The sequence below is a fragment of the Pyrus communis genome, chromosome 9 (genome assembly GCF_963583255.1).
Source record: "Pyrus communis chromosome 9, drPyrComm1.1, whole genome shotgun sequence".
Lineage (NCBI taxonomy): Eukaryota > Viridiplantae > Streptophyta > Magnoliopsida > Rosales > Rosaceae > Pyrus > Pyrus communis.
In genome coordinates, this window is record NC_084811.1 from 6,101,159 (window position 1) to 6,244,794 (window position 143,636).

General features: G+C 36.8%; 11 protein-coding genes, 1 long non-coding RNA gene and 4 pseudogenes across 15 annotated transcripts; 11 read left to right on the forward strand and 5 right to left on the reverse strand.

Annotated features, from left to right (window-relative positions):
* The first annotated feature begins 157 nt into the window (after positions 1 to 157).
* LOC137746255 (probable LRR receptor-like serine/threonine-protein kinase At3g47570) lies at positions 158 to 3,673 on the forward strand. The gene is made up of 2 exons (XM_068486331.1): positions 158 to 2,885; positions 3,089 to 3,673. The coding sequence occupies exons 1-2, from the start codon at positions 158 to 160 to the stop codon at positions 3,508 to 3,510; spliced, it is 3,150 nt and encodes a 1,049-aa protein (XP_068342432.1). The 3' UTR covers positions 3,511 to 3,673.
* A 3,000-nt stretch (positions 3,674 to 6,673) lies between these two features.
* On the reverse strand, positions 6,674 to 9,076 carry LOC137745260 (acyl-coenzyme A oxidase 4, peroxisomal-like; annotated as a pseudogene).
* Positions 9,077 to 15,734: 6,658 nt separating this feature from the next.
* Positions 15,735 to 17,474, forward strand: LOC137744264 (phosphoinositide phosphatase SAC8-like; the record flags this gene model as incomplete). The annotated part of the gene is made up of 7 exons (XM_068484122.1): positions 15,735 to 15,825; positions 15,975 to 16,102; positions 16,184 to 16,275; positions 16,362 to 16,416; positions 16,949 to 17,005; positions 17,171 to 17,257; positions 17,364 to 17,474. Coding segments are annotated over 7 exons (621 nt in total), but the record flags the coding sequence as incomplete, so codon positions are not given.
* Positions 17,475 to 26,788: 9,314 nt separating this feature from the next.
* Positions 26,789 to 36,673, forward strand: LOC137745263 (phosphoinositide phosphatase SAC8-like; annotated as a pseudogene).
* Positions 29,481 to 31,641, forward strand: LOC137745261 (PHD finger-like domain-containing protein 5A; annotated as a pseudogene).
* Positions 36,674 to 37,539: 866 nt separating the features above from the next.
* LOC137745258 (probable LRR receptor-like serine/threonine-protein kinase At3g47570) lies at positions 37,540 to 41,622 on the forward strand. Its single transcript, XM_068485176.1, has 2 exons — positions 37,540 to 40,747; positions 40,952 to 41,622. Exons 1-2 carry the CDS (start codon positions 38,020 to 38,022, stop codon positions 41,371 to 41,373), a joined length of 3,150 nt encoding a protein of 1,049 aa, XP_068341277.1. The 5' UTR covers positions 37,540 to 38,019; the 3' UTR covers positions 41,374 to 41,622.
* A 4,310-nt stretch (positions 41,623 to 45,932) lies between these two features.
* On the forward strand, positions 45,933 to 46,679 carry LOC137744265 (protein ZW2-like). The gene has a single exon (XM_068484123.1). The coding sequence runs from the start codon at positions 45,933 to 45,935 to the stop codon at positions 46,677 to 46,679; it is 747 nt and encodes a 248-aa protein (XP_068340224.1).
* A 379-nt stretch (positions 46,680 to 47,058) lies between these two features.
* On the reverse strand, positions 47,059 to 51,782 carry LOC137745264 (acyl-coenzyme A oxidase 4, peroxisomal-like; annotated as a pseudogene).
* A 1,923-nt stretch (positions 51,783 to 53,705) lies between these two features.
* Positions 53,706 to 62,517, forward strand: LOC137744193 (uncharacterized). The gene is made up of 24 exons (XM_068484057.1): positions 53,706 to 53,881; positions 54,228 to 54,358; positions 54,695 to 54,779; positions 54,998 to 55,051; positions 55,466 to 55,557; positions 55,661 to 55,764; positions 56,326 to 56,401; positions 57,118 to 57,577; positions 57,879 to 58,217; positions 58,373 to 58,579; positions 58,660 to 58,758; positions 58,840 to 58,912; positions 59,084 to 59,211; positions 59,339 to 59,633; positions 59,731 to 59,969; positions 60,052 to 60,176; positions 60,348 to 60,462; positions 60,569 to 60,624; positions 60,741 to 60,834; positions 60,926 to 61,112; positions 61,200 to 61,274; positions 61,366 to 61,469; positions 61,560 to 61,622; positions 62,096 to 62,517. The coding sequence occupies exons 1-24, from the start codon at positions 53,837 to 53,839 to the stop codon at positions 62,201 to 62,203; spliced, it is 3,354 nt and encodes a 1,117-aa protein (XP_068340158.1). The 5' UTR covers positions 53,706 to 53,836; the 3' UTR covers positions 62,204 to 62,517.
* A 43-nt stretch (positions 62,518 to 62,560) lies between these two features.
* Positions 62,561 to 63,942, reverse strand: LOC137744195 (selT-like protein). Its single transcript, XM_068484060.1, has 4 exons — positions 63,735 to 63,942; positions 63,442 to 63,515; positions 62,849 to 63,167; positions 62,561 to 62,741 (listed from the first exon to the last, which is right to left on the reverse strand). The coding sequence occupies exons 1-4, from the start codon at positions 63,924 to 63,926 to the stop codon at positions 62,649 to 62,651; spliced, it is 678 nt and encodes a 225-aa protein (XP_068340161.1). The 5' UTR covers positions 63,927 to 63,942; the 3' UTR covers positions 62,561 to 62,648.
* A 1,970-nt stretch (positions 63,943 to 65,912) lies between these two features.
* Positions 65,913 to 68,797, forward strand: LOC137744194 (omega-3 fatty acid desaturase, chloroplastic-like). 2 transcript variants are annotated; one of them, XM_068484059.1, is made up of 8 exons: positions 65,916 to 66,816; positions 67,032 to 67,121; positions 67,261 to 67,327; positions 67,433 to 67,525; positions 67,606 to 67,791; positions 67,872 to 67,952; positions 68,108 to 68,245; positions 68,372 to 68,797. In XM_068484059.1, the coding sequence occupies exons 1-8, from the start codon at positions 66,296 to 66,298 to the stop codon at positions 68,555 to 68,557; spliced, it is 1,362 nt and encodes a 453-aa protein (XP_068340160.1). In that variant the 5' UTR covers positions 65,916 to 66,295; the 3' UTR covers positions 68,558 to 68,797. The 2 variants fall into 2 exon arrangements, with proteins under 2 accessions (XP_068340159.1, XP_068340160.1); XM_068484058.1 differs by having other exon boundaries at positions 65,913 to 66,816; positions 67,261 to 67,525.
* Positions 68,798 to 76,683: 7,886 nt separating this feature from the next.
* Positions 76,684 to 78,574, forward strand: LOC137745914 (uncharacterized). The gene is made up of 2 exons (XM_068485947.1): positions 76,684 to 77,705; positions 77,936 to 78,574. The coding sequence occupies exons 1-2, from the start codon at positions 76,796 to 76,798 to the stop codon at positions 78,289 to 78,291; spliced, it is 1,266 nt and encodes a 421-aa protein (XP_068342048.1). The 5' UTR covers positions 76,684 to 76,795; the 3' UTR covers positions 78,292 to 78,574.
* Positions 78,575 to 82,323: 3,749 nt separating this feature from the next.
* Positions 82,324 to 83,905, reverse strand: LOC137746117 (uncharacterized). Of its 3 annotated transcripts, none has more exons than XR_011069766.1 (5): positions 83,662 to 83,905; positions 83,358 to 83,469; positions 82,937 to 83,052; positions 82,593 to 82,708; positions 82,324 to 82,484 (listed from the first exon to the last, which is right to left on the reverse strand). It is a non-coding gene; the product is annotated as an uncharacterized lncRNA (long non-coding RNA). The 3 variants fall into 3 exon arrangements; XR_011069765.1 differs by adding an exon at positions 82,792 to 82,832 and having other exon boundaries at positions 82,324 to 82,708; XR_011069764.1 differs by having other exon boundaries at positions 82,324 to 82,708.
* Positions 83,906 to 92,545: 8,640 nt separating this feature from the next.
* LOC137746235 (trihelix transcription factor GT-3b-like) lies at positions 92,546 to 94,280 on the reverse strand. The gene is made up of 2 exons (XM_068486310.1): positions 93,606 to 94,280; positions 92,546 to 93,280 (listed from the first exon to the last, which is right to left on the reverse strand). The coding sequence occupies exons 1-2, from the start codon at positions 93,945 to 93,947 to the stop codon at positions 92,732 to 92,734; spliced, it is 891 nt and encodes a 296-aa protein (XP_068342411.1). The 5' UTR covers positions 93,948 to 94,280; the 3' UTR covers positions 92,546 to 92,731.
* A 20,114-nt stretch (positions 94,281 to 114,394) lies between these two features.
* On the forward strand, positions 114,395 to 119,529 carry LOC137745123 (calcium-dependent protein kinase 13). Its single transcript, XM_068485008.1, has 7 exons — positions 114,395 to 115,278; positions 116,696 to 116,839; positions 116,954 to 117,106; positions 117,475 to 117,590; positions 117,684 to 117,851; positions 118,644 to 118,874; positions 118,986 to 119,529. Exons 1-7 carry the CDS (start codon positions 114,657 to 114,659, stop codon positions 119,133 to 119,135), a joined length of 1,584 nt encoding a protein of 527 aa, XP_068341109.1. The 5' UTR covers positions 114,395 to 114,656; the 3' UTR covers positions 119,136 to 119,529.
* Positions 119,530 to 122,517: 2,988 nt separating this feature from the next.
* Positions 122,518 to 123,909, forward strand: LOC137744266 (eukaryotic translation initiation factor NCBP-like). Its single transcript, XM_068484124.1, has 3 exons — positions 122,518 to 122,619; positions 123,571 to 123,690; positions 123,778 to 123,909. Exons 1-3 carry the CDS (start codon positions 122,518 to 122,520, stop codon positions 123,907 to 123,909), a joined length of 354 nt encoding a protein of 117 aa, XP_068340225.1.
* Positions 123,910 to 143,636: the final 19,727 nt, after the last annotated feature.

A 143,636-nucleotide genomic window follows, 5' to 3' on the forward strand; every position in this document is an offset into this window, starting at 1 on the left:
ACTAAGAAATCAATTACCTGCTAGCAAGTATCACATTAAGGGGGGGGGGGGGGGGGGGGGGGGGGGGGGGGGGGGGGGGGGAAATCAAGTATCTTCTCTTTTGTGCTTTTGTGCAAATTAAACTTTGGTTTTCTGGTTTTCCATTTGTCTCTGAACAATGATGGAGCATTCGCGTACTATTCGTAATCTGGTTTTGTTGAAATTCCTGCGTGGCATCATTCTCTTAATCTTGTGCATGATGAGCACATGTCCAGAATCTGCAGCATTTCCCAGCCCTACCCTGCTTGGAAACGAATCTGATCGCTTGGCCTTGCTAGACTTCAAGAAAAGAATAATTGAAGATCCCCTCAGTGTTATGAGCTCGTGGAATCATTCCATCCACTTCTGCAGCTGGGTAGGCATTACATGCCACCGTGCCACCCAAAGAGTCTTGATTCTGGACCTCGAAGATAAACAATTGGTAGGCTCCATTCCACCTTCCATTGGAAATCTTACTCATCTAATCAAAATAAGCTTGGGAAGCAACAAATTTCATGGTGAAATTCCTCAAGAATTGGGTCGTCTACGTACCCTGGAAAGTCTCAACTTGTCTTTGAATTCTTTAGGTGGGAAAATTCCGACTAATATGTCCCACTGTACACAACTAAGAGTTTTCGATCTTTTTTCCAATAGGATTATTGGGTCGATTCCACTCCAACTGAGTTCATGGTTGAGTTTAACTGCTCTACGTCTTAGAAGTAATAATCTCAGTGGAACCATCCCAGGTTGGATAGGAAACTTTTCTTCTTTGAGTCGTCTTGATCTTGGCCGCAACAATTTTCAAGGAAGCATACCAAATGAGCTCGGGCATATAATAACCTTGAAGAAATTTGCAGTTGGGCAGAATAATTTGTCTGGTATGTTCCCTTCTTCAATTTATAATATTTCTTCCATATACATATTCAGCGTTGCTAAAAACCAAGTACATGGAGAGCTACCACCAAATCTCGGCATCTTGCTTCCTAATCTCGTACAATTTTACTGTGATACGAATAATTTCACTGGAAATATTCCGGTATCATTGTCAAATGCTTCTAGACTTCAGGAGATTGATTTTTCTTCTAATGACCTAAAGGGGACAATCCCTGGAGAAAGTCTCGGAAGCTTGCGAAGCTTAATTTGGCTAAACTTTGCAAATAATCGATTGGGAAATGGAAAACATGGTGATATGAGTTTTCTCAATTTCTTGACTAATTGTACTAGTCTTCAAAGATTGGGTCTTAGCAATAATCGTTTTGGAGGAGAAGTCCCGAAATCCATAGCCAACCTTTCAACCCAACTACAAGTTCTTGCTATGGGGGGAAATTTGTTACATGGAAGCCTCCCAAACGGCATTGGAAATCTTATCAACCTTATCATTCTAGAGGTGTCTGGTAACTATTTGACGGGTGTTGTCCCTGAAGAAATTGGGAAGCTCGAGAAGATAGGGCAACTGTACTTGGGCGGTAACAAATTTTTCGGGCCAATTCCATCGTCCCTTGGTAATATGACTTCATTGATAGAGCTCGGCATGGAGAGAAACAGTTTTGAGGGAAGTATACCTCCAAGTCTTGGAAACTGCCCGAACCTGTTATTGCTTTCACTTCATAATAACAATCTAACGAGCAACATACCTAAAAAGCTTATGGAGCTTTCAACCCTTTCAATTTCTTTGGACCTGTCTAATAATTTTTTGACTGGTTCACTGCCAAGTGAAGTGGGGGATTTGGTGCATCTCACACAACTAGATGTATCAAACAACAAGTTATCAGGTGATATCCCCAGCACCCTCGGCGGTTGTGCTAGTTTGGAGCGCTTGTACTTGGACGACAACAAATTTAAAGGAACAATTCCTCAGTCTTTGAAAGATTTAAAGGGCTTGGAAGAACTTGACATTTCAAGCAATAATTTATCGGGGCAGATTCTTAAATTCATAGGCAAGCTTGGAGCTCTTAAGTATCTTGATCTTTCGTATAATGATTTTGATGGCGAGTTGCCTAAAGAAGGAATTTTTTCAAATTTCAGTGCTATCTCAGTTCTTGGAAATCATAGGCTCTGTGGTGGCATCCCACAATTACATCTACCTGCATGCCCTGAAAACAAACACCATTCATCTCGTGGACTACTTTCCCCAAAAGTAGTCATCCCTATATCTTGTGCACTTGCATTCATAATTGCTCTATCATGCTTCTTTGGTGCTCGTTCAATGTTGAAAAAGTCAAGAGAAGGACTTGTAAATTCACGTTCTTATAAGGATTGGAAATTAGGTGTTTCCTACTCACAACTTGTTGAATCGACTAATGGTTTCTCGGTGGATAATTTGATTGGTTCGGGAAGTTTTGGTTCTGTTTATAAAGGGGTAATTCCTAGTGATGGAACGGTAGTTGCTGTTAAGGTATTAAACCTTCAACAACAAGGAGCGTCCAAGAGTTTCAATGATGAATGCAAAGCTTTAAGAAGTGTCAGGCACAGAAATCTTCTCAAGATCATAACTGCATGCTCGAGCATTGATAATCATGGTAGAGACTTCAAAAGTCTAGTCTTCGAGTTCATGCCAAATGGAAGTCTTGACTCGTGGTTGCATCCTAGAGATGAGGAGCAATCTCCAAGTAAGAGATTGAATTTTATGCAAAGATTGAACATAGCCATTGATGTTGCTTCTGCGTTAGATTACCTCCACAACCATTGTGAAACGTCCATTGTTCATTGTGATCTAAAGCCGAGCAATGTACTTCTTGATGAAGACATGGTAGCCCGTGTTGGGGACTTTGGTTTAGCAAGGTTCCTCTTGGAAGCATCAAATGATCCTTCCCTCAGTCAAACAATGTCATCGCAACTAAAGGGTTCTATAGGTTACATTCCTCCAGGTATGAGTTTCCATCATTCTAATTTATTTTTTCGGTTCTTAATTATTAACTTATTACTAAAAACCAATTAATTAAATTCTATTTATTAAAGATATACTATTGACTCTTTTTCTGGAAACAAGTAACATTAATCTGAAATAAGATATCATTTTTAATAGTCAATTGCATGTGACAGCTTATTATCTATATGTATGTCATGGCAGAGTACGGCATGGGAGGCCAAGTTTCCATACATGGAGATGTTTACAGCTACGGGATACTTTTGCTAGAAATGTTCACAGGAAAAACACCTACTGATGACATGTTCATCGAAGGTCTAAGCATTTACAAATTCGCAGCCATGGCTTTGCCCGACCATGTCATGGACGTTGTTGACCCTTCATTCCTCCTCGATCTCGAAGCTGATGGTAGTGTTCACGATGACAGATACGAAAGGACTGCACTGCCCAGACGTAATAATCGCGGAATGGTGAAAGCAAAAAAGGTAGAGGAATGCTTGTTTGCTGTGATGCAGATAGGACTTTCCTGCTGTGCAGTATCACCAGAGGAGCGGATGCTTCTGAATATGGTTATTGGAAAAATGAGTGCAATTAGAGACTCATACCTCAAAGTTCAAGAAGGCTAAAGAATGGCAAAGATATGCTGCTTGTGGTTTTTCTTTTCTTGTTTTTCTCTACCTTTCCTGCCATCGCTTTGAACCTTGCCTCTTTTATGTTAGCGGTTGTTTTATAGGGACGAAGTTTTCATTTGTATGACTTGAAGCTTTCAAAATCTTATTTGTGTGGAGCAATTTGTAATTGTCTTGGTTATGTCTATCCTGTTTAGAATCTGATAAACTCAATGCTGAAACAGTTTATAACATTTCAGTCTCATATTTCTTCCCAGATGGTTGCATGTGCTACACAAGTTTTGTTGGATTTTTTTTTTTTTTTGGTAGGATGTGTGTTATGGTTGTGACGAAGGATGAAAGATTGCTTTAAGGCACATATAAATATGTTGTCGTTCATAATCTATTTGCCCCGACATACAATGTGCAAAAGGGATATGCGAATAAGCCTTGCAGATACAATTAAGCCCGACATTATGCCTATTGTTTATCCAAGTTTTGCACACTCCTAAAACAAAGTCCAAACACTCAAAGAGATAGACAAGAATAGTCAAGATTTAACTAGAAATTGATACTGCAGATTTAGTTTTTAGGCTTTCATTATGTCAAATAATAGGAATATAAAGATAATTCTCACTTTTTTTTTTCTTCTCTCTAACCTTGATATCGCTTACATGAATTTCCATATTGTGTCGTGTTCTTTCTAAAACATTTGATCGAGTTGATTTTATAGGCAAATAAATAAGATAGCATGCCTCAAAAACCCATTATTCCATTCTTTTATGTTTACTGCAAATAAATTTATTTTATTATAACAGGTCGTCCCCCTTTACAACATAATTGGTAAATAAGAAAAAACAAATTTTGTTATATGAATTTTTTTAAACAAACAATATCATCAATAGGGAAGTGGGTCAAGTATTTAACGATAATGTGGTTGAAATTCGTTTTTATCGTGAGCCAAAACCTCTCCATTTACCCCAATGTCAGCCAAGCCCAGCTCCCCCAATCGCTCCGATCCCCTGTTACAGTAACATCCCTTCATCCGAGTCCTCTCCAGCTATCTTTAGTAAGCTTTGCTCTTTTCGCTTCTTGTTCTTCCTCTCTAGTTTTCGCATATATAGAAAACTGCTGCTGTATTTTGATTATTTCCATCTAAAATTCAAATTTCTAGCCGAATGCGCATTCGATTACTTGTTTTAGGGTTCATGTTCTGTTCAATTTATTAATCTTTTCATCTATCTACACAACATGTGTAATTCCCACAATTTGTTTTCTGAGATGGGAATTAGGCAAACATCGGAAGCACCCAGAAGTTGACAGAGTAATTAGAAATTAAAAAATTTGGATTTTTTGGGTTTTTTTGGTTTGGAGTTATGGGGTAATGAACTGCTTTGCATTGATGTGACAAAAGTAAACCACTTTTATTATTTTTGTGCATAGTTGCAAAAACAGATCATGTTTCGCTTAGCTTCAGAAATCATTTTGTTTTGTTCATCATCGAGACTTAGCCAATATTCTAATCAGGTATTTTTCTTAGGAAACTTGCTTGTTGCTGCTTGTATGTTTGACTGTTGTACTTTCTCGTTCGATACGTTTCCAACCTACTCTCATTCTGTGGCTAGTCTAGTTAAGGAATTAATGACTTCCATAATTCTCACTCGTAATCTTTGTATGTGGCATCCATCTACGGATGTTTGAACTCCTCGGTGTTCTTGGAGCTTTGTTAATCCAATTTCATATCTGATTTAAGATTCAGTAGATGAACTTGGCATTTCCTTTTTATCTTCCACTGAAGGGGACTCCATGCTAAAGATTGCTCAGTAAGTCGACGCTATACTCTTAGAAATCTTTCAAAATCTCAATGGAGTACGCCCCGCTTAATGATTTTGGCTACGTAGTGTGTCCTACCCTTTGCTCCCAAGTCCGATCCCTTCCCCCGAGATTAAGGTAGTCAAAAGAAAGGACCCCATTACTATGTGATTCAAAACTTATGGTCTACAAATGAACACCTTTGTTAGATGATCCAGCCATTCAGATTTCGATCAAGCTCTATGGAATGTGAAGAGTCATATAAGTGTGAATTTACAAAAATATTATTCACATCTCTTCTTAAGAACATAGATCATTTGTGTGAGCGAGATTATTGGAAAACATATATTTCAATATGTACGTATGTGTATAATACGTTTTTAGTACATTAGGGTTGTTAAATATATATTTCAACGAATCATTCTGACATGTACAACAAACAGAAGCACACAAATTTACGAACGAGGATAAATAATTAACAAATTGTTTTATTGTCGGTCGCCGCACAATTTCAAACCTCATTGGATTTCCCACTTCATGCATAAAAGAATTGAGACTTGTTGAGTTGTTGAGGTGATAAGAAGATACAAATTCGTTTTAACACAATTGAAAGCGTTTTTAGATAAAATGTTTGGTTTTTAGTTAAAATGGTCTTTAAAATTGGCATAACTACTCACTTTGGTCCCTCTGATTTATAATCGATAGAAACGGTCCATAAAATTGCTCATCGTCAATCATTATGGTCATTTCGTGAAAAATCTCAGTTAAATTGCAGGTATTTTTGTCAAATCAAGTCCTCCACTTGAACTGTTGGTTTCTTCAATTTCCCTGAGATTTTGCGCAAAAAATAAAAATAATTGTCGGTTGACAATCACATGGATTACTTTTATTGATTTTAAATCTCAAATGACCATTTTGGTTAAAAAACCATAATGTTTTTGAGTTCTAAAAGTACAAGAAGTACTTTTTTAGGGTTTACTTGTGTTTTTACTAAAAATTGTTTTAAAAAATATTTTCACTTAAAACGCTTTAAGTTATTTGAAAATCACTTCTAAACGAGTTTTTTTTTATTTATTTATTTTTTTTTTTTTATCTTTGTGCCACATAGAAGCCACCACAACCATCATTGGCTGGTCAAAAATGCCAATTGGCAACAACAGGATCTCCAAAATGATGATCACTTGCAGCAATTGCTACACGTCATGAACCAATTTTCTCAAATCTTGCAGCAATATGAATCTTTAGTCAAGCTTAAACATGTCTTGTTTATTAAACATAAGCTCGAATAAGAAGTAGAATTTATGTCTAAATTACTCTAAAGGGAGAAGATTAAACAAATTGCAATAATGCAGCTTTGCTGCTTACCTTGTTAGTATCCTGAAAAGAATTAACACCAGGTAGCCTTTCCTCATCTGGAACAAATACTTTATTTAAGAGAATATCTCCATTTTGAACAATGCGTAAACCAATTTTATTTTCTATTTTTTTAGCTGTCAGTCCAGGGGCATTCTTCTTTACTATAAATCTGAAATAGAAGGAGAAAAAAAGCATTCAACATGAGAGTGCTGCTACGGAAAACCATCATGCTAAATTTTGGATGCATCTAGGCATCTAAACACCAAAGCAATTTGGAGTCAAGGAGAAGCATAATCAGAAAGAAATAATTGTAAATTCTGCATAACTTTGAAGCTTGACAAACAAGTTCCGAACACATATTGAGAGGTTGTTCGCATGTTTATGTTTTTACATACCCATTAATCTGATTTGTTGTTGTATTCCTAGCAAAAATAATCAAGACATCGACAAATGTACTGTTTCCTATCCATCGCTTTTGGCCTTCAAGTACCCAACCTCCTTCCACCTGACGATCCCAACAACACAAGAATACATGATATAGCATGATTGGAGCCATGACACCCAAAAACCAAAAGAGCATGATAATACCATTTAACAGAATTAAAGAAGCAAATGAGAAGGTTGAAATCCTTGACCTTTGTTGCTCTCGCTCTCAAGGCACTCGCATCACTTCCATAGTCAGGCTCAGTCAAACCCTTTAACATGCAGATAAACAGATTTGAGTATCTTGACATTAGCATAAAAAGATATTAGATACGAATATCATAAAAGAGCATCTTACCCAACAGGCGACAGTCTTAAATTCGGCCAAAGAAGGTAGATATTTCTGCTTTTGAGCCTCCGACCCACATAATGCTATTCTTCACAGTCCAGAAATGTTACACTAGTTATATAAACCTTGAATTGTCAACAACATTATTTTTCAGTGAAGGTTTGGTTATTTCTAAAACAAAAAGCCAAAAATAAAATTATCCAAATTCTAACAAATAGTAAGCATTGCTAGTGAGGAATGAACCAAGAAGAAAGTAGAACAGCTTGCATCAACTCTAGCAATTTCAGCAGTAGTAAAAGCATTTGCCGTAATAGAAAGACCAGGACATCCATAACCCTGATAGAAAGAAGGCCAAAAGCGAAATTACCAACCCATCCAACAAATTATCGAACGCAAGATTTAAAAATAACTTATTAAGATATGTATTAAGCACCTTGATTGTCTCACCAGCAATGAGCAATGCGCAATGCACCAAACTTTGGAATAATTTGAAATGGAAACTCTGCCTTCTCCCAATACTGAAAAAACAAGTTCGCAGATCAATCTCATTGTTTATGAATGTATATTAATTAATTAATATGACCGTTTTAGCCTTAATACGAAATGCAGAAATGGTTAAGAGTAAAAGGGATACCTCTGCCATAATTGGAGTAACGTCCTTCTCCATACACCCTCTTACTCTCAACCTAATAGCCTGCTCCTCAGGTGTCAAAAGATCATCAATCTGGTAATAATCCGAAGCCGTAAATTTTTAAGGCCAAGAGATAAGAATATGGAAGTTAATTACTGAAGTTGCCCGTTTCTTCAAATTACAAATCAAAATCACAACAACTAAAGAGGTGCACGAGCAATGTACTAAATATTCACAAGGAAACAAAGTAAACAAACCAGAATGCAAAAAGTGAGACAAGATGAATACGCAAATCCGAAAAATTCGAATCAATAGTCTGGATTCACATAAGTTACATAACAAGAGGAAATCCTGAACTGTTTTACAAAAGAAAATTTCTCCATAGACACACATACAAGTTTATCCATACGATATCTAGTATATAATGATGGTTAATGTTCTTACTGCAGGGAGGAAAAATAGAAGCCGGCGTTGCTTGCGGAAAAGCAACTGAGGCATCCAATGCAGCGGTATTGAAGTAATTCGCCCTCTCATTATTCGTAACGTCATCTGCAGGACACCAGTAAAACAATAGCAACCGTTAAACCGAGTCGAAAATTAGAAATCACAACGACGTACTCAGCTTATAACAATTGCAGAATACCCAAATCAACAACCAGAAACTTCAAGGTCAAACCAAGAGCTTAATTCCAAATGCTAACTCAAGAATTAACCCACAAATAAAAAGTCAAAATTTCAGTATAATTTCCATCAAAGTTGTGATCTTCCAAGTTCTAAGAGATCCCATAGGACTGTAATTTGTAAAAAAATAACCCATCATTTCTGATAGTTAAAAATTCATAAAATAAAAACTAAAAAAATTGAACTAAAACCCAATAAAAATTAATCAAATAGCTGAATATTTTACCCTGATACGACAGAACTGTCATGGTCGTGAGGAGGAAAATTGGGAGCTTGGAGGTCGAACTGTTCGTTGGATAAGGAGGAGGGAATTATTTTGGATAGCGATGAAGTTCGAAAGATACTACGTAATGGTTGTGGAGGGTCAGCAATGAAATGGAGAAATTTTTCATTCTGCGCGCCGTATTAGCAATACCACGTGTCACTGTAGGAGTGGACGGAAGTTTTATTGTTTATGTATTTTAGCGCAATTGTTTCGTTATTTGTATAATGACACATACTTTACTACTTTATATTTTGGACATAGTAGAAAACCCTGATGAGATGAGACGACGTGTAGATGCACAACTCCAACTATTCATTTGGATTGGAAGTTTTCTTAAATAACTTAAATATCTTTTAGATAAAATGTTTCTGAGTTTTAGAAGCACTTAAAGCACATCAAGTAAGATGCATTAGTGATACCTTCTTGTTTCATACTTCATTAGTATTTTTACAAAGATTAATTTATTAAATATTTTCATAAAAAATATTTTCGGTTATTTTAAAATAAGTTTCCAACAAACGAACTTTATATTTTTCTACTTTTTCTTTTTATATTATCCTTATTTGTTTTTCAAAGAAATTGGTAGTTATAGTATTGTTGCTGAAATAGCATAAGCAATTGATTGTCAAGTACTATTGGTCCATTTTAGTTTTTCCTATTTTTAGCCCGTTAGGTTTATTGGGTTTGTAGTATATTCCTTTTTACCCATTGGGCCTATACTATTATTGCTAATCATTTTTAAGGTATTTTTTTTATTATTTTTTATTTTATCTAAATGATCTTTGAGATTGACACACTTCTTCACTTTGATTCCTGATATTTGAAATTAACAGAAGTGGTCTCTGAGATTGTCCACATCAATTATTTTGGTCATTCCATGAAAAATCTCCACTAAATAAAAATAACATGACAAAAATACCCTCAATTCTAACAAATTATTTTGGCCCATTGTTTATTAACTTGACAGTAATTTTGTCATTTTAATCCTTATTTAACAAAATTTTCACAAAATGACCAAAATAATAGATGGTGGACAAACTTAGGGATTGTTTTTATCGATTTCAAATTTCAAATACCAAAATGAGAAGTTATGTCAGTCTTAAAATACCATTTTAGCTAAAATGTCTTTTTTGAATGTGCATTAGAAACTTTTTCTTCTTATTTTCTTTTTGAGATCTATTATTGGCATTTTAAAATTTAATTCTACACTTTTCATAAGAGTATTTATCTTTCTAAATAAAAATTTTAAAGTGCATAATTTGATTTTTTTTAGAATGTCAATAATAAATATCTTGTTTTTAAAAAATATTTAAGCATATATGATAAAAATATAATTGTAGGAATAAGGAGTGATTTCTTTTTTAGGAGTTGAATAACGTCCCAAATGATTAGTACCTCGACACGACCCACTACCACCCCTACTTCAAAGTAGCTCTAGAAGTGGGCACAATAACCCATCAATTGGTGATTCCAACCAGGTAACAGATTTGGTTTAGTTCAGTTTCTTTTATAAAATTTGCTCTAATGAGAATAAGTTGTTGATCCATGACGAGTTATGTTTTGTAGACTTAAGCACAACCACTTTGAGTAAAATAAATGTGCTCCTTGTACGCAATGTAGTGCTTTTTTGTAGATCAAATTAAATTACAATTCAACTTAAAAAAAAAGTTACTTGTATGAAAAGAAAACAACAAGATATTGCTAATGCTTTCTTTTGCTTTCCGTGACGGCTTTTGGTGACATCTACTTTCATCCACTACATTTGTAATGGCTTTGTGTCAACCAAATGATGCAAAATGCAAGCAAACATGACAAAAACGACTCCGTTTTGCCTTTGCTTCCAACAAAGGGATTGCCGACTGCGTACCGAATATGAAATAATCGCGACTGCAGAGGTACAACCCCCATAAACAACGCCTAAGCACCTTTTTATTTATTTTGTTCATTTAATTTCAATTTTTGTCATTGACTAATTCGAAATTTTTACAGCTCTTAAGAGTAGGAGTGCCATCGGTATGATCACCGACTGAAACAAACATAGAAAGTCTCCTCCGCTAGTCCAATCCAGCTGCTTTTGCAGAAAGCCAAAGATTTCAGCTGCAAATTCGAATTCGCAATGTTCGCCAAGCGGCTTTTGCAGAAAGCCATAAACAACTCTCAGGTAAAGTCGTATTCCAAGCATTCGATCGCCGCCACTTTTTTCTGTCATTTTTTTTTCGAATTTTTCAGTTTAGCTTCGTAATTTGCGTTTTTTGATTAAAATTCCGTTTCTTTTTTGTTGGGGTGGATTAAATTCCGATGCTTTATCTTGTTAGTATCCTGGAAAACTGGATATTGCATCAATGGATTATTTTTTATGATTTTTTTTTATTCATTTCTGTGTATTTTTATGCTCGAATACTTGGATTGTATGAATTTGGAGCCTCTTACCCATTTTTCTTAAATTGGGATTTTGTATTGGAAATTGTTGGTTTCAGTATAATTTGCCATACGGGAGTTTGACGGCGGAAGACTTGGACCTGCGAGTTTCTGTTCACTATGGCATCCCATCCACGGCGTCCATTCTTGCTTTCGACCCCATTCAGCGCCTTTTGGCCATTGGAACATTGTGAGTTAAAATGCACCTACTTTCTTCTTTCTTATTTTTTGTTTATGCTGTTTTCGTTGTGCGAATTGATCAAAAACCAATCTACTTAGCATTGCGCACTGTCGTGTGGTTAATAAGGTATCTTGCTGCAAAGCATTGCTGTTCCACATTTCTCGGAATTGCTATTCGTTTCTGTGGTCCCAGAACTTTTGAATGGCAAAATACACATGCATATTTGGTGAAGCATGCTTGTAGATACTGCAATGAAGGCATGATATTACGTACATCTATTTGGAGATATGATATCCCTGCATCACACAAATCACATTGTTGTTTTGATTCTTATTTGTTTGGTAGGGATGGGAGGACTAAAGTGATCGGTGGTGATGGTATTGAAGGACTCTTTATAAACCCGAAGCAACTGCCTTACAAATACATTTTTTTTTTTTAATGATATATTTATATAACAACGATTATCGACAATCGTCATCTAATAGTGCCCTGTCTATCCCTTTTTTTTTTTTTTTTTTTTTTTTCTTCCGCAAGCGTCATCTAATAGTGCTCTGGCTATGGAGAATCTATGGAGAATTGGTGTTTTAGTAAGTCATTGACCAAATTTATTCACAACAACAACAATTATCGACAATCGCTCGGAAGTTTGAGAACTATTTAGCCCAAATGGGAAAAAGAAAAGAAAAATCAACAAGATCGAAAAAGGAAAACAAGGCTCATCCAATGAAAACATACACAGAAAGGATGAAAGTCAAAAGCGAATGCCAAAGAAAAGTCATTTTCCCAAACCCATTTACATGCATTTTCTCGCTTTCCCATTTCCCTTTTCCAATTTTCTGTAATTATTTCCAAGAACAACTAATTCTTTCCAAACTCCAATCAAGAAAATTAAAAAATTGTATGTAAATTTAAGCTTTACCTGTAGATTAGCAACAACAAAAGTAAACTGATTCCAACAATCTGGAGAAATTTGGGTTTTAAGGATTTGAGTTAACTGAAATTGATTTGGATGAGTAGCTTTTTGTTTCGATTCATGGTGTAGCACAAATGAAGAGGTGGAGAAGTACGGAACGAAATGGTGAGAAAATTTGGTTGAGCAGTATTTCGTATCAATTCGCAGTGGAAGAGGAAGGAAACAATGCAGATGAGAGGAATGAAGCGGTGCTGCAAATCTCCCTAGCATGCCATGCGTGCAATTTGGGAATTTCACTATAAAAGCACAAAAAGTAGGAACACATAAACATTAAAATAAGGGCAAAAATGTCAAAACACTGTTGCTTATGAACAGTGTTTTCTCATTCCACTTTAGTATATATAAATTTCAACGAATCATTCCTATGTGTACGAGAAACGGAAGCACATGAATTTACTTGTGGGGATGAATAGTTTTATTGTTGGTCGTGACACAAGTTCAAACCTCCTTGGATTTTCCGCTTCGTGTATATAAAAAATGAGAGACTTGTTGAGTTGTTTAGGTGATAAGAAGGGATAAGATTCTCTCCAGATCTTTGGCTAAGGATCCTTTCTGCTCGCAATCAGTGTAGACCTTGTAACCCGCGCCCTCGTGAACAACAGGGCCTTCTTCTTCCTGCCACCACCGAGAAGTGGGCGGGGATCAAATCGGCCACCAGCGGGCCAGTCTTTATCCGTTTGTTTGGAGCCGCAGTGGTAGTGGTGGTTTCCTCTAGGTCGGTGTTGGAGGCGTTGATGAATTCTTAGTGTGTGAGACCCAAAAGTTCTTCTTCGTCTTTGATTTCCAAGAAGAAGAGGAAGGGAAAGAAAGATTTATGAACAAAGGATTTGAATTGAACAGCCAAGATAACTTGGTCCTCAGAATTTGAAGCGCACAGATCTGGAGAGAATACTTACCTGATAAGAACCTATTTTTTATCTCCCATGCCACGTCGTAGCCACCACAAGCATCATTGGCTAGTCAAAAATGCCAATTGGCAACACCAGCATCCGCTAAAAGATTATCACTTGCAGCAACACGTCATGAACCAATTTTCTCTATTCAAGCAGCGCATCAACTTGTTTGTTGAACATTTATCATGCCAACCATATTCTCTCGTCACTAAAAGTCAAGGCAAATTTGTCACCCAGCCTTCAACTTCACTGCTACCAGCAATCACTTGGAACTGCACCCTTTTATTATTTGGTCCCATCATCACACACACTAGTGGCTAGTTTAATGACAGGGACTGAAACATATTGAGATCAAGATCAAGTTCAAGTTAGTCCAATTAGTGTTCCAATTTAGTGAGACGTCTCAGGTTTGAGGCACATTGATAGCAATGACGTATTATATTTACGTTAAGTTTAATACTTAGTAAATAGTTGATTCATTGTATGGCCTAACCCAGCCACCCTTCCCTTAGCAGATTATCCCATCCACTTAAATGCTGAATATTGTTGTATCACAAAGTTCTTTTAGCACCCTCCCTTAGAGTAGATTATCCCCTCCGTTTAGACATGGAATATAATTGTTCAAACAAATAGTCTTTTATGCAACGAAAATGCTACCTCAAGTTAATTGTACACTGTTGTGTGGAAGAATAATATGGTAACCACTTTTGAACTCAATAGTGGTCTATTTACTTACCAAGAATGAGAATGCAAAATGTGGGTATAATTCTAACTCTTGACATCATGTGTTTACTAAAATACAAGGAATAAAAAGGTAATGGAAGCCCTTGTTAAACAAATGTGTTTTGTTTATAATTTCAACCATGTATCATTACACATAGAGACTTGCTTATTCCGTACTTAAACAATGTCACGTATATATCACTTTCATATCATTATCATATCCACAAAGTAAGCAAGCATGCCCTAAATTACAACTACAACAAGAATTTTCTATCGATCGAAATAGTCCAGTCCAAGCCAAACCACAACTCAAAAGTACAGAATCCATCCTTCACACTTTCTTTTTTTGTACTTAGCCATTTAAGATTTAACAACTTCCCCCACTTGCAACATTGCCTACTTGGAAAGACATCCCACCCCCGAGGGGAGTATTTATCAAATATAGCAAAAAGTCAAGGGAGTTTTAACAGATCACTTCCGGTATTGTTCACTTTTAATGAAAAACCACATTTATACATTTCCCTGGTACTATTCATTATACCTTTAAAAAAGGCTTTTCATTAAAAGGGGAGTTTTTTGGGATTTTTCGTTAGTTTTCCTAAAAATTAACCCTTAATTTCAAAAATGTCAATTTTTATAAAAACTTTCAAATACATCCAAATTTTCACTTAAATAGACATAAATACCTCAAATTAAAAATTAAATAAATTAAAGGTTTTTTAGCTACCATCGCCTCAAGCTTCGATCCAACTCACCTTTGCTTCCACACTCCACCACCACAACCCTATCCCCTTCGACCCCCTCATCATCGACATTGAGCGCTGTCATGGTTATCACAAGTTGGAGTAGCAGAATTTCAATTATGCCTACTAATATCATTTTTAGTTTTAAATATAAGAATAGTTTTTAAAGTTAATCCACATATCGTTATATGATTCTATTTGTGAGACCCACGTGGCGCCACGTTATCACATTAATAGAGCAATTGACATATTTTTAATGAAAAAACTAAAATGATCACGATGGACAAATTCAAAGAAAGACCAAACTGATTCACGATAGACAAATTCAAGAACACTATTATTGATTATCATTAATTATTAAGGATCAAATTAAGAAGTTATGTCAATATCACGAATCATTTTGGCTAAAAAACCTTTAATTTATTTGATTGTTAAATTTGAGAGTATTTGTATCTATTTAGCTGAAATTTGGGATATATTTAAAAGATTTAAAAAAAATGACATTTTTAAAATTAAAGGTTAATTTTTTGCAATATTTAATAAATACTCCCCCGAGGGTTTAACCTCCCCATCCACCCACCCACAAAAACCCAAAAACGATGACTTGGCTTCACACAATCCCTCCACTTGGCAGCCTTGAGACGTGTTGCCCGTCATCCAAGAGAAATTTTTAATTGTGACAGAAATATAAATGGTACACCACCACATGTTTTTATATAAATGATGAGAAATTTTAATTTTTAAGTATTAACTTTTTAACATCAATATCTTACCATTTAAATAGTGAGACATGATCAACACTGGAAAAATCTCTCGTCATCCGGGTAGCCCCAAACAAAACCTCGATGATATACGGAGTGGCGGGAACGATCAGATTGCTTACAGGTAAGTCAATTGCTTGCTTTTACTCGCTTTGGAGTATTTCGAAACGAAAATGTGTAACTTTTTTCCATTGTATCGTATAAATCTGTGGATTGAATGGCTATATTTCCAGGGAATGGTGTTTGTTTGCTGAATTGATGTCTTTGGTGCAGGAAATTATGCTCTTGTAATAACTTCGCGGACGGAAGTTGGGACTTATCTCGGCTTCCCTGTTTATCGAGTGACCTCGATGAGGTTTCTGTCCTACAACGAGGGTATGAAGAATTCAACTGCTCAGGAGGTAAGGGTTTTGATTCTTTTCATTCGTTAGCGAGTTTGAGAGTGACTTGGGATGTTTTAATTTTGTGATGTGTTTGTGCAGAAAAAGGATGAGGCGTACTTCATGGCTCTGTTGAAAACAGTCCAATCAACTCCGGGGCTGTACTTCTCGTACAAGACTGATATAACACTAAAGTAAATTCTTATGTCTATTTATGTATCTATTCGGTAAAGTGTTGTATTTGTTTATTTAATCATATATAATTGATCATTTCTACCAGCTTTCAAAGATGTAAGTTAGTGGAAGGATGGATGGCGAAACCAATATGGAAGCAGGTTAGTTGGAAATTTGGAATATTGGGTTTATCGGGACCTCATTAGTTCTTAAAAGTGATTCATGTTATATACATCAGGTGCATATAAGCATATATATTGTCCACGCGTTTAGTTTACTAGGCATCCTCAACTCTTTCCAATTCAGAGGGTTAATGGGGAAGGAAAGGAAAACCACCCTAAGGATTTGCCAACTTCTGTGTTTTTGTGCACTATACTTATCTTTTGTTCTCAAGGTGAAAGTTTCAGCTCAATAAAGATGCCTTGTCAGTTCATATCCTTGAAAACATGCCATCCTTTGTGCAATTTTTTGGTTGCCAAGTGATTCTCCCTTCCCCTTTATCCAAAGGATTTTTTGTCAGCACTAGAAGACGAGAAAGCATGAGTATCGAGTCAACTGACACACCATATCATATGGATGTTTATTAGTCTTTTCTCTTAATGCCATTTTAGCTCCTATCAAATGATTACTTTACACATTACAATCTATGACTAGTAATTGCTTGGTAGTTTTTAACATTAGTTGTGTTTTCAGGCTGACCCTCGATTTGTTTGGAATATAAATCTTTTGGACGAACTTATCGAGTATAAGGTTAGACTTTCCATCTTCGAGGTCATAATTAGTTAAACAATTTGAAGTATTTTCTCGCTTGCCACCACTTAATGTACATCTTTAAGAAAGAAGAGCATTTCCACAAGTCGTCAGTTCTTCACACACAAATTTTATTGCTAATGCTCATTAATTTTCTCATGGCAGCTAAATGGGTTCATTACTCCTCTAATACAAGGAAATATCCTGAATTTACTGATTTTATTGCTAATGCTCATTAATTTTCCTATATATGTATATAGCTCCAAACAAATAAGAAAGGACTGTGTTGCCCAAACTTAACAATCGCTGAGTGGTGAAAGCAAAAAAGGTAGAGGAATGCTTGTTTGCTGTGATGCAGATAGGACTCTCATGCTATGCTGTATCACCAAGGGAGCGGATGCTTCTAAGTATGGTTGTCGGAAAAATGAGTGCAATTAGAGACTTGTACCTCAAAGTTCAAGAAGGCTAACGAAGGATAAATATATGCAGCTTGTGGTTTTTCTTTTCTTGTTTTTCTCTACTTTTCATGCCGTTGCTTTGAACCTTGCCTCTTTTTAAGTATCCCAGAGCTCTTAGCCAGAAGTTTGGTCAATTTTCAAAGTTTCATAACTCAATCGTTTTTTAACCAAATTCGACCCATAATATATCAAAATGAAGATAGGAAAGTGTAGAATAAGATTATACCATTTGGAATCCCAATGGTTAGCCGGAGATGGTCGGAAAATAGCTTCAAATTTGACTGGTCCGAGCCGGAGATGGTCGGAAAATAGCTTCAAAGTTGACCGGTCCGAGGGAAAACTGGAAAATATGCCGGAAACTGGGTAAACTTTAAACGTTCATAACTTCTTCAATACTCAACGAAATCAAGTGATTCAAAAATAAAAATCATACTTCTCGATAAGAAGAAGAGAATAGTACCTTTTCAAAGGCTAAATCTCCATGGTTTGGCCAAAAAAGGGCTCGAAAATTGGCTAACTCGAGACCAAGACAGCCAATTTCGAACTGTTTTACAGACAAAGGAAGGCGATTTATCCATTGAAAAAGGTACCATTCTCTTCGTCTCGTCGAGAAGTATGATTTTTATTTTTGAATCACTTGATTTCGTTGAGTATTGAAGAAGTTATGAACGTTTAAAGTTCACCCAGTTTCCGGCGAGTTTTCCAGTTTTCCCTCGGACCAGTCAACTTTGAGACTATTTGCCGACCATCTCCGCCAACCATTGGGCTTACAAATAGATATAATCTTATTTTAAACTTTCCTATCTTCATTTTGATGTATTTTGGGTCAATTTGGTTAAGAAACGATTGAGTTACGAAGCTTTGAAAATTGCCCAAACTTCCGGCCAAGAGCTCTAGGACACTTAACGGAGTTTTTAACGGAATGACCAAAATGATGGATGGTGGAAAATCTCAGGGATCACTTCTATTGATTTGAAATCTCAAGGATCAAAGTGAGGAGTTATGCAAATCTCATGGACCATTTTGGCTAAAAAGACTACACATAAAGGATCAAAGCCAAAAGCGAATGCCAAAGAAGTCATTTTCCCAAACCCATTTGCATGCATTTCCTCGCTTTCCCTTTTCCAATTTTTTGTAATTATATCTAAGAACAACTAATTCTTTTCAAACTCCAATCAAGAAAAATAAAAAATTGTATGTAAATTTAAGCTCTATCTGTAGATTAGCAACAACAAAAGCAAACTGATTCCAACGATCCAGAGAAATTTGGATTTTAAGGATTTGAGTTAACTGAAATTGATTTGGATGAGCAGTTTTTTGTTTCAATTCATGGTGCAGCACGAATGAAAGAGGTGGAGAAGTAGGAACGAAATGGTGAGAAAATTTGGTTGGGCAGTATTCCATATCAATTCAAAGTGGAAGAGGAAGGAAACGGTGCAGATGAGAGGAATGAAGCGGTGCTGCAAATCTCCCTAGCATGCCATGCGTGGAAAACTTTTTTCCATATACACGTATGCCTATAGGGCAATTTGGGAATTTCACTGTAAAAGCACAAAAAGTAGGAACACATAAACATTAAAATAAGGGCAAAAACGTCAAAACACTGTTGCTTATGAACAGTGTTTTTCTCATTCCGCTTTAGTATATATAAATTTCAACAAATCATTCTGACGTGTACGAGAAACGGAAGCACATGAATTTACTTATGGGGATGAATAATTAACAAATAGTTTTATTGTTGGTGTTGACACAAGTTCAAACCTTCTTGGATTTTCCACTTCGTGTATATAAAAATTGAGAGACTTGTTGAGTTGTTTATGTGATAAGAAGGGATAAGATCCTTGGCTAAGGATCCTTTCTACTCGCAATTGGTGTAGACCTCGTAACCCTCACCCTCGTGACCAGCAGACCCTTCTTCCTCTCGTCGCCATCGACAAGTGGGTGGGGATCAGATTGGCCACCAGCAGGCTAGTCTTTATCCGTTTGTTCAGAGTTGCAGCGATAATGGTTGTTTCCTCCCAGTCGGCGTTGGAGGTCCCCAGGAATTTCAATTGCGCTTATATTCATCACTATAGGAATTGGGCTCAAGCTTTCCCTGGCCCTTTCTCATCAATGGACTCCTGGCATATACGAAGGAGTGCGGTTTGCTCGATAAATTTCTACCGCTTTATCTCTGAGATGTTTGGATTTTTCAAAACTCTATGGACATGCAGAAGAGAAATGGTATCCCCACTCAGACCAAGACATAACTTTTACTTTTTCAAATAAAAATTAAGGTCAAGCAGGGTCAGGAACAACGAATCTCTTTATTGCGTCAATGAATTCTCAGTGTGTGAGACCCAAGGGTTCTTCCATCTTTGACTTCCAAGAAGAAGAGGAAGGGAAATAAAGATTTTTGACCAGAGGATTTGAATCGAACGCCCAAGATAACTTGGTCCTCAGAATTTGAAGCACACAGATCCGGAGAGAAATCTTACCCGATAAGAACCAATTTTTTATCTCCCATGCCATGTAGTAGCCACCATGAGCATCATTGGCTGGTCAAAAATCCCAATTGGCAACACCAGCATCTGATAAAAGATTATCACTTGCAGCAACACGTCATGAACCAATTTTCTCTATTCAAGCAGCGCAGCAGCTTTTTTGCTGAACATTTCTCATGCCAACCAAATTCTCTCGTCACTAAAAGTCAAGGCAAATTTGTCACCTACCCTTCAACTTCACTGCTACCAGCAATCACTTGGAACTGCACCACCCACTTTATTATTTTGTCCCATTATCACACACACTAGTGGCTAGTTTAATGACAGGGACTGAAACATATTGAGATCAAGATCAAGTTCAAGTTTGTCCAATCAGTGTTCCAATTTAGTTAGACGTCTTGATTTGAGGCACATTGATAGCAAAGACGTATTATATTTATGTTAAGTTTAATACTTAGTAAATAGTTGATTCATTGTATGACCTAATCCAGCCACCCTTCCCATAGTAGATTATCCCATCCACTTAAATGCAAAATATTGTTGTGTCAAAAAGTTCTTTCTGCACCTCCCTTAGAGTAGATTATCCCCTCCGTTTAGACGTGGAATATAATTGTTTAAAAAAAATAGTCTTTTATGCAACGAAAATGTTACCTCAAGTTAATTGTAAACTGTTGTGTGGAAGAATAATATGTTAACCACTTTTAAACTCAATAGTGGTCTGTTTACTTACCAAGAATGAGAATGCAAAGTGTGGGTGTAATTCTCACTCTTGACATCATACGTTTACTAAAATGCAAGGAATGAAAAGGTAATGGAATCCCTCGTTAAACAAATGTGTTCCTTTTATAATTTCAACCATGTATCATTACAAATAAAGATTTGCTTATTCCGTACCTGAACAATGTCACGTATATATCACTTTCATATCATTATCATATCCGCAAAGTACGCAAACATGCCCTAAATTACAACTACAACAAGAGTTTTTCATCAATCGAAATAATTCAGTCCAAGTCAAACCACAACTCACAAGTAAAGAATCCATCCTTCACACTTCTTTTGTACTTGGCCATTTAAGATTTAACGACTTCCCCCACTTGCAACATTGCCTATTTGGAAAGACATCCCACCCCCAAGGGTTTAACCTCCCCATCCACCCACCCACCCACCCACAAAAACCCAAAAACGATGACTTGGCTTCACACAATCCCTCTACCTGGCAGCCTTGGGACGTGTTGCCCCGTCATCCGGGCTGCCCCAAACCAAACCCCTCATCCGGGTAGCCCCAAACAAAACCTCGACGATATACGGAGTGGCGGGAACGATCAGATTGCTTACAGGTAAGTCAATTGCTTGCTTTTACTCGCTTTGGAGTATTTCGAAACGAAAATGTGTTACTTTTTTCCGTTATATTGTATAAATCTGTGGATTGAATGGTTATATTTGCAGGGAATAGTGTTTGTTTGCTGTATTGATGTGTTTGGTGCAGGAAATTATGCTCTTGTAATAACTTCGCGGACAGAAGTTGGGACTTATCTCGGCTTCCCTGTTTATCGAGTGATCTCGATGAGGTTTCTGTCCCGCAACGAGGGTATGAAGAATCCAACTGCTCAGGAGGTAAGGGTTTTGATTCTTTTGATTCGTTAGCGAATTCTAGTGTGACTTGGGATGTTTTGAACTTGTGATGCGTTTCTGCATAAAAAGGATGAGGCGTAGTTCATGGCTCTGTTGAAAACAGTCCAATCAACTCCGGGGCTGTACGAGACTGATTTAACACTAAAGTAAATTCTTATGCCTAGCACTCAGCCAAAGTTTAAATTTTTTGTATCTGTTAGGGTGCCGTTTAAGTACATTCCGCTGTTTTCATAGCTGTTGTGTGATTACTGTTCAAAATCCTATCATGTCTATTTATGTATCTATTCGGTAAAGTGCTGTATTTGTTTATTTAATCATATATAATTGATCGTTCTGCCAGCTTTCAAAGAAGATGTAAGTTAGTGGAATGATGGATGGCCAAACCAATATGGAAGCAGGTTAGTTGGAAATTTGGAATATTGGGTTTATCGGGACCTCATTAGTTCTTAAAAGTTATTCATGTTATATACATCAGGTGCATATAAGCATATATATTGTCCACGCGTTTAGTTTACTAGGCATCCTCAACTCTTTCCAAGTCAGAGGGTTAATAGGGAAAGAAAGGAAAACCACCCTATGGATTTGCCTACTTCTGCGTTTTTGTGCACTGTACTTATCTTTTGTTCTCAAGGTGAAAGTTTCAGCTCAATAAAGATGCCTTCTCAGTTCATATCCTTGAAGACATGCCATCCTTTGTGCAATTTTTTGGTTGCCAAGTGATTCTCCCTTCCCCTTTATCCAAAGGATTTTTTGTCAGCACTAGAAGACGAGAAAGCATGAGTATCGGGTCAACTGACACACCATATCATATGGATGTTTATCAGTCTTTTCTCTTAATGCCATTTTAGCTCCTATCAAATGATTACTTTACACATTACAATCTATGACTAGTAATTGCTTGGTAGTTTTTAACATTATTTGTGTTTTCAGGCTGACCCTCGATTTGTTTGGAATATAAATCTTTTGGACGAACTTATCGAGTATAAGGTTAGACTTTCTATCTTCGAGTATAAGGTTAGAATCTAATAAACTCAATGCTTAAGCAGTTTAGAACATTTTAGTCTCATATTTCATCCTAAATGGTTGCATGTGCTATACAAGTTTTGTTGGAATAAATAAATATATATATATATATATTTGTAGCATGTGGGTTAAAGGATGAAAGATCGATTCAAGGCACGTATAAATAAGTTGTCTTTCATACTCTATTAGCCCCTACATACAATGTGCAAAAAGGATATGCAAATTAGTCTTGTGGATACAATTAAACATTACATTACGCCTATTGTTTGTCAAAGTTTTGCACACTTCTAAAACAAAGCCCAAACGCTCAAAGGGATAGACAAGAATGATCAAGATTTAACTAGAAACTAATACTGCAGATTTAATTTTTAGGCTTTCATTATTTCAAATAATAAAAGTACAAAGATAATTTTCACTTTTTTTTCCTTCTCTCTAGCCTTGATATTGCTTACATCGTGTTCTCTCTAAAACATTTGCTTGAGTTGATTTTATAGGCCAATGAATAAGCTAGTATGACCCAGAAGCCCATTATTTCATTCTTTTTTGTTTTCCGCAAATTTATTATATCAGGTCATCCCATTTACAACATAAAATTGATAAATAAGAAAAACAAATTTTGTTGTATGAATTTTTTTTAAGGAACTTTAATGAAAAGGGTTTGGACTAAATTTAGTTTAATAAAAAATCATCCTATAATATTATTTAATAAAAAAGTCTTCATATTTAATCATAAAGACAAAACTAATTAATATCAAGCCCACAAACATTAAACACACATGGGCTTAATTAAAAGCCCAAAACAAAATAAATTTTTTTTCCAACCCTTGCCCCTAACGGAAACTCCATTCTGTTAACTAATTATGTTAGAAACAGACTTCCCTTTTTGGACAAATAAACAAGTGGAGTCAAAAGGAGATCCGAAGGAAGACCATTGGAACTGGAAGGCTGAGGTATCAGCGCAATGTGCCTCGCAGATTCAAGAGCTGTTTCAGAGAAGGTATTAATCAAATCATTTTTTGGGAGATTTTTATGGTCTTGCTCTGTTTGTTTGTTCTTCATTTGTTTTCTTTGGTTTGAGTTTTGTGCTTGAATTCGCTTTCATATTGGGAATTTTGTTTTGAATAGGCACCGAAGCTGCACCAAGGAATAAGGAAGCAGCCGCAACTGCTTAAGTCTTCTCAGCAGTCATTTTGATTGCAATTTGGGTACTCAACTACAGCTTTAGAAAGCGATTATGATTCTGGACAAATTCAATATGAAGCTGTTTGTTTGTTTTTTTATTTTTAACCTTAAATATTAGTTGCTTTTTTGTGTTGGATGAGACTAATGTCAGTTGCCCTTCATAATTACGTAATGTTTTGGTGATGTGCAATGTCTTTGAATTTATAATGAGTCGGCTAATATTTATTATTCCAATTTTTCTCTCTATTGTAAATTGTAATGCCTATTGTGCCCTTCAAATCTCCACAAGGTTGTAAGTCAATATTTTTTTTGTATGGAAAGCTGCTCATTGAACTTATATATGCATATTTTGCAAGTGATCATTTACCACAGTGGTGAAAAGGTGTTGTGTCATTGTATGACGGCATGGGTTCGAATTCCGTTGGTGGCTAATCTAACATTTAACTTTTTCACTCAAAAAAAAAAAAAAAAAAAAAACAAAAACTTATATATGCATATTTACATTATATCATGTTTTTCTCCTCAATGTCTACCAAATTAATGGCTTAAGTGGACTTCTTCAACGAAGGCAGCAATGGACTCTTCATTCTTTTCCTCCATGTCCGCCAAATCAATCTTATAGGTTGCCAACATCCAGCAACATACATTAGGCTCCATGTGAATGTCTTTGTTCTTCGTCCAATTATATACCCCTTGAAGGCTACATTACAAAATTAGATATCCAATTATTTTACAGGATATTGATAGAATTGAACACTGATTATTTCTTGAACTAAATACGGGTATTATCACTATTTCGTAAACTTAACACTGACTATTTCTTAAACAGAAAACGGGCACCATCACTATTTTTCTTAAACTGAACACGGACACTAGCGCTATTTTTTAAACTAAACAAGGTTACTAACACTATTCCTTAAACTGAACACTTTTGCTAATACTATTTCTTAAACTTAACACTGACTATTTCTTAAATTAACACAGTTATTATCACTATTTCATAAATTGAAAACTGACTATTTCTTAAATTGAATACGGTTAATAACGCTATTTCTTAAACTTAACACTGACTATTTCTTAAATTAACATGGTTACTATCACTATTTCATAAACTGAATACTGATTATTTCTTAAATTGAATACGGTTACTAACACTATTTCTTAAACGTAACAATGACTATTTTTTAAACAGAAAATGGGCACTATCACTATTTCTTAAACTGAACACGGCACTTTTGCTATTTTTTAAACTGAACACGGTTACTAACATTATTTCTTAAACTAAACTCTTTTACTAATACTATTTCTTAAACTTAACACTGACTATTTATTAAATTAACACGGTTACTATCACTATTTCATAAACTGAACACTGTCTATTTCTTAAATTGAATGCGGTTACTAATGCTATTTTTTAAACTTAACACTGACTATTTCTTGAACAGAAAACGGGCACTATCACTATTTCTTAAACTGAACACGGGCACTATCGCTATTTTTTAAACTGAACACGGTTACTAACACTATTTCTTAAACTTAACACTTTTACTAATATTATTTCTTAAACTTAACACTAACTATTTCGTAAATTAACACGGTTACTATCACTATTTCATAAACTGAACATTGACTATTTCTTAAATTGAATACGGTTACTAACACTATTTCTTAAACATAACAATGACTATTCCTTAAACTGACAAGAGTACAATCACTATTTCTTAAACTGAACACTGACTATTTTTTAAGTTGAACACGGTTACTAACACTATTTCTTAAACTAACACGAGTATTATCATTATTTCTTAAACATAACACTGACAATTTCTTAAACTGACACATGTACTATCACTCTTTCCCTATTTCGTAAATTGAACACTGACTGGCATAGGTACTAACACTATTTCTTAACTTAACACGGGTACTATTACTATTTCTTAAACTAAATATTGACTATTTCTTGAACTGAACACGGTATTATCACTATTTCTCAAATACTTCTTACCTTTTTTTGTTTTTGCTAAAAAAATTATAATGAGAATCTCGACAACAATTCAATTGAAGTTAATACACATCGTTGAATATGATAAATGTAAACTTTCTCACATTATAGAAAATGACAATTATAAATCTATCAGCAACAAAATTATGCATCTCCTGCAGTCTCATATAGTAAAAAGTATGCAGATTTGCAAATTGGGTTAGTCTCGAAACTTTTGAATGTGCATTAGCGTTATCAGTTGATGCAGGAGCATCTGAGGGGCACTAGAAAGCTAAGTCGGCTGCCAGCCAGCTAGGCTAGGGTTCTAGTTAATTTGGGGATTCGAATTTTTATCATTTGGATTCTGTTTCTACTGTGATTTGGGCCTATTTGATCTGCTGGACAGAAGCTTATTTTACCCTGTTATTGCAGGAACATTGGCGAAGCATCATCCTGACCTGATTATGTGCCGGAAGCAACCTGGAATAGCTATTGGAAGGTTGTGTGAAAAGTGCGACGGTAAGTTTGTAATTTGTGAATCTTATGTATGTCCTTGCAACCTTGTTCGGGTTTGCGATGAGTGCAACTATGGATCTTTCCAGGGAAGGTGTGTTATTTGTGGAGGGGTTGTAATTTCTGATGCTTGTTACTGCAAAGAGTGTACTCAGCAGGAGAAAGAAAGATAGAGATGGGTGCCTGAAAATTGTGAATCTGGGAATTGCCAAAACAGATCTGTTCTATGAACAGAAAACGTATGGTTTCAAGAAAAGATGATCAATAGCAGGTCATGTTTCGCTCAGCTTCGGGAAATCATTTTGTTTTGTTCATCATTGAGGCTTAGCCAATATTATAATAAGGTATTTTGCTTAGGAAACTTGCTTGTTACTGCTCGTATGTTTGACTGTTGTACTTTCTCGTTCGATATGTTTCCAACCTACTCTCATTCTGTGGCTAGTCTAGTTAAGGAATTAATGACTTCCATAATTCTCACTCGTAATCTTTGTATGTGGCATGCATCTATTCATGTCTGAACTCCCCGGTGTTCTTGGAGCTTTGTTAATCCAATTTCATATGTGATTTAAGGTTCAGTAGATGAACTTTGGACGGGATCCAGGTGTCGCCACGTCATCCACTCCTGTCACTTTGGACAAACATTGCGGCTGTAATTTATTACGGTACAGTAGCAGGTGCGGAATCGTCGCTCCTTTCACTAACACAAAGACCACTGCCACCGGCTGCAAACTGCCCGCAGACAATAATGAGAATAAATTACGAATCATTAGTGGCAAAAACGTCATTTAATGAATCCATTGTCTTTGACATCGGTCATCAGCTGAAAGCCTGAAAACAGAGGGAGGTGTGGTTTGGACATTTCCAATTTGATAAACCACCATTTTCTTCTCCGATCAAAATCCGGTGGAAATGGACGGCGGTGGATCTTGCTCTGGCGGAAGTTTCAAGCTGTACGAGGTGCTGAAATTGCAGGAGTTTCAGGACAAGTGATCAAATCCGTTGCGGCTCCGGATTGAGGCTTCTCGATCGACTGCCGCAACGGCTCCATTAAGCCGCTTAATGGTATAAATTGTTCATCCCTTTTGATCGACCTTGATTTTTTTTTGTTGCTAAATTTGTGTAGCTCAATCGATACTTGTTTCTGATTGCTAGGTGATTCTTCTTCTTCTTCTGCAAGTCCGTCGAAAACCTCGACAATATATGAAGTGGCGGGAACGATCAGATTGCTTACAGGTAAGTCAATTGCTTGCTTTTACTCGCTTTGGAGTATTTCGAAACGAAAATGTGTAACTTTTTTTTTGTTATATTGTATAAATCTGTGGAATGAATGGCTGTATTTCCAGGAAATGGTGTTTGTTTGCTGAATTGATGTGTTTGGTGCAGGAAATTATGTTCTTGTACTAACTTCGCGGACGGAAGTTCGGACTTATCTTGGCTTCCCTGTTTATCGAGTGACCTCGATGAGGTTTCTGTCCTGCAACGAGGGTATGAAGAATTCAACTGCTCAGGAGGTAAGGGTTTTGATTTTTTTGATTCATTAGCGAGTTTGATTGTGGCTTGGGATGGTTTAAATTTGTGATGTGTTTGTGCAGAAAAAGGATGAGGCGTACTTCATGGCTCTGTTGAAAACAGTCCAATCAAATCTGGGGCTGTACTTCTCGTACGAGACTGATATAACACTAAAGTAAATTCTTATACCTAGCACTCAGCCAAAGTTTAATTTTTTTGAATCTGTTAGGGTGCCGTTTAAGTACATTCTGCTGTTTTCATCGCTGTTGTGTGATTACTGTTCAAAATCTTATCATGTCAATTTATGTATCTGTTCAATAAAGTGTTGTGTTTATTTATCTAATCATATATAATTGATCATTTCTACCAGCTTTCAAAGAAGATGTAAGTTAGTGGAAAGATGGATGGCCAAACCAATATGGAAGCAGGTTAGTTGGAAATTTGGAAAATTGGGTTTATCGGGACCTCATTAATTCTTAAAAGTGATTCATGTTGCATATAAGCATATATTGTCCACGCGTTTAGTTTACTAGGCATCCTTAACTCTTTCCAAGTCAGAGGGTTAAGAGGGAAAGAAAGGAAAACCGCCCTAAGGATTTGCCTACTTCTGTGTTTTTGTGCACCGTACTTATCTTTTGTTCTCGAGGTGAAAGTTTCAGCTAAATAAAGATGCCTTTTCAGTTCATATCCTTGAAGACATGCCATCCTTTGTGCAATGTTTTGGTTGTTAAGTGATTCTCCCTTCCCCTTTATCCAAAGGATTTTTTGTCAGCACTAGAAGACGAGAAAGCATGAGTATCGAGTTAACTGACACACCATATCATATGGATGTTTATCAGTCTTTTCTCTTAATGCCATTTTAGCTCCTATCAAATGTTTACTTTACACATTACGATGTATGACTAGTAATTGCTTGGTAGTTTTTAATATTATTTGTGTTTTCAGGCCGACCCTCGATTTGTTTGGAACATAAATCTTTTGGACGAACTTATCGAGTATAAGGTTAGACTTTCCATCTTCGAGGTCATAATTAGTTAAACAATTTGAAGTATTTTCTCGCTTGCCACCACTTAATGTATATCTTTAAGGAAGAACAACATTTCCAAAAATTGTCAGTTTCTTCGCGCCCAAATTTTATTGCTAATGCTCATTAATTTTCTCATGGCAGCTTGATGGGTTCATTATTCCTCTAATACAAGGAAATATCCTGAATTTACTGATTTCTTATGTGTATATCCCTCTCTCTCTCTCTCTCTCTCTCTCTCTCTCTCTCTCTCTCTCTCCCTCTCTCTAAGATTGAGAGTCAGAGTTTAGGTGAGTAATATGTTATGGTCTTCCTTTACCTACATTTAAGCTTCCAGACTGCACAGCTAAAGCTAAGGGGCTTATCCCCCACACTTCCGATGGTCTCAAGGAGGTGTACCCGGTGTCTAGGTACAATCTTATAGAGATGATTGATTCCTGTAATCACTTTTGTGTCTGTATCTGCATGTTTTGAAGGACTTAAACATGAAACACTGTAATGTGGTCGCGTAGAGACAAGAATGTGGAGAAGAGGAGCCAACCTTGATGGAGATGTTGCTAATTTTATTGAAACTGAGTTGCATCCGTTCATCCGAGTCCTCTCCAGCTATCTTCGGTAAGCTTTGCTCTTTTCACTTCTCGTTCTTCCTCTTTAGTTTTCGCATATGTAGAAAACTGCAGCTGTATTTTGATTATTTCCATCTAAAATTCAAATTTCTAGCCGAATGCGCATTCGATTACCTGTTTTAGGGTTCCTGTTCTGTTCAATTTATTAATCGTTTCATCTATTTACACAGCATGTTTAATTCTCACAATTTGTTTTCTGTGATGGGAATTAGGCAAACATCGGAGGCACCCAGAAGTTGAAGGAGTAATTAGAAATTAAAAAATTCGGATTTATTGGGTTTTTTTGGTATTGGAGTTATGGGGCAATGAGCTGCTTTGCATTGACGAATTGGTGTGACAAAAGTAAACCACGTTTATTATTTTTGTGCATAGTTGTATAAGAGTTTGCAAATATTCGTAGCTGATCGATAAGTTGCATGATTTGTGAATATAAACACCCTGCAATTTGGCATGAAATTGTTAAAAAGTATGCAGATTTGCAAATTGGGTTAGTCTCGAAACTTTTGAATGTGCATTAGCATTATCAGTTGATGCAGGAGCATCTGAGGGGCACTCGAAAGCTAAGTCAGCTGCCAGTCAGCTAGGGTAGGGTTCTAGTTAATTTGGGGATTCGAGTTTTTATCATTTGGATTCTGTTTCTACTGTGATTTGGGCCTATTTGATCCGATGGACAGGAGCTTATTTTACCCTGTTGTTGCAGGAACATGGCAAAGCATCATCCTGACTTGATTATGTGCCGGAAGCAACCTGGAATAGCTATTGGAAGGTTGTGTGAAAAGTGTGACGGTAAGTGTGTAATTTGTGACTCTTATGTGTGTCCTTGCACACTTGTTCGGGTTTGCGATGAGTGCAACTATGGATCTTTCCAGGGAAGGTGTGTTATTTGTGGAGGGGTTGGAATTTCTGATATTATTACTGCAAAGAGTGTACTCAGCAGGAGAAAGATAGAGATGGGTGGCCGAAAATTGTGAATCTGGGAAGTGCCAAAACAGATCTTTTCTATGAACGGAAAGAGTATGGTTTCAAGAAAAGATGATCATTAGCAGGTCCTGTTTCGCTTAGCTTCGGGAAATCATTTTGTTTTGTTCATCATTGAGGCTTAGCCAATATTACAATCAGGTATTTTTCTTAGGAAACTTGCTTGTTACTTTTTATGTTTCATTGTTGTACTTTCTCGTTCGATATGTTTCCAACCTACTCTCATTCTGTGGCTAGTCTAGTTAAGGAATTAATGACTTCCATAATTCTCACTCGTAATCTTTGTATGTGGCATGCATCTATGGATGTTTGAACTCCTTGGTGTTCTTGGAACTTTGTTAATCCAATTTCATATGTGATTTAAGATTTAATAGATGAACTTGACATTTCCATTTTATCTTCTACTGAAATTGTGAAATGAATGTATGAATTGGGGTCTCCATGCTAAAGATTGCTCAGTAAGTCGACGCTATACTCTTTAAAATCTTTCAAAATCCAACGGCTAGCTGACGTCAGCTAGCCGTTGGATTCAAATTTTTCTTTAAGCAATCCTGTCAGAAATAATTGACATGAATATATTTACATTAAATATATTCCTGTCGGTTATATCCGACAGGATTGGCTTGATTTTCTGGCCAGCCTGGGCTGGCTGCATGTGGCCAGCCCTTTGACCCTTTGGCCCTTTTAGATTCCGTGGGATCCACAAGCCCTCTGGCCTAGCTCTCGGTTGGAGACGGTTTTCGGGCTATTTTGGGCCCTCTGGACCCTTCGGTTGGAGATGGCCTCCCCATCCACCCACCCATAAAAACCCAAAAACGATGGCTTGGCTTCACACAATCCCTCCACTTGGCAGCCTCGAGACGTGTTGCCCTGTCATCCGGGCTGCCCCAAACAAACCCCTCATCCGGGCAGCCCCAAAAAAACCTCGATGATATACGGAGTGGCGGGAACGATCAGATTGCTTACATGTAAGTCAATTGCTTGCTTTTACTCGCTTTGGAGTATTTCAAAATGAAAATGTGTAACTTTTTTCCGTTGTATTGTATAAATCTGTGGATTGAATGGCTATATTTCCAGGGAATGGTGTTTGGTGCAGGAAATTATGCTCTTGTAATAACTTCGCGGACGGAAGTTGAGACTTATCTCGGCTTCCCTGTTTATCGAGTGACCTCGATAAGGTTTCTGTCCTGCAACAAGTGTATGAAGAATTCAACTGCTCAGGAGGTAAGGGTTTTGATTCTTTTGATTCGTTAGCGAATTTCAGTGTGATTTGGGATGTTTTGAATTTGTGATGTGTTTGTGCAGAAAAAGGATGAGGCGTACTTCATGGCTCTGTTGAAAACAGTCCAATCAACTCCGGGGCTGTACTTCTCGTACGTGACTGATATATCACTTTCAAAGAAGATGTTTTGAATTCCGCTGTTTTCATAGCTGTTGTGAGATTACTGTTCAAAATCTTATCATGTCAATTTATGTATCTATAATTGATCATTTCTACCAGCTTTCATAGAAGATGTAAGTTAGTGGAAGGATGGATGGCCAAACCAATATGGAAGCAGGTTAGTTGGAAATTTGGAATATTGGGTATATTGGGACCTGATTAGTTCTTAAAAGTGGTTCATGTTATATACATTAGGTGCATATAAGCATATATATTGTCCAAGCGTTTAGTTTACTAGGCATCCTCAACTCTTTCCAAGTCAGAGGGTTAATAGGGAAAGAAAGGAAAACCGCCCGAAGGATTTGCTTACTTCTGTGTTTTTGTGCACTATACTTATCTTTTGTTCTCAAGGTGAAAGTTTCAGCTCAATAAAGATGCCTTCTCAGTTCATATCCTTGAAGACATGCCATCCTTTGTGCAATTTTTTGGTTGTCAAGAGATTCTCCCTTCCCCTTTATCCAAAGGATTTTTTTGCCAGCACTAGAAGACGAGAAAGCATGAGTATCGAGTCAACTGACACACCATATCATATGGATGTTTATCAGTCTTTTCTCTTAATGCCATTTTAACTCCTATCAAATGATTACTTTACACGTTACAATCTATGGCTAACATTACAATCTATGACTAGTAATTGCTTTGTAGTTTTTAACATTATTTGTGTTTTCAGGCTGACCCTCGATTTGTTTGGAACAGAAATCTTTTGGACGAACTTATCGAGTATAAGGTTAGACTTTCCATCTTTGAGGTCAGAATTAGTTAAACAATTTGAAGTATTTTCTCGCTTGCCGCCACTTAATGTATATCTTTAAGGAAGAACAGCATTTCCAAAAGTCGTCAGTTCTTCGCGCACAAATTTTATTGCTAATGCTCATTAATTTTCTCATGGCAGCTTGATGGGTTCATTATTCCTCTAGTACAAGGAAATATCCTGAATTTACTGATTTCTTATGTGTATATCCCTCTCTCTCTCTCTCTAAGGTTGAGATTCAGAGTTTAGGTGAGTAATATGTTATGGTGTTCCTTAAACTACATTTAAGCTTCCAGACTGCACAGCTAAAGCTAAAGGGCTTATCTGCCACACTTACGATAGTCTCAAGGAGGTGTACCCGGCGTCTAGGTACAATCTTATAGTGATGATTGATTCTTGTAGTCACTTTTGTGTCTGTATCTGCATGTTTTGAAGGACTTAAACATGAAATGCTGTAATGTGGTCGCGTAGGGACAGGAATGTGGAGAAGAGGAGCCAACCTTGATGGAGATGTTGCTAATTTTATTGAAACTGAGCAGTTGGTGGAGATTGAAGGTTTCCAGTCCTCATTGTTGCAGGTAATTCTCATATGAAGGTTCAGAAAAGAAATGTGTGCTGAGGTATTATTGTATTGGAATATTGTTAGTTACTATTATGTTTCTTTGCCTAAATAGGACATTAGCTTATATCATGGTGTCATTGTACACGTGATCAACTAAGTTGGCCGAGGATTAAACATTTGAGAAAAGTATATTTTGTTGAGAATGAATCCCATATTGATGGGAGGAGGGACCTTGCATGAGCTTATAAGTAAATTGGGCTAATCCCCTATTGCCAGTTGGTTTTATGGTGGAACCTCAACTTTCTTCACATTCTGCGCTCCTTGTTGATGTGAGAAATATCATAATTGTAGAACTTTGTCATTCTTTTCTGAGGTTTATGGACTGCCCCTCACATGGATGAAACTTTTGTACAGTTTAGCAAGGATAGATTGGTTTTTGCCAACTTTTATACATTTAGAGAACTTTTTCAATACCATACTCTCTATGTATGCAAGCGCTGTTTCACTATTAACCCTTAAGACTGATAGTAGAATGGAAGTTTTGTCATAAATTAATTCAAGAAGATTTATTTATCTCTTCCTTTTTTCCGAATAAAAACCCTCAAATAATACTTTTGATATGTTTTTCAGATTCGAGGTTCAATTCTGCTTCTTTGGGAGCAAATTGTTGACTTGAGCTATAAACCACAACTTAGGATTATTACTCATGAGCAGACGGTAATTTGTTGCCAGAGATGCAAATCCATCCCTTTTGACTCTTTTCTGGTTTTAGGGTACAGTTCTTGTTAGAGTAGTTTCTGAATTTTCCCAATCTACTTACAGTCAAATGTTGCGGAGCGCCATTTTTTTTATCTTTCACAAAGAGATGGAGAGACAATGGCAATAGACCTAACTGATAAAGTAAGGGTTTCTTCTCTTTTTACTTTGAATTGAACAATCCTTGCTCACTGGTTCACCTTTACGTTAAGCTGAAAAGTTTGCAATTTTTTTCCTTCAAATTGTGTTTGAACGACACGCTCACCTTTTTGTGGTCTGGGATTCGCTAGATAAGCAATGGTGTCTATAACTCTTCCCAGCTGATTGCTTGTGCTACACAAGTTTTACTGTTTTTTTAATTGTATGCAAAGTATATGTTGTTTCATATATCTCCAGTTGTTATAAGTTTTCCATTTATTGTTATTTGTAGCATGGTGATGAAGGTCAACTAAGCACAACATTTTCTGCTGAAATGCAAAATCTACCAAACGTGAGGTGACAATTTGTGCAACTATGTTGCCTCCCAACTGAATCATTTTCCCACTTCAAGTAGATTCCTTTTTTGTTTTCGAGGTTGCTTATAATGAAGTCAGTTCTATTGGTTGGCATTGGGAACAATGTCAGAAATGAGATTTTGTTCTCAACTTACAAGTGTTTTTGTAGCAGATACGTTTCATTTGACTTTCATCATGTATGTGGTAACTCAAACTTTGAAAACCTAAAGGTTCTATATGAGCAGATCTCAGAGCAATTTGAAAAGCAAGGGTAATGAAAGCGTAATATCTGATTGAATTAAGTATGCCAAAATCCAGGTATGCTGGCTATATGTAATACTGTTTTTAATCAAAACTCTTCCAGCTGAGCAGATACTTCCTCGTAGATGCGAAAGGCAATATACTGGAGGAGCAGAAAGGGATTGTCAGATCAAACTGCATTGATTGCCTTGATAGAACAAATGTTACTCAGGTTTCTAAGAAAGTTACCTAGTGTGATTGATCTTAATAATTTGTGCTAATATGATATACCATATGCCATAGCATGAGTAAACTGAGATTTGACATTAAATTGTTTACTGCTTCTTTATTTTGTAGAGTTGCTTGGCCCAGAAGTATCTAGATGCACTGTTGCAGGGGACTGGATTGCTGGATTCTTCTGAAAGCATTTCTATGTTTGCTGAAGACTACCAAACATTTAGAGCATGTATGGAATTATTCGTGTCATGTATCCTATCTTTCATTCATGATCAAATGATGTCTATAATAAGTTGTTATACTTATTCTCAATTCTGTTGCTTTAGTGTGGGCGGAGCAAGGTGAGGAGATAAGCCTCGAGTACGCAGGGATGTATGCCCTTAAAGGGGACCTGGTTAGGTAGATTCAACTATATAGTATGACTTGAATCGATATATATATATATATATATATATATATATATATATATATATATTATGTAATTATATATATATGTCCTTTTTTTCCGAATCATGTTCTGGATCCATATACCGCAGATAAGGGAAGCAGACATTTGGTGGAATAATTAAAGACGGGATGAGTGCTCTTTCAAGATATTTTTTGAATAACTTTCAGGATGGCATTTGGCAGGTAAATTGCCTCTCTTTCGCAAATAGAGTATTGCTCATCTGCATGAAAGCAAGTGACTTCCATTTGTATATACTTGCTTAAAATAAGTTTCAAATTTGTTCAGGATGCTATGGATCTTATCATTGGCCGCTATACAGTTAGAAGGGATATTTCACCATCCCGGGCTGAATCTTTTTCTGTAAGTACAATGAATCTTTCAAAGAAATTGAAGTGCCTGAAGTCCTTGTCTGGTTTTATATATCCCTTTGTTATCAGTTATACAGATCCCGGGTAGGATAATAAAATCTTGGTCCATCTTCTCGGAACCTTGATATTTTAGTTTATGATCGTTAGGGGAGTACCCTTATGGTTCAATTGCATCTCATGAAAGTAAATTTAGTAAGAAATCATGCCTACTTTAGCAAATACGAGCGATATTTAATGGATATGCCTTTAGTAACAAAAGGAGAAGTAAAATTCAATTCTAGCAAACTTGATGTTTGATTGGCCAGCTTGGCATGTAATCGCCATTAGTTGGCCGCGAATGAAGGTAACTTGTGCCACATTTAAAATGGCTTCACTGAATCTATAGTCAAGTAGTGTGAGAACAAACATTGCAGTATCTACCGGTGGCGTCAGCTTTGCTAATCGGAGGGTTGACATTGACATCCGTCACACTTCAACAAGGTATTACTATTATTTGGTTTTGCCTGAAATCTTAGCACATGGAACTTTGTTCTCAGGTGCGTGTTCTAGTCAATATTCACGAAGACCTGAGAAATTTCGAATCCAACTTGCGGCAGGTCGAAATGCCCAATAGTATATGTCTTCTGTTCTCTTGTGCTGGAGTGACTGCTGGAGTAGCGGCAGCGGTTAACGTTAACGGAAGGTAATTCTGTTCGAGACCTCGCTTGTGCAGACTAGTGTAACATTATTCTGAACTCATTCATTCAAACCGTGGAGTTACTGTTGTTGCAAGCCTTGTAATTTTTTAGCTAATATTTACAAGCGACTTGTGGTTAAAATGGTAAACTTGTTTTACTGTTTCGGGTTGCTGCCGATAAATTACTTGGTACATTTGGCCACGAGTTCAAATGGCAGTACAATCGGATATGGTACACTCCTTTAGAGATTGTGTAATTCAAGGGGGCACGTTGTTTACGATAGCATGGGTGTGTTTTGATAATCTTATGCAATCCAAACAAATTGAAATCGCTCTGAATTTACTCCAAATCTAACATGATTTCAACCGGACGAAACACTTACAATGCCCTTTTGTATTTACTGATGCCGGTTAAACTCATCTCTTCTCGATCGTTGTTAGGTGGATGACAGGGATCAGACTGTTAGGTGGCTCAATCGAACTGAAGCTGTGGACTAAGTTGGTCTAACTCTTCCGTTCCTTCTACGCTGTGGACTAAGTCCGTCTGACTCTTCCGTTCCTTCTACGCTGTGGACTAAGTTGGTCTATCCGAATTTCTGAGGCCCTCCAATCTCAAGTGTTTTTTTCTTATATGTGCTAAGATTTCTTCTCTTTTGCACTTTTGTGCAAATTAAACTTTGGTTTTCTGGGTTTCCATTTGTCTTTACCGATGCCAGTTAAACTCATCTCTCTCGATCGTTGTTAACTTTGCAAACCCTGACTAGAAATAAATATATTAAAGCAGTACGAGAAAATCTGTGGCCATCCAATCTCAAGTGCTTTTTCTTACATGTGATAAGATTTCTTAATTTCTGTGGACTAACTACTAAGTTGGTCTATCTTAATTTCTGTGGCCATCCAATCTAAAGTGTTTTTTCTTACATGTGAGGATTTCTTCTCTTTTGTGCTTTTGTGCAAATTAAACTTTGGTTTTCTGTTTTTCTATTTCTTCTCTTTTGTGCTTTTGAGCATTCACGTACTATTCGTAATCTGGTTTTGCTGGAATGAGGTTGATTACAAACATACATAGACATCCCTTTGCACATACACTTTCATAGGTGTTCAAAAGTCTTTGCACATACGCATTTTCACAAAGACTAACATAAAACATAGGTGTTCAAAAGTCTTACCACAAAATATAAAACATAAAACATAGGTGTTCAAAAGTCTCTGCACATTCGCACTTTCACACATATTTTTAGACTTTTGTATACACACACATAGCTTTCGGCCATTACAGAAGGCTGTCACTCTCTGCTTTCGGCCAGTACAGAAACATTGACAGCTATCAAAGTAAAAGATAAGTATAGCTTTTGAAAAACAAGGCAGCTATAGACAAAACATGCTAGCTGAAAAGTGGTCGTGTAGCCAACTATTCCACCAATTTCGGCCACTTTAGTTTGATTTGAACTTCCAACAGTTCCAACAGATTCCTTAATTTCTGTTGACTAACTACTAAGTTGGTCTATCTTAATTTCTGTGGACATCCAATCTCAAGTGTTTTTTCTTACATGTGATAGGATTTCTTCTCTTTTGTGCTTCTGTGCAAATTAAACTTTGGTTTTCTGGTTTTCCATTTGTCTTTGAACAATGATGGAGCATTCACGTACTATTCGTAATCTGGTTTTGTTGAAATTCCTGCATGGCTTCTTTCTCTTAGTCTTATGCATGATGAGCACATGTCCGGAATCTGCAGCATTTCCCAGCTCTACCCTGCTTGGAAACGAATCTGATCGCTTGGCTTTGCTAGACTTCAAGAAAAGAGTAACTGAAGATCCCCTCAGTGTCATGAGCTCGTGGAATCATTCCATCCACTTCTGCAGCTGGGTAGGCATTACATGCCACCGTGCCACCCAAAGAGTCTTTATTCTGGACCTGCAAGATAAACAATTGGTAGGCTCCATTCCACCTTCCATTGGGAATCTTACTCGTCTAATTGAAATAAGCTTGGGAATCAACAAGTTTCATGGTGAAATTCCTCAAGAATTGGGTCGACTGCGGACCTTGGAAAGTCTCAACCTGTCTTTCAATTCTTTAGGCGGGAAACTTCCGACTAATATGTCCCACTGTACACAACTCAGATTTTTGGATCTTTTTTCCAACAAGATTATTGGGTCAATTCCACGCCAACTCAGTTCATGGTTGAGTTTGGCTGTTCTACAACTTGGAAAAAATAATCTCAGTGGAACCATCCCAGGTTGGATAGGAAATTTTTCTTCTTTGAGGAGTCTTAGACTTGGCGGCAACAATTTTCAAGGAAGCATACCAAATGAGCTCGGGCATATAATAGCCTTGGAATTATTCGTAGTTGGGGACAATAATTTGTCTGGTATGCTCCCTTCTTCAATTTATAATATTTCTTCCATATACATATTCAGTGTTTTTATGAACCAATTCCATGGAGAGCTACCACAAAATCTCGGCATCTTGCTTCCTAATCTCGTAAAATTTTACTGTGGTATAAACAATTTCACAGGAAATATTCCTGTATCATTGTCAAATGCTTCCAGACTTCAGATGATTGATTTTGCTAAAAATGACTTCACGGGGACAATCCCGGGAGAAAGTCTCGGAAGCTTGCGAAGCTTAATTTGGCTAAACTTTTTTGACAATCGACTGGGAAATGGAAAACTTGGTGATATGAGTTTTCTCCATTTCTTGACTAATTGTACTAGTCTTCAATATCTGGGTCTTAGCACTAATCGTTTTGGGGGAGAAATCCCGAGATCCATAGCCAATCTTTCGACCCAACTACAAGTTCTTTATCTAGGGTATAATTTGTTACATGGAAGCCTCCCAAACGGCATTGGAAATCTTATAAACCTTACCGTTCTATCGATGTCTGAAAACTATTTGGCGGGTGTTGCCCCTGAAGAAATTGGGAAGCTCAAGAAGATGGAGGTACTGGATTTGCATGTTAATAAATTTTCTGGGCCAATTCCATCTTCCCTTGGAAATATAACTTCATTGACAAAGCTCTACATGGACGGAAACAGTTTTGAGGGAAGTATACCTCCAAGTCTTGGAAACTGCCAGAACCTGTTACAACTTTATCTTCGTGATAACAATCTAACGGGCAGCATACCTCAAAGGCTTATGGAGCTTTCAACCCTTTCAATTGGTTTGGACCTGTCTGAAAATTATTTGACTGGTTCACTGCCAGGTAATGTAGGTGATCTGGTGCATCTCACACTGCTAAATGTATCAAAAAACAAGTTATCAGGTGAAATCCCCAACACCATCGGCAGGTGTACTAGTTTGGGGGCCTTGTACTTGGACGACAACACATTTGAAGGAACAATTCCTCAGTCTCTTAAAGATTTAAAGGGCTTGGAAGAACTTGACATTTCAAGCAATAACTTATCCGGGCAGATTCCTGAATTCTTAGGCAAGCTTGGAGCACTTAAGTATCTCAATCTTTCTTATAATGATTTTGAAGGCGAGTTGCCTAAAGAAGGAATTTTTTCAAATGTCAGTGGTGTCTCGGTTCTTGGAAATCAGAGGCTCTGTGGTGGCATCCCACAATTACATCTACCTGCATGCCCCAAAAACAAACAACATTCATCTCGAGGACTACTTTCCCCAAAAGTAGTCATCCCTATATCTTGTGCACTTGCATTCATAATTGCTCTATCATGCTTCTTCAGTGCTCGTTCAATGCTGAAAAAGTCAAGAGAAGGACTTGTAACTTCACGTTCTTATAAGGATTGGAAATTAGGTGTTTCCTACTCACAACTTGTTGAATCGACTAATGGTTTCTCGGTGGATAATTTGATTGGTTCGGGAAGTTTTGGTTCTGTTTATAAAGGAGTAATTCCTAGCGATGGAACGGTAGTTGCTGTTAAGGTATTAAACCTTCAACAACAAGGAGCGTCCAAGAGTTTCAATGATGAATGCAAAGCTTTAAGAAGTGTCAGGCACAGAAATCTTCTCAAGATCATAACTGCATGCTCGAGCATTGATAATCATGGTAGAGACTTCAAAAGTCTAGTCTTCGAGTTCATGCCAAATGGAAGTCTTGACTCGTGGTTGCATCCTAGAGATGAGGAGCAATCTCCAAGTAAGAGATTGAATTTTATGCAAAGATTGAATATAGCCATTGATGTTGCTTCTGCGTTAGATTACCTCCACAACCATTGTGAAACGTCTATTGTTCATTGTGATCTAAAGTCGAGCAATGTACTTCTTGATGAAGACATGGTAGCCCATGTTGGGGACTTTGGTTTAGCAAGGTTCCTCTTGGAAGCATCAAATGATCTTTCCCTCAGTCAAACACTGTCATCGCAACTAAAGGGTTCTATAGGTTACATTCCTCCAGGTATGAGTTTCCATCATTCTAATTTATTTTTCCGGTTCTTAATTATTAACTTATTACTAAAAACCAATTAATTAAATTCTATTTATTAAAGATATACTATTGATTCTTTTTCCTGGAAACAAGTAACATTAATCTGAAATAAGATATCAATTTTAATAGTCAATTGCATGTGACATCTTATTGTCTATATGTATGTCATGGCAGAGTACGGCATGGGAGGCCAAGTTTCCATACAGGGAGATGTTTACAGCTACGGGATACTTTTGCTAGAAATGTTCACAGGAAAAACACCTACTGATGACATGTTCATCGAAGGTCTAAGCATTTACAAATTCGCAGCCATGGCTTTGCCCGACCATGTCATGGACGTTGTTGACCCTTCATTGCTCCTCGACCTCGAAGCTGATGGTAGTGTTAACGATGAAAGATACGAAAGGACTGCGCTGCCCAGACGTAACAATCATGGAATGGTGAAAGCAAAAAAGGTAGAGGAATGCTTGTTTGCTGTGATGCAGATAGGACTTTCCTGCTGTGCAGTATCACCAAGGGAGCGGAAGCTTCTGAATATGGTTGTTGGAAAAATAAGTGCAATTAAAGACTCGTACCTCAAAGTTCAAGAAGGCTAAACAATGGCAAAGATATGTTGCTTGTGGTTTTTCTTTTCTTGTTTTTCTGTACCTTTCCTACCATCGTTTTGAACCTTGCCTCTTTTATGTTAGCGGTTGTTTTATAGGGACGAAGTTTTCATTTGTATGACTTGAAGCTTTCAAAATCTTATTTGTGTGGAGCTATTTGTAATTGTCTTGGTTATGTCTATCCTGTTTAGAATCTGATAAACTCAATGCTGAAGCAGTTTATAACATTTCAGTCTCATATATTCTTCCCAGATGGTTGCATGTGCTACACAAGTTTTGTTGGATTTTTTTTTTTTGGTAGCATGTGGGTTATGGTTGTGACGAAGGATGAAAGATTGTTTTAAGGCACATATAAATATGTTGCCGTTCATAATCTATTTGCCCCGACATACAATGTGCAAAAAGGATATGCGAATAAGCCTTGCGGATACAGTTAACCCCGACGTTATGCCTATTGTTTATCCAAGTTTTGCACACTCCTAAAACAAAGTCCAAACACTCAAAGAGATAGACAAGAATGGTCAAGATTTAACTAGAAATTGATACTGCAGATTTAGTTTTTAGGCTTTTATTATGTCAAATAATAGGAATATAAAGATAATTCTCACTTTTTTTTCTTCTCTCTAGCCTTGATATCGCTTACATGAATTTCTATATTGTGTCGTGTTCTTTCTAAAACATTTGATCGAGTTGATTTTATAGGCAGATAAATAAGATAGCATGCCTCAAAAACCCATTATTCCATTCTTTTATGTTTTCCGCAAATAAATTTATTTTATTATAACAGGTCGTCCCCCTTTACAACATATTTGGTAAATAAGAAAAACAAATTTTGTTATATGAATTTTTTTAAACAAACGATATTATCAATAGGGAAGTGGATCAAGTATTTAACGATAATGTGGTTGAAATTCGTTTTTACCATGAGTTAAAACCTCTCCATTTACCCCTATGTCAGCCAAGCCCAGCTCCCCCAATCACTCTGATCCCCTGTTACAGTAGCATCCCTTCATCCGAGTCCTCTCCAGCTATCTTCAGTAAGCTTTGCTCTTTTCGCTTCTCGTTCTTCCTCTCTAGTTTTCGCATATGTACTACTGCTGTATTTTGATTATTTCCATCTAAAACTCAAATTTCTAGCCGAATGCGCATTCGATTACTTGTTTTAGGGTTCCTGTTCTGTTCAATTTATTAATCGTTTCATGTATTTACACAGCATGTGCGATTCCCACAATTTGTTTTCTGAGATGGGAATTAGGCAAACATCGGAAGCACCCAGAAGTTGACCGAGTAATTAGAAATTAAAATTTTTGGATTTTTTGGGTTTTTTTTGGTATTGGAGTTATGGGGCAATGAACTGCTTTGCATTGATGAATTGGTGTGACAAAAGTAAACCACTTTTATTATTTTTGTGCATGGTTGCAAAAACAGATCATGTTTCGCTTAGCTTCTGGAAATCATTTTGTTTTGTTCATCATCGAGACTTAGCCAATATTCTAATCAGGTATTTTTCTTAGGAAACTTGCTTGTTGCTGCTTGTATGTTTGACTGTTGTACTTTCTCGTTCGATACGTTTCCAACCTACTCTCATTCTGTGGCTAGTCTAGTTAAGGAATTAATGACTTCCATAATTCTCACTCGTAATCTTTGTATGTGGCATGCATCTATGGATGTTTGAACTCCTCGATGTTCTTGGAGCTTTTTTAATCCAATTTCATATCTGATTTAAGATTCAGTAGATAAACTTGGCATTTCCTTTTTATCTTCTACTGAAGGGGACTCCATGCTAAAGATTGCTCAGTAAGTCGACGCTATACTCTTAAAAATCTTTCAAAATCTCAATTGAGTACGCCCCGCTTAATGATTTTGGCTACGTTATGTGTCCTACCCTTTGCTCCCGAGTCCGATCCCTTCCCCCGAGATTAGGGTAGTCAAAAGAAAGGACCCCATTACTATGCGATTCAAAACTTATGGTCTACAAATGAACACCTTTGTTAGATGATCGAGCCATTCAGATTTCGATCAAGCTCTATGGAATGTGAAGAGTCATATAAGTGTGAATTTACAAAAATATTATTCACATCTCTTCTTAAGAACATAGATCATTTGCGTGAGCGAGATTATTGGAAAACATATATTTCAATACGTACGTATGTGTATAATACATTTTTAGTACATTAGAGTTGTTAAATGTATATTTCAACGAATCATTCTGACGTGTACAACAAACAGAAACACACAAATTTACGAACGAGGATAAATAATTAACAAATTGTTTTATTGTCGGTCGCCGCACAATTTCAAACCTCATTGGATTTCCCACTTCATGCATAAAAGATTGAGACTTGTTGAGTTGTTGAGGTGATAAGAAGATACAAATTTGTTTTAATACAATTGAAAGCGATTTTAGAGAAAATGTTTGGTTTTTAGTTAAAATGGTCTCTAAAATTGGCATAACTACTCACTTTGGTCCCTATGATTTATAATCGATATAAATGGTCCATAAAATTGCTCATCCTCAATCATTATGGTCATTTCGTGAAAAATCTCAATTAAATTGCAGGTATTTTTGTCAAATCAACCCTTCCACTTGAACTGTTGGTTTCTTCAATTTCCCTGAGATTTTGCACAGAAAACCAAAATAATTGCCGGTTGACAATCACATGGATTACTTTTATTGATTTTAAATCTCAAATGACCATTTTGGTTAAAAAACCACAATGTTTTTTAATTCTAAAAGTACATGAAGTACTTTTTTAGGATTTACTTGTGTTTTTACTAAAAACTGTTTTCAAAAATATTTTCACTTAAAACACTTTTAGTTATTTGAAAATCACTTCTAAACGAGTTTTTTTTTTTAATCTTTGTGCCACATAGAAGCCACCACAACCATCATTGGCTGGTCAAAAATGACAATTGGCAACAGCAGGATCTCCTAAAAGATGATCACTTGCAGCAATTGGTACACGTCATGAACCAAGTTTCTCATTTCAAGCAGCGCATCAGCTTGTTTGCTGAACATTTCTCATGGCAGCCAAATTCTCTCATCACTAAAAGTCAAGGCAATTTTGTCACCTACCCTTCAACTTCACTGTAATCAGCAATCGCTTGGAGCTGCACCCCACTTAAATGTTCTCCCATCATCACACACGCTAGTGACTAGTTTAGTGACTAGGACTGGGAAACAGATTGAGATCAAGTTCGAGTCAGTCTAACTAGTGATACGATGAAGCAGTATTGATTTTCATTTGTAAGTTTGAGGTCCCAGATTTGATTCACATTAATAGCGAGAATATATTATTTTTTGTGTTGAGTTTAATATCTAGTAAGTGGTTGACCCATTGTGTGGCCTAAACCAGCCACTTAAATGCAGAATAATGTTGTATCCAAAGAGTTCTTTTAGCTGCCGCCGGCACCCAACACCCCCCCCCCCCCCCCCCCCCCCCCGCCCTCGCGCAATAGATTATCCCCTTTATATGAGTCTTTCATGCAACAGAAATGCAACCTCAAGTAAATTGTATACTATTGTATGGAAGAACAATATGGTTAACCGCTATCCAACTCAATAGTGGTCTCTTTACTTACCAAGAACGAGAATGCAAGTATGAGTATAATTCTCACTCCTGACATCATGAGTTTGCTAAAATGCAAGGAATAAAAAGATAACATAATCCCTTGTTAACTCATCCGAAAAGTAAGTACGCATGCCCTAAAGTACAACTGAAAAATGAGTTCCGTCTCATCGAAATAGTCCAGTTCACGCCGAACCAACAAGTGACAACCAAAGCATCCATCCTTCACACTTCTTTTGTACCTAGCCATTTAACTTCCCCCTGCTTGCACCAATGCAAACATTGCCTATTTAGAAAGACATCCCTCCCCCGAGGGTTTAACCTCCCCACCACCCCCAAAACTCAAAATCAATGACTTGGCTTCACACAACCCCTCCACTTGGCAGCCTCGAGACGTGTTGCCCCATCATCCGGGCAGCCACAAACCAAACCCCTCATCTTTTCTGCCCTTATTTTTCTGCCCTTTGTTTGTCAAATCAAAACCAACACCCATTACCCACCCCCCAACCTCACCCCCACCCCCACCCCCTTCTTCCCCTCTTTGACAAAAACACGTGCAAAAAACACTCAAAAGAATCACAAACCAAAACATATTTCCCCTTTCCCTCCTCTCCCACCACTTTGAACACCTTCATACTCCTCTGGCTTCACTACGAGACAAAACCCACCGAGATCTTTCAGTTATATACATCACCCCCTCTCTCTCTCTCTCTAATGGCGTCCAACTGCACACGCGTCTCCGTCTGAGCCTCACCTCCTCTGTTTCCCTCTCTCTCTCTCTGAAAAAAAACAAAATGCATGAACCTTACTCTCGAAGTATCCTCACCCATTAGCATTACTTGCCCAAAAAGCAAATCAAAAACCAAAATCCCAAAAGAAATCCCCCACCTTTCGAATCCCACCTCCTATTTAATCCCACCCATCTCTCTGTTTTTCGTCGCTATTAAAACCCCAGAAAGCTTTGCTGTTTTTGTTTTGGTTATGACAAACGGTTTTCACAGCGGCAATGCGTCCAACACATTCGAGGCATTCTACGAGGGCTGGCTGGTCCGGCAAGAACACTTCCTCGATGAGCTCTTATCGGCCCAGCAGACGATCGACGAGGCCCGAGATGAAGACCTCCGAGATTTGGTGTCTCGGGTTCTCTTCCATTACCAGCAGTATTACGACGAGAAATCGCGACTTGGACAGCGGGATGTTTTACTGGTTTTCTCGCCGACGTGGTATACTTCCTACGAAAGGAGCCTGCTTTGGATCGCCGGGTACAAACCGGGTATCGTATTCCGGCTCGTGACCGAGTCGGTGCCCGATTTGAGCGACCAGCAGCGGGTCAGGATGGCCCGGCTGAGGGAGGCGACCCGGGTCGAGGAGCGCGAGCTCAACGACAAGCTCGCCAAGATTCACGAGAGCGTGGCGGCGCCGCCGTTCATGGATGCGGTGAGGCGGTACGGGAGGGCCGGCCACGGGGAGATCGTGAAGGACGACGCGGTGATCAAGTCGCTTAAGTCGGCATTGGAGACCGTGGTGGAGAATGCCAACTTGCTGAAGACGACGATGGGGACGAAGTTGGTGGATTTGCTGAGCTCGGGGCAGGCAGTGAAATTTTTTACGGCGGTGATGCAGTTTCGGCTAAAGATTCGGAGTTTGGGGTTGGAGAGGGACGCCGAGAAGCAGCGTGAAATGAGCGGAGGCGGTGGTGGTTGGAGTCCAATTAGTAGTAAGTGGTAGAATTTTGAGTTTGATACTTTGGTGGTAGAATTTTGGCTAATAATTTTGATTATGGATGGTAATGGTAAATTTAATATGATTGCATTTTGCAATGGAGCTTGGATGATGAAAATGGATTTTAATATAATTGATATAAAGGAAAGTTTTGAATTTGGGACACAATAAATTTACATTTGGAACGCACTGAATTGGAAATGATGATGTAATTTGTTTTAGTTACAGAGAAAAATGACACTTTATAAGTTTCGATTAGACATCAAAAATATTACTAAAAGGCATGATTTTTGGAATGTATAGTCAACCGAACGAGACTCGCCAGAACTAAAATAGGTATGATGTTTAGAATGTATGGTCAACACAACGAGACTCGGACTTCTACTTGTACTTTTCTCCTGCTTGGAGTCCAATTAGATCAAATTCCAATCGCTTAAGGAAAGGTTACCGGATGATCAGGAGAACGAAACTTGTTTAGACACTTCTAGTCAAACGTTTCTCCCACTTGGAGGCCAATTAGATCAAACTCCAAGCATTTAAGAGCAACTTTTTATCTCATGGACGATAGTTGTTGATTAAAAATGTCTTCGAATCTCATGGGTGCGTAACGGCTCCCTTGGCCTTGAGAGGGGAGAAGACCACATTTTGGAAGGTTACAGTCAAAAGATGTAACTGCTTATGACATTTAGCTACCCGTTAAAATCTTATCCTGCAAAACCCAACAGCTTTTGGTGGGAATTTTGCTTTTGCTTCTGTTGTGGTAGGATAATCTGGTCAATACAAACGCCCTTGGCAAGCTTTCCTTTGACCCAACCACCGAGTTCTAGCAATCTTTGGACATAAGGTTTCAAAAGGTTCATTTCCTTTGTCACTCATTTGGACGTAAACTTGTTCGCCCACGGTGTATTGCCGGGGGCGAACAAGCCCAGGTATGGCGCTTTTTTGGCGAATAATTTGGGGTTCTGCTAGGATCATTTATTTGTCTTTTAGAACTATATACCGATACAATGTCTCAAAACAACAATTTATATGGTGTCCTTATTTTTGGTTGTCAATGGATGAATTCACTTCATCCCTTTTGACATCAAACAACCTTGTTCTTAATGAAAGAAACTTGTGGAGGGAGTTGAGATTCAGAGAAGTTACACTACAGACAGCTTCGCTGGGTCGATGCAGCTGGCCTGAAGCTGGCAATGCCAGTGACTTCCCTACCGGTGACCAAGGCGTTGATGTCATACGTGCCTTCGAATGTGTAGATGGGTTCCAAATCACCGAAAGCTTGCAAGGCGACCACAAAATGAATGCATTCAAAAGGTGACAGAAATAACTAAAGTTGTGCACATATAACAAACACCCTTCGCAAAAGAAACAGCCTGTCAATGGCACGTTTAAGATCCAATGCAATCAGATTCCTACACTAAAGGAGTCGATAGCAAACGTTACCTAACCCTTTACCGACAACAGTAGGACAGAGGAATAGGTATACAAGTCAATAAGACACAGCAAATTTAAAATCAATCCTATCATTGCCTTCAAGTCCTAGCTTGAAAATTCATCTAATCAAACCCTCGTAATATGTTTTCCAATCCTTCCAAAGAGTCTCAATATAAAATTTTAAATCCACAGATAAGCAGGAAATTACCTTTGCAACAAGAAAATCAGATAAGATTCCATTGCCACCGAGTAATTCCCTCCCTAGAGCAACTGTTTCCCTTGCCCTCAGAGTGATCCATGACTGAAAATTGCACCCATTTAGTATTTTGAATGCATAAGCAATAGGATAACTAAATGCATCAGGATGTCATTTTTTTCTACCTTCCCCATGCTAGCATGACCGGGAGTCATTTTACCTGCCTCATACAGCTTGCAGAGGCGCCAACCTATAAGAACCATAGGTTGAACATTACCAAGCATACAGACAAGTTTCTCTTGGTTGATCTGGAAAGCTGCAAGAGGGGCTCCAAATTGTTTCCTCTCCTTCAGATAGCTTTCAAATCCTTATAATTTAGACTTAATACAGAGGAAACTTGAATTACGGTAAATGGAAGATGAGAGAGAGAGAGAGCGCCGCTTAGGCGTGTTTTTATACCTGCGACACATATCATAGACCCCCATGCATAAACCAATAGGTTGCCAGGCGACCATGACACGCGAAACAGCAAGAACCTGTATTCAGTAGTTTAAAGCAACATCAAATCAATAAATATTCATGAAGACAACATTATACGTGTCACTCTCACATGTGTGAGAAATGAGAGACCATAGCACATCTGTTTTATATTAGGGCAACAGAATGAAAAACTTTGCTCCATGCTCCGTAGAAAGAAGATTCAGAGTTATAACTTTGGGATAATGTCGTTATAACTTTGGGATAACGTCATCACAGTATCAAGCCTTATCTCTCAAAAGGGGAATAAAGAGCTATTACAAAGACCAATATGAATCTCTAGTCAAGCTTAAACATGTCTTGTTTATTAAACATAAGCTCGAATAAGAAGTAGAATTTATGTCTAAATTACTCTAAAGGAAGAAGATTAAACAAATTGCAATAATGCAGCTTTGCAGCTTACCTTGTTAGTATCCTGAAAATAATTAACACCAGGTAGCCTTTCCTCATCAGGAACAAATACTTTATTTAAGAGAATATCTCCATTTTGAACAATGCGTAAACCAATTTTATTTTCTATTTTTGTAGCTGTCAGTCCAGGGGCATTCTTCTTTACTATAAATCTGAAATAGAAGGAGAAAAAAAGCATTCAACATGAGAGTGCTGCTACGGAAAACCATCATGCTAAATTTTGGATGCATCTAGGCATCTAAACACCAAAGCAATTTGGAGTCAAGGAGAAGCATAATCAGAAAGAAATAATCGTAAATTCTGCATAACTTTGAAGCTTGACAAACAAGTTCCGAACACATATTGAGAGGTTGTTCACATGTTTATGTTTTTACATACCCATTAATCTGATTTGTTGTTGTATTCCTCGCAAAAATAATCAAGACATCGGCAAATGTACTGTTTCCTATCCATCGCTTTTGGCCTTCAAGTACCTAACCTCCTTCCACCTGACGATCCCAACAACACAAGAATACATGATATAGCATGATCGGAGCCATGACACCCAAAAACCAAAAAAGCATGATAATACCATTTAACAGAAATAAAGAAGCAAATGAGAGGGTTGAAATCCTTGACCTTTGTTGCTGTCGCTCTCAAGGCACTTGCATCACTTCCATAGTCAGGCTCAGTCAAACCTTTTAACATGCAGATGAACAGATTTGAGTATCTTGACATTAGCATAAAAAGATATTAGATACGAATATCATAAAAGAGCATCTTACCCAGCAGGCGACAGTCTTAAATTCAGCCAAAGAAGGTAGATATTTCTGCTTTTGAGCCTCCGACCCACATAATGCTATTCTTCACAGTCCAGAAATGTTACACTAGTTATAAGCCTTGACTTGTCAACAACATCATTTTTCAGTGAAGGTTTGGTTATTTATAAAACAAAAAGTCAAAAATAAAATTATCCAAATTCTAACCAATAGTAAGCATCGCTGCTGAGGAATGAACCAAGAAGAAAGTAGAACAGCTTGCATCAACTCTAGCGATTTCAGCTGTAGCAAAAGCATTTACCGTAATAGAAAGACCAGGACACCCATAACCTTGATAGAAAGAAGGCCACAAGAGAAATTACCAACCCATCCAACAAATTATCGAACCCAAGATTTAAAAATAACTTATTAAGTTATGTATTAAGCACCTTGATTGTCCCACCAGCAATGCGCAATGCACCAAGCTTTGGAATAATTTGAAATGGAAACTCTACCTTATCACAATACTGAAAAAACAAGTTCGCAGATCAATCTCATTGTTTACGAATGTATATTAAATAATTAAATATTGACTCTTTTAGCCTTAATATGAAATGCAGAAATGGTTAGAGTAAAAAGGATACCTCTGCCATAATTGGAGCCACGTCTTTCTCCATACACTCTCTTACTCTCAACCTAATAGCCTGCTCCTCAGGTGTCAATAGATCATCAATCTGGTAGTAATCCGAAGCTGTAAATTTTTAAGGCCAAGAGATAAGAATATGGAAGTTAATTACTGAAGTTGCCCGTTTCTTCAAATTACAAATCAAAATCACAACAACTAAAGAGGTGCACGAGCAATGTACTAAATATTCACAAGGAAACAAAGTAAACAAACCAGAATGCAAAAAGTGAGACAAGATGAAACGCAAATCCGAAAAATTCGAATCAATAGTCTGGATTCACATAAGTTACATAACAAGAGGAAATCCTGAACTATTTTACAAAAGACAATTTCTCCATAGACACACATACAAGTTTATCTATACGATATCTATTATATAATGATGGTCAATGTTCTTACTGCAGGGAGGAAAAGTAGAAGCCAGCGTTGGTTGCGGAAAAGCAACTGAAACATCCAATGCAGGGGAATTGAAGTAATTCGTCATCTCATTATTCTCAACATCATCTGCAGGACATCAGCAAAACAATAGCAATCGTTAAACCGAGTCGAAAATTAGAAATAAGAGCCACATACCCAAATCAACAACCAGAGGCTTCAAGTTCAAATCAAGAGCTTAATTCCAAATGCTAACTCAAGAATTAACCCACAAAATAGAAAATCGAAATTTCAGTATAATTTCCATCAAGTTGTGATCTTTCCAAGTTCTAAGAGATCCCATATGACTGTAATTTGTGAAAAAATAGAATTGTTCAACCCATCATTTCTGATCGTTAAAATTCATAAAATAAAAACTAAAAAAATTGAACTAAAACCCAATAAAAAATAATCAAATAGCTGAATATTTTACCCTGATACGGCAGAACTGTCATGGTGGTGAGGAGGAAAATTGGGAGCTCGGAGGTCGAACTGTTCGTTGGAGAAGGAGGAGGGAATTATTTTGGATAGCGATGAAGTTCGAAAGATAATACGTAATGGTTGTGGCGGATCAACAATGAAATGGAGAACAAAATATGGACACTAAATTAGCAAATCGAATGAGCTCATAGAAAATGAGCACATTTATTAATAATTAATTTTTATATCATTTAATTTATAAAATTTAGTTTTTTTAACATTATTTATTTTTCATTCTACATCCGTATTAGTTATACCACGTGTCACTGTATGAGTGGATGGAAGTTTTATTGTTTTAAGCTGCTAATTTTAGCACAAGTGTCCAGTTATTTGTATAATAACACGTGATGTACTATCTCATATTTCAGACATACTAAAAAATCTCTTAATGAGATGAGACAGACGTGTAGACGCAAAACTCCAAGCAAAGACTACTTATTTGGATTGGAAGTTTTTTTAAAATGACTTAATGTCTTTTAAATAAAATGTTTCCGAGTTTTCAAAGTACTTAGTACATCAAGCAATAAACACTAATGATACATTCTTATAAGAAACACTTTGAGTATTTTTTTCATAATTTACTAGTATTTTTACAAAAATTAATTTCATAAATATTTTCTTAAAAAATATTTTCAATTATTTTAAAATAAGTTTCAAATGAACGAACCTCATATTTTCTACTTTTTGTTTTTATATTATCCTTATTTGTTTTTCAGAGAAATTGGTCGTTATAGAATTGTTGCTGAAATAGCATAAGCAGTTGATTGACGGGTATGGTTGGTCCATTTTAGTTTTTCCTATTTGTGGTCCGTTAGGTCTATTGGGCTTGTAGTATATTCCCTTTACCCATTGTGCCTGTAGTGTTATTGCTAATCATTTTTTAAGGTTTTTATTATTATTATTATTATTTTATCTCAATGGTTTCTGAGATTGACACACCTCTTCGCTTTGATTTCTGAGATTTGAAATCGATAGAAGTAGTTTATGAGATTGTCCACCATCAATCATTTTGGTCATTCCATGAAAAATCTCTATTAAATAAGGATAACATGATAAAAATACCCTTAATTCTTGACAAATCATTTTGGCCCATTATTTATTAACTTGAGAGTATTTTTTTCATTTTAGTCCTTATTTAATAGCACTTTCAAAAAATGACCAAAATGATTGATGGTGAACAAACTCAGGGAATGCTTTTATCGATTTCAAATCTTAAATACCAAAATGAAAAGTTATGCTAGTTTCAAAGACTATTTTAGCTAAAAAGTCTTTTTTAAATGTGCATTACAAACTTTTTCTTCTTATTTTCTTTTTGAGATCTATTATTGGCACTTGAAAATTTAATTCTCCACTTTTCGTATGAGTATTTATCTTTCTAAATAAAAATTTTAAAGTGCATAATTAGATCTTTAGAGTGTCAATAATAAATATCTTATTTTTAAAAGTTATTCTCATTAAAAGCTATTTACATATGTATGTTAAAAATATTATTGTAGGAATAAGGAGTGATTTATTTTTTAGGAGTCCAATAATGTTCCGAATGATTAGTACCTCGACATGACCCACTACCACCCCTACTTCAAAGTAAGCTTTAGAAGTGGGCATAATAACACATCAATTGGTGATTCGAACAAGGTGGCCGATTTGGTTCAGTTCGGTTTCTTTTATAAAATTTGCTCTAATGAGAATAAGTTGTTGATACATGACGAGTTATATTTTGTAGACATAAGCGTAACCACTTTGTGTAAAATAAATGTACTCTTTGTATGCAATCGAGTGTTTTCTTGCAGATTAAATTAAATTACAATTGAACGTAAAAAATTGCTTGTATGAAAAAGAAAAAAAGAAGATACTGCTAATGCTTTCAGTGACGCTTTTGGTGATGTCTACTTACATCTACTCCATTTGTAATGGATGCGTGTCAACCAAATGATGCAAAATGCAAGCAAACATGCCCAAAACGACTCCGTTTTGCCTTCGCTTCCAACGAAGGGATTGCCGACTGCGTACCGAATATGAAATAATCGCGACCGCAGAGGATACAACCCCCATAAACAACGGCCAAGCACCTTTTTATTTATTTATTATTTATTTTTTTCATTTAATTTTAATTTTTGTCATTGACTGATTCGAAAATTTTTACAGCTCTTAAAGAGTAGGAACGCCATCGGTATGATCACTGAAACAAACATAGAAAGTCTCCTCCGCTAGTCCAATCCAGCTGCTTTTGCAGAAAGCCAAAGATTTCAGCTGCAAATTCGAATTCGCAATGTTCGCCAAGCGGCTTTTGCAGAAAGCCATAAACAACTCTCAGGTAAATCGTATTCCCAAGCACTCGATCGCCGCCACTTTTTTCTGTTTTTTTTTTTCTTTCGAATTTTTCAGTTTAGCTTCGTAATTTGCGTTTTTTTTTATTAAAATTCCATTTCTTTTTAGTTGGGTTGGATTAAAGTCCGATGCTTTATCTTGTTAATATCCTGGAAAATTGGATATTGCATCAATGGATTATTTTTTATGATTTTTTTTTTATTCATTTCTGTGTAGTTTTATGCTCGAATACTTGGATTATATAAATTTGGAGCCTCTTGGTATCGACATTTGGCCTGATACTTGCCCATTTTTTTTAATTGGGATTTTGTATTGGAAATTGTTGGCTTCAGCATAATTTGCCACGCGGGAGTTTGACGGCGGAAGACTTGGACCTGCGAGTTGCAGTTCACTATGGCATCCCATCCACGGTCTCCATTCTTGCTTTCGACCCGATTCAGCGCCTTTTGGCCATTGGAACATTGTGAGTTAAAATGCACCTACTTTCTTCTTTCTTCTTTTTTGTTTATGCTGTTTTCGGTGTGTGAGTTGATCGAAAACCAATCTACTTAGCATTGCGCACTGTCGTGTGGTTAATGAGGTATCTTGCTGCTAAGCATTGCTGTTCCACATTTCTCGGAATTGCTATTCGTTTCTGTGGTACCAAAACGTTTGAATGGCAAAATACACATGTGTATTTGGTGAAGCATGCTTGTAGATATTGCAATGAAGGCATGAGATTACGTACATCTATTTTGAGATATGATATCCCTGCATCACACAAATCACATTGTTGTTTTGATTCTTATTTGTTTGGTAGGGATGGGAGGATTAAAGTAATCGGTGGTGATGGTATTGAAGGACTCTTTATATCCCCGAAGCAACTGCCTTACAAATACATTGAGGTTTCTGTGTGCACCATTCATTCCCCTTGTTTGGTTACAAGGATAAAATATCAATAGTAAAGTGTTTAGGGTGAAACATTTTTTTTGAATGATATATTTATATAACTTTTATGGTAAAACAATTTTTTTCTTAATCACAAACACATCCTTGAATATTATACTCTTGTCTTATTAGTTATTGGGTCAGCAAACTAATTCTTTATACTGTATTTTGGCAGTTTCTACAAAACCAGGGTTATTTGGTGAGCATCTTGAATGATAATGATATTCAGGTATGGGCTCTTTATCAAGTCTGCAATTTCCTTTGCGTGTGTCCAACTCAACTCCATCCGAGTGACACATGATGACTCAATTAAACTTCTGCATCATATGCATCTTCTTTCGGTTATATTTAGGCAATTATCAACATTGATGTCTTTATAATGTTAAGTTTTCGGCATTTGGCATTAATGGTCACTTTTGGATTCAATAATTTAACCATCATAACAAAAATACACTCTAGGAACACCTGAATAAGGGTGAATATCATAAGGAGGGAATACAGATGGATAGAAGCAGATAATAGTAGACTGTTGACTTGGAAATTGCTGTTGGGCCAGAATTTAAATTCTATGAAGTGCTTAAACATGAAACTATCTTTTATTTAAATTTTAAACAATTGATCAATTACTTCTCAATTTTGGCAGGTTTGGAATCTCGAGAGCAGGTCCCTAGTTTATTGTCTAGAATGGGAAACAAATATAACCGCTTTTTCTGTAATCCATGGCTCCAGTTTAATGTACACTACCTTCTGAAAAAAATTGTTACAACTATTTTCAGGCAGCCACTGATTGGCTGGAGAGGCTCGGTTCATAAATTGTTTGCTGTATTAAAACTTTCAGGTATGTTGGCGATGAGTATTCTCTAGTGGCTGTGGTGAAGTATGATGCAGAGGAGGGAAAATTATTGCAATTGCCATATCATATTTCTGCAAATTCTCTAAGTGGTAATATATGCAGAATAGTTTCTGCAGTTTGCTGATTGATAACTGTAGCTTACAATTTTATCATTTCTTTGCTTCTATAGTGTATGATTTTCCTAGTTAATGTTGCAATTCTCGTCGCAGACGAAGCTAAATATATAGATATAAGAGCTTCATCCATAGATGAGGGGCTTTTTTTTTTTTTTTTTTTTTTTTTTTTTCTCAAAATAGAACGTTTCCCCAACATTGATCTGATCAAATATATTTCATGTGAACCTCATTTTATCGGAGGATCCTATAATATTGTTAATGTTGTTGATGCTATTTATATCTATGATTTGTGCCACAAAATTGTCTCTCTCTTTTCTGTTAGATCTGTTCTGAGAAGGCTTGGGCCTTGGTTTCAGAAGTTGTAGGGTACAATTTGAAAGATAGTTCTGATATTTATATCTTCCATGAAGAATTATATGATTAAATTTCTTTTCATGGTGACATCAACATCAATATAATTTAATTATGGAATGTGTAATTTTTATTTGCTTATGTAACAACCTAATGCAACTGGTCTTTTTCTCTATTCTACAGAAGCTGCTGAGTTTCCATTTCCAACTGACCAACCTATAGTTGGAATTCTTCCCCAACCCTATTCGTCTGGAAATAGGCAAGTTATAAACTTGAAGTTTCTCACTTTTCATATCTGCTTTTAGTGTGGAACAAGAATGGTCCTGATTTATTATTGTTTTCTTGTCCCTTCCAGTATTATAACTTTGCGGGAATTGTTAATATTATCAGCTAATCATCTCTAACCCATGATTACTTGTACTTTGATATTCTTTCATTTCTTCGATTTGGGATCACCCACCATGTATTGATTGAAATTTAGCAGCTAAAAGACTACATTTTTGTTGTTTTGGTAAAGGCTAAAAGACTACTTTCTTTTTCTCTTAGAGTGGCTTAACATGAAGTAATAAATTACCCACAATTACTCTCACCAATAAAGAGTAGAGTGTCATATTTTCACCATAAGGAGAACACAAATTTAACTTTCCCTATAGTCATGAAGGATGCCACAAAACTTGGACATGGTGGAAGATTAGATAAGACGGCTCAGTTAGGAGTTTGGACTGATGGCACTATAAATGAGGGGTTTATCACTTTGGCTCCATGCCGTACTTGAGTCTCTAAATAAAGTCCATTGCTATCCCATTAATGAATCCAATTGTTTACTCCATTTAGTGTGTTATGTTTCTGTTTTTCTGATAGCATGAGATTTTTTATTGAGGTTACATTGTCTTGTTCAAGGCTAAGTAAAAATGATCAGGAACAGTATAGTTTATGTATTAAGTTCACTGAATATGAAGGTTTTTCTATTGGCAGAGTATTGATCGCATATCAAAACGGTGTGGTTGTTCTTTGGGATGTATCTGAAGCTAAAATAGTTTATATTGGAGGTGGTAAGGATCTCCAACTAAAAGAAGGAATTGTTAAATCTACAAATGAAATCGATGTGGATTGTCCAGAAGATACATTGGAACATCAACTGGGAGACAAAGAGATAAGTGCTCTTTGTTGGGCATCTTTGAATGGGTCCATTCTGGCTGTGGGATACATAGATGGAGACATTTTATTCTGGAACACATCATCTCCTCCTTCCGTCAAGGGTCAAAAAACATTATCGCCATCTAATAATGTTGTGAAGTTACGATTATCATCAGCTGAAAGGAGACTTCCTGTCATAGTTTTACAGTGGTCCACATATTATAAATCCCATAATGGTTGTGATGGCCAACTATTTATCTATGGTGGCGACGAAATCGGATCAGAAGAAGTTTTGACGGTGTGCTGTCTGTTTGTAGTTGTTTGACATTTTATTTATTCTTTTAGTTGGATAGCAGTAGTTACCTTGGCTTTTTCGGAAAAATGGTTAATATTTATCAAAATTAGTTCACTTTTTGAAAACAGTATAACATGCTCGGAAATAGTAAGGACTTCATTTTAAAGAGATAAAAGGGATCCCTTTTTTAAAACAGTATAATGTGGCTAGAAGCAATGCACTTTTTGTACAACAATTGAATTGGTGTTTTTCTTGTTTATTTACTGCCACAAGATAGGAGCTGACAAAATTCTCCATGTTTCAGGTTTTAACTCTTGAATGGTCACCTGGAATGGGGAATTTAAGATGTGTTGGTCGTACAGACCTTACCCTTACTGGCTCTTTTGCAGACATGATTTTGTTACCAAGTTCTGGGACAACTGGGGGTAATCACAAGGCTGATGCTTTTGTATTAACCAACCCTGGGCAACTGCATCAATATGATTATGCTACCCTCTCTGCCTTAATGTCCCAGAAAGAAAGGAATCCATCTGTATCTGCTTTGGAGTTTCCGGTGGTGATACCTACAACTAATCCAACAATGACCGTTGCCAAACTTATTAGGGTGCCCACTGGGGAGAACTTATTAAAAGCTATATCAGAGGTATTGTACTTCATCCATGTATGAGTGGATATATCTTATATTTTTCCCGTTTCTATATTGGATGTATTGGATGTTTATTTTATACATGAGTCACTCATACATCTTTGCTTTATTGTTTCTACATCACATAATTATTTATTTTTCATATATCGTAGATGTCCTCAATTGGGAACCTTGGCTCAGCACAAACCCAATCAGCTGGTGCAAGATGGCCCTTGACTGGGGGTGTTCCCAGTCAACTGTCTATTTCTGAGAATAACGGTATTGAGAGACTGTACCTAGCAGGATATTCGGATGGATCTGTTCGGATATGGAATGCCACATATCCACTCTTATCTTGTATCTGCCTTGTAAAAAGCGAGGTTAGAGTTCATCACTTAAACCTTATAAACTGTGTCTTTGTAAGGGAGACATGCATCGCGTGATACCTTACAACTGGCAGGTGCATGGTATAGAAGTTGCTGGTTCAAGTGCTCCCGTAACACGACTGGATTTCTGTGCCTTCACTTTAAATCTGGCTGTTGGCAATGAATGTGGTCTGGTCAGATATCTTTCTCTATTGGATACCATTTTTCACTTCTAACTTTTACTGTGCTGATCGTCTTTATGCTGGTGTGTATAGGTTCGAATTTATAACGTGAAAGGCTGTTCAGATGGGGTAAAGTTCATCTTTGTCACAGAAACCAAATATGAAGGTAGGTTTTTCAAGTGTCAATCTCCTTGACTTTATAAAAAGGTTGCTGTCTTTCTTCCTTAGACAATCCATCAGATGCAAAATCATCAGATCGTACTGTTGAATTTATTGTGAGTAGGTTTTCTGGAACATTTGTTTATGAAGCTAACAATTTTATGAACTTTTTTATCAGTTCACGAATCGCCTCAAGCAAAAGGACCGCGATGCAGAGCTGTATTTAGTCTGACGGATTCCCCAGTTCAATCACTTCAGTTTGTAAAGCATGGAGGTAAACTTGCTGTGGGATTTGAGTGTGGTCATGTAAGTATTACTTTTCTATATCTGAATTTATAACACGTGTTCATTGTTTTCAATAGTTTGAATATTGACCCATAATTTTAAGCTGTTATATTTAGAAGGACTTATCAATTTAATGCATCCATTTCAGGTCGCGATGCTGGATGCAAGTTCTTTTTCTGTATTGTTCTTTATAAAAGATGCATCTTTCTCTAGCTCCCCAGTCATTTCAATGATTTGGAAGGAACTTACAAATTCTCAAGGCCTCCTGAAGAGCCCAAGGGTCTCCGGAACAAAGTCGACAGTTAGTCCTGTAGAAGAAGTAATATTCATCTTAACGAAGGATGCAAATATACATGTAATTGATGGAAACACCGGTAACCTGATCATCCCTCAGCCATGGCACTTTAAAAAGGAGTCAATTGCAATTTCAATGTATGTTATAGGCAAGTACAGATATCATCTAGCGGATATAAAATACTTATAGTTTTCTTTTTCACTTAATAGTTAGAGAATTCTAAGCATTTCTTTCTGGTACTCCAGATGGCAGATTATCTGCCTCTAAAGTGTCCGATGATAATCCACCTACAGAGGCCGCCAAGGATTCTTCAGCCAAAAATGAGCCTGTGCCAGGAAGTCTTTCAGTTGTTATAAATTCACCTGACACTGACCATGACGACTATTCAGAAAATACATACTCTGAAGAGAGATTGTTGAATTCATTCATTTTGCTTTGTTGTGTGGATTCACTGCACTTGTACTCGACAAAATCTGTGATTCAGGTGCCTCTTGCCTTCTTTACTTTTTTTTTTTTTGCTATTTCATTTATTCCGAAAGTATGCTGAGACGGTTTCCTCTTGTTAGGGAAACAATAAACCCATCCGAAAAAAGAAACATACAAGACCTTGCATTTGGACTGCAACTTTTAAGAAAGTTGAAAAGGTTTCAGGATTGGTTTTGCTGTTTCAGACTGGAGAAATTGAGATCAGGTAAAGTTTCTCTTCCATTCTTTTCCCCAATCTATCAATGTTTCTAGTGTGGATTGAAAAATGTAAAGATAGCATATCAAGCTACCACTACTGCTTGTTTATTGATTGACGCTGTAGATATATGTGCATTATTGATTGTCTGATGGGTTGTTCATACCTGTTCGTGGGCAGATCTATTCCTGATTTAGAATTGGTGAAAGAAAGCTCCTTGCTGTCAATTCTAAGGTGGAATTGCAAGGCAAACATGGATAAAACGATGAGTTCCGATGATGCACATATTACGCTGGTATTGTTGCCTTGAATTTATCAAGAATGTTGGATTTGCACTTAATCTCATGAAAGATAGCATGTTAAATCATTAATGTAAGACTCTATGCTGTGAATTTTTATAGGCAAATGGGTATGAATTGGCATTCATCTCTATGTTAGCTATTGAGAATGATTTCAGGTACTTTTTATATTCATTTACCTAGAGCGCTGTGAGGGGAATATGATAGTTGAGCATTACTGATTGGTCATGAACTTTCTGTTAGATAATTTCAGAATTTTGTGATCTGTTTGTAGGATTCCAGAGTCTTTGCCCTGTCTCCATGATACAGTTGTTGCAGCTGCTGCAGACGCTGCACTCAGTGTCTCTGTGAATCTGAAGAAAAAACAGGTTTGTGGAAAAACAAAATGTAGTTGCAGTAGGTTTAAGTTTTGGCGTAGAAGGGATTATTTTTCACTAATAATGTGTCATTTGGAAACAGGGTACTGCATCTGGGATTTTAGGTGGTATTGTCAAGGGCTTTAAGGGAGGAAAAATGGTCCAGAGTGGAGATCCTGCAGCAGTTCCTAAATCAACTTTCGATCGTTTAGAGGGCACCTTTTCAAAGTCCCAACTGTCAGAACCATCCCCGCCTGTAGACCATCAAGAAGTTGTGGAGCTTAATATAGGTTTTGTGCTATCCTATCTCCACGTATTCGTCCTTTCTGCATCTTTCTCCTTGTTGATTGTTAACTCAGTTTATGATTTTAATATAGATGACATTGAAATAGATGAACCTCTATATGTAGCATCTACTTTGCCACCACATGATGTCAAAGACAAAAAGAGAGGTAAACCTTTTGTAATATTCAACCTGTGTTTTTATTTTTCTGTAAAAAATAGTAAATGCAATAACAGTGTCATTTAATTGTTGTGCTGTAGAAGGGGAATCAGAAAGGGAAAAGTTATTTGAAGGTGGTACTGGCGATACAAAGCCCAGAGTAAGAACGGCCGAAGAAATTAGAGCTAAATATAGAAAGGCTGAGGTATATTCACATGATGATGATAGTTTGGGTGATAGAGAACTAACTCTATAAATTAATTGTCTTCTCTGATCTGGTAAGAACTCATTTCAGGGTGCTTCATCTGCGGCTTCTCAAGCACGAAATAAGCTCATGGAGAGGCAGGAAAAACTTGAGGTAGGATATCTACTATGTTAGTTCACAGAAGAGTTTTCTCGATTTGCTTTATAAAAAGAAGATATCAATGAACTTCTATGAAATGGTTTCACGGGATTCAGTCAATTGAAGGAGCTTACTGCTGCTCATTTTATCTTTTGTTAATTGGAGAATGTTGTGAAAAAGTCATTGGGAGGGTTTTCAAACTATTACCTTTGGATATACTATTTGCTTGTAAACTAATTGTAGCAGAAACCTCACAAACTAATTTTTCTTTATTTCTTTGCGTTTCTTTTTGTGGGTCCAAAAACGAGTTCATATGTTTATTGATAAAAGATTGCTATCATGATCCAAGCCAATTACGTGAACAATATTTCATTTCTAATCTATTTGTTCTTCTAGGTTGCATACCTTCAACTAGCAAATGTTTAAATGACTCTTAAACTTACTAGTTTCCTTTTCTCTGTCTAATCCCTGAATTAAACTTTTATCAGAAAATCAGCCGGCGTACTGAAGATCTGCAGAATGGGGCTGAAGACTTCGCATCACTGGCAAACGAGCTTGTGAAGACATTGGAAAGTCGAAAATGGTGGCAAATTTGAAAAAAGAGGTTCAGCTTTATGACATTAGATTTGAATATCCCTGTCCTGGTGTGAGAATCCTTCTGCAATACCCGAAAGGCGAAGTCATTCAGTTAAGAAAACCGCCTGCAGTGTGATCAGGGAGATATCCAAGAGGTCGTTCTTGTTCTACAATGTATAGAATTGCCACCTCATGTCATTGTAATCCTTGATACAAAGTAATTTATTTTGCTAGGCTTGAGAAACATCGCCGGACACATTTTTCTTTACGTTCATAATTGTACCAAAATATTAAGAAGAAAAATAAAATGTTATGAACTGTGGTTATTCATTAGTGAGGCAATTCAAGCATGTTAGTATCTTATGGAAAGAATACAAACAGCACGGCAAGCTTGCGTCCATATCAAACAAAAAATCAGGTAAATGCCGATCATGTAGGGGTTAAAACGTCACCTACCAAAAGGCACTAAGGCCAGACCCCTCCTCCAAGCTTCTTTCCGACGAGATCCCTCAACTCAGTTTCACTGGGGAACCTCTGCTCCTTCAGCTTTGAGAAGACCTATGTCCGACAAGATTCAAAACGATGAGCAGCTAGCAGAGACAGAAATGGAGAAATGGAGAAATTTTGACTATAACTCGATCAAGAAGAATAGGGTAGAGTTATACCAATTCACCATTACAATACACTTCAAACGCTCCTGTGCTTTGGAGGAAGGATTGGATGAAGTTTCCCAAAAGCCAAGTGCTTGCCATACTTCCAAACCTATTTGCTTGCAGGGTCTGGTACCAAGGAGGTGGTGTCGTTATCCCCAGCCTCGAGAAAACATGTTTTCCGGCCATTATAGTCCCGATGATTCCTACTTGAACAACCGGTATCAGTTTGCTCAGCAGGCGTCTTGGAAGGGGAGGGTGGTGGTTTGCCAGTATTACATCGACCCCGGGAAATGATGTTACCAGCATGTTTTTCAATGTTATTGCAGTTCCTCTGCCACAGGACATGTAAAACACATGTAGGTTTAAGAATCCAAACATAAGATTATCTAACTCGGAACTGGGATAAGGATCTTAAATACATGATTAAATTTGAGAATTGTTATTAACGTCCCAAAACAATTGCCATGCACTTTTCCGAGAGCAATTTCTCCTTATATTTTTACGAAAGAGGAGAGCATGATCACGTTAAACAAAGCATTTAAAAAAAAAAAATTTATAATCAAAGAGATTGGGAACATGTCATATAGAAAATGATGTACAGGAACCTGTAAGAACAAGATGTACAGAAATCAATATTGATGGTGCTTCCAATGCCAGCTCCCCCAAAGCCATTAGATTTCTGCAGTTGAACAAACAAATGAGAATTTCAGCATATAACGATCATCTGTCACTGTATATAATGAATAGTCCAACTATCGAACAAACGTTCGCTCTCTATGTTATCAATACATTTTAAACAATATCAATACAATATCTATGGGTGTAAAAGAACAGACGTCTCGCAAAAAGAGTTTTTGTGTAACGCATGCATGTAAACATTGGAAATGAATAGTCGGACCTGGTGGGTGGGGAATTTGAGGGGCTCTTGGAGAAGCTTTTCTAGCTGGGGGTCTGCTTGGTGAGGATCATCGGCATCAAGAAGAGGATAATGAGTGGTAGTTTTGGGAGGTTTGAGCGTGAAAAGGTTAAAAATATCAGTGCAGAACAGGAAGATCGATAACCCTACCAGAACTAACAGAGCTCGATCCATTGGAGAAGAAAGTGATCATCTTTTAATGGCGGATATAGTTGATTTTTATGATTTACAAAAATGTGAAACTAATTAGTTCCAAGGCCTAGGATTTACACGTGCCTTGTATCAGAAGCATGCAGATTTGTAGGATCTTCTTATCCATGCTGAGACCAACTAGGGTTTTGGGCCAATCAAATGCATGAGTGAACAGAAAAGTTTCGTAAGTTTGTTTATCCTTTCAAGTTTGCTAGGATAGTGTACTCTTCTTTTTACACGAGTTGAATTATTTAACGATACTAATTTAGTGTAGATTATAACTTGTATTAAAAAAATAGTAGAACAGAAGGCATGGAGGGGATACATGGATGCTTATAGCTATAAATTTTGAACTTTGATTTCACCTCACAACCCTCATTGCTTCACAAGGGCGCCGATATTGTGATACTCGGGTTCATATGTATGAGAATGGAGATACATGAATGCTCAATAAGGAATCTATTATTTCTAGATGAGATGATAGTGAAAACCGCTTCAATACTTGTTAAAGTCATTACTTAATGTTTGAGACCTAATGGATGTCCAATTATTAGGAATTTTTTCAAAAGTTGGAACCGATTTGGAGTTACCCTTTAAAGTTAGATAGTTATCCGTACTTGATCCCAATAAACATATTGTTATAGTTAAAGAGAGAGAAGAGTTCGAAATTATTATATTAATTTTAGGGAAGTGTGAGTTTCGAAAATAATAGGAAGCATCGTTGGTAATTTTTTTGGTCGAAAAGCATCATTGGTACGATGTAACATATCTTGCACAATTACGAAAAGAACATGACTAGCGTGCGATAATTTTATTAAGTATTATGTCCCGAGAATAAAAGAATGTCAAATATGAGTGTTTTATGATTAACATTTGAAAAAATTTGAACCCAAAATATTTTCAGTAAGAAAAAAAAAAGTATATTCAAAGTCGAGGCAGAAAAAATGAATTTTTTTAACAATTTGGCCTAGAAGAATTGAGATAAATACCAAATTTTGGGTTGAGTGTCAATTTGTAGAAGTAAACCAGTCCCAATATACTTAAACGGTAATTAGGAGACTAATTTACTTAAAAGTATTTTTTGTTTTTTTTTAGTGTCAATTTGTACAAGTAAATCAGTCCCAACATACTTAAGCGGTAATTAAAAGACTGATTTACTTGGACGGTTTTTTTTTTTTTTAAATAATTATTTGCACGGCGGGTGAGTTTAGTAGTTAAATGCATATCAATAATATGAACCATGCAATTCTCATGGGCTGCTTTTCATTTCCATCTTATTCAAATCATGTGTGACAGCCCACCAATCAAACTCCCTCATTACGTCAAACCAACAATACCACCAAATTTAGCAAATTCTAATTTCCACAAATATCATTTGCACATCGTTCCGTAAGCTAACACGGCAACCGATGCAATGGCGGAATTTGGATCTTTATAATTAAAATAATAAAAAATAAAATTTTTGCTACAGTGACAAAAATCAATCATTCCATACACTCTGATGCGATGTGATTTTGAGTGATTTTGTTTTTTTTAACAACTAATTATTTAACGAACTAATGTTAACTTCTGAGAAAAAAAACAATAATTTTAGTTGTTGAATTTTAATCAATAATAAACAGTAAAGTTTCGGTATAGAATACTGGTTGCACGCTAGAAAACGTTACAAAACTAACAGAACAAGTTAAAGCCCACTGATCGAGAGATTTTTCAATATGACCGGTCTATGAGGTAATACATCATGCATTATTATACAAATAATGAAGTATATATGTTAAAAAATTAATAACTTAAAAAATAAAATTTCACACCATTTCTATTAAAATACGTGATATAATACTTTCTGTCTCAATAAAAAATTTCTCCCACTTGGTCAAGTGGCCATGGCCGAAGCTTCAGACTTTCTCAGTCTTGGGTCCTATATATAACCGACACATGTGCCCATCTTCGTCCTCATCAAAAGGGATCGGAAACATTCAATGTTCAAACTTTTACTTCGAATGTGAGAAAATCCTGCTCCAAAATAAAAATATAAAATAATACAGATTTCTTTTTAACCTTTTTAGTTTTTACCCAGAAGAGCACATAGCCAAGAACTCTGAGACAAAAAGAATATAAATTGTATTTGTTTAGTTGTTTGAGGAAAAGAAATCGAAAACCAATTTGTTATCTCATATATATATTTTCTCAATTTTAAAATCCTAGATATTTTTTTCATCAGAAGTCTCTTCTTTTGGTGTTTGCTACAGCTTCAAATACTCTCTCTCTCCTCTCTTTCTCTCTCTAGAAGCCTGAGGGAGACCCGGAACTAAAACCCTGGTGCTGGTGTTTCTGCTCCATCTGGGTCTCCAATGGCGAGTTGGGTCCTCTCTGAATGCGGCCTAAAGCCTCTCCCGCAAGTTTGGAACCAACCCAGAACCGCAGTTTGCTCTAGCTACCCGTCAAAAGTTCGGATTTTTGGGTCAAACCAGAGCTCGGCGGATCTGAGATTGGATTCGACCAAAATCGGAGGTGGGTTGTTTAGAGAGAGAAGATGGGGTCTAAACGTGAGCGCTCCGGTGAGGGTAGCTGCTGTTGAAGAGGAGGAGGAGAGGGTTAACGGCGTTAATGGCGGCGGAGATGGAGAAGAGGAGGTGGGATTTGATCCCGGTGCGCCGCCGCCGTTCAAATTGGCCGACGTTAAAGCTGCCATTCCGAAGCATTGTTGGGTTAGGGACCCGTGGAGGTCAATGAGCTATGTGGTGAGGGATGTGGCGGTGGTTTTCGGGTTGGCTGCGGCTGCGGTTTATGTGAACAAGTGGTTTGTTTGGCCTCTGTATTGGGCTGCTCAGGGGACAATGTTTTGGGCTCTCTTTGTTCTTGGCCATGATTGGTAATTACTATTCATTCCCTATATTCCCTTCTTGTTTTTTTGTGTGTTTTTTTTTATACGAGCGATATTCTATTTTAAACTAATTTAAAATGGGGCGAGGGGTTTCAAAACTCGAGGGCATAGGGGGGGGGGGGGGGGGGGGTTACACCCACGTCTGCAATATGTCAATTTGTGTTTTCTGGTGTGAATTGTTGGTCTGGTTTGTGATCGTGCAGTGGCCATGGAAGCTTTTCGAATAATCCCAAGCTAAACAGTGTTGTGGGGCATCTCTTGCATTCTTCAATTCTTGTACCCTATCATGGATGGTATGTTCTTGATGATAGATTAGTACAGTATGGTGCATTTTGATTTTGAGTATTGGTTTTGTGAGTTCCGGTAATCGAGTTGTTAGTATGTCATCGAACATTTGAAAGTATGGACTAAAATGGTGATTGAACTTTTCAGGAGAATTAGCCACAGGACTCATCATCAAAACCACGGTCATGTCGAGAATGACGAGTCATGGCACCCGGTTAGTCTTTTTTCCTTTCGTTGTAACGCTTCTCTGTTCTTCATTTTCTTGATGCATCTCAAGTTTTTCCGACTGTTTGAGGGTGATAAATTTCTATGCTTGCAGTTGTCTGAGAAAATCTACAAGAAATTGGATAGCATGACACGAATTTTGCGCTTCACCGTACCTTTTCCCATGCTTGCTTATCCTTTCTATCTTGTAAGGTTTTGATTAATAATTTGAACCACATAATTCATGAAAATATGAAAATCGTACCTGATTGTGATTTGTTCCTGTAGTGGAATAGAAGTCCAGGAAAGACTGGTTCCCACTTTGACCCGAAGAGCGATCTATTTGTCCCGAATGAGAGGAAAGATGTGACCACTTCCACAGTATGTTGGACAGCAATGGCTGGGTTACTTGTGGGATTATCCTTTGTAATGGGTCCTGTTCAAGTGCTTAAGCTCTATGGCATTCCCTACTGGGTATGTTTTGCATCTTTAATCTTCCTATGGTTTCGCTTAATCAAACAAGAATCGAAATTTGACTCCTCTTTTATTTTTAGGTTTTTGTCATGTGGCTGGATTTGGTAACTTACTTGCATCACCATGGCCACGAAGACAAATTACCATGGTATCGAGGGAAGGTACATGGATTTTCAGTTCACGATAGCCATTTCTTCTTATGATACCAAGTTGCCAACACAAAGAAAATTCCATAATTGTCTTATCTTGTCCGGTTTAAGTTTGTGGCTAAAGTTTTTGCAAAATGTTAAAAAAATTTTCCTCAAAACTTCGACAGGAATGGAGTTATCTGAGGGGAGGGCTTACGACACTGGATCGAGACTACGGATTGATCAATAACATCCACCACGACATCGGAACCCATGTGGTTCATCATCTTTTTCCTCAAATCCCCCACTACCACTTAGTTGAAGCAGTAAGTACCAACTTAATATCAACACAAGGCCATGTTTGGGGTTACCTTTAGAACGATTAAAACACTTTCACATAACCGAAAAACCCTTACGGCAGTAATTTAATGTTCTTCTTCTTCAACTTGCAGACTGAGGCAGCAAAGCCGGTATTCGGGAACTACTACAGAGAGCCGAAGAAATCAGGACCTCTACCATTTCACTTGCTTGGAAGTTTTATCAAAAGCTTGAAAAAAGACCACTATGTGAGCGACAATGGCGATGTTGTGTACTACCAAACTGACCCTAGCTTTGGTGGCTTTCCTCCATCAAATTAAAGCTTAAGTTCTTAGTTTCTTGGACCACACGAAAAGTTTTCAATATCTAAGCATTGGCCTCTGCCTTTTCCACTGGTTTTTTACTCAGAATTTTGTGGTCTAGAAAAGAGCAGTGCAATAGTGGAATTTTTATTTATTTTATTCTATTCTTTATGGAGAGAAAAATAATCTCTCGTTCTGCTATCATGCATTGTATACTCTCCTTTCAAATATGAAGATCAAATTTTTGTTCTCTTCCTACACTTGCTAGTCATCTGATTGAAATCAAACGGAAACAAAAAACGTTATTAAACATGTTGTTTAGAAAAAAATTACGTGTGGTAATCATTTTTCGAAATATATAGTAGGTGAAAGTAACAATCTTTTGCTTTGATAGAAATTCGTGGATTCAGTGGGGGATTGAGATCCACTTCGAATCTCTATGTCCAAACTCGCAGACTGAGAGTTTCGGATCACACAATTCCAATCATACGACTCCTATTAGCCTTTCCGCAAACTAAGAGATTCGGATCACTCAATTTCAATCCTACGACCCCTATTAACCTATCTCATTGGCCCGCTTCACAAATCCAAAAACTGAACCCCTATTAAAGAATCTAGATCTCTCGTACATAGAAATCCAAACTAAATCTCATTCCTTCAGTTGGGTACTGATCATTCTTTTTGTGGACCATGTGGTCTCAATGCATCGAGTTAAACGACGAAAGCATAATTTGACTAATCAAATCCCTAACTCTGGACAAATGGCCGAGTCATTTTCTCAGACAACGTCCGGGCCTTGTATGAGGGTGACATTGATATTCCTCTTTATTGATCAATATGAAGTGTCACCTTCAACTCAAATAACAAGTTTAATAATTAATTATGACCTTTTTATGAGGATTGCCAGGCGGACTTGCTCGAAAGCGAGTCCAAGTGGCATAGCCACCCACAAGGTTAAGGTGGGCTGTAATTCAGGAAGATTTTTTGTAAGGGTAGTGCTATTCATGCACACATTTTTATTTCTTACACATTTCTCTTAATTGTTGATTGTTTGAATCGAATGAATTGAAGATGATCACAGACAAAATATTAATAAAGTTGTGTTGGAAGTAAAAATGGGTTTGTTAATAGATCTATTCTTTTGTAAACTCATGCTTAGACCATCTCCAATGGTGACCTAAAACCTAAAAATATTTAGCCCAGAACATTTAGGTTTTAGCCCAGAAACAGTTTTTCTACTCCAACCCTTTGAGCCTAAAATTTTAGCCCCAGATTATCAAAGAATGAATTAAGGCTAGTTTTTTTTTTTTTTTTTTTTTTAAATTAACTTTAAAAAAAATTATGTAGACTATCCTAAATTAATTTTATGAACATTTTAACCTAAAAATATTTAAATTCCAATAAATTTTGAAAAATCACTAAATCAATACATGAAAATTATGATCAACCACATAAACTAGAAAAAAAAAAAAAAAAAAAAAAAGAAAAAAAACGATTAATAAACCACATAAACTTAATACAATCGAAAACTCATAGACTACATAAACTTAATAATGATATCCACCATCTTGACTTGGTGATAGACTTGGGTGATAGTCTTGAGATGAATCATCATCTTGAAATATACTCCATGTGGCATTCCTTCGTAAAATTTCATTTTGTTTACCACATAAGTATTTCTTCCTCTCTGGAGTGTATTTGTCGAGGTCCTCCATTATCAAATTAGTTTCGTCCCTTCCACAAAGTGCACGCTTTGTTGATAATCTTCCACCGATCATAAACACCACCAACTTCCCTTTGACCAGCGTTGGAGTTTTAATGGAACTTATTAACGATTTTATCCCACAAAACCTTTCTATTTTGATTGGTGCTGAAGGCACCATCTTCACTAACTGAAATCCATGCCAAACATAAAGCAATATCTTCATCAAAGGTCCAATTACGACCTCTAACATGCTCTTTTGCTATCTTGAAAATTTTGGAAATGAGAAGAAATGGTATAAAGAAAAATTGGAAGAATTGTAGGAGAAAAGTGAGTTTTGTGTGGATGTTTGAACAAATACATAGGTATTTATAGAGTTTTTGGTTGAATTTTAAGTTAAATAATTTTTTAAAATTATTCTAGCCGTTGGATTTAAATTTGGACCGTTAGATCTTTTTTTTACCGTTATATTTAATTATATTCGATCTAAATTGTTGGATTCAATAAATATATAAATATAAAACTAAAAAAAAAAAATATTTGAACCTGGACCATTGGATTAACCAACGGCCCATTTAAACGTAGCTGTTGGATTATAAAAAGTATCCGTTGGGCTACTTATTGCATTGACAGGCGGGGGAACACCCCCACGTGGGGCTATTGCTTTTTTGAAAATGCCTAGCGCGTGCAGCGCGTAGGCGAGTAGGGAAAGGGAACTGGGCTTCACAGCCTCAGTTTCAATCTTAGTTGGTGGGGCCCATTTTGCTTTGTGGCCTAAAACAGGGCTGGTATTTGACCCTCAAATGAGTTTTAGGTTAATTTTGGGTCATGGGTTGGAGTGGATTTTTGGGGGGGGGGGGGGGGGGGGGGAAGGGGAAATTTTAGGTTATAAGTCACCATTGAAGATGGTCTTATAGCCTACTCAATTTCAATACAGATTATTTTTTAATGTATATTTAGTAGAGGATAGGTAGTAAATAATATGTTTTACGCTAAAAATTATAAATTATTACTATTTACAGTCCCCTTTTATTCTATTCTTTAAAGAAAAAGACCATGTACCCTATGTAATTTAGCCTCTATGCTTCTTACTCAAGAAAAGAAAAATAATTTTTTAAATCCACAATTAAATCTCTATCTTTGCAATTCCTTACTTTCTGTTGCAATTTTCCAATGAATGTCACCTTTGGTACGTTCTTAATATCTTTATTTACTTATTCTTGATTTAATTAGTAGGTTAATTATTTATATGATCCTTGAATTTATTGGTTAGGGTTAATGATTTTGAGAATAATTTATATTATATTGTTGTTCTTTTATATTGATTATTATATAATTTTATATAACAAAAAAAATTAAACATATGATTTTATGGTACTATTCAGCTAGCCCACCCAAAAAAAGAAAAAAAAAAAGAAAAAAAAAAAAAGAAAAAGAAAATCATAGCTTCGCCCTTGAGTCCAACCAAAACTCTATCCCTTGTAGGGTTCCATGTGGTTTAGTTTTTGAAACCCACATATCTAGCAAGTCTATGCGGACTCCTTGGGGGCGCGTCCCCTTAGTATTTTCTCCTTTCTTTTTGTTGTGCGACGAGTTTGTTAATTAACTATGGCTTTCTCTTTGGGCAAGGCTAATTAAGCTGCTCTAATGTATGGAGGAGAGAAGCATTTGAACTTGGGTCGAGGCGGATGCCTAACTGGTTTAACCCAGATATCTTATCGTCTCTTTAAAGTAGAATATTATTATATGTAAAATGCTGCAAATGAGTCAAGCAAATTGTAACCAAGGGTCAATCACATTTTACACCTATGTGATCTAGGGCATATAATACTTTAGTCAATTGTTTTGAAATTTACAAAAATAATCTTTAAAGTTACAATCCTTCTTAATGCTTTTGGTAAAACAATGGACAATTCAACTAAAATATAAATACTAGAAGATGAGCATACACTTTGTGTGTGAACAATTTTTTTTTTTTTTTTTTTTTTGATTAAGGAGTGTGATTAGTTTTTAATTTTTTTAAAAAGAGTATGAGACAATGATGATGGAATCTCTTAATAAGGACATATTTTTCTTAATATTACATATTTACTATTTTGCCCTCTTTATGTCAATATTGTGTATCAAAAGTGAGGGTAAATAGGGAAAATGGTATTCACATCCCGGCCCGGGCCCCCACCACATCCCAGACACGACTCCACCGTAGCACGATATTGTCCGCTTTGGACCCTGACCACGCCCTCACAGTTTTGTTTTTGGAAACTTACACGAGAACTTCCCAGTGGGTTACCCATCATGGGATTGCTCTCGCGCACTACTCACTTAACTTCGAAGTTCCAATGGAACCCAAAGCCAGTGAGCTCCCAAAAAGCATCGTGCTAGGTAGAGATGAGAATATACATACAAGGCTTACATGATCCACTCCCCTGGGCGATGTGGGATCTTACAATTCACCCCCTTAGGGGTCAGACGTCATCGTCAGCACACATCCGGCCATGGATTGGCTCTGATACCAAATTATTGTAAGATCCCACATCGCCCAAGGGAGTGAGCTTTATATGTATATTCTCATCTCTACCTAGCACGAGGCATTTTGGGAGCTCACTAGCTTCGGGTTCCTTAGGAACTCCGAAATTAAGCGAGTAGCGCGTGAGAGCAATCCCATGAAAGGCGACCCACTAGGAAGTTCTCGTGTGAGTTCCCAGAAACAAAACCGTGAGAGCGTGGTCAGGGCTCAAAGTGGACAATATCGTGCTATGGTGGAGTCAAGCCTGGGATGTGGTGGGGGCTCGGGCTAGGATGTGACAATTTGGTATCAGAGCCTAACCCTGGTCGTGGTGTGCCGACGAGGACATCGGGCCCCTAAGGGGATGGATTGTAAGATACCACATCACCCAGGGCAGTGAGCCTTGTATGTATATTCCTATCTCTATCTAGCACGAAGTTTTTTGGGAGCTCACTGGCTTCGGGTTCCGTAGGAACTCCAAAGTTAAGCGAGTAGCGCGTGAGAGCAATCCCATGATGGGTGACCCACTGGGAAGTTCTCGTGTGAGTTCCCAGAAACAAAACCATGAGGGTGTGGTATGGGCTCAAAGCGGACAATATCGTGCTACGGTGGAGTCGAGCCGGGGATGTGACAATTTATATATACTTGAAAATGCTATGGTATAAGTAAGTTCACGCGAGAGCAATCCCATGATGGACGACCCACTGGGAAGTTCTCGTGTGAGTTCCCATAAACAAAACCGTGAGGGTGTGGTAGGGGCCCAAAACGGATAATATCGTACTACGGTAGAGTCAAGCCCGGGATGTGGTGAGGTCCCGGGCTGGGGTGTGACAAATGGGGATATAATTGTCATTTTGGAAAAAGGTACAAAATTACTATTTTAACCTCCTTTTTTGTAAATATTGTGTATCAAAAGTGAGGGTAAAATAGAAAAAAAATAAGGATATGATTGTCATTTTCAAATTACTATTTTGCCCTCTTTTTGGTCAAGAGTGTGTCTCAAAAGTGAGGGCAAAATTAAAAAAAAAAAGTGGCAAAAAGCTGACAAGGAGGGTTTTCTTAATATATGGTATATATAGTCTTATTCTTCGACTCATTAAGCCTTCAAATTCTCATGTCACTTTGTTGTTTGGATGAATTTTTCTGTATATTGTCTATCGTTTATTAAAAAAACATATAACAATAATTCAAATTAGTCACATGATATACCATGTGAGAAAATATAACTTTGTGTGGTAGATTGGAAATACATTGCTTTAGCATCACGATTGCATATAGATTTCTCCTATGATAGAGGTATGTAATAAACTAATCAATTCACGTAAAATATTTTGTGAGTTAATCACAACTTGACACACATTAATAAATAAGTCGCAATGGTTTTGGTCAGAAATAAGTAAGTCACAATTAATTAACATGCGTGTGATATTTTTTTTCGGTCATTTTTCTGAATTAGTTTTGCAAAAATGTGACTTGTAAATAAAGACGAAAGACTCGTTATATTTTAAATTTGAATTTAAAAATATAACGATTTTCCCGCTACATAGTATTAGTAATTGATGTGATATAAATAGAAAAGATATTTCACCATATTCTATAGTATAGGCCAAGTAGAGTTCTTAAATAATAATCCAATATAAATCTCCATGGCTGACAGCAGCACGTTGACAGGTCAATTTGTGTTAAAGCAAATTTTGCCCCACTCCTTTGGTCTCAATGCGTCGAATTAAACGACGAAAGCATAATTTGACTAATCCAATCCCTAACTGGACAAATGGCCGAGTCATTTTCTCAGACAACGTCCGCGCCTTGTATGAGGGTGACATTGATATTCCATTTTATTGATTACTATGAAGTGTCACCTTCAACTCAAATAACAAGTTTAATAATTAATTATGATTTTTTTATGAGGATTGCCAGGCGGACTCGCTCGAAAGCAAGCCCAACCAAGACTCTCTCCCTTGTAGGGTTCCATGTGGTTTAGTTTTTAAAATCCAAGTGTCTAGCCAGTCTATGCGGACTCTTTGGGGGTGAATCCCCTTAGTATTTTCTCCTTTTTTTATTGTACGACTAGTTTGATAATTAACAATGGCTTTCTCTTTAGGCCAGAGTAATTAAGCTGCTCTAATGTATGGAGGAGAGAGGCATTTGAACTTGGGTTGAGGCGGACATACTATCTATGCCCAACTGATTTAACCCATGTATCTAATCGTCTCTTTAAAGTAGAATATTATTATATATAAAAAACTGCAAATGACAAATTAATCAACACCTTTAGTCAAGCAAATTGTAACCAAGGGTCGATCACATTTTACACTTATGTGATCTAGGGCATATAATACTTTAGTCAATTGTTTTGAAATTTACTGAAATAACCCTTAAAGTTACAATCTTTCTTAATACCTTTGGTAAAATAATGGACAATTTAACTAAAACATAAATCAAACTCGCTTTTAAACTTTTAATACTACTTTTTAATGATATATATATATATATTTTTTTTTTTTAAAAGAGATATTTAGTTTAGATATGATGAATGACGCATTTATTATCAAATTATTATAACATGCTCATTGCGTAGCTGGACCTATTTTTTCCATACTTCTACATTTTCCCCTCCATAAAGCTCTTATGGTCAACCAAATTACGAGTCAGATAACTTTGGGCTGGACCACCACACTCAACTGTGCAAGGCCACCTGAGCTTTAGAACCAATTGAACCCGATAAGCTCCCAAATTAAGAGTCAGCAAAGTCGGTGAGTTGGAAATTGGAATTCGTACTACCTGTTTCTCAAATTTCAGAAAAATGGAAGAATATCAGGTCAACAACTTCGGCATCTTACTCCTCCTCCACGAGGGGGAAAAAGAAAATAACATCCCCAAAATGGCAACACCAATGGAGATGAAGGACCCAAATGCGACCCACGCGTTTCTTCAATTTTCAACTCCATGTTTTAATTCTTCTTCATGCTTGCTAGCTCTTCAGTACCAACCCTAAATGCAATTGGACGTCAAGAAAGCATTTATTCGTAAACAATATGTTATTTTGGTCGATATAGTCTTATTCTTCAACACATTAAATCTTCAAATTCCACTTCTTTTTATAGTTTGGATGAATTTTGTGTAGATTGTCTTTCGTTTGTTAAAAAAATATAACAATACGTCAAGTTAGTCACATGATCCTATGTGAGAAAATCTAACGTTGCATGATAGGTTGGAGATACAGTGCCTTAGAATCCCAATAGCTTATTGATTTCTCATGTGATAGATGCATGTAATAAACCAATCAATTCATGTAAAATATTTTGCGAGTAAATCACAGCTTGACACGTATTAATTTATAAGTCACAATGATTTTGATCAAAAACAAATAAGTTACAATTTGACATGCATCCAATATTTTTTCAGGTGACTTTCCTGGATTAATTTTTGTATGCGGATCAAGATGTAATTTGTAAATAAAGACGAAAGCTAATAATATTTTAAACTTGAATTTGAAATATGACGATCTTTCCGCCACGTAGCTTAGTAGTTGATGTGATATAAATAGAATTGATATTTTCAAATACCATATTCTATAGTATAGGCCAAGTAGAGTTCTTAAATTATGGAAAGGGATTGATTCATTCCTCCTAATTCTCTTTATCAAACAATTTGGATCCTCGAAATTTAATCTAATGGTTAAAGTTATTATAAACTTTTAAAATAAACCTGTATTTTTCGTCGTTGGATTAAATTTTAAAGATCTGAATTGTTTGATGAGAAGAATTAGACCGAAGAGATTCAATAATAACCCACTATAAATCTCCATGGCTGACAGCAACACGTTGAAAGGTCAATTTGTGTTAAACTAATACATTCTTTACGCGACCAAAGTGCGCGTCTGAACACCAGTGTTCCCATCCTCTCTATATTTCTAGTTCCTAATGTGAACTCAACGACCAAAGTCTTCAATCCTTCCTTGATAAGCAACCAGCACCAATCACCCAAAAACCCCTCTCTCACTCCTAAAACACAACTTAAACTCTCTCTCTACAAATTTACAGTCATGAGTAGCAACTCAGTTCATCAGACCTCCGGCTGCTTCAATATCATTCTGCGCAGGCTTTTGTGCAATGGAAGCGTTCCGACTCATCCATCAGACCAAATTTCAGATTCTAACACAACCCAGCTCGCAAAACCCCCCAGAAAACAAAACCCTGATCCCAAAATTCAGTCTTCAGCTTCTGTCACGCCTGGAATCGTGGCAAGGCTGATGGGTTTGGACTCGTTGCCGGAAACAAATTGGGTTTCAAGAGGCCCGGACTTGGTCAGTCGGAGTAGGTCACTGAGTTTTGCAGATTACTTGATGGATTTCGACTCGAATGATCATCAGAATCACCAGCATCGAAGGGTTCGAACCTCGGTCTCTTTTCGCGAAGTCCCGGAGGTAATGAATCGTCAGAAGAGCAGCCATGATTTTGTGGTTGTGTATTTGGACAATGTGGGTGAGAAATCAAAGGAAGTTGGGTCGAAGGTGAAGAAATCCGAGTCGAGTTTTGGGGAGTTGAGGCAGGGGAAGAAGGAACAGAGGAACAGGAAGGACAAGGAGAAAAACAGAGAGAGTGGTGAGATTATGAAGGAGAAGAAGAAGGAGAAAATAGTAATGATAAAGCAAAACAAGAACATTTGTAGGTTAAAAGATGAGCCCAGAAGGGATTTTGGTGCCAAATCTTCGAAGAGTTCTAAAAATGGTGGTGCAAATTTGAAGGGGGAGAGAGAAAATATTGCAATGAAGAAAACAACCCAGAAGAAGAAAGTTGTGGTGGAACCAAGAATCAAGAAGAGAAAGCAGAAAATTGAAGCTGAAAAGGAAAAAGTGGCTGCAGATTTTCATGGTTCCTCAGAGAATGATACAAGTGTTGTTTCTGTTCCTGGCATTGATGACATTTTGATCGAGCATGAAGCTTGGTTATCAGGTTTGTTTTGTTTCCTCAAATTTTGTTTTTCATGTTACAACGATATTCTAATTACTCTAATCTTTAAATTATGAAAAAACAGTTTGGGAACCAAGCGTAAAATGAGCATACAGATAATCAACTTGACTAAACGCATGTCTGCTTTTGTTTCCTCAATTTTGATTGCAATTCAGCACATTGTATAACCAATTTATTCTAAATTCACTTGTGTGGGTTAATTTTTCTTATAGGATATTCAATTCCCATGGATTTGAACTCTAAGGTGAAACCGTCGCCAAAAGCTCCTTTTAGTGACAGATCAGAAGTGAACGCAGCTAAAAGGAAAGATTTTGAGCCGATTAAGGAGGAAACCAGAGACTACGCAGAGCTGCTGGCTTCCAAAATCCAAAATTGGATGGAGGAGGATTTGAAAGAATCAAATTGGGTGGCCAAGAATGCGGTCGGGTTCAAAGGTTTCGAAGAAATCTGCGAGGAATTTGAAGGGCGGATTCTGGACATGCTAGTGCACCAGACCATTGATGAATATATTGAGATTTCTTATGAAAATATATGGGGAAATCTGTGGACTTGCAATGCTACTGCTTGAAGAACAAAGAAACTTTTCTGAAATGTCGTAAATATTCTTCAAATGTTTCTCCCTCTAGGCTCTAGAACTTTGAAACCCTACACTTTTAGTTGAAGCTTATGCTCTTCCATTTCGGTTCCAAAGGAGTTCGAGCCTTTTAGCGACAGCTGAGGCACTGACAGCAAGTATAGCAGCAACGAAAGCAATTGGAATATGTGATTGCTTACACCTCCTGCCTCCATAAAAATTGGCAGGATTTTGTAGTATTTTCCATGAAATTCTAAATGTAATTTCAATGAGTTTATACACTTGTCTTGCGAAAATGTTGAATAATTAGAATCTTATAAACTGATTAGCATTGACTATGATTTAGTTTTTCTGAAATTGAATACCTTCGTATAAACGAGCTTTAGCGCAACAAAAAAATTGTTTCTTTGTGATCAAATGGTCCCTTCTTTAATACTTTCTACATATGAACATACACCCCCAACAAGGTAGTAGGTGGAGAGTGTTTAATGCCACAATATAATGTCACATCTACACTAGTAAATTACAGCAAATTATTATTATCAACCAAATAAAAATATAAGAAAATTAATGAAGAGAGTTTGAAAACTTTGAGTTTTAACGAAAATGACAAAAATGTGTTGTTCGTGAATAGTATCAGAATTAACTTTTTAGTGTAAAAATATGATTTTTCGTTAAAATAAACAATATCAATAGTGTTTTGTTAAAACTCTCTAAAAACAAAGCTTTCTGCATGAGAATCCACCGCAGAAAAGAAGAAACTAACAGTTATTTTGTGAAAACTTTGATGACTTCTGTAGTTTATGTCGGTACATCATGGGGCCAAGAAGTCAACAATCCTAGAGAAACGTTAGCCGCCTTCCATTTGAGTAATTTGCACATTCATTGCAGTTCCATCATTAGATTATGAAAGCTTAACATCCAATATAAGTCGTCGCTATTAATGAGGTGAGCCGAATTATGATAGCATCAGCAGTGTAGGGTATGTGAGCCTGCGAGTCGTAATCGTAGACGACTAGCCATAGAGTCGTCGACGACTGAAGGTAAAAATCGAGAGATGCGTGAAAAGAGAGAGATTATTCTTTCGGCTTCGGTGAAAAAGTTATAAGTAGTGTAGTAAAATCTTTGTAATTGAAACTTGCTAACGGTCGTAATGATCATTCTCAAAAATCACAAGGTGCTAAAGTGGCAGGATATGGGGTCTGCAGGTTTTTGCAAAAGGGATATCGTGTTCTTGCTAAAAAGAAAACCAAATCTTGACTATAACTTTGGTAGTGGCAGCCTAGCCTGTATAAGGTACAACCTAAGGAATTGAACTATTTTCATCAAGATGTATTTTCTGTTTTAAGTTCGCCAAGGTGAATTCACCGCTTGTCCGCTGTTGTAGAAAAAGGAGGATGCTCTAACTAAGAATTCTAGGAAGACTTGTTCCAACGCCCATTTCTTGCTAATTATGTGATGATAGAAGCACTTCCATACAAGTTTGGTGCTAGGAGTCCCTCTAGTCGAATCAATAATCAATAGAACCAATAGGAACTTCTATGGGGAAATTATGATTCTCACTCAAGACCTCACATAGTAAATTGGGAAAGGGGCTAGCAACCGGGGGAAATCGATAGGAACTCCCCCTTCTAATAGATGTTCTGCCCTTCATTATTAACATCCAATCCATGCTAATAAGAAAAACGAGCGATTGCTAGTCAGCTTTCATTTCATGAAAAAAAAGGTAGGGGCTGAGTCTCTGAAGACTTTTCACAAGTCTTCCTATTATAGCAAAAAGAAAAAGTGGAACCACAAGTGTGAATGTCCCTTAGAAGTGAAGAAAGTTGGGGTTACACCATAAAATCAATTGGCAATATGATGAGAAGCCTAACCTCTTATAAACCCATGCAATGTCCTTCATTCCATCAATGTGGGAGAGAAGCTCAATCTCTTATAAGCCCATGCAATCCCTCCTCCCATCAACGTGTGACTCATTCTCAACAAGAAGTGTCACATGCTCGTTTTGATTGGAAATGGGGTGGGAACTTCAATCGGGCTTCCAGACATGCACTCAAAACCAGAGTCTGCTGCTCGTTGTAGGCAAAAGACGGCTTTAACCTCATTCTCCTATCTTAAATAAGGCCTGAATGGTAGCATAAAAGCCTTGGAATGGCAGCCACACTTGCGTCTCACTTTCTTTTTCCATCGAAAGCTTTCCACGTAGGTCTATAATAACCGTTTGTTAGGATGACTTCTCTTACTATGTTTCAACTTGTCTTGTTCGCGAATGAACCAGAAATAAATGAAGAAGGCCGCCCTAAGCACCAGTTGGGGATACTTACTATTAATATTAAGAAATAAGAGGCGGAGTGAGTTTCTGCTGCCCAAGAGACTGGGTTTTTACCCTTTATTGGAACTTTTGACAGTTTATCCATTTCTTACATCGCGTGAAGGGATTACAGGAGGCTGACGCCCTATCTGGAACCCCCCTAAGCACTGGTAATCCTAATAACAAGAAAATTTCTCGCATAGCAACTTAACTAGCCACTCTCTCAAACAGGTAGGACCACGAGTATCAGAGGTTGTACTTACGTAAGGAGATATATACTTTCCTTTCATCAATTCACAACGTAATAAGCAATCATTGGACGAGTGATTTACTATTTTTGAACATGTGTAAAACATCTATTGGATAGGTGACTCACTCATAAAACTATATTTTGCTAGCAAAAGAGAATTGCTTATACATAAGTTGTAATCGTAGACGACTGATGGTAGCGTTCCTTTACAAGAGATGTGGAATGGAAGGAGTGGGATTCTTGATTGTCCTTGAAAATATATGCATTCTCTCTTATTTCTCACATCGCTGGAATTGGAAGCTGAAGCCCTATCTGGAAACCCTATTTGGATCGGAAGCCAACTTATTAAGCACTTTGGTAAACCTAATCACAAGAAAAAAATTTCGTATAGCAGCTCGACTACCCATTCTAAACACGTGGGATGAGCCGCTACTGGAGGAGTGATTTACATTTTAAACACCGTGTTAAATATTATTAAATGAGTAATGCCGCTAAAATTATGTTTTAGTTGTAAGAGAGAATCTCTTCCATATTACACCCGTTTCTTATGAAAGTGCTTAGGCTTGCCCCCAATCAAAATTCTCTCCCCAGAAACACATGCAATCTTTCCATCTAGACACGGCGAGCCTGTCTCCACGTATTGGGCGAAAACACATCATGCATGCGAAGTGCTCTTTAGTGATAAATTTTTAGTTGTGACAGAAACACGGATGATACACCACGTGTTTTTATGTAAGTGGTTGAAAATTAAAATTTTTAAGTTATTAACCTTTTAACATACACATTCCACCATTTATATAAGGACACCTGATATACCACCTCATACGATGGTCACTCTAAAAAATCTCTCATCCTTGGTAAATGAGAACTGAGGATTCTATAAAGAGTCCCTAAAAACTATGAGGAGGATCATATGGATCATAATGTTAAGGGTAATTCGTTTGACATCTTTATCGTATAGAACAGAGTGCTTCCACTTTCCAAGAAACCCTAGAATACAGCCACGAACATGAAACAGAAATGGAAAAGAAAATAAACAACCAAGAAAAAGAGCATTCATTGAAACCTTCTTAGAATGTAAATGGCATTGGTAGGGCTGATTCGGTATGGAATACCGAACCGAAATCCTAGTTTTGATTCCCACACCAAAGTTTTCGGGAATCCAAATTTCAAGATTGATCCTAAACCAAATTTTTGGAAATCCTGAAATAGTTTTGGGATTTTGGGACAAATCAGGAATCCCGAAATAGTTTTGGGCTTTTGGGCTATTGGACCAATACTTGACATATTGAGCTTTTGGGCTAAACTTTAACCTTTAATATTGAAATTGTCAGCCCAATTGTCATTCTGCAATTAACATAATCAAACCAAAATCCTTCCTATATTATTAAGTAACAAAATCGCCTATTGGAATTAACAAAATCCATTCTGCAATTAATATCGGACAAATTTGAACTAACAGGAGTAAATTAAATGTTTGATTAACTGTGAAACATCGGACAGTACTAACATCAGGACATTACTAACAACAGTTAAATCGAAAGCCAAAGATTTCCAGCAAAGCTATCCAAACGCAAAGACAATCAGCTGTTCTAAGTGATTGACTTTGTACGGTTCTTGTTCAAACTATTTAAACGAGCAAAAATAATGAAAAACATCAATTACAAACAACATTTCAAACAAACAAACACACCAAACCAAAGCACCAATGGATATCGATAGTCGGATGTTTACCTAGCAGCAGTGGGACACAAGAGAGTCCCTTGCTTGTTGATCTTCCCCACACGAATAGATACGAGAGGTATACAGAAGCACCTAGCAAGCATTCCAACTTCCGCCGGCTCGAAATGCTATTCATCAAACACAAAGTGTGAGATCATCAACTTGCAAAACCCGAAATCAATATAAACTTAACCCCAAAAAGTATGCCCACATTTCGACAGGTTTCAACAACCTCCATATCAGTTCCATTTGCTAGAAGAACAAAAATAATGAAAAACATCAATTACAAATAACATTTCAAACAAACAAACACACCAAACCAAAGCACCAATGGACATTGATAGTCTGATGTTTACCTAGCAGCAGTGGGACACAAGAGAGTCCCTTGCTTCTTGATCTTCCCCACACGAATAGATACGAGAGGTATACAGAAGCACCTAGCAAGCATTCCAACTTCCGCTGGCTCGAAATGCTATTCATCAAACACAAAGTGTGAGATCATCAATTTGCAAAACCCGAAATCAATATAAACTTAACCCCAAAAATTATGCCCACATTTCGACAGGTTTCAACAACCTCCATATCAGTTCCATTTGCTAAATTTTACAAACCCTAATCTAGAAGAACAAACTTTTCTATTCAACACAAAACGAATAAGATGCATCGAGCAGTGCAGAAGGAATACACCAGAAACAGAAATATTATATCTCAAGTCCATTACAAAGATTAAGAGCAACCATAAATCAAGGTAAATGAACCATTATGGTTTCCACTCACTAAATCAAAGATCAGTGCATGATAATGTTGTATCGGATCTCCGTGCTTGGCTGCAAGTCCCGATTCCACAGAAAGAGTTCGAGGAGGAGGCGAAGGAGCTCGGGTATGCTAGCTTCGAGGAGGAAATAAATGAATTATAGAAGAACCATATGATTAAAAACCCCAAATTTCAAACAAAATATAACACGAAATTGAAAACCCCAAATCCAAAACACTAGAATTCAAATGCCCAAATTAAAAACGAATTGAAGCCACAAACAGACTTGCCCACATCAAGATTACCTGATGAAGACAAGAAGATTACCTTAATGAGGAGAGAAGTAGAAGGAAGCAGATGTGGCTGTATTGATTATCGAATGCAGAGGAAGTTGTCAAATGCAAAAAGAAAATGGAACATTGGATGTAGCGTGAAGGTAAGGGGGAGAGAGTGAAAGAGTGGATGTGGTGAGAGAGAGAGAGAGGGAGGGAGAGGGAGAGAGAGTTAAAGAGTGAAGGTGGGTTCGGGGTCGGGCGGAGAGTTTCAGTCTTCCAGACTCAGACAGTCTGAAAGTGAAGGTGAGGACCGTGAGGTCGCTGAGACTGAGAGAGGGTTTCATTTTGAATCAACGGCTGAGATTAATTATCACGGTATATAATATTTAAAACTATATATTTTTTAATTTCATTTCGGTTTGGGATTACCAAAAAAGTCAGATTGTGAGACCGATTTCCGTACCTAAATTTCGGGATTGGTTAGGGATTGAGTACCTAAATTTTTCAGGATTTTTGGTATTTTTTTTCCACCCCTAGGCATTGGTACTTGAAAATTACTAAAAGGGTAAAAATTTATACCATTTGGTTATATGGGATCGGGCGCGATCAGTAAAATGAACATTGATAAGTCGATATTATACTATATATTTTACCTTTATCTTAGTATTAATTTATTAGTTATTTTGTGAGAATTTTGATACTTTGATTTATATTCTTAATGTAGGAATTTTGACTTCCTCTTGAGCAAAAAGTAGTCAAACGGTAGAATTTTTGAGTGATTCCAATTAGAGGATGTTTGTGAGTCTCTTAGCTTGTTCGTGTCAAAGTTTCACATTTTTCTACCAAGCGGTTATTTTTTGGTGATGAAATAAAGAAGCAGTGCTGGAAAGTGACTTTTTTTGGCTTAATTGTGATTTTTGGAGCCCAATATGACCTCCGATGGATTTGTGACCTTCTAGAGAAGTGTTCAGCATAATCCAAGCTTTAATTCCATTTTGGGCCGGTTTTGGAGTAGATTTGGGTCCAAAATGTGATTGTGCAGATTTTAGGCGAATTTTACTAGTCACTTTAGGATTATGTTTCTTAATTTATTTTAATTTATTTAGTTTCCTAGTCTTATTCTAAGACCTTCTCTAGGTAGGTTTTTATTTTGTAGTAGTATAAATAAAGCTTGGATTGGAGAGAATACGCATTATTCTGGAGAATTTCGAACTTGCTTACGGTGTTTTCAATCATTTTTCTAGTTAATAATATTTTCTTTAGTTTTTATTATGATTATGTGTAACTAGTTGTTTTGCTAGGGAGAGGCCACGAGCCTTACCATGAATATGTGATTTTATTAATTTGCTTATGAATGGATACATGCTTGCTTTGAATTATTAATCACCGTGATTAAACTATCTAATTGTCTTAGTGATTCACGACCAACTCTTTTTGGGTTTTTCAAAACAATTTTTTCAAATTTTTAGGGGATTTTCGGATTTTTAAGTCAACACACACTAAGGTATTTAGACAAGTAATTTGATGCAATTTTTGTTGGAACATCACCCTAAAATTGAGGAGGGCTTCTTGTGATTAGTAATTGTAAGTTCACTTAGGGCGAACATCACACTCTTAAGAGTTGCATGGTTTTTCAAAGGGTTTTCACAAAAGCTTAATGAGTCTTGCATATTTATATTTGATTTGAATATCACAGGCGGGTTGCATGTCAGATATACATTTTCGCTTGAACATCAAAGAAAATATGTATTAGGAAAGCCTAACATTCAAAGCATAGATGTGGAAATTCATAAGTAATTGGTAAAATTTCATAGGATTGATAATGATGACGGCGGAACCTAGTGTTTAAATTGTTTTCCAAAATTGTTTTATTTTGCTTCTTTACTTTGTTGATCTATTTAATTGTTTTTATTTAAATTCGTTTTTGTTATTTTAAATTCCAAAATCAACCTTTTTCGAAACTTTGTTTCAAATAATTAGCTGAGGATTAGTTTAAATATAAATTATTCATTCAATCAATGTGGAAAACGACCTTTCTTAAGTTGCTGTACTACGATAATCATGTACTCTTACAAGTATTTTTAAATATTTTTATCCATACTTTTAAAAGTGATAAAAATCCTACCAAACATTCTTCAACCATCCAATAAACCCAGGAAAACTCAGGCTGGTTATTTAAACCCCACCGTGGGCCATCAGCGATGACCTGTGATTGAAGAATAATTAGAGTTTCCAATCAGTCCATTTTCACTGTGAAGTTTGGTTGTGGTAACTTTTTCTTTTATGGTTTACCACGCCAACTCCATCAAAAGTTCCCAAATAATCATGATCACGGCCCGATTATGGAAAAGGATGCGGTGCACTATGGTAACCAATTTCAGGCCTTTGCTGCTGCTGCTGCTGCTGCTGAAGCTCAGATTGCTGCAGCTGATTATAATCACTACTTTGTTTTTGCCACAAAGTTTGCATCATGGAAAGGACTTGACAGCCGATTTGGCAAAGCCGTCAACCAAGGTGGAGTTCAAAGGACTTGGTTGACCACACAAGCGATTAATTTGTAAGGCAAGAAGAAAGATTATTCCGAAGGGAAAGGAAGTATGAGTATGAATATGCTAGTGCTAAACCCATCTATGGCACATGGTTCATGATTGTTTTGTTCAAGTATGATGAAGTTTGGATTAGAGGTATCAAATCAACCTATTGAGTTGTTAATGGGTACTCTTTGCAACACTTTTAGTTTGTTATCACAGTAATATATAGACAAAGTTGGTAGTTGTGATGATGATGTAAGATGAAATCAAACTAAATGGATCTTAATAGGTACCCATTAACGACCCTATGAATTGATTTGGCACCTCTAGTTTGGCCCATAATCCACATATATTTTGTATTTTTTTAAGCTGACCAAAAAAGAAAGTTTTTGTATTTTTAGCCTTCATTCGAGATCAACTTCAATTCAAGGAGTTCTTTACAAGTGTGAGAGCCTAATGAAAGCTATAAATGCCTTTGTGAGTCATTTCAATCCTTAAAATGGTGGACTGCTGTGGCGAAATTACTAGCTAGTTTCTTTTTAAAATTAAGAAAGACCTAAGTAATTGAAATGTAATTTATTTTAAAACTCACGGGCAAAAAAATGTGGAGTGATCTGGAGTGTAATTTGTTTGGGGCACTGAAGCATGCAACAGGCATGACTGCCATCAATAGAGGCTTAGAGAATCCCCTACGTACGAATAAACTATCTTCTTCCCCTTTAACCTCCTTACCATTGAGTTTGCTCTACACTATGCTATAAATATGGTACACAAATCCATAAGTTTTCATCCTATTCTCGACATTCTATCTAATTAAGCATTATATTTCGGGTCTTAGGGAAACAAATGGAGAAAGCCAAAGTGATTTTCTTGATGGCGCTTCTAGTTTTTGCCTTTGGTATGCCACTTTCTTTTCACGTTGCATTTCTATATTTCGACAACACGATTGTAAAATTTACTCATCTTAAACAATGAAGATAAGAAAGAGTTCGAACTCAGAATGCAGTATATTGATGAGGAATGTTATATCGACCGGGCCAAATCACTACTTACCTTATTTATTTCTAAAGTTTAGTTTTAATTTATTTTTATTATTAATTAAAAACTGTCGTCCACAAGAACTCATAACGGTTAGAAACTGAATGAATAATCTGAAGATGAAAATGTTAATCGATTACTGCAGGTTTTTCAAAAGTAATTGAAGCAAGAGACATAATAAAGGACGCATCAGTGCAATGTGAACTCCCTGTTGATTGTCTAAGCTTGTGTGGTGAGTGCACAGCCAACATGTGCAAAACTTGTCGATGTGTTTGTGGCTGTGCAAACAAGAAGTCCATGGCAGAAGCAATCACTGGTATGAAACAGTAAAAGATTAATGTTTTCATAAATTCTTAATAGTAATTAGTTAAGAGTAGTTAACTAGACTATCCTGCTTAATTATTTGATGATATTAATTATTTTTTCTTAATTTTTGTCAGGTTCTCGTCCTGGAGTTGGAGTTGAACGTCGACGTCGACATGATGACCCTCACCACTTCTGTTATTGGGACTGGCAGTGCAAGTACATGGCAACATGCCCACCTGGATGCAACGCTGACCAATGTAACAATGGATATTGCGCATGTACTTGTTAGTAAAGAATTTAACACCATTTCTCAAATAAAAAGTTACCACATAAATAAAACTAAGAATAAAAATGAGGTACGGACTAAATGAAAGTGTTGAAATTTGATCCGATCTGTTATATGAATAAACTCTAAATTGTTTCTTATTTTATCGGAATCAAGACTATGATTGGTCACATACTGTTTTATTTTTTTATTTAAAAAAATGGCACATTTGCTATCAATCTCTTAATTAGTTATATGCGCAAATACCACCTGAAGAAAAAATAAAATACTAATAAGTAATAACCATCTGAGTGCCACCTACATGTGGAGAGAAATGAAAATTCTAAATGAATTAACGAAATTTTCAGTAGCTTCAGTAATAGTAAAGAACCAATCCCCTTCTTTAATAAGAAACTAGTTTCCCTACTTAGGCTCAAGTGCATGCGAGAGGCCTTTTTTAATATATAACTAGTGCTAGACGCTCGTAAAAGTGTGTTACGTTAATTGTTTATTATTGTTATTCATTGGGTATAGACATTAATTATGCCGCTATAGTAATTGTGGCTTTGGGTTTTACACTTCCTGGAATCAAAGGAAGGGATGGATCAACTGGGCACTGATGGAAGAATTGCATGACGAAAGGGTACTTCTCATCAGATACAGAAGATACTTTTGGAACGTGTCCTTTGAATTTGGTTTGTATCCTTTGAATTATTGGTTTATATCCTTTCATCGACAGATATGAAATTCCTATCGATAGGCTTCGATCTGGTTCCCCTGACAAAGATATTTAATTCACTCACAACTACACTTTCATATTAAACATGCATCATTTTAAGCACTCAATTAAGTCCGTGTCTTAGAACCACGAGCTGGTGAATGACGGATTGTGAGGCTTTCTTCAAACTAAAAACTGAAGGTCTCGGATTTGAAACTCACTGTTGGTGTAAAAGCTAGATTTGTGAATAGGGGAGGCTGAAATGTCTCTGTCAGTCTTCCCACATTCAGAAGGGATGGATAATCGTGACTTGCCACCTCCTCCTTTTAAAGAGAAAAAAAAAAAGTTTGTTCTTAGAGTCGTTGAGAGAGTTGGGTTCGCTTGTTATTGTGGTTTGGAGTGCTACTATCACAAGAACAGAAGATTGTTGTATCTTAGGAGATGAGCACCGGCCTATCATGAGCATCCGTATGAGACGTAATATTATCTTAAAAGCATTCGTTAATTATCAATTAAAAACTCTAATGTTTCGCATGAAAAAAAAATCTATATATATGTTTGGAGAGATTCTAGTAACTTATTAAATTGTGAGAATTCCGAATTCCCGTGGTCCATTTTAATTAAGGGAATTTTAACGAAAATCTTTCGGTACTGTCTATTTTAACGAAAAATCACATTTTTACACTAAAAAGTCAATTATGATACTATTCACTTTACCCTTTATTTTGTACTTATCGATAAACTCAAAATTTTCAAGTCATTTTCAATAATTTTCTTTTTAATTAATAATTAGCAAATAATTTCCAAGAAGCTTACGAATTTTCCAATGTTTGACAAAAGTAGTGGCACGTCAAGAAAAGTCCGTTCCCATTTTCCATATAACATATTACTCTAGATTTGTAGAAAGTCAAATAGATGATACGATATCGATTATTTTTTCTTTTTATTAGTATTAAATAAAAGAAGAGGACTGTAACCATGTGATTACATTCAAAAGAGAGATTATACTAATTAATCAAGGCCCGGCAGAACTTGTTAAACGGGAGAGATTATTTTTATTAGAGAGTTGGATTATGTAATCTTGTTAACATCACCTCAATATACAAGCTGGTCAAACTTAAGAAGTGGCACGCATAATTGCAGACATTCCATGGCATTGAAATATGCAAAACAAAAGCTTTCCTGCCGACTACACCTATAATAGTAACCATGTGGGTTGCCAAGTTGAAGTCCATAATATATAAAAGAAAAATTAATTTTCAATAGTTTCGTAGGAAAGCACCACAAACTCGCATTTTTCTCTTGTCAACCAACAACTATTTTATGACAATTGAGTTCAGAAGTTAATTCAACAAAATGGAGACTGATATCATTACTCCAAATAATTATTGACCAATGTAGCACATTAGATCAGTTCACATTGTTAAAAGTTTGAAATTAGTGTTAGAGAGTACAAATTCGACATCGGAGATAAACGAAACTTTGCATGTGCTTAGAATAATTTGGTTACTTCCTGTATTTCTGATTAATTTTATAGTGAAACCTCAACTTCCTACCTTTAAAACACATCCACAAGTCTAATAAGAACCAAGGCTTTTTAGCCAAAATGGTTCTTGGGATTAACATAATTAGCTCCTCAATTTAATTGGTCATTGAGATTGAAAATCGATATAAGTGGTCTCTGAGTTTGTCCACCGTCAATTATTTTGGTCTTTCCGTGAAAAATCTCCGTTAAATTGAGGATATTTTTGTCCAATCAACCTCTCCACTTGCTTTCTATTTAACGGGGATTTTCCATTGAAATACCAAAATGATTTATGGTGAAAAATTAGGGACCACTTCTATTAATTGTCAATCTCAATAATCAAAGTGAGGGGTTATGTCAATCTCTTTTCACACTCTTTGTTATTGTTCATGCGCAAACTGTGTAAATACATCAGGTTATAGTTGCCAAACAATATGTAGATTCAGATTTAAACATCTTTTTACATATTGAAATTAACCCCACTTAGCTTGGAGCCAAAAACCTCCTTTACACAACTTCTCCCGTTGAAGATGCTGTTAAAACTTGTGAACAAGTGAAGACTTTTCAAGCAAAAAAAAAAAAATAATAAAAAGAAATAGTAGGCTCCAGTTTGCTTGTGCTGATATCAGTGGTCCAGCAGAATGCATTGCACAACAAATTGACAAGAAATGGTACTAACAATCAAATTACAACTTTGGGTATCTATATATCCGATCGATATTTGCACATATCTGCAACCAAAGCTAAGGTTCTCCACGGCGGCAAACATGCATGCATATTTGGACCACCGAATTGTTCAGCACAAAATCCTATATTTACATGCGTCGGTGAAAAATACACAAAGTCATGACCTGTAATTATACGTGACAGCTAGAGATAGAGAAGCGGCAGCGACACAGAGAGGGAAAAACACGGTAACGTACGTCTGAAAAATAGCTGGACCTCAATAGAACAGATTCTGTATATATGTGAAACTTGGAGACCAAGATTATTACTAGCATTATTCGATATGTCCCTTTTGCTGCTATCGCAGATGGAAGAAGCTAGGGTATGACACATCGCACATGGCTTTCTCATTTTTGTATATTTGTTGTTTAATTTGCAATGGAAACTTTGAAGGAATATTTGGATTAGATCAATCTCTCCTTCGTAAACAACGTTTTTTTCAGGATCTCTCGATACCTTTTTTCGTTTGAATATGAATTTGGCACTCCCAGTTTAACTGCAAAAACGCTTTGAATCGATTATTTTACAACTCGCTGGTGGTCTTGTTATCACAAAATGATTAGAATAGCTGGCTTCCGTTGAATTTGAATTATAAGACAAAAAAGGGCATTTTCATGGAAGTAAGATGTCAAACTAGGGATTATAAATACTTTAAATTCGAATCGACAGCCCATTTGATGTATGCCGCATTTAACCGCATATTTTGTAGGGATATATACACATATATTTGTTACCTTGATATCGATGGGTGTAAGTGTAACCGTGTAAAATGCTAGAGTGTCAAAAGAGAACTAAATGCTTGAGAATCTCAAAACACGGTCTTGGAAATGTGTCTTGGACTCGTGGTCCAGCTATACAAGCTCTACTTCACACTCGTGTGTATGCTTTCTAAGAGTATGAACACCTTCAAATTGAAAGTCCTATTACGTTATAGACCAGACAAAATTGGTCCACTAATATCACACGAGAAATTTCCAATCGACCTAGAGAAATTCCATTGAAGCAAATTACATTCCCGGTCGGAAGTAGGATTATGTATAGAGGACCGATTGAGAAGATAACAAAAATTCAACAACGTATAGTTTTCAAGAAAAGACAAATGAAAACGGCTATAGCATATGTTCTAGATTGTCGATCGAGTTGCATCAGAGATAGCTTAGATTGATACACTATGTCTAACAACATCATATGTCAAACTGTCTAAAGTGGCTCGAACATTCTCATGTACATGTTACTACTTGAACCTTAATATATAGTTGCATCAGATCATGCATCTATATATATATAGATATAAAAATATTCATAACTCATCCAGCACCCCGACCTGCATATGTATTCAGGGATGGAGGAAACAAAACCATATCTATCAATAAAATTTCAGATACAGAATACTATAGTTAATGCAGATGATTTAGATGTTTCGATTTTCCACGTTTTTCTTCAGCCACTTACACATGTACATGCACCTCACTACCTTAAATATATAAGGACCGTATATATTTCATGCATGGATCTACCTTTACTGCATATAGTAGTAGTAGAATATGCAAATCTCAATAACCTACATGAATGAAATTTCAATTTCGCGTGCTTACTCTTGAAGCCAATATTGGCAACCACATTTCTCTTCAATCTTCATGCATGTAGATATATTAAGACTTCCATGGCAATCAAATAAAATCCTTGAATTTTATTTGTTTATATTTAATTTATATTAAGACTTCCATGGTGATCAAATAAAATCCTCGAATTTTATTTGTTGATAGATGTGCATGATAATTAAAGATCAAAATCACTAGGGTAAAACTTATAATTATGAAAACGATCGAGAGAACGAATGAACCTTTCTTTCACTAACTAGCTAGCAATAAATTAAAGAAAAGCCTCAGTAGGCAAAACAGAAGAAGGTGGATCAGTATCATCATAATGGACATGTCCAAAATGATTAGTTCCAGTTTCTAGCTAATTGAGAATTAATTAACAAACCTCTAAACCGGGTCTTCATAATGCTTGCTACATATCCTCTCTTCTAAGCTTGTTTAGCAAAGCAGTTATAAGAGCATCCCTCTTCTCGGCTCTAGCCTCCTCCCTCAATCTCCTTTGCTCCTCCCTCTCCCTCCATCTCGTCTCCATCATTATCCTCTCGTTCTCCAACGCTTCCATCCTCTGCCTCCACTCCATCTCCTTTAACCGCCTCTCGTTCTCCCTTGCTTGAAACTCTTCCCTCCATTGCATTTCCATTTGCATTTGTTGCTTCATGAACCCCTCCAATATCTCCCTCACATTATTTCCACTTGCACTCCCACTAGTACCGCTGCTTCCGATATTGCTCATCTTCACCTTTTTCTTTTTGTTCCTCGCCGTGCTTCCCTTATTCTCTGCCTCGCTATCCTCGTTATCTTCCTCATCGTCTGAAGAAAGCGTTTTCTTCTTCGACCCGCTTGCAGCTCCGCTTTCTTCTGCCCACAGCATTCTCTGGATCCGTGCAGCGAAAATCGCTTGTAGCTCATTGTAAAACGGGAATTGCTGCCTCATAGCTTCCGGCTCCATTGTCTCACAACCCTAATTATATATAATCACAAAGCAAGAAATAAATACGTACATAATAGCACTGTATACTTATCAAACACATGAAGGCTGTGTGGTAAAGCTTTGCAAGGGCTTGTAGCTCAGCTTATTAAAAAACATTCACTCATACACCCAAGGTCTTCGGTTCGTTCTCACTAACCTTTTGAAGATTTGGGTTGAGGAAATAAGGAAAAACAAATCCTTAAATGAATTAGTATGTTTTCAAAGTGTGTGTGTTGATTAGATGGAAGATTAATTAGTTTAATTAGATAGATATAATTTTAATCTAGTAATTATTTGGGTTTAGTAACATGTCTACCTTGTAACGAGTAACGAGGTTTTTCCACTTGCACTTGCACTGTTCTGCGCTGCGATGGTGACCTTTTTCCTTCATCCTCGTAGAAATCACTTCCCACAGAAGCTTGTTTCTCTTCGTCTCCATAAAAGTCTGATCGAGCTCGGCTCTGATCAGAAGCAAGTCCTTCGTCTCCTGAACGCTCCATTGAGGAAACCTATCACTCGCGTCCACCTGTACAGTTGCAGTACTAGGATGCTGCTGTTGAAGCTGCTGCTGCTGTTGTTGTTGAAGCTGAAGCTGAAGCTGCTGGGGATGATGTTGCTGCTGGTGGTGATGTTGGAAATGATGAGGATGATGTTCCATGACAACAAACGTAATCTTAAACAAAAGCGCTTTCGTGAAGATGAAGCTTTTGTGGTTCGGAAAAGCCGATGGGACTCAAAGAAAGAAAGAGAAGGATAAAGCTTTGATTATATGAAGGTTGGTGTGAATGGAAGGTGTGAATCCATAAGGACGAAAAGGAAAGAGAGAGATTTCGATCATCTTTTTTTTTTTTTTTTTTTTTAAATCGCTTCAAGAAAGCGCAGTTTAATTATTTTTCGTTCAGATTTGATAGATTTCAGAAAAAAGAACGAATTAAAACAAAGAAAAAGGAGAGAAAGAGAAGGAAGGAAAAGAAAAGCTTTTATTTTATATTGTGTTTCTCAATTGCTTCTTGCTGTTTAGCTTCTCATCTGTCTACGCGGAAACTCATTTTCCTTTTCTGTTTCTCTCTCTACTTTCTCTCTCTATCTTTTGTTTTAGTGTACATACATGATCCCATTTGTTCCCATTGCGTTTACGTGTCGTCACGCTTACGAGAAAAGTCTTGTTCTCAGCACCCTGTTTTTTTTTTTTTTTTTTTTTTTTTTAAATCTTGGACTCCAAGCCTTTTAATTGCTTCTTTACACAGTTCTCTCAATTTTGGCTGGCGAATTGGACGAATTGAAAATAATTAATTATAAAAAATTAACAACGTTATACGGAAGATATAAACAAGTGTGTAAATAACCATGGCCATTTTAATTTATCAAGTTTTTGTTCTTCAAGTTTCTGGTATTTGCTTTATGATGCGTGTGAAGGTGACAATAAATTGAGAGAAAGTGGGAGGGGGGTCGCTTCCAGATATTCCGTGGGTCACAAAGCGGCAAGGACCTTGATTTGCAAGCTTTTGCATGAACTTTTACATCTAAAGGTGCAAAAGGATTTATGTATTATCATGTTTATGCGCTGAGTTTTACTAGGAAAAGAAAAGACTTTTACTTGTCGGAAATAAAAGCAGTGTATGAGAAATTAGAAAGTTTGTAAAAATCAGCTCTTTAGTTACATATTTAAAAATGTTTATACCTTTTTATTTAAGAGTAATGTTAGGTATATTAAATTTGTAGACTAAACTTGCAAAATAAATGTGTAGCCAATATGAATGAGCAAATTTATCAACACTTAAATAATAAATCAATCATCAGCTTTTATGTACTTTAGTTTCTAAAATTGTCTTCAAATTTAGTCTCCTTAGCACTACCCTTACTTAAAACTCCTTGCTTGACACCACATTTTTAGGTACATGATGTCTTTCTTTTATTGGACTTGACAAATTAACCCATTAGGTTTTTAATCGGTACTCAATGGCATAACGAGTACCTATTTAGTTTGATTTCATTGTAATAAGGTGTATTACATTCTCATCACTACTACTATTCTCACTAACTATCAATATTACCATTACATTAAACTCATTGGCTACTCATTAAGAACCAATGAGTTAATTTGTCAGATCTATCAAAGAGTTAGCTTTCGATATATATTATTAGTTAGGCTCAATTGTTTTGAGGTTTTTCTTTTGTAAGTGTTACAAATCTAATTTATGTAAACTACACCTTTTAAATCACTTTCTAATTGTTTGAAGGGGAAACGTTATTTCCGGTTTTTGTACTACATTCGTGATAGTTTTTTAATTATGTACAATTTTGATCATATAACTAAAAAGGATTTCATTTTTTCAACTATATAATAATAGAATAAAATTGTTAAAATTGGAAAGCGTTACTACAGTATAGCCTCTCTAAAGTATACGGTTGATACCAAACCAATTTTTAACTTTATATAAGTTACTTAAGGTGTAACAAAAAAAAATATTATTTATTGACTTATTTATTCTTAATGAATGTGTTATTGCCAATTAGGATTAGTTGAATTGATAAGGATCGTTCTCTTCGTTAGACCAATGTCTAGGTGCGAATCCCGTTGCCTGGGCGATCTGTAAAACCCAAAAAAGGGGGTAAAGACCCCCTCTGTAAGTCCTCAAAGAAGCTTGTGGTACTTTCTGACCCTAGAATGAGGTGGCCTCCCTCCTCGAAACTTAAAAAAAAATGTTATATTTTCTAAATAGGATTTCTTGCGTGCCAAGTATTTTGTTTCTCATGTATTTTGTACTCATTGATAATTATAACCATTTGAAAGCGTGTTTCTTTAATATGGGGCCAAGAAAAATTATAACTTATTTATCATATGGAGTTTATTGCAATATATAAATGATTAATGTATTTTCTAAATAGGATTTTTGGAGCTATGTATTTTATGTCTTGCATATTTTTGTACTTATTGACAAATATAACTATGTATCAAGACGTGTCTCCTTAAAATGCGACAAATTACAATATAAAATTTATTCCAATACACAACTGATTTCAAATTGAGACAATTTTTTAAAACTTTCAAGAAGCTATTCTATTATAGAGTATTAATTTAAATTGTTTTTACCATACCACAATAAAATTTTACTGTCTCTAGAGTCAGAGATGGATTGTCTGCCCTCCCCTTCCCATACTCCTCCCATGCCCTTTTGTTTTGTGCTGTCACGGTTAAGTCATGTTAATATTTTATATTAATTTTTTTATAAAAATAATAAGACAAAAGACAAATTTTAACATAACTTAATTGTGATCGTACAAAACAGAAAAGCATGAGAAGATATGAAGAATGGAGGGCAAACAATCCATCTCCTCCAAAGTCTAGACACTCTGTGGGCCGTTATTATTTTAATCAGCCACGCGTTATTCTGCAATATCCCGTGTGTTGACAACTTGACGCCTACCATGTATTTCCACGTGGCCTGCATGCAGATATGATAAACGAGAAATGCCTTGGACCCACCAGTCTCATGGTTCACACTTGTGCCTGGTGTGACCCATTCGAATTATTTGACCCGAGAATGTTATATCAAGATATTCTCGGTTGGTAGATTACCAAAATGGTCATGGACACTTGGAGGAGAAACGGAGGGAAGGAGAGGGGTGGATGACCGACTTAGGTGGATTTTGTGGAATTTCACAAATTTGAATTGAGAGGTAGAACGTCTTTTGTTGAATGTGATGGTGTTGTATTTGTGTATTTCTATGGTGAGACCAGGGTGAAAGCAAGTTGTTTTCGTTGGAAGGACAAACGGTGTACCGTGGTTGATTAGAGAAAATTTTCAATGTGTCCAAAATATAGATCGAAATACTGCATGTCATTATAAAATTAGAGGACACATTAAAGAGAAAAATTTTCTTCAATTGTATAATAACATGTAGCGTTCCGCTTGTATTTCAACACTCTAAAAAAATCTCTCAATTGACCACACCATTACCTTAATAAGTTTAAACTTGTCATCAACTCTAATTTTACACTTATCCAATCTCTTTTTTTTTTTTTTTTTTTGTTTTGTTTGAGATGATGAGAAAACTAGTTACACTTCCGTTTAATCTCTTTAGTTGTTCTTCACATTTTACAACGTTAGACAATCATCTAAATCCTCTATTTTTAAGCCCAACCTCTAAATATCAACTCTTTCAAAACTACTACAAATCTAAAATCGTTTGGTCATCACACATTTATCCAAATATATAGACACTATGTAATAACCAATATAATTGAATATCCATATGACATTAGCACATTGGTTTATGTTAGATAAGCTTGCCATGGTGTAATGAGTTGGATTGAATAGGATTGGACTGTATTGCCACACAGGTTTGTTAGTTATCACTGTACTAGTATACATACACTAATGTATTGCCTTCGGTTCATTAATTAGGAACCATTGTGATTCAATTCTCTCTCTTTCTCTCTTGCTTTCTTCTTCTACAATGCATCTTTTTTCTCTTCTGCAATTCATAGTTTTTCTACATAATTATAGATTCATAACTCTGATTCAGTAGTGTCACATCCCGGCGCGGGGCGAATCACTTCCCGGGCCGCTCCACCACCGTAGCACGATATTGTCCGCTTTGGGCTTACCATTCCCTCACGGTTTTGTTTTTGGGAACTCACGAGCAACTTCCCAGTGGGTCACCCATCATGGGATTGCTCTAGCATCCCGGCCCAGGGCGGATCACTTCCTGGGCCCGCTCCACCACCGTAGCACGATATTGTCCGCTTTGGGCTTACCATTCCCTCACGGTTTTGTTTTTGGGAACTCACGAGCAACTTCCTAGTGGGTCACCCATCATGGGATTGCTCTAGCCCCCTTCTCGCTTAACTTCGAAGTTCTTACGGAACCCGAAGCCAGTGAGCTCCCAAAAGGCCTCGTGCTAGGTAAGGATGAGAATATACATTTAAGGATCACTCCCCTGAGCGATGTGGGATGTCACAATCCACCCCCCTTAGGGGCCCAACGTCCTCGTCGGCACATTTCCGGACAGGGATTGGCTTTGATACCAATTATCACATCCCGGCCTGGGGCAGATCACTTCCCGGGCTCGCTCCACCACCGTAGCACGATACTGTTCGCTTTGGGCTTACCATTCCCTCACGGTTTTGTTTTTGGGAACTCACGAGCAACTTCCCAGTGGGTCACCCATCATGGGATTGCTCTAGCATCCCAGCCCGGGGCGGATCACTTCCTGGGCCCGCTCCACCACCGTAGCACGATATTGTCCGCTTTGGGCTTACCATTCCCTCACGGTTTTGTTTTTAGGAACTCACGAGCAACTTCCTAGTGGGTCACCCATCATGGGATTGCTCTAGCCCCCTTCTCGCTTAACTTCGGAGTTCCTACGGAACCCGAAGCCAGTGAGCTCCCAAAAGGCCTCGTGCTAGGTAAGGATGAGAATATACATTTAAGGATCACTCCCCTGAGCGATGTGGGATGTCACAATCCACCCCCCTTAGGGGCCCGACGTCCTCGTCGGCACATTTCCGGCCAGGGATTGGCTCTGATACCAATTATCACATCCCGGCCCGGGGCAGATCACTTCCCGGGCCCGCTCCACCACCGTAGCACGATACTGTTCGCTTTGAGCTTACCATTCCCTCACGGTTTTGTTTTTGGGAACTCACGAGCAACTTCCCAGTCGGTCACCCATCATGGGATTGCTCTAGCATCCCGGCCCGAGGCGGATCACTTCCTGGGCCCGCTCCACCACCGTAGCACGATATTGTCCGCTTTGGGCTTACCATTCCCTCACGGTTTTGTTTTTGGGAACTCACGAGCAACTTCCTAGTGGGTCACCCATCATGGGATTGCTCTAGCCCCCTTCTCGCTTAACTTCGGAGTTCCTACGGAACCCGAAGCCAGTGAGCTCCCAAAAGGCCTCGTGCTAGGTAAGGATGAGAATATACATTTAAGGATCACTCCCCTGGGCAATGTGGGATGTCACAATCCACCCCCCTTAGGGGCCCGACGTCCTCGTCGGCACATTTCCGGCCAGGGATTGGCTCTGATACCAATTTGTCACATCCTGGCCCGGGGCGGATCATTTCCCGGGCCCACTCCACCACCGTAGCACGATGTTGTCCGCTTTGGGCTTACCATTCTCTCACGGTTTTGTTTTTGGGAACTCACAAGCAACTTCCCAGTGGGTCACCCATCATGGGAGTGTTCAAGCCTCCTTCTCGCTTAACTTCGGAGTTCCTACGAAACCCGAAGCCAGTGAGCTCCCAAAAGGCCTCGTGCTAGGTAAGGATGAGAATATACATTTAAGGATCACTCCCTTGGGCGATGTGGGATGTCACAAGTAGTGTTAGGACAATTTTCTTTAGTTAAATACTTAAATTGACAACGTTAACCTCAATTGCATGATTTATAATTTGGGTGATTTTTTTGCAGAGTTGATCAATGGACTAAAAAACAATTTTGATCACTGTGCAAGGTTGAAAGATGAGAATAAGAGCCGAAAAGGTAGAAGAAGAAGGCCTGACTAAGAAAATAGATAACATTCCCGCAAAGGCCAGTAATTGATTGGTGGTAATATTTAGAACCATATTCTCGTACATTAATAACTTTCTCATACTTTGGATATTCTCAAATCTAGAAGTGGAGATGTTTAAGAAATTGTCCATAAAAAAAATGTTATTAATTACCTTAAATTGGTGAACACACTTCACCTACTACACATTATACACTAGTGGAAACCGTAAAGAAAAATAAACTAAAATGACAATATTTTTAGTTATTTCTTTTAGCGATTGTCAATATTTGTAGTTAGAAATTGAAATGACTTTGACTCAAGCAAACCTTACTAAGTATTATTTTGCTCCTTCAAATTCAAAGGGTTATAAGTGATGAACAAGTCAAATTTCAATGGTGTGCAAAGCAACCTTAGTTGGCTTTCATATATCATCTGAAAAGGAGAACATAGGAACAAGTAATTTTAAGGGGTGTGCCAAGAAACCCCAGTTGACTTTCATATATATCGTCTGAAAAAGAAAATGTAAACTTATAATTAAGTAGGACATTAACGTGATTGGTAGTATATAGTGATTGAATTTAGCCCTAAGCTCACAGGGCAAACCCTATTCTCCATTATTAGGAGAAAACAACAACTAATTTGTTGAGTTAAATAAAAAAGGGAGCGGGGACCTCAGTTGGTGTCTTCAAATTGGCCACCAAATTAAGCGATGGTCAAGCTGTGCAGGTGTGCATGCATAACGCGCAGTAAATAATTAACCGAAGATGTTGGCGTTAATTTGGTTTTCTGTACAAAGTGGTGCAACAAAAGTCCAATCCAAGGGTATTAACTTGACGCGTTTGGAAACACTCAAGAAAAAATTTGGTCGGTATTCGCATTTGGATAATATTTCATTACAAGGAGAATGCGGTGCGATTAATGCATTTCTCTATCATATAAATTTCATATTTTATTTTAGGAAATTCTACAGTACCTTATTATAAAAATAAAGGGATCGATACCATTTAAGACGATACACTATGATGGTTCAAAATTACATTGAAAGTTTACATAATTATCTTGACATTATATTTAATTACACAAAAATGACGTTTGATATTACTGTACCAATTTTGTCTTTTATGATGTGGACGTTAGATTACGTTGTTAGGATAGTATATTATAGTTGGATATTACCGCATTACAATTTAACGTTCCAATTAAATGATACTGATACCTTAGTTTTTATTAGTAAGGTACCGTAGACGTAATTAACCCTACAAAAAAATCATTTGAATCAGAAATTTAGTCATTCAAATGTATGGAAGAAATCTGCTGACACACCCTAACCGAAATCAAGGCGTGCTGGCCGTCACATGAGGGTGACATAGTGTCACATCCCAGCCCAGGGCGGATCACTTCCCGGGCCTGCTCCACCACCGTAGCACGATATTGTCCGCTTTGGGCTTACCATTCCCTTACAGTTTTGTTTTTGGGAACTCACGAGCAACTTCCCAGTGGGTCACCCATCATGGGATTGCTCTCGTACACTACTCGCTTAACTTCGGAGTTCCCATGGAATCCGAAGCCAGTGAGCTCCCAAAAGGCCTCGTGCTAGGTAGGGATGGGAATATACATTTAAGGATCACTCCCCTGGGCGATGTGGGATGTCACACGTAGCCATGTGCACAGTGCGGAAGCAAAATATAATAATAAAAGTACGAATAAATAAAAACCAAACTACAAAACAATGTAGTTAACGTACAAGTGCAAGTGTAAATGTGAAAAACAATATTCAGAGCATAGAAAACCTATTGCAGTCCATATGAACAAACACTAACTAAACACACCCAGAGGTGGTCCTACACTGGAGATAATATGTCAGATATGCCGTGGATTCCTCGTAAGCCATCAAAAGAGCAAACCAAACTAGAACCTGGAAGGGCGCAAAACAGAAAGTGTGAGTGGGCAAAAACAAAGCTTTTCAAAATCATTTCATTATCAAAAGTTCTAACCCCTCGCCGTAAAACCTGTATAGTTTCCCAAAAAATAGAATATACACATATATCGAAAACATGTTCAGAAATATGCCATGTCGAATGCCTCCACATAAAATGTAAGTAACACAGGTAATGTCAATCAATGCAATGTAACATGTCAGCCAGAGTCACCTAACGTGACCTGTACGGCTGAATCTAAAGCTCAAATCCCCAACTCACTAACTATACCTGCACACGAGTCGGAACCACCTAAAGTGGTTTGTACGACAGGACTGGGTGTAAATAAATACACTCAAGTGCTACGATCACGTGAAGACTGAGCGAATAATTGCGGGTCACCTACGAGTCGGAACCACCTATAGTGGTCTATACAACAAGACTGTGCACTTAACTTAGATCCAAGATGAGTGTGTGGTGCAAGAGGTGAACATCAAGTGAAGGACTATGCCCTACTCTGGGCAGGAGCACTGACACCGGGGGTGCATGTTATGAGATCTCTATGCATCTCACATAAATACTAATTCACAACCATAAACCATAAACTTACCTGGAACTTACCTGTGCGTCCGCAGCACTAAACATACATATATGCAACTACTAATGCATAAATAAATAGGCAAACACTATGCATGACATTTAAAACATATAAACATTCCATATCATTTTCTGGGAAAAACCACAAGTATATAGGTATATACGGAAAACCAAAAGCTCACTCACTGATATGTGGAAGGGTCGTAACCCCCTTGCCTCGAGTGACTGCGCTCGTCCTCAGAATAGGTCTCACCTATATGCCAAACAACTATAAAAACGTCAATTTAAAGCACATAATCAAAACTAGGTAATAACTTCTCATACAATGCTCAAATGGGGTGTGTGTGAATACACCAACGTAGTCTACTCAACCTCACGAACATCCCCATATTTTTAAAATAATTTTCTGACCACCCACGCGCCGCCACGCGCTGACCAAGGTACGGCCAGACGCGCCAGCCACGCGTGGACACGTGTGGTAACCCTAATGTCGTTAGGGAATATTCCGTCCAAAAATGGAATATACCGTTATATATACCTGACGCCGTTAGTAACGCCGTTAGTATATTCCGTCAAAATTGACAGAATATTCCTTGTCTTCTCTTATGAGTCTCGCCGGCCTCTGCCGTCCGCCGTTGTCAGCGCCGCCGTCTACAATACGAATTTTCACCGGAAATTGGAAAATTTTCAAAACTTCATATCTTCTTCATTTCTCAACCAAATTCCATGAAATTGGTACCAAAATGAAGCTTACAACGAGTAGAACAAAACCTTACCACTTTGAAGCCCTGAAATTCACAGAATCTCACCGGAGAAACCTCGCAAAATCCGGCCAACCTTAGAACTTGCTATCCCGACGTCCAAAATCCTTCAAACTTGTTCCCCGAATTTCGTGAGAGTATTCTAAAGCTCCCTAAGACCTTAAAATCCACTGAAACCTTCACGATGATTAGTGCATGAACAGTGCATGAAAATTGGGTTCTCGGGTTCTAGGGTTTTCGAGGGTTTCAAGTTCTAAAAATGGTATGGATGAACTCAAGAGCTTGCAAGGAGTTCAAATCTTACCTTCTAGACGTCGATCTGTGCGTGAAAGGTTGGTTTTGAAGTTTGTCCGTACACTTGCAAAGGAAATGAAAGAAAATCCGAGAGAAGGAAGAGAGAGGGAGTCACGGGAGTGTGTGGTATGGGTGTGTATGTGTCATGTAGAGTCAACCACCAAAAACAACTAAACAACACACCAAAATGGCAAATACCCACCAAGGGCAAAATCATCATTTCACACCAACGGTACGAATAATCCGGAACGGGCTGTCACATCTGCTTTATGAATACCAAGTAATATATGTATGATGAACTATCCATTTATTTGATACCTTTGAATGATTAAACAATTTCCGATTCGAATGATTTTTCTTTGTAAAAAGGATCTTTAGTTGAAGATAAAAAATTAAAAGGTTCTGACGGTGGAATTTATACAGTGAGTGACGCAAGTAATATCCTTCACATTTAACACGAGACGTGACGAAATTTGTGAGAACCTATTGCTGAACTTAACTTAGAAGAATAATATACGCCACAAAAAATTAAGTGCTCAGGTTAAATTTTTTTGGAACGTATAGCAGGTTTAATACGATAATAACCTGTTGTTGTCTGCTTATTCATGAAACACGATAATCATAAATTATTTTTATAAATTGGCTGAACAATATTTAGCCTAATAATTATTTTCAATTCTTTTTTAAACTAATCATTTAGCCTACAATATTATTTATTTTATTTTTTATAATTATGCAAGTATATGTTTTGGCAAAGTGTTTGAACATATGTTATATAATCTGTTTGGAATAATTTTATGGTATTCCAAGTTGTTTTCATTATGTCGTAATTAATATTATATGATAACATTTCATAGCTGGATATTCAATTAGAGAAAACAAAATGAGAGAAACAAATAATATGCCACGATAAACTCGTAAATGGTTTAGGTTTATATATTTGAACACAATAAGTTAACGGATCAAAATAAAAGTTAGCATAAATTACAAAACACAAGCACGTTAAAAAACATGTACTCAAATTATGCATCGACTAGACAAGCCCTTCCCTTTGTTTCTCTAATAATATATAGATAAGCCCTCCAAGGCTAGTTTTGTTCATACAAATATATTTGTCTACATTAACCACACTATGTAATTTTTAATCTGAGGGGACAAATGGACAAATATCTTAGGACAATCTTAGAAGCAAACTTGGCTTGCAGTACTTGGCCTTTTCAAAGAAGACGCAAAATATGACGAAGTAGCATACGCACAACATAAGAAGTTTTACTTGGATTGATTGCGATACTTTGATCTTAATCAATTACACACTTTGACTTTGTTGCTTCCTCAATTGACAATGGATGCTATAGTCTCATCTTTTTCAGAAATAACGTGTTCAACCTCTCAGAATCCGAAAGTCCAATAGGCTATTTAAGTCAAGCCAAAGTATATGGCTTTGATAAAAACCACAACAAAAGCTTATTATTATAGCAAGTCCACCTGTCTTAAGAGGTCAAGGGCAAGGCAAGGCAAGAGCAAGGGTATATGAGTTGCACTTACCATTCTTCCTGAATATTACTTGTCTTTTCACAAATATATACTTTTAGTCTTTACGCTTTGAAAACAAAACAATTTTACTTCCAATAAATTATTTTATATACAAGACAAAATCATAGCATTACAACAAACATAATTAATTATAAAAAGACGAATAACTCCCTTAATAATATGGCCAACTATATGTGAAATTGAAACAATATTATTGCTAATAGCATTCAACTTAGAGGATAAAATTAGTGTGGCTCGGTTTGTCTTCCCTTGGAACGTATGGAACTTCCTCATACTCCGCGGAAAACCTCATTCAATCCGACGATCGAAAATTGAGAGGAATATATATATTTGAAAGATAAAAAGAAGTGTGTAAATAGCACCACCCTATTAGTATTTGAATTTTGGCACATCATGGTAATTGTTTTTATTTTTCACCACCAATTAAGGAGTGGTGGATTTTTATGTACAAGTACAACCCTAGATATGGTTTTTCTACTTTTTTGTACATATGAGGTGTTCCATCATAAACAATAATTTCAACCCGATTTTATTTTCGCATTGTTAGGTCTGTTCCAATGTGTAAAGGCTCTCCATGGCAATAGACAATTCAATCCCCTCAAGTGAATAGCAACTCTTTTTAATGAACAGTAATTGCCTATTGCATCTCCACCCATAAACTGAATTACTCAGGCACTTTGTATTAAAATATTAGTATTTTTTATTTTATAAAATAATAAAAAATAATTTTATTTGTAATTTCGGATAGGATTTTTAACTGATTTGCTCAAGCCACGTGTCATTATCCGAAAGTACAATTTTTTGTGATTGATTTTGATAAGATTTTTATCCAATTCCATCACACCACGTGTCGTTACCTATTTAGAACAGTTGATGATAGATTTCTGATAAGCTTTTTAATCAATCCCGTCGCGCCATATGTCACGATCTGTTTACAATCTTTGAGGATAGATTTTGATAAGATTTTTAACGAATCACGGTGTGCCACGTGACATAATATAGAACCTAATCCTTTCTTTTTTCTCCATGTAACCCACCATCCATCCTAAGAAATCACACACCAAAATCAAAATCTCTATCTTTATCTATTTTTACAAATGTCTTCTTCAAGGATCTTGTGAGAAATCGATGAGCAAGAGAAAGAATTGTTTAAGCAAGAGGAAGAAATGTTCAATCTCTAGGAGGGAGAAAATGAGATGGAAGATGAAGAGGATGAGGAGTGGGGAAAGATGGAAGATCAAGAATTGTTGTCGAGTCATCCAAGATGTGGTTGAGATCTCCATGCCCAGGCGTTCAACAAACATTAATATAAGCAGGCAACAACGAGGTAAGGATCTCTTGGACAATTATTTTGACCGTAACAATGCATTCCCAGATGCGTACTTTAGACGTCATTTTAGAATGCAACAACATTGTTCACCAAAATCATGATTGCTGTTTGCAACCATGATTCTTACTTTGTGTAAAAGAATGATGCTTGTGGGGTCATGGGTCTCATTTCTGAGCAAAAAATTAATGTTGCCTTGTAGATGCTTGCATATGGAGTATTTGCATACCAAGTGGATGAGATAGTGAGGAAGGAAAAATCAACCATTCTTGAGTCCCTGATGAAGGTTTACTCCACAATCGAAGTTATCTACACCGAAGAGTACCTCCAGAGTCCCACAACAAAGGATCTGCAAAGGCTTCTGAAGAAAGGTGAGATGCAAGGTTTTCCTTGCATGATTGGAAGCATCGACTGTATGCATTGGACCTAGAAAAAATGCCCAAGTGCATGGCAAGGAGCTAATGGAGACAGAAAATGAGCCAAAACTATCATTTTGGGGGCGGTGGCATCATTTGATACATGGATTTGACATGCTTTTTTCAGTGTTCCAGGAGCTCAAAATGACCTCAATGTCATTGCCCATCCCCAATGTTCAATGATGTTTTGTAAGGAATAGCTCTTCAAGTCACATATACAATCAATGGAATCGTACACTCAGGGGCATACTACATAGCAGACGACATTTACCCAATGTGAACATCATTTGTCAAAACAGTGTCATGTCCACAAAATGAAAAGGAAAAACACTTCGCAAGATGTCAAGATGGGTGTAGGAGGGATGTGGAGTGTTGTTTTGGTATCTTCCAAGCTTGTTGGGCAATTGTCAGAGGTGTTGCCAGATTGTTTGATGTAAAGGCGTTTCAATCCATCATGATGATGTGTATCATTCTTCACAATATGATTGTGAAAGATGAGTATGGTTATGATGCCATTGATGAATTTGAACCAAACACGATGAACAATTCCAAAACATACCAGACACGGTGAACAATTCCAAAACATAGATATATTGTGCTCATGACACCATCGAAGACCCCGTGCAACATGAGCCATTGGAAAGGGATGAATGTTACAATAAAAGGCTCATTCAACGATATACTTCATTCCAATCCTCATACTATCACAAAGCATGGCAATAGAGCACTTGTGGGGATTGAAACAATCTTAAGAAACTTAAAAACAAGCTTGTGGTGGAAGAAGAATGCTCTTAGTTTGTTTGGTGTGTTTTTCTAAGTTCATTTGGTGTGTTTTTTAATTTTATTTGGTGTGTTTTTTAAGTTCATTTAGTGTGTTTTTTTAAGTTTGTTTGGTATGTTTTTTATGAGGTTTATTTGGTGTGTTTTTGTAATTTATTTGGTGTGTTTATGTTGTTTGAATAAAGATGCTCTTACTTTAAATGGAGTACCAAATTAAATAAAGATACTCTTAGTTTAAATAAATTACTGAATTAAATAAATACGAAATTACATAGAGTACCAAATTAACTAAATACGAAATTACAACCCAAAATTATGGGCTCCAATTTTACAACAAATTCCTCAGTCATCACCTAACTAATTTGTGGTGCTAGGACCATCGCCACTTGCTCCCTCATCTCTTGCACGCCTTCTTCGCACCACGTCCGGTTTCGAATTCCAAAAATATTTAGAATTCGGAGACATTTTTTCTACAGCCATGTTCATAATGTCATGATTTTGTTGAGCCCTTCTTTCTTCTCTAAGCATCTCCTTTTCTTGTCTAATTAGCTCTCTTTTTCTTTCATTAGCTTGAAATAATCTCTCAGTACCTGTAGTTTTTGTCTCATCTCTAACCTTATCAGCTTCAAATTTAGCCACTTCCTGCGCCAAAGTCAATTCACCTTGGTGAGCAAGTTTTTACATATATTTTGCATAATCATTCATGGAAGAGCTCTTTTTTTTCTTTGAAACTCTGTATACATTCCTACCAGTTGATTGATTTGTTTTTGTTCTTGTTTTTTACATGGTAGCAAACTTGTTATTGAAGTGTCTACACAATGCGGGAGAAGAAAAAAAATTATAATCAAAGCAGTTAATGTGAGTTTAGGTATAATACAAACAAATAAATAATATATTGTTACCTGATCTGCGTAATTTTCGCCACTTCAAATATTAGTACTAGATTGTGCCAAGGCGTCTCTCCAAGAAGTAAACGATTGGTTGAGTATTCTCCAATGACTTGTGAGAGATTGTTCCGTTCTTCTGCCACTAATCTTCTCAAGAAAAAAAGAATGAATATTCTTCCACATTTCTCGCAACTGCATCTCATAACCCGTAATTGGATCATGAGTAGCTTGAACCCAATTAGAATACAATGTAACATCTTCAATAATCAACCAATTTGCACCTGCATCATTGGCCATTTTTTTGCAAACAAAATATATGAAAAATGTGAGAGAAAGATTAGAATGTGGTTGAAAGTATTTGAAAATATGGTGTAATGTGGAAGATAATGGTAAGGTATTTATTATAATAATAAAAAATTGAAATTTTTTTTTGGATTTTTTTATTAATTTTTAATATTTTATTAACTTAATTAATTTGTAGCGTAGGATTACAAAAAAAGGTGTGTGATATCCACACACCATTTTTTACTTCTCACACCTTTCTAATTTTAGACTGTCGGATCAGATGAATTGAAGAAAATCAAAGGACATAAATTAACAAGGGGCGTGTAAGAAGTAAAAATGGGTGTGTGGATAGCACATCTCTACAGAAAATTTGAAATCCAATAGTCCAGATTGTGATACGTGGCATAATGGTAACATATCAAATTATTTATTTATTTTTAAAGCCGAAAAACATGGACCATTGATATGGAAATCAAACGATTAAAATTGTGTCTCTTCATCTAGCTGTTGGGGGATGTTTGAATTTTTTATGACCGTTGGAAATCCAATGGTCCAGAAAAAAGAGCCGTTGAAAATCCAACGGCGTAAAGGAAGCCACGTTGCTCCCAGCAACGACTATTGAGCAGGGTGCCACGCAGCCCCACCGCCTGCAATCTTGTTGGTGAAGCGCCCCCCATGCGGGCGTGTTTTGGTTTTGCACGTGCTTTATGCAAATTTTTCTATAACGTGACTGACGTCAGCCTTGCATCATTTCTCTCCAGGCGCTCGGGCCCTGGACCTGCGTCTGAGCTCTCCCACGGGCTCCCCCTCAGTCCAATAGCCCGAATGGGTTGGTGCCACTTTGGCAAGCAATTGGGTTGCAATTGAAGCCAATCCACAGGGCAATGCCCATAATGGAGTTGCACTTAGAGAACGAAAATGATACAAATATTTTTCTCCAGTAGTTATATTTGTTGATTCTTCTATAATTTATTTGATTTAGCAATAAAGTGTGTGGAATTTGACCATGGTGAATTGAGCAACAAAAACACAATGCACTATGTTGCTACAGACTCACACAACAATTAGGTGGGAGCATGGATTGCATTTGTTATGTCATAACCCCAGGGATGGGCAACACTTATAGCGGGTTGGTAACCGCGGTTATTTACCCATAACCGATTATGTTCATACCCCCATAACCGTTTATAAATGGTTAACCATACCCATAACCATGTACCTATTTAACCATAACCGTGTACCCATTTAACCATAACCATTTACCCGTTTTTGAACCCATTTATCCTTTTTTTACCCATTTACCCCTTTGTTCACCCGTCTACATGTTTTTTTTTTTTTTTTTTTAACAACTTGAAATTACAAAAGAAAAATTTGTCATAATTTTCTTTTTCTGATAATTAAACACAGTTATAGGTACATTTTAGTATGCATTTCCCTATTTTAATCATTAAATTCTTCATACAATTCCAATAATTGAAATAATAGTTTACGAACGATATTTTTTTGCTACACCCAAGCAAGTCTTTAATTATAATCCATATGATTACAAAGTAAAACTTCTAAAAACAAAAAGTAGTTATTATCTTGAATACTAGATGATTCATTTGCATAGAGGCAAAAACCAAAGAAACTATCTTATAAGCATTCATAAACAAATAAATCAATAATTAATCAGATAAGTATGAAATCGGGAGGGTAAAACGCACCTTGAGGGGCGAGGAGAGAGAGATGAGCAGTGAAGATGAGAGAGAGATGAGCGGTGAGGAGAGAAAGATGAGCGGCTAGGGATGAGCAAAATACTCATGGGTTTAGGTAACCAAGATTACCCGTCCATTAATCCTAATACCCTTTTTTTTTTCGTTTCTTTTTACCTATGCTTTTTCGCATAATTGATATACAACATGAAGTCGGTGCTGTGGACACTAGAGTTCATGTGAAATGAGAGATAAGTGAAGTGACGGTTCGTATGCATTGGTTCACTACCCGAAAGTTATTTTTCATGGGCATTGGACATAATATAAGTTCATGCCTTAAAAGCATCTAAATATTAGTTACTTCTCCACTCTTCGATAAAAACTTAGTTAAAAGCGTTGTACAAGCACACCTACCCTCACGTGACAAGTTAATTACATAAATATGGATATTTGCATTTATAATTGAATGGTGTACATGTAATATAAATTTTTTTTATATAAAAATGCGTTAAACGACAAGGGTTCGACAATGCTCAGAAAGTAAATAACCGAGTTGAATGAGTTTTTCTTTTTCCTCTATATGGTTCTTTAGCTGCAGTGCATTGTATACTTCCTTGGTGACATTGCATGTTGCCTTTGTCCAACTTTACAGAGGCACTCGTGCCAGAACTGCTTTTCCCCTACAGTGAACATACAATTTTGCTCCACAAAGTAGATCGAGTTTTCTATTGGAAGTCTAAGTCACTAGCGCAACTACTGCAGAAAGATTGAGTTTTCAACTGGGGAATTTCCTTATAAAAGCGCAACTACTGCAGAAAGATTGAGTTTTCAACTGGAGAATTTCCTATAAACTCAGAAGGAATGGAGTACCATTCATGGTGAACAGAATTATTTAGCACATGCCTTCCACCACAACAGTATTTTGGTAGAGAGTAAGGACTGAATTTGTTATGTCATAGCCTTTTCTTTTCCTTTCGTTTCTTACCCATGCTTTTTTTGCGTAACTGAAAAACGACATGAAGTTGGTGTTGTTGATACGAGATATCAGGTGATGAGAAATATAAATAAAAATAATAGATAACTGATATGTATACACCGACTGCAAGTGAGTTATTAATTTTGTGGACAGTATGTAAGTTCATGCCTATGCACATCTAGTCGGAATTTCAGTTGCATCTCCAATCTCGATATATAAAACTTAGTTGAAAAGTTGTGCGAGGTAAGATTCACGTTAGAGGAGACGGTGTATGCAACCGAGATAGCCTAAGTTTTCTTTCACTTCCTCTTCAACTCATTTCATAAATATTGATACTTGAATGGCAATGTTTCTTCAGTGGTGTTAAGTAATTAACTAGAGCTGGATGAGTCTTTCCCTTAGTGTACTTTGTTGTGATATTTGCATGGAATTGACATTCAGATTTTTGTGTTCGGAGCCGATGGATTCAGTCATGACCAGTTATTTTAATTCCTGCAATCCTCATTAATGAACCCATTTCACTGGGCCACTTTTCACAAACTAAGGGTTCAAAGCGCTCTTTTTCTCTTTTCCATGGCCCAAATCTCTGAATCTTTTGGCTCTGGATGGAGAGATCAGGAGAGAATCTTCACTCATTTGCATGGTGCTTTTGTTCCAACTTTACAGAAGCACTTATGCCATAATCGCTTTTCCTCCTCATTCAACATTTTGAACAAATAATTACAATCACAATTGGAAATGTAACCTTGTTTTATACAACATATCGGACCCAGCAATTCACATAAAGCCCATTACATTCAAACCGATCATTGAATATTGTTGATTTAAGCCCCCACAAATCAAGTTCTTCTAGGGAAGCAAAAGCAAATTGGAAGCAAAATCAGAAAAAAAAAAAAAAAAAAAAATATGTTGAAAGCCGGTTGGTGGAGTGTCAAATGAGACCCACTCAAAGGGAGAGAGACGTTGACAAGAAGCCCCCCTTTAATCTCTAATCCACGGACAACAAGCAACATCTTCTCTTAATTCTAGCACTCACTCTCTTTTGTGTTTGGCTTTTCTCATGGTGCTCCAATTATTCTCCTTAATCTCAATTAAACACTCATAACTTATGTATTATAATTCAAGGCCAACACCTTCTTTTATCTTTACGATAAAACTGAACGCACTTGTAGTTATAGTTTAAATGGTTAAAAACATTTACAATTGCATTTGAGGTCATATATTCGATTCTATTTGTATTAAGACAAAAAACCTATAGTTGCAGAATGAAGCCCCTACGAAGCACTTGAGGTTAGCTCACAGTTAAGAAAGCTGAAATAGCGATTAAAAAAGGTCTAGAGTTCAATTACATGTAGTTGTAGCTTAAAAGGTTTAAAACATTTACAGCTAAATTCGAGGTCATATTGACTTGGTTTGGTACTGAGGTGCTTCTGAAAAAAGTTGGTATCAAAAAAAGCTGGGAGCTGTTTTTGTGTTTGGTAAACATTCAGCTTCAGCTTTTTTTTCACAGTTTTGCGTGAAAAAAAGCCAAAAACAAGAAGCTGTAAAACCCAGCTTTGAAAAACCGGTTTTTTTTCACATCTGTTTTACATAAAAGTTTACTAAACACTATAATACTGTTTTTTTTTTTTTTTTTTTTCAAAAGCATTTTTACAAAAAAGTTTACCAAACACTCTGCTGCTTTATTTCACAGCTGCTTATTCTCACAGCACAACAGAAGCAGTTTTTTTTCAAAGCACAGCAATATCAAACCAGTCCATATTCGAGTCACTTTTTCTATACTATTGCTTGTATCAAAACAAAAACCCTATGTTGTATATTGAGAGAGAACGAAGCCCCTACGAAGTCCTTGAGGTTAGCTCACAGTTAAAAAAAGCTGAAATAACGATTAAAAAAGTTTAGAGTTCAATTAATTGTTTCCATTTTCGCACGTTACCTTGCTTAAGCATATTTCCTTGTTTGCTTGAGTTCTTTAACTTTTTTCTTTCTTTCTTTTTACCAGTTATGGCATTATCTCCTTTATGGATATTTTAGTCTCCAATTCTCGTCAACGATCATGTTGTTTCACGTTTTCCTTTTAAAAACTAATTGCACTGTTTTATATCCATAATTAATTATGAAAATAAAAAAAAGCAAGGGATGTTTTCAACCAAACAAAAAGCAAAGGCTGTTTCGAGACGGAAAGTGGCAAGCAGCTGGTTAAAACTCTCAATTATCATACTCTTACATCACATAAAACTCTTCTAGACAACAAACGTATATAAAGTATCTTTCACAATAACTGATTACGTTACTAGCATGTGACCTATAATGAGAAGCGTAGTATCCACATAAAATTCTTTACTATTCTACTTTACAGACACAAACATAAGAAACCCAAAACGCCATCAATCTTGTTTGTGCATTTTGAGAAGAACATAATGAGAGGGTGGAGGGAATAGGGTCTGAAAATTACACAAAATATGTAATAGAATTTAAGAATTGAGACAGAAATGAAAATTCTCTAATTAATTGGGGCAGAATAATCAATAGCCAAAAGTTTAGGGGCACGGAAACAAATTTGATTATTTAATTAACCCCTGTCATTCTGTCTGTTCTTCTGGCTCTGCCCTCTGGCCTCTCTGCCTTCTAGCAACAGGTGTTGGGTTAAATATAACAAAAATTAATTAAATTGCAAACCCAAGGCCAACAGTAACACTATTAATTAATTAATTCCCAAGTAAATAAATAATTATAAACAACCCCAACGTTCAGCCTTATTAAAGAGACCAATTTATAAGAAACATGTGATGCTAATCCAACAGAGGTTGAAATATTTATATGAGTTTTTCGGTTTTAGAAAAAGCTAGCTACCGTAACCCAACCACTAAGTAATTTCCTTTTAAAAAAATGTAAAAAATCCTATACGTAACATAGTACATCATCAATGAAGAAGTTATTTTAGAAATAATTAAAATATATTGCTGGATTAATTTGTGTGTAAGTTACTTTCGTTATCATTCATTCTCTCCGTTTTTCCCACTCTTTCATGCTCGATTACCCGACAAAAATCGCAGAACCAAAGAAGAACATAAAATATTCTCCAAATGTTTAATATTTTATTCAAAATTAAATTCATAAAATAATTAAATCTCCAAAAAGCCATCACTCCTCACTTCTTCTCTCTACAGCAACGGTCCACCGTACACCCTCACTCTCACATTTCCAATTTTCTCTCTTTCTCTCTCTAAAACCTCTTTGATTTCACAGTTCAGGAGTTCTCTGCTACTTTCTCTCTCTACCTGGTTTCGGCATTATCATGTGAAACCCAAGCTCGCCCAGGGCTAGTTAGGGTTTTGGCGAGATCTGTACAGAGCTACCGACCGCGGGCGTTGCAATGGGAAATTGCTGCAGATCTCCGGCCGCCGTCGCTAGAGAGGACGTAAAATCTAACTTTTCCGGGCACGATCATGGAAGGAGGGACTCCAGCGCCGGGAAGAAGGCACCGACGACGGTGTTGACCGGCGTGCCGAAGGAGAATGTAGAGGAGAAGTACCTGGTGGATCGGGAGCTTGGCCGGGGGGAGTTCGGCATCACGTACCTCTGTATTGACCGCCATAGTCGTGAGCTTTTGGCTTGCAAAAGCATTTCGAAGCGGAAGCTCAGGACCGCTGTGGACGTCGAGGATGTGCGGCGCGAAGTGGCGATAATGAAGCACTTGCCGAAGAATTCGAGCATTGTGAGTTTGAAGGAGGCTTGCGAGGACGAGAACGCTGTGCATTTGGTGATGGAGTTGTGCGAGGGCGGTGAGCTCTTCGATCGGATTGTGGCGAGGGGGCATTATACGGAGCGGGCCGCGGCGGCGGTAACCAGAACGATTGTTGAGGTTGTGCAGCTCTGCCACAAGCACGGAGTGATTCATAGGGACTTGAAGCCGGAGAATTTCCTGTTCGCAAACAAGAAGGAGAATTCGCCTCTCAAGGCCATTGATTTCGGCTTGTCTATATTCTTCAAGCCAGGTACGATTCGAATTTCGAATTTAGGGTTTTTGAAATTGAGATGCTAAGCTTCAAATTGAAGATTTTAGGGTTTATATATATATATATATGTATGTATGTATGTATGTATGTATGTAAGTACATATTATCTTCGAATGTTTTGATTGACTACCCTTGATACTTAGTTGACTTACTATGATTGGGTAATGAATTGTATGGATTATTTATCTTCAATGAATTGTCTGTTATGTAGAATGTGCTGCGATTCGTAAGTCTTGGACTGAGGTTGGACTGAGGTTGAACTGAGGTTGACCATAATTTATAGTAGTTAGACAGTAGAGTACTTACATTTTTGTTATTCAATCTGTTGTCCAATACTTTGCGAAAGTGACTGCCTTTTCAGCTCTTAGTTAAAAGAGTCATATTTCAAAATTGACATTGTTGCAATCGAAGGTTTGAATGTGTAGCAAAAGCATTCATTTGGCTTGGTACAAGTTAAAGTTACAACATATGAATGCGTTTGGCTTTATTTGTTACTTTGATATGCGAGTCTAAAGGGGTGATGTGCGGAAAAATGTGTTGGCTGGGTTTGCTGTAATGCATCAGAGAATTAAGGGAATGGCACCAAGTTAAAACAAAGTGTGGGAGTTTAAGAAATGAAGGACTTTGACAATTAACATAATAAGGTTCTAATAATAAACTTGTAACCTTGTTATCTCAGTTCCTGTTAGGGAAGTTGCATTGTTGTTGCAATCAATTCTCGCTCGTATATTTTACACTTGTGTCTGGACTTGTCACACACATACATTCCTTCCAAAGATTTTTTTGTCTTTGATGCTCCAATCTTGTAGATTCCTTGTGTATGTCAGCAAATAGTGCTAAAGAGACCTTAGGTACTTGAGGCTGGAATTTAAAGTTCTCTTCTGAAATGAGTTAGGAAAAAAAATCTGATATCGCTCCATTCATGTAATGACAAAACTTGAAATAGTTCTTCAAATTAGCTGCCAACAGAGCAAGCCAGTTAACAGCGCTAAACAGACATTGAAAGAAATAAGTTTTTGTTAAACGGAAAACATGAGGGTTTGAAGAAATGGATACACAAGAACCAAAACATGGATGTTTGAAGAAATAAGCTTTTCGTTATTTGATGTGAAATAAAGACTTTATAAAGTGTAAATGCTATGAGTTACAACAATATCATTTAACTGTGAACAAAAATTCCAAAATAACTATATTTCTCCTAATACCTTTTGTGTGTGGTAAGCAGAAAATTCCGAAGAATTGTTACTGTTATTGATAACTACAACATTGCAAGATTGAATTTCTGCTTTTATTTTTTTATTTTTCTTCCAAAGTATGCTAATTGTGGAACATTTTCTTGTCATATATATGAATGTTGCTATTTTCTTATTAACTTCTACAAAAAAAAAAAAATTAGGTGAGAGGTTCTCAGAAATTGTTGGAAGTCCATACTACATGGCTCCTGAGGTGCTCAAGAGGAATTACGGGCCAGAAATAGATATATGGAGTGCAGGAGTTATACTGTATATTTTGTTGTGTGGGGTGCCCCCCTTTTGGGCTGGTAATTATATCTCCCATTTACTCTCTCCTTTCTCTCTAATATCTTCCTCACCCCCTCAGGGAGGGGAGTTTGCTCTGTAAAGACTTCCATTTTACCTTGTGTACTTCTATGCAGAGTCTGAACAAGGGGTTGCACAGGCAATTCTACGTGGGCTGATAGATTTCAAGCGTGATCCATGGCCCAATATTTCGGAGAGTGCCAAGGGTTTAGTTAGGCAAATGTTGGAGCCAGACCCAAAGCTACGATTGACTGCGAAGCAAGTTCTTGGTATTGAATCTCTTTGTGTTATTCATATACTTCGTGATAGGGATCTGTTGCACAATTTTAATGTGGCAACTGAGCAAGCTCCCTTGTTTATATTATGAGGAGATTATGCTGTTAAAAAGGCTAATGTATACTTCATATTATATCAAGTACTGCTTTTAACAAAACTCTAGATGGGTATCTTGGTACATAAAAGGATGACAATATGACAGTCTCCAAATGGAGGAATGCTTTTGTTTTCCCCTAGATTACTGGTCAAGAAGTATAGGAATTTTTTATTGTTTGTCCTGTATAAGAATTAAGAAGAACGTGTAGTTGTCTCTTGCTTGCTATTAGTTAGTACTTAATGTCATAGTTTCTCCTTTTTTCAGAGCATCCTTGGCTCCAAAATGCTAAGAAAGCACCGAACATACCCCTTGGAGATGTTGTCAAGTCAAGGCTTAAGCAGTTTTCAATGATGAACAGATTCAAAAGAAAGGCCTTGAGGGTTGGTAGACCGCACTTACAAACTTTCTAATATGTTTAGTGTATAAGTAGCATGTTTCAATGCAAGTAATAATTTATGTGGAACTTCAAACAGGTTATTGCAGATTTCTTTTCTGTTGATGAAGTTGAAGACAGCAAGGAGATGTTTAAGAAGATAGACACGGATAATGATGGAATTGTTTCAATTGAAGAATTAAAATCTGGACTTCGGAATTTTGGATCCCAGCTTGCCGATTCTGACATTCAATTGCTTATTGAAGCAGTGAGTATTGCTTCATCGTTAACTCTTATCGAAATTAGCTCTAGCATCACAACTATTATATAATCCATTATACATCAAGCAATTAAGTTATATTGCTAATGATCTTTACATGGTTCTCAATTTGTTTAATAGACCGAGACCTATCCTCCAATCCATTCTGTTCAAAGGGATTAATGTTATATTAATTAGACATGTTCTCAGGGTGGGGGTGATAAAGCAAATACACATTAGTTAGATACAATATCTTTGAAGTATCAAATGAGTCTCCGCACCTAATGACTTTAAATTTTTGGGTTAGATATTCATGTGTTACGTATTTAACAAATTCAACCTATGCACTTTATAAGATCAAGGGCAGTCCTAGGAAACAAAACATTTCTTCTAATGAATATGACTAAGTCATCTGTAGGTCCGATTATAAATTATTCCTTCATGGAGATTGGTACTACCGTACTAGATGCATTCTTAGATTGTTTGAGACATTCATCCCCAAATGGGCCCAGATTTCTAAACCCTAAACTTTCACTTGTTAATGTTTTGATGGGAAAGGTAATGTAGTCGTAGGGAAAAGGAACAGTGGGCAAAGGTGATGATAAAACATATATTGGTGTATTTATATTGTTTTCATGGTTTCATGCCTTGTTCGGTAAATTAGTTATGGCTGTGTCATTGATTTTCAATGACCTTTGTGCCTGCAACATGGTCACTTTTTCGAAAGTACTGAATGGGAAACATAATTTCCATTGGTATATCACTCTTCTGGTTTTAATTTGGCTAGTTTGTTGGTAATAGGTTGATACTAATGGGAAGGGTACGCTGGACTGTGGAGAATTTATTGCCGTGACCCTCCACCTACAGAGAATGGCAAATGATGAGCATCTTCACAAGGCATTTTCCTACTTTGACAAGAACAGCAACGGCTATATTGAGCCAGACGAGCTCCGGGATGCATTGATGGAGGATGGGGCAGATGATTGTACAGATGTAGCAAATGACATATTTCAAGAAGTGGACACAGACAAGGTGAGGACCCGAGGAGGAATTGCTTGTTACACCTACTATGATATTGTGATGACAAGCTCTCGTTTTCTCGGTCAATTTGTGATGAAAACTGTTATTGATTTGTTGATGCAGGACGGGCGTATCAGCTATGAAGAATTTGTCGCCATGATGAAAACCGGGACAGATTGGAGAAAGGCTTCTCGGCATTACTCAAGAGGGAGATTCAACAGTCTAAGCATAAAGCTGATGAAGGATGGTTCCATAAATTTGGGGAATGAGTGAAAGCATAGACAAGTTTGGTCATTTGGATTGTTGATGCAAAAGAAGTAATTCGGTCTTTTCCGACACATCATCTGCTTTGCTTTCTTTTGTGATTATTGTAAGGGTCCCTTGATTTAGACGGGGCTCCTTTTCGCTTGGGTGCCATAAAAGTTGGATCATGGAGGTGGGGATGGGTATGTTCGTTTGTCCCTGCAATCGTTTAATGGTGTAAAAACACGGTACCTCGTAGCTACGGCACGCCATGTATTTATGGTTTTCTCTGTTAATCCTGTCCATCCAACGTTTTGTAGCTGTACTTTGGTTGATCATATTGGATTGAATTATGTCGTTACCGCGTGTTATATTTTTTTCAATGAAAAATGAAGGTCTTGTGTAGTGTGCGTTTTCTGGACTACACCAGTGCCTCAATGTTTGACTACAAAGCCTTCCCAACTAAATCCATTTGTCTGTTATTCAGTATTACAATCTGGTGATATTCCTCTTCACTTAGAAGTAAGAGGTCTTAGGTTCAAATCTTGTCGATGGCGAATTTGATATCAAATTAAGTGTCCCATTATGTGGTTTAGCTGAACTCCTCTTCCTTTTAGTGTAAAAATATCAATGTAGTAAAAAAAAAAAAAAAATAAAAAAAGTCTATTTCTCCAATGACTTGCGGAATAAAGAGGGTGTCTATTTCGTTTTTCAGTTTTTAGATTTCATTTTTTTCCTTTTGAGCCGAATCAGGGGTGAGTTTTTACTTTTTACTTTTTTGGAATACTGAAAACTTGTTTGATAACCAATTTTCAAACAAATAGAATCTAAAATTAAAACCAAGCCAAAATTTGGAATCTCTTCATTCACCAATACGTCACAAAACATGCACCGCACTGAATTGAACTTGCTTGACCTTTAAACCCTCAACCATCCTTCAAACATACTTGAATGAGAATTGAACCTAATTTGGTTGACGAAATGTGGTTCGCTGGGCAAGATTTTGTAGGGCAACCCCTGGTAGTGTCCATTTGTATAATGACACTTGACGTATGTGCCCATATTTTGTACATACTGAAAAATCTTTTCATGTTCTGTTGGCCCCTTAGGTTTTCATTTCTGTTTGGTTAGTAAACATATGCGTAATTTGTAATTATAATATCATTGTTTTGATTCAGATTACGGATAAATAAATATGTAGTTATCATTTCTTTAGTTGTTGTTGGGTCTCACATTTTACGAAAGAAAAGAAATAACTTATTCAAAGCATTTTTTTTTTTTTCCTTCCCTTTGCTGGAGTCTTCACAGAGCCTTAATTTATGTTAGTATTCTATATTTTTAATAACTAACTGGATTGGCCTTCAAATAAGTGGCCTTTGATGGCAAACCAAAACCAGACTCAATTCAACTTGCTCCAACTGGCATAACATAAACATTTGGTTTCTTCATCGTAAGTTCACTGTAATTTCTGCAAATTGCAGGAAGTGATAGGGCCTGAACTGAGTATTAGAAGCCATTCACACTTGTTGCACAGACACAGACACGAATATGACAACATGTGACAATCAAACATGATGACACGACAAATCTCAAAAAGTAAGGACAATGACATAGCTAAGACATAACAATTAAAATATAATAAATTTACAATAAATATTATATATATTAAAGACAACACACACCCAATCAAATTAACCAACCTCTATTATCTTCGTACTAGACAATAGTCAATGAAAATTCAAGATGCACAAAATTCAACCAAAATATAAAATGCTTACCTCTAATGTTGGAGTCCAGGAGCTTTATATTTACAAAACTGCCCCCCAAACTTATAAACTTTAGGTGTTATAAGTTTTAATATTTGCAAAAACTGCCCCCAAAATGTTTTTTGTATTAACAAAACTGCCCCAAGTTTTTATATTCCAAAGCTGCCCCAATATATTTTTTGAAATTTACAAGAGAGCCCTTGCTATGTCTTGGTTGTGTCCAAACAGTGACACTTCGACACTTCAGGGTTCTAGAGTGTTCGTCCAACCTAATTTCACACAAAAAATCCATAATTTCTAGAAGAAAAAGAAACAGTTGAGAAGCCATCAGATGATGAAGCCTTAAAATTTCCAATTGAAATAAGGAAAAATGAAAAAGAAAAAGAAACTATGTATCTTTGTTCTTTGCATTGAATCTTATCAGTTTTTTAAAACCCACATCCAAATGACTTCTTGATCCAGTCCTAGGAACAGATCAAAATATTAACTAATGACATTTGTCTCTTAAAAATACTGATGTTTTGTTTTTTTTTCTTTCTTTAAAGTCAGTTGAACAATTTCCTCCTATGTTTTTATACATATAATAAATAGTATTTGAGCTTGTATATGCGGAAGAAACCCTAAAAGACGTCTGACAGTTCTGTTCCAAAAACTCGATGAATTTCCGTGTCGTACTAGGCGTAGCCAGGTCTGCAGTTACTCGGTCAGTCTCTGTCATCGAATCCACACAAGATTAAGATGCCAAATTGCTGCTGCAGCTGATGCGTATGATGCATCAAGTTTTGTTTACATAATCATGTTCTCACCAAAGCAAGCAAGTAAATAAAATAAAATACAAAGCAATTTGGATGGATTCTAACATGGTGAAAGCTCCACATATCACCCCCTTATTGTTTTAAGTTTAAGTTGGCGTTTAACTTTATGTTTATGTTTATTTTTAGGTTAGGCCGAAGACGGTCCAGAGGTGAACAAGCCATGTGTTTAGGCTCTTACTTAAATTAGGCCTAATATTTTTTTTGCCCATAAAATTTCATCATTCATTGTATTATTGATTTGAAATAAAGAAAAAAAAAAATCTCTTATTCTCATAAATCTTATGCTTCTTGAGTTAATATTGTTAAACAAAAAAAATGATATTAAGGTACAACCGTACTGCAAGGCTCCATTTTATTTTCATCTTAGGCCTTAGTTTCCTTTGACACGGCTCTGTGCCAGGTGTTCACTTTAGCATTTACATGTCAACCAATTTCTAGGGTTTGACATGGACTTTTAAAGCATTTTAATCAACGTGAATTAGGTATGGTTTGGGGTTAAGATGATTTTAAAAAAAACTAGGAGGGTTTTTGGTGTTTGGTAAACTCTCAAAATCAGCTTTACATGAAGCTGCAAATAGCAACTTCCAAAAACCAGCTTATTTTCAAAAACACGGGTGAACAGTAATCTTTAATGAATTTTTCAACAACCCAAAATTGCCCTCCTCCTTTCCTCACACTTTCAGAACATGCCTCTCGTATCAGCACGCCTCTTGTACCCAAACTAGAAAACTTCAATCCCAGCGATCTCTCTCGTTCTCCAGGCCGTGTTCTCTTGCTCGGCGTCGTTATTTATTTGTTTGGATTTTTAAATTTGGGGATGGGAGAGTGAGAATGAAAGAGGGGTGGGAAGAGCAAATGGACGAGTGTAAGAGTGTCGGGAAAAAAGATTGGGGATGGAGGGTCGGGAACAAATTAATTGGGGAAGGTGATATGGTTTGTGGAAAAAATTAATTGGGGGAAAAAATTAGGGTTTGTGGAAGGTCTGCTTCTGATTTATCTTAGGGTTTAGGTATATAAGAAAGGATAAAACTTTGCTCTGCTTCTAATCTGTGAACTCTGCTTCTGATTTGTCCTGCTACTGATCTGTGAACTCTGCTCTGCTTATTAGTGGAGGCAGGTTTTTAATTATTTAAGCTTAGTGTATATGTCGTCTACTATAATTTCTCTTTTCGGGTTGATTTTGTGCATATGATCCATCTATCCTATCCTTATTGGGTTTAGGTTAGGCTACTCGAACAAGTGCCTAATCTTAAGCGCCATTATGTGTAAAATTGGTTGTTCATAGTAATCTTTTTATATATCTATTATGATCAATTGTTGTTCATTTCGTTTCGATTGTGGTTAACTTAAGTTGGTTTCGTTCTTCTTCTGTTGTGTATGCAAACTATGACAAAAACGGGAAGGCTTCTCGTAGATTGGCTAAATTTGGATTTTTTTTTAAGGACATGGTGGTATATCCATGTATTTTTGAATGAGACTCTCTTAGGAATTGAAAGAGATAAGAAATTAATAACATGAGAGAAAGTAAGGCCTTAATCCTAAAGAAAACACAAAAATTGCACACCAAAGTAAATGAAAACTATGATTTGAATATACGTACAGATGGCGCAGGAGTAGGAGCATGGGGGGCATACGTTTGAATTTGTTCTAGATCAAACAGCAACCTCATGCCTCCTGTGCAAGTGCCTCCAGAACGACCATGAATCAGATGCAATGCAATCTCATTAGGATATGCGTATATTTAAAAGGTACAACAAACATTAGAGGACAGATATTTGGGGGTGGGGGTGGGGATTGGAGGTAATTGAACGTAGTATATCCTCGTTAGAGGAGAGATGTGTATCCTAGAACTTATTTCTGCACCTACTTACATGTTATGCACAGGTTCTTGCCTTGGTGGGTGACCAGCTTGATTATGGAGAGAACATATGTGGTGCGGTACTAAGCATTAGATTCAATGAGGATATATTGTGTGTCTGGAACCGGAATGCTTCTGATCATCAGGTTGGTAATTTATAACAATTTGCTGCTTGTGTGACTAGTCTTTCTGTGTATGTAGTGTAATCTGTTGACCTTGATTTTGTTGACCAGGCTGTATTGGCTTTAAGAGATGCGATCAAGTGGAACTTGAAGCTTCCACACAACTATCTCATAGAATACAAGCCACATGATGCTTCGCTGCGCGACGATTCATCTTACAGAAACACATGGTTGAGGGGCTAGATTGATGCCACCAGACAAGGGTACTAGTTTCGGAAAAGCTTTCTGGAAGGCGACTCATGCACAAGCCACGACCAGAATCGGTAAAATTCTTGCATGACGAAAAGGAGATGTGCAAAGTCTGGAGACTTTATAATTGGTGGCAATCTGTACCTGAGTATATCTGTACTAAATTAATTTACTGATGGGTTATCAAATAAATTACTGGCTTTATCAAACAGATTGTGCATGCTTCCTTTAACCTGTCTACGTCAAATTTATGGGAGTATTTTTGCTCACCACAATAAACTATGGTGTGTTTTACCATCACCTTCAAAACTTGATATCTATCGGCAAGTTTCATGAATGCATCTAATTAGACTACTTTCAAGTACATTAACAATATTGTACTAATGAATCCTAGCTATCAGTCTAAAATATTTCAATTGAAGTAGTTTGTCATACTAATTAATATTTAAGATAACGTTTATAAATATTTTTCTTTTAAAAATAAAGTATATTTAGTAATTCACCCTTATTTATTAAGAAAATTAAATTAATGGCACATCCAGTATTATACCCTTTTTGGTCATTTCATATAGTCATAGCTGTTTTATATAAAAGTTTACTCAAACACTATAATACTACGTTTTTTTCAAAAAGCACTTTCACAAAAAAGTTTACCAAACACTCTGCTGCTTTATTTCACAGTTGCTTATTCTCACAACACAGAAGAAACAACTTTTTTTCAAAGCACAACAATACCAAACCAGCCCTTAGTTTCAGGCACAATTGATTTTCAACTTCTAGAGATACTTTGTGTGAATCTGGATATATTTTTCATTTTTATATGTTATCTAAAAATATTGTTTCTCTCCAATGCATGCTTATAAATTAAACCTCTGGAAAATATATTAGTTTAACTATTTAGGCTCAAACTTTTAGAGGCAGCGCCAAGGTGAGAGAGAGAGAGAGAGAGAGAGAGAGAATGAAGAGAGGAATTGTATTGATTTGTGAAAATGACTAACTGAATTACAATATGCGTTTTCAGCTATGTAAACATGAAAATTCTATAACGAATGAAACGAGAACACGTGTACAAAGTAGATTTGTATTGATTGAATTTGTAGAGTACAATCTCTGTTTACAATTTTCCTCTGATTTAGTCTTCAAATTTGATGTAGATGCGTAGGTTGTTGATCCAAGGGTTGCGATGACTTGATCTTGGACGAATGATTGAACGATCGCTTCAAGTTTTGAGCTTGAAACAATGCGTGGGTAGTCTTCACCTCAGGTTTAGGGTTGCGGCAAAGGTATTGTTGATGTAGGATTTCATTGATTCAAGGGTCTTGGCGACTTGATCTTGAAACGAACGTCGCTAAAAGTTTTGAGCTTGCAACAAATTCTTGAAGGAATCGGCACAAGTGATTGTTGATTCTTCAAGGGAATGCTTTGGCTTTGGTCGAAAGAAAGCTCGGTTTTGGTTGTGTGTTCTTTGAAGAAAGTTTTAGCAGCATATTAGTCTTCAAAGATTTGGTAGAGGTTCTCCTTTTGTGCGAATTTCGGCCCTTCAATGTAGAAATTGTCGACCTTATGCTTGTCTTAGGACCTTGTATTTATAGACTTCTCAAAGGTTGCCTTTGGATGGATATGGCTTTGATATGTGTCTTGATTCGTCCATAGGAGAATTTAGGCATCTTTTGTGTCTTAAGTTCAACCACTTTCCCTTGCTTGGCCGAAATCTATAGGGATTTCTTGACTATTTTGTGAGCAATCTTCAATTTTTGCTTGTTTTGTGAAGATGCTTTAGCTTTCTTTTTGGTTTTGAGAGAAATTTGGATCCCTTGCCAATTTTAAGAGATATTTTCTCCCTTTTGCTGAATTTTTGGAAAGTTTTGTACTTCTTTTGCTTGATTTGTGCCACATGTTATTGATGATTTGTCTATTTATGATGAGTCATATGCCACGTGGAGCTTAGTGATGCATCATTTGCATGCAATGAAATTCACATGTGTACAAGCTATTTATATGCCAATTACAATCTCAGCTAGTAAACTATCTCTCTAACTAACTAACTAACTATAAAGTTGAGTTGGCAGTCCATCTAACCGTTGAATGATGTAATGAGTTGGCATTCCATCTAACCATTGATTAATCACAGTCAACGTTGCCCCTCAATCATGGTTGGGGTACTCAGCTTAAGATTGTAACAATGTCGAAGAAAAGCTAGACTGTGAAGACCTTTTGTAAGGACATCTGCAGTTTAATCATCCGTTGAAATATACACCACTTCTAGATCTCCTTGTTGAACATGTTCTCTCACAAAGTGACGGTCCGTATCAAGATGTTTTATTCGAGACTGAAACACAAGATTTGCAATAAGGGCAATGGCAGACATATTATCATAATGAATTGTGGGAGGTGAAGGAAAAAACACTTCTAAATCCTTCAGTAACCTCACCCAAGCAACATCAGCTGCAGTGCGAGCAAGAGCCTTATATCCTGCCTCTGTTGAACTTCTCGACACTGAACATTGTTTCTTCAATTGCCAAGATACTAGATTGTTGCCCAGATACATTACATAACATGTTATCAACCTTCTAGTGTTGAGATCAGTTGCCCAATCTGCATCTGAAAAAGCAGTTAATGTTTTCATTTGATCAGCTGAGTATAAAATCCCATGATGTAGTGTGCCTTGAAGATATCTCAGTATGCGTTTCACTGCTGCATAATGCATTTGTGTTGGATAATTCATAAACTGACATACTATATTAACAACATATGCAATATCTGGCCTAGTAAAGGTCAAATACTGCTATGATCCTACAATACTCCTATAAAGAGAAGGATTTGACATCATAAACCCTTTGAAAGTAGCATTTGATCATGGGGTTTGCATGGAGTAGCCTGATAGGAGCATATTTAGGCAACTTAGTTGGCTCGTTTTCGTGCATTTATGTTATTAATTCTTAGTTATTTTAATTCTTCAAGCTTCTTTTGTGTGTTTTCAGGATCATAAGACGTATTTGACGAAAGGATGCATTGTGGAGCCTTTTGGGGCCTTTTGGAGCACTATTGAGCTAAGGATGGATAACTTATGCTTGGAGCCAAAGTGTTGGATGAAATTGAAGGCCTTGTATGCACTTTAGGACATAAAACAAAGGGCCTAGCCCATTCTCTTCCCAAAAACCATCCTAACCCATGCATAACCTACCAATTTCAGCCACATGCACACAAAACCCATTCTTGTCGTGGCCTTCCCTTGCAATTCCAGCCATCACACTTCATCATTGCAGCCACCATTCACCCTAGTTGTCACTTACATTCTTTCCCATTCTATAATTCACCCACATGCACTCTTAATCATTCATCCATTTTCTCCCATCACAAACACACAACCCTTGTCGTGGCCTTCCCTTGCATTTCCAGCATTCCCCTTTGCATTTTCAGCTTTCCACCAACCAACCTAGTTGTCATTCCACATGCATTCCCTCTTTAATCATTCCTAGCTGCCATTCACATGCTCTCCCATCCATTCTCTCCCTATAAAACCATGCAATGCATTCATACAAACCATTGCCATTCACCACAAAACAATCACACAACACACCAACACAAAACAGCCCATTCTTGCCGTGCATCCCCTTCCATTTTCTGCACCTTTTCTCCTTCATTGCAGCCACTCCAACCACTCCTCATCCCCCCAAAACCTATCCTTAGACCTTGTGCCGCAACGAAGAGGAAGAGAAGAGGGCCTAAACGTTCATACAATTCAAGTTTGAGTTGTTGGAATGTTTAGGTGTTTCTTTGATTTCAATGTTTAATTTCAATTCTCTTTGTCTTGTACGTATGAGGAACTAAACCCCCTTTAGCTAGGGGGTGATTCGAAACCATGTTTATGCTTGCAATATGAATTAATTACCTTTGGTTGGAATTTCATAAGTTGTGGATTTAATTTGTTTAACTGTTTGATTGATAACTTATTTATGTATGTTTATTGAGAGTGCACGCTTAATTTTCATGCATGAATATGACGCTAGAATATAAGTGAGTTTCACCTAATAGTTATGAACTTATATTCACAAGTAGTGGAGGTTGCTTATAAACAATCGCGTTAAATGAATTCTTGGCACTAGTTTCATGCTCATCATAGTAACGAAGGCCTCGTCAACACTTATAGTTTTCATGATGCTTAATGATCTTTGATTGTATCTTTATTGTGCTTTTCACGTAAAGGACTTTTGGAGAATGTGGTGAATTGCGTTGCGCTAACCCATCCAATTCATTAACTTAAGGAGAACTTGACGGTTAATTTAAGCGGACCTAATTAACCCGGGGTGTTGAGTTTCATAATTTATCGAAAGACCAACTGAAAATCATCTTGTATGCAAGTGTAACATGTGTGGAGAAGAACCGCTTAGCTATTCCATCATCCATTGATTCATCACAATTTGTTTTACAATCTGTTTTAATTATAATCTGTCCATTTAATTTAATCTCGTCCAAACACAATTCCCCCATATTTTGTTGAGTCTTAGTCATTCAAATCTGTTTATTTTGTGTTCTTAAGCATTTGGAGTCATAAACACTTTCAAATTCGTCCAAATTAAGTTCTAGTTCTGTTTGAGTCAATTTGATTGTTTTAGGCAGTTTGAGTGTTTCAAAGCTGTTCTGAGTCATAGTAGTCTTGTTAAGAGTCTTTACGTTTAGTTTTTATGTTTTTGAGTCAACTCAAATTAGATTAGCACCCCTAGTTAATCCCCGGTTAGAACGATCCCTACTTACATCATTACTACAATTGTCACAAATAGGGTTTAATTTGTGTGCGTATAAATCTCGCATCATAGCCGCAGGTTTACATGAATCCATACCTGCCTTATGGATCACATCCTTTATATATTTTGATTGATTCACAAAAATATCCTCATTCTCCTTATAAGAAATATGTAATCCCAAAAAGTATTTCAACTGTCTCATGTCTTTGAGCTAAAAAACCTTAGACAACTCATCAATCATCTTCTGGACTTTGGTAGAGTTTGAACCTGTCAAGATGATATCATCTACATATAGTAGAAGGATAACATTATCACCATCATCTTTCTTGATGAACAAGCTTGTATCAGAAGTTGAAGCCTGAAAGTTCATAGCTACCAAATGAGATGTAAACTTCAAATTCCATGCCCTTGGAGCCTATTTCAGTCCTTATAGTGAATTGATTAATTTGCACACATGAGTGGGATGTGATGCATCCACAAACCCCTGTGGTTGTTTTATGTAAATCTCTTCTTGTAAATCAGCATGCAAGAATGCATTTTTAATCTCAAGCTGTCTAAGCTTCCAATGATTGATTGCTGCTAAAGCCAACAATATTCTCACATTGGTATGTCTAACCACTGTACTGAAAGTGTCTAAGTAATTAATGCTTTGCTCCTGAGAGAACCCTTGAGCCACAAGCCTTGCTTTATACCTAGAAACACTACCATCAGGGTTTTTCTTCACTTTATATACCCACTTGCTTCCAATAATCGATCTATCACTTGGAAGTGGTACTAAAACCCAAGTGTCTTGGCTTCTGAAAGAGTCATACTCTTCTTGTATTGCTTGCTGCATTATGGTAGTGACGCAACTTTCCTAAATGTGGTTGGTTCTGTTGCATCAATAATTGCAGATACAAAACTATAGCCTTCACCAAAATGATCTTCTTCAGTTAGCTTTAGAGATTGTAGTTCAGGAAATGATGCTATGAATGCACTATAGTCTTACCTCTGAATAATGCCACTTTTCAATCTTATAACTATTTGGTGCACAGAACTAGAATTATTTATACCAGTAGAATTTGCAGTGTTAATGGATGATTCACATTGTGATGAAAAAGGTAAGATTACCTGAAGTTGTGAATTTGTATGGACATGCAACATTGATGATGTACCAAAGTGATGATGAAGGGTATTTGGAACTTGATATTACTGTGAATCCAAAGCTGATTCCCTTGACTCACTTGACTGTGTTCTAGTTCATTATTTGTAACTGATATAGAGACTTAGAGTTGAAAATTGCATCTCAGCACTATTAGTAGCAGATGACACTTAATTTTCTTCTTGAACACCATATTCATCATTATGTGCATTGTGAGAACTAGAAACTAGAATAGGTACTTGAATAGCTATATGATTCTGATTTGACCTCTAAGAAACACCTGAATTAACACCCTTTGTAATAGAAGACTGTTTAAAAGGATAAACATCCTTATCATGTATGACATGCCTTGAAATAATAAATTTCCTACTATAGATATCATAACATATCACACCTTTGTATCCCCATTGCAAATCCAAGAAAAACAAACTGACTTGATCTAACTTGAAACTTATTTTGATTGTAAGGCCTGAGATATGGGTATATTGCTGTTCCAAACACCTTAAGATTATGTATTGCAGCATTTTCACCAAATAAAATCTGATAAGGTGACTTATTATCCAATCATTTGCATGGTATCCTATTTATCAAGAATCAGCATATGAACAGGTTGATACCAAAACATAGCAGGAATTGAAGCTTTTGTCATTAAACTCAAGGCAATTTCAACTAAATGCCTATGTTTTCTTTCTGCAATGCCATTCTGTTGAGGTGTGTAAGGACATGAAATCTGATGTTCAATACCTTTTTGATCTAGAAAACTCTTCATTATACTATTTACATACTTTCCACCACCATCAGTTTGCAGACATTTAATTGAGCTATTAAACTAAGTATTAACAAATGCATGAAACTTTGCAAAAATTTGGAACACATCTGATTTATTTATCATTGGAAAAATCCATACACATCTTGAGCAATCATCTACAAGGCTGACATAATACCTATACCCTTATATAAATCTCTAAGGAAATGGACCCCAGGCATCTGAATGTATCTTTTCAAACCTATGTGTTGTTCTAACTTGCTTTACAGAAAAAGGTAATTTACACATTTTCCCTGAAATGCAATATGAACTTATGGTAGAACAAGAGTCTTTATGAACTGATACACCTGCATGCTTCAACATTGTAGACAATACTTCTTCATATGGATGTCCCAATCTTTTATGCTAGATTGAACTTCTCACTTTCTTTCCAAGAAATGCACCACACTTCTTCGATTTTGCAGCAAATGAACCTCTAAAAACAGATACTGGTATCTTGAACAATTCCCCCATCATCACTCTTTCCTTGGTACAAAATCACCCGAGTTGCCTTGTCCTGGATAAAAAAAATACTAAATCATCACAAATAAACCAACATCCATTATCTTTACACAATTTCTTAACTGATAACAGATTCATTGCAACAAGTGGAACATGCAACACATGATTCAACACAAAAGTATGAGTATCAGTAATGAGTTTAGATGTACCAATATTCTTGACAGTCAAACCTTTTCTATTACCTTTGGTGATTTTAGATTCACCATTGTAAGGAGTGACTTAGTTAATATGTTCAAGGTTAGTTGTCATATGATGAGTTGCACATGTGTCAACCACCCATGTATCAGCATTAGAGAAACCATGAACATTCTGAGCTGCTTGTGTTGTATTGGATGTTTGAGCTGCCATACCCATAAGTGTTGGATTCAATGACTGAGGTGAAGGATGTCCTTAATAAGAGTAATTATTCTTGTGATAACATTGTATAGCCGTATGACCCTTCTTGCCACAGATTTGACAAAAAAATGGTCCTTTAAAAATGACTTGATCACCATTAGTCCTATAATATCAATTTGGTGCAGTATAACCCTTTCTTGAACAAATTTGACACTCTGGAGTTATAGCAGCCTTGTAATTTGTATTACCATGCCAATTATTTCATTGTTTAAATCCATTTCCACCATAAAAGTTGTTTGAAATACCATAGTGTCCATTTGATTGTCAACTGATCCATTGAAGCCACTTGAACCATTAGAATCACTGAAACCATAAGACCTATTCCCAAAATTAGAATAAGACTTGGAATTATTGTTATGACCATTGAACATCCTGTTATTATTATTGAAATTCGACCTCTGTTGAAAAGATCTTCCACCATTTCCAGCAAAACCAGAGCCATCATTAAAATTTCTTTGACCATTAAACCTTTGTGAATTAGAACTTTCACCTTCCTCAAAAGTCTAATAGCTTCCTTGACTTCCTTGTCCATTTGTCAAATCACCATTAACATACATTGCTGACATTGTTCTAGCAATATTATTCATTCTTGTTACAAGAACCCTAAACTCCAATTAGCTGAGTCTTAAAGTCTTTTAGAGATATAGATGTATCTCTAGCAAGAATTATGGTTTTGATGACTTCAAACTCTGGTGGCAGTCCTGATAACACAACAATCATCAAATCATTCTCAATAATCTTCTCCTTTGTAGCCACAAGTTGATCTTTAATAACCTTCACTCTTAACAAGAATTTGTCAACTGAATCAGACCCTTTTTGGGTAGTGTGAAATTCAGTTTTTAGCTGATTGATCCTCACAACAGAAATGGAGGCAAATCTTTCTTGTAAACTTTCCCAAGCCTCTTATGCAGTCTTGCACCCTATCACATGATCCATAACTTCATCGCTCAATGTAGCAATGAGTAAATTCAACAACGCCAAATCTTTTTGAATCCATTGTTTGTAAACCCAAGTAATCTCCTTTGTAACACCACCTTCAGGCGTAATACAATACTTCGGTGGACATTGTGATTCCCCATTGAAAAAGTCAAACATACCATACCTACAAAGAATATATGAAAACTTAGCTCTATTTTACAAAATTATCTTCTTGCAACGTTACAGTAATCATACCAAGTAATCCTTCAATCTTGACTGAATTTATAGCAATTGTAACAAAGAAACAACAATCAACAAGCAACAATCAACAACCAACAAACTTCTAAATCTTGATTAGTACTCTCCAACTTCTGAATCTTGATGTACAAAACACAATTCACACTTTTGGCTTCGGCTTTTTATGAAGTAAGAAACTCAACAATCAACAAACTTTTCATTCTTTCAATCTTTAACTCTTTAGCAATCAATAATCTTTCAATCAAAATTCTTCTCAATCAATTACAATCATCTTATTCGATCAACAATATTTCATACTCACACCAAACAATTTATATATTTCACTAAGACATTTTACCAAACAGTTCATCTACAAACTTCAAGAACAGAAAAGGAATCGAAGAACGAGAATACCAAAATTCCAGAAAACTGATGAGAATACCAAGAATAACCTAGAAAGCATTCACAATCACTCCTCCTGATGCGAAAATTTCAACGGAAGAATCCCAAACGATCATCCTGGGCGATTGATACGATGATAACAAACCAAGAACAATGCTTCGAAGAACCCAAGAAAGAATCAGAAACTAAAGAGAGAGAGAGAGAGAGAGAGAGAGAGAGAGAATGAAAAGAGGAATTGTATTGATTTGTGAAAATGCCTAACTGAATTACAATATGTGTTTTTCAGCTATTTATATGCCAAGTACAATCTTAGCTAGCAAGCTATCTCTCTAACTAACTAACTAACTATAAAGCTGAGTTGGCAGTCCATCTAACCGTTGAATGATGTAATGAGGTGGCATTCCATCTAACCATTGCTTCATCACAGTCAACATGATGATGATGGTTAACAACTTGTTTTGGAAGGAATCGAACTTTGAATTTGTCCTAATACTAACTCATTACACTATTCTTCCTCAACAATTTGGCAGACCCTAAAGGGAATTAGAATTTATGGTTTTTCTATGTAACTGAAATACTAGAACTTTTTTTTTGGGTCAAGAAATTAAGAGAAGTGAAAAAAGGTTTTGAACTCCGGATTTCTAGTATACTCTTACTCATGACTCATCCTCACCATTAGGCCAACCCTAGAAACACAAGACAATTGCTTGATAAAAAGGAGAAATGAGAAGATTACTAGGGCAACTTTCTGCTCATTTGTAAGAATATCTACTATCGTCAAATAACTTATATGAATAGGAGCTTTAGGCTGAAGTGATGATTAATTTATGTTTGGAAATTGGTTTTTACATTCATTTTTCATCTTCTACACTTTCTTCTCTCGTTTTTAGCTATTGGATTGAATGAATAATTGAAGAATCAATGGACAGAATTAAGAGGATTGCAAAATCATTCCCTTGATATTTTCTACCATGACCAAGGATAAGTATTACCACATTTTAAAACCTCTTAAATCGTGTTTTGATGATTGACAATTGTTAAGTTATGAGTTCACACTAGTTTTTCGCAATAGACAGTCCAATCAAACTCCATCATCTTGTAAGTGATAAGAATATTGTCTCTGAGAAGACACCTCAATGATATAGCTCTAATAATGGTCCACTAGTGGAGTAGAGTTTAAAGTTTCTAGCAAGTCATAGGTTCGATATTTATTTATGCAAACAATTTTATGATTTTCTTACCATCTGAACCTTATAATTACCTTTTGGTTTTTTTTTTAGACCAATTATGTTTGTTATGTTTTTTGGCTTGTCAAAGTGTCCTAGTTGGTTTAGGATTGTTTTAGGGAAAATTAGAGGTATACCGATTCTTGTCCTAGAGGGTTTAGGAAAGAATTTCAGTTTTCCTTATTCAATTTAGGTTTGCATTTCTAGAAGTCTATTTGGATTTGGATAAGTGTATTTTCCTAATCCACTTAGAATAGGAATTTAATTAGACTTGGGACATGTAAGACGAACCTATGCCTATAAACAGGTTGCGGTAAAGCATAAATCAGTGAGAGAAAAAACTGTGACAGCCGAGACAAGTGAGAGAGATTAGTTCCAGGGTTTTGCAAAAGTTCTATAATTCTCTATTATTAATCAAAGGAGAGGTGATTTCTCTAACTTGAGAAATCAGAACTGGACGTAGGCAAAAGTTCTGCCGAATCAATATAAGTCTTGTGTGTTTCTAAGTTTTCTATATTTGCTAGTGTAGTCTATTGCCATTGGTTACATTAAAGAACAAGGTTTAGTGTGCGGTTTGCTGCGAGATTTATACGCACACAAATTAAACCCTCTTTTTGACAATTGTAGTATAGATATAAGTAGGGATCGTTCTGGACCGGGGATTAGGAGGGATTGTTAATCACTTGGATTTGACTCAAAAACGTAAAAACACAATATAAAACACTATACTAGACTCAAAGAATGCAAAACTAAACAACGTAAAATACTTAAAACAAATCAAATGATTAAGACTTAACAAAACATGGGGGGGGAATTGAGTTTTTGGCGAAATTAACTAAAATGCACACATTGTAATTAAAGGCAGAATGTAAATATGAATGTGATGAAAATATGGATGGAATGCTAGCTAGAAGGTTCTTCTCCACACATGTTACACTTGCATACAAGATTGATTTTCAGTTGGTCTTTCGATAAGTTATGAAACTCAACACCCCGGGTTAATTAGGTCCGCTTAAATTAACCTTCAAGTTCTCCTTAAGTTAATGAATTGGATGGGTTTGCGCAACGCAATTCACAACATTCTCCAAAAGTCCTTTACGTGAAAAAGCACAATAGAGATACAATCAAAGATCATTAAGCATCATGAAAACTATAAGTATTGACGAGGCATTCGTTACTATGATGAGCATGAAACTAGTGCCAAAAATTCATTTAACGCGATTGTTTATAAGCAACCTCCACTACTTGTGAATATAAGTTCATAACGATTAGGTGAAACTCACTTATATTCTAGCGTCATATTCATGCATGAAAATTAAGCGCGCATTCTTAATAAACATACATAAATAAGTTATCAATCAAACAGTTAAACAAATTGAATCCACAACTTATGAAATTCCAACCAAAGGTAATCAATTCATATTGCAAGCATAAACATGGTTTCGAATCACCCCCTAGCTAAAGGGGGTTTAGTTCCTCATACGTACAAAACAAAGAGAATTGAATTTAAACATTGAAATCAAAGAAACACCTAAACCAACAACTCAAACTTGAATTGTATGAACATTTAGACCCTCTTCTCTTCCTCTTTGTTGTGGCACAAGGTCTAAGGATAGGTTGTGTGATGGTGTGAAGTGTTTTGGAGGGATGGGGAGTGGTTGGAGTGGCTGCAATGGAGGAGAAGAAATGCAGAAAATGGAAGGGGATGCACGGCATAGAGTGTTTGTGTTGTGTGTTGTGTTGTGGTGAATGGAATGAATTGTATGAATGCATTGCATGGTTTTATAGGGAGAGAATGGATGGGAGAACATGTGAATGGCAGCTAGGAATGATTAAAGAAGGGAATGCATGTTGAATGACAACTAGATTGGTTGGTCGAAAGCTGAAAATGCAAATGGGAATGCTGGAAATGCTAGGGAGGCCACGGCAATGAGTGTTTGTGTGCATGTGGCTGATTTGTTTGTTGGAAAAACATGTGATTGACAACTAAGGTGAATGGTGGGTGCAATGATGAAGTAGGATGGTTGAAAATGGGATGGATTTGGCTGCAATGGTGTGTAATTGGGCTAGGGTTTAAGTGCATAAAATGGACCCAAATTGCTCCCCCTTGCATGGCAAAGAATGGTGTTTGTTTTAAGCCCACGGCAAGGGCTATGTAATTGGGTTAGGGCCATTGTTTTGTGTCCTCAAGTGCATACAAAGCCTTCAATTTCATCCAACACTTGGGCTCCAAGCATAAGCTATCCATCCTTAGCCCAATAGTGCTCCAAAAGGCCCCAGAACGCTCCACAGTGCATCCTTTCGTCAAACACGTCTTATGATCCTGAAAACACACAAAAGAAGCTTGAAGAATTAAAATAACTAAGAATTAATAACATAAATGCACGAAAACGAGCCAACTAAGTTGCCTAAATATGCTCCTATCAAATTCCCCCACACTTACCTTTTGCTAGTCCTCGAGCAAAACAGAAAAACAAAACAAAACGAAACGAAACAAACCAAAGACAATCTTAAACCTTCCAACGTTGCCTCAGGGATTTCCAATGCACATGACATGTTAAAAATCATCATTCCCACAGAATTTGGTTATCTTTACACTTAAGTACATACTTAATCATAGTCACCACATACTAATTCACAATTAAGCATTTAAAACCATGTTTTGAATGTAGTAACATGCCTTAGAGAATTTGCTCAATTCCTTACAAGATATGCACTCAATTTTCACTCAGATTTTCTGACTACACACCCTAAACTAGTTATATGTGAGAAGATTGATGTAAACATGAAAACGAACACTCACATATATGTATCACAAAGAAAGCAATTTCTGGAGTTTAATAAGCATGTTTAGGTATGATCTCATGAATGGAATGCTCCTACTTAGATGCGAGAACCAGTGACACCATATGCTCATACCAAGTTCAAACTCCACAAATTGAAACACATAACACTCAAGATTGAAGTCACGGGTTATACTGGGGCTTGGGGTGTTTGGATAACAAAGAAGGAATATGGAAAACAAATGTTCTTAAAGCAATAGTGAGCAAAGTATTGAATTAGGCACTTAGAATTCCCTTTAGAACGCAGAAGTCAACTTTGATCACTCAAGGGGGAATCACACAAAACTTAGGGCCGTATTCAACTTTTTGGACCCTTTCTTCAACCATCAACGCTCGTGAGTTCATTCTTACTTATTTTCACTCCTTTTCTTTCTTTTCTTCTTCTTTTTCTTTTGAATCTCAAAACATACATATAAATTTAAAAACAAACTTTTACTCCCCCACACTCATTTTCTTGCATAATGTAACTCAAAAGGAATTCATTTAAGTCATGCTCACTATACTTCAAGAACAAGGGTACGGATGGTCCTAATCTAGGCTAGGTGAGGATGATATGGGTTAACAAAGAACATGGGCTAAACAAGGCTCAACGGGGTTAAAACTTACAACATATACGAAATATGGGAAGTAAGGCTATTTGGCTATGGTGGCAACTACACAACTTCATCTTGATATATGTTATGCAATTTCAATGTCATGCTTTGAATGAAACGGATATAAGTTCTAGCATTTAGTTCTATCATGATACAATTGCATTCTAAGTAGCAACCAAGCAAGGAATAATGAGATCATGCAACAACTTTAGAAAACAAAGAATCACAGATTATAACTCTCCAGAGAAAGTAATGGCTCGAGTCTCACGGGGATGTAGCGTTATTATGAGTTTCTTCCTTCAAGCATGTTACAGAAATGAATTTTTCTTTTATGATTGCATTTGAAGTCATACATTATAACCATAACCAAGCATATACCAAGAGTAAATCAATCTTTTCTCCATGTTTATAACTCTTTTTAACAGTCATGCAATTACAAACCAAATCCTCATCATTGTGTTAGAAGGTACCCTAAGACACAAACACACAAAAACGACTCAAAACACTCTTTTTAGGCTTTTCGAAACATGTTTTTCAAATTTTTATGTGATTTTCGGAGTTATAAAATAAAACATAATAAAACATTAAAAACACTTTAAAACAGCAAGGAACAACACTTGAAGTCATGGGTGATAAAATCCCACGAATTTGCATCAAATATACTTAGTTACCCCCCCACACTTAAATCAAACATTGTCCTCAATGTTTTAAGCATAGCTTCACACAAAACATAAGTAAACACATAAACAGCAACTAAACATACTAAACATGGCAGAATGTAACTAACAAAGAGAAGAGTTTAGGGACGCAAATCTGGTTATGGAGTGTAAATTCCATCTTCTCCTTGGTGATTGCTTTGAGGCTTTGATCTTGGTGATTCCACAGGCTTACTCTTGAACTGGGCTGGAGGATTCTTTTGGTCTCCTCCACTCGTTGATTTTCCACAGGCTACTCTTGAACTGGGCTTTTGGTCTCCCCCGAAGGTCTGAGCTTACCCCTATTATCTGTTTCTTTGTTCAATCTTTCCAATTCGTATTGAAGAGGGTTAGAGGATAACTCAGCCTATGCAGTTGTTGCGCTTGTCTCCACATGCTTCAATGTATCATTTTCACTTGCCTTACTTGCTCCCCTTGCAGAAGTGGTCCCTTCTCTGGAAGTGTATCAACCATTGAAGATGACTACTCGAGAGCAACGCTAGGTAAGCAACCAGGGAATAGATTCCAGGCAGTCGGTTCCAGATCGGAAGACTGACTCCAAGTGCCGGCTGATTGCTTTCGTTTACTTTGCCATGCGAGTAATAACAAGGACAAAGGAAAAGACAGGGAAAGAGCATGATATGAGATACTTTTGCTTTTGACCTTGATGATATGAGATACCTTTGCTTTTGAAGAAGCGGCGAATGAATCAGCACATGTATTTGTTGTGGTTGTCTCTACATGCTTCAATCGACCGTTTCCTTTTGCCTCATCTGTACTCCAGGTATCTGGTATCTTCTTTGGGGGAGAAAAAATTGAGTATTTCAAGAGGCTTTGCTGGGAGTGCGCCCTCAGAAGTGAGGAAGAGTTGGGCATTTTCTTCAACTCTGCCTTGCCATAAGAGATGAAGGTCAACATATATAGGGATTTCTCAATAGCAAGTGGTGGTACTGTTCTTTTACCCTTGTCGACAAACGTCTATTCGATTTCTGAGCAAACGCCTCTTCGATTTCTGAATGGCAAGGAGTAGTCACGGGTGCGACTCTGTTACCACGCGTGTTGGCAAAAGTGTGTAATTGGGATGATAACCTTCACGTGTTTTCAACTTTGTCAGAGATCTTTTGACAAAGTTGAACGCGTTATCTGAAAAGCCGCGAAAGCGTCGCCGAACTTCACGCAGGAAAATCCGGCTGTTTGAGTCAGTGGTCGTGTCGCCTTTCCTTTTTATAGAGGTAACGATCACCTCCAACATGCACACTTTGAAGATTGCCCATTTGTGAAAATCGTCTTCGGCCCTTTCAGATTTTACTCCATCCACCTTTCTCTTTTAACCCTTTGACAATGGCTAACCCGTCTAACATTTGCTTAGATTTGAGTCTCAGCACTGATCCGAGTGCGCCGCGTCAGGTAAATGTTTGGTGCCCTTCTTTCTTATCTTCTAATGGCCCTTTGACAGGTGAAGACTCTGTGATGAAGGACGCAACAACAGCTACGATAGTAGCTAGGAACCTCCTCACTCCAAAAGATAGTAGGCTACTTTCAGAACGGTCAGATGAGTTGGCCGTTCAAGAGTCCCTAGCTCTCAGTGTTCAGTGTGCAGGCTCTGTGTCCAACATGGGCCAACGCCTACTTGCTCGATCCCGCCAAGTGGAATCATTGATGGCGGAGGTGGAAAGTCTCAAGCAAGAGATCAAACAGCTTAAGCATGAGAATAGAAGTTTGCATGTGCTTGCAAATAACTATTCGACGGGCATGAAGAGGAAGCTTGATGAGCTGCAAGAATCCAGTGGTCGAATTCAAAGTGACCGTCAAAGTGACTGTCAAAGGCTTGCGGCTTTCTTCCAGAAGCACATTTTTCCTGGCTCATCTAGCGTTACACCAAGTATTGAGGCCTCTTCTTTGATGCCTCCCGCTTCTGTAGTTTTTCCAAGTAGTGGGGCTTCAAGCAACAACCTTTGTGAAAGTTACATTCTGCCATTTTTTTTTTTTTTTTTTTTCAAACGGCATGGAATTTATCTTTGAATGGAAGGTGATACTTGAAATGATCCGGTAATAGTTTAAATTCAAGATTGGGTGCCTGAATCATTAACAACAGATTAGTATAAAAGAAAATTGAAATTCGGGGAGGCGGCTTACCTGTGTGCTCCAATAAGAACTCAAGGATAAACACATCTTCCTTGAACGTTTCAGGAACTTTGCCCTTGGACAGATTTGGTATGAGGATTCTTCCTTGTCCATAAAATTCAACTTCCTTGGGGTTGTTTGTCTCAAGAACGTCCTCTTTGATGAATTCATGATATTCCATACTTTGCACCTTTGGAAGGGCTTCCAAGATGTCTTTTTCACTTTCTTCTTCCTTGGAATTTATGAACCTGCAAGGAATAGGGATATTTGTTGGAACGGGGTTAGACATAATTAAATTTGGAACAACCTTACTTGAATTAGATGGCGTAGGAGCAATAGGTGCCTCCGGCAAAGGTGTTTCCACCCTTGTCGTGGGTTGGTCCAACTCCTCTTCCTCAAATTGCAATCTTTCATATTCCTTGTGATTTGAATTTGATGGTTGAGGGTCCGTTCCAACCTTCTTGCCACTTCTTAACATGATAGCATTGGTGGCTTCAAATCCTCCCTTCGGATTTACAATGGTTGAACTAGGGAGTTTGCCTTGGTCGCAAAATTGTTCTACAAACTCCGCTATCTGCCCAATTTGCTTTTCCAAGTGGTCCAACCTTTTGTCTTGATTTTTCCTCTCTTTGTTTTGAGTTTGGATTCCCTGCGTCAAAGTAGTAAGTAATTGAAAAATCTTATCATTATCACTTGAATTACCTACATTGCTTTGGGCAGGTTGTGGTGGCTGCATAGGCGTTGAATAAAATTCCTCATATGGCGGCCAATATCCTTCTTCTTGAACATGTTGAGGTTCCCCCCACATAGTGTTTGAATGATCACTCCAATCTGAATTGTAAGTATTGGAAAACACGTTATTCCTTGATTGAAGATCAAATGTACCAACGCTTTGCATTTGGGACCTTTCCATGAGCTGTGACAAAAGAGAAGCATTATCAAGTGCCATGTTGTGCTTCTCTAGTACTTGAATTCAACAAACACAAATCAAAAACTAAAACTAAAATACATAACAGAAACTAAAACTAAAACTAATAAGAAAACTAAAATAACAATCCAAAGGATTAGCAAAGTTGCTAATCCCCGGCAACGGCGCCAAAATTTGCTGCGAGATTTATACGCACACAAATTATACCCTCTTTTTGACAATTGTAGTATAGATATAAGTAGGGATCGTTCTGGACCGGGGATTAGGAGGGATTGTTAATCACTTGGATTTGACTCAAAAACGTAAAAACACAATATAAAACACTATACTAGACTCAAAGAATGCAAAACTAAACAACGTAAAATACTTAAAACAAATCAAATGATTAAGACTTAACAAAAGATGGGGGGGGGGGTGGGAATTGAGTTTTTGGCGAAATTAACTAAAATGCACACATTGTAATTAAAGGCAGAATGTAAATATGAATGTGATGAAAATATGGATGGAATGCTAGCTAGAAGGTTCTTCTCCACACATGTTACACTTGCATACAAGATTGATTTTCAGTTGGTCTTTCGATAAGTTATGAAACTCAACACCCCAGGTTAATTAGGTCCGCTTAAATTAACCTTCAAGTTCTCCTTAAGTTAATGAATTGGATGGGTTTGCGCAACGCAATTCACAACATTCTCCAAAAGTCCTTTACGTGAAAAAACATAATAGAGATACAATCAAAGATCATTAAGCATCATGAAAACTATAAGTGTTGACGAGGCATTCGTTACTATGATGAGCATGAAACTAGTGCCAAGAATTCATTTAACGCGATTGTTTATAAGCAACCTCCACTACTTGTGAATATAAGTTCATAACGATTAGGTGAAACTTACTTATATTCTAGCGTCATATTCATGCATGAAAATTAAGCGCGCATTCTTAATAAACATACATAAATAAGTTATCAATCAAACAGTTAAACAAATTGAATCCACAACTTATGAAATTCCAACCAAAGGTAATCAATTCATATTGCAAGCATAAACATAGTTTCGAATCACCCCCTAGCTAAAGGGGGTTTAGTTCCTCATACGTACAAAACAAAGAGAATTGAATTTAAACATTGAAATCAAAGAAACACCTAAACATTCCAACAACTCAAACTTGAATTGTATGAACGTTTAGGCCCTCTTCTCTTCCTCTTTGTTGTGGCACAAGGTCTAAGGATAGGTTGTGTGATGGTGTGAAGTGTTTTGGAGGGATGGGAAGTGGTTGCAGTGGCTGCAATGGAGGAGAAGAAATGCAGAAAATGGAAGGGGATGCACGGCATAGAGTGTTTGTGTTGTGTGTTGTGTTGTGGTGAATGGAATGAATTGTATGAATGCATTGCATGGTTTTATAGGGAGAGAATGAATGGGAGAACATGTGAATGGCAACTAGGAATGATTAAAGAAGGGAATGCATGTTGAATGACAACTAGATTGGTTGGTCGAAAGCTGAAAATGCAAATGGGAATGCTGGAAATGCTAGGGAGGCCACGGCAATGGGTGTTTGTGTGCATGTGGCTGATTTGTTTGTTGGAAAAACATGTGATTGACAACTAAGGTGAATGGTGGGTGCAATGATGAAGTAGGATGGCTGAAAATGGGATGGATTTGGCTGCAATGGTGTGTAATTGGGCTAGGGTTTAAGTGCATAAAATGGACCCAAATTGCTCCCCCTTGCATGGCAAAGAATGGTGTTTGTTTTAAGCCCACGGCAAGGGCTATGTAATTGGGTTAGGGCCATTGTTTTGTGTCCTCAAGTGCATACAAGGCCTTCAATTTCATCCAACACTTGGGCTCCAAGCATAAGCTATCCATCCTTAGCCCAATAGTGCTCCAAAAGGCCCCAAAACGCTCCACAATGCATCATTTCGTCAAACACGTCTTATGATCCTGAAAACACACAAAAGAAGCTTGAAGAATTAAAATAACTAAGAATTAATAACATAAATGCACGAAAACGAGCCAACTAAGTTGCCTAAATATGCTCCTATCACGGTTTTTCAACAATTGGTATCAAGAGCTAGGTTCAACGTGTTCTACGATGTCAAAAGGGAAGATGAATGGGGATCTAGGGCATATGTTAAAGCCCTTTGACGGCAATG

Excerpts from the sequence above, each read along its gene's own strand:
- LOC137744265 (XM_068484123.1), top strand. The coding sequence starts at position 45,933 with ATGACAAACGGTTTTCACAGCGGCAATGCGTCCAACACATTCGAGGCA.
- LOC137746235 (XM_068486310.1), bottom strand. The coding sequence starts at position 93,947 with ATGGAACATCATCCTCATCATTTCCAACATCACCACCAGCAGCAACAT. Across the intron at positions 93,281-93,605 it reads ACCTCGTTACTCGTTACAAG|GGTTGTGAGACAATGGAGCC; the intron begins GTAGACATGTTA and ends ATATATAATTAG.
- LOC137745123 (XM_068485008.1), top strand. The coding sequence starts at position 114,657 with ATGGGAAATTGCTGCAGATCTCCGGCCGCCGTCGCTAGAGAGGACGTA. Across the intron at positions 116,840-116,953 it reads GGTGCCCCCCTTTTGGGCTG|AGTCTGAACAAGGGGTTGCA; the intron begins GTAATTATATCT and ends ACTTCTATGCAG. Across the intron at positions 117,591-117,683 it reads TCAAAAGAAAGGCCTTGAGG|GTTATTGCAGATTTCTTTTC; the intron begins GTTGGTAGACCG and ends AACTTCAAACAG.
- LOC137745914 (XM_068485947.1), top strand. The coding sequence starts at position 76,796 with ATGAGTAGCAACTCAGTTCATCAGACCTCCGGCTGCTTCAATATCATT. Across the intron at positions 77,706-77,935 it reads GCATGAAGCTTGGTTATCAG|GATATTCAATTCCCATGGAT; the intron begins GTTTGTTTTGTT and ends TTTTTCTTATAG.
- LOC137744195 (XM_068484060.1), bottom strand. The coding sequence starts at position 63,926 with ATGGATCGAGCTCTGTTAGTTCTGGTAGGGTTATCGATCTTCCTGTTC. Across the intron at positions 63,516-63,734 it reads TCAAATTCCCCACCCACCAG|AAATCTAATGGCTTTGGGGG; the intron begins GTCCGACTATTC and ends GTTCAACTGCAG. Across the intron at positions 62,742-62,848 it reads TGTATTGTAATGGTGAATTG|GTCTTCTCAAAGCTGAAGGA; the intron begins GTATAACTCTAC and ends TGTCGGACATAG.
- LOC137745258 (XM_068485176.1), top strand. The coding sequence starts at position 38,020 with ATGATGGAGCATTCACGTACTATTCGTAATCTGGTTTTGTTGAAATTC. Across the intron at positions 40,748-40,951 it reads TATAGGTTACATTCCTCCAG|AGTACGGCATGGGAGGCCAA; the intron begins GTATGAGTTTCC and ends ATGTCATGGCAG.
- LOC137744194 (XM_068484058.1), top strand. The coding sequence starts at position 66,296 with ATGGCGAGTTGGGTCCTCTCTGAATGCGGCCTAAAGCCTCTCCCGCAA. Across the intron at positions 67,526-67,605 it reads TTGCTTATCCTTTCTATCTT|TGGAATAGAAGTCCAGGAAA; the intron begins GTAAGGTTTTGA and ends TTGTTCCTGTAG. Across the intron at positions 68,246-68,371 it reads ACTACCACTTAGTTGAAGCA|ACTGAGGCAGCAAAGCCGGT; the intron begins GTAAGTACCAAC and ends TTCAACTTGCAG.
- LOC137744193 (XM_068484057.1), top strand. The coding sequence starts at position 53,837 with ATGTTCGCCAAGCGGCTTTTGCAGAAAGCCATAAACAACTCTCAG. Across the intron at positions 53,882-54,227 it reads AAGCCATAAACAACTCTCAG|CATAATTTGCCACGCGGGAG; the intron begins GTAAATCGTATT and ends TGTTGGCTTCAG. Across the intron at positions 60,177-60,347 it reads ACTGGAGAAATTGAGATCAG|ATCTATTCCTGATTTAGAAT; the intron begins GTAAAGTTTCTC and ends GTTCGTGGGCAG.
- LOC137744266 (XM_068484124.1), top strand. The coding sequence starts at position 122,518 with ATGAAAGAGGGGTGGGAAGAGCAAATGGACGAGTGTAAGAGTGTCGGG. Across the intron at positions 122,620-123,570 it reads TAATTGGGGAAGGTGATATG|GTTCTTGCCTTGGTGGGTGA; the intron begins GTTTGTGGAAAA and ends TGTTATGCACAG. Across the intron at positions 123,691-123,777 it reads GGAATGCTTCTGATCATCAG|GCTGTATTGGCTTTAAGAGA; the intron begins GTTGGTAATTTA and ends TTTGTTGACCAG.
- LOC137746255 (XM_068486331.1), top strand. The coding sequence starts at position 158 with ATGATGGAGCATTCGCGTACTATTCGTAATCTGGTTTTGTTGAAATTC. Across the intron at positions 2,886-3,088 it reads TATAGGTTACATTCCTCCAG|AGTACGGCATGGGAGGCCAA; the intron begins GTATGAGTTTCC and ends ATGTCATGGCAG.